Source organism: Cryptomeria japonica, chromosome 8, assembly GCF_030272615.1.
Source record: "Cryptomeria japonica chromosome 8, Sugi_1.0, whole genome shotgun sequence".
In the NCBI taxonomy this organism is placed as follows: Eukaryota; Viridiplantae; Streptophyta; class Pinopsida; order Cupressales; family Cupressaceae; genus Cryptomeria; species Cryptomeria japonica.
The window spans coordinates 105,886,086-106,030,264 of NC_081412.1; positions in this window are offsets into that span (position 1 = coordinate 105,886,086).

A 144,179-nucleotide genomic window follows, 5' to 3' on the forward strand; every position below is an offset into this window, starting at 1 on the left:
AATCCTTTAGTGACTTGATAAATGATTATGAGATAGTTGATGAAGATGTCATAATGAAGTTATTTGTCCAGTCCCTAATAGATGATGCAAGAGATTGGTTTAGAGGTCTCCCTATTAATAGCATTGGGTCTTGGGAAGATTTCAAGAATTGTTTTCAAGAGCAATATGGTGACAAAACAAATGTGAGTTTCATGTTAAATGAAGTCAATAATATTAGAAAATCTGATAATGAGATGGTCACCGATTTCAATGCTAGATTTCAGAAAGCCATGCATAGGTTGTATCAGGTGATGAGACTAGATGATAACATGTGCCTAAACACTTATTATAATGCATTTGATTCCAAAATGGCTTACATTTTAAGGGATAAGAATCCACATAGCCTAAGAGATGCTTTTAGTATTGCTATCAATGTGGAGAGCAATAGGAAAGCATCCGAAAAATTAGGGAGAAGAACTGATGGTAGGCTATGGCAGGAAACAAAACAGCAACCAAACAAAGTTGCTAAGGAGGAAGATAAGATAGAAAAGTTAGTCACTGCTACGAAGGATCTAACTACCAAGGTAAATAAAAATGATAAGCCTCACTATAATTGGCAAGATAGACCTCCCAGATTGCATGATGTGCCTTATAATACCGACTAGAAGGATGGTAAACCTCAGAATGACAAACCTAAGAATGCTCAGAGCCAAGACACCCCTGATCCCTTAAAAGGAAAAAATGTTCACAATATAGATAACACTCCCTATTGTATTGCTTGTGATGGGCCACATTCTCCTCATCAGTGTGCAGTAGCTCAAGCCCTTGAAGAATCCTTAAGGCAAGAGGCTGAGCCTGATATTAATATGTTTGAACCATAGTAGAAATTGATGAGGAATCAGTACAAAGTGAATTTAGTGATATGTTGGACAATAAAAGGACTTTTCAAGGACAACTAACACTTGATTGGCATCCTACTCTAAATGTGGTAACCATTGAAGATGAAGAAGTTCATCTTAGAAGACCTAGTGAGGAAGAAGTGAAAAATCTCACCAAGCCTGCTATAGCTAAGTCAAAGCACAATTATAACCTAAGGAGCACCAAAAGGGATAGTGATTAGGGTGAACCTGGTTCTATGTTTATAAAAGAGGTTCTTCAGAAAAAGTCAACAAGTAGTGCTACTACCCCTCAGATGGGTCAAGAAAAGAAAGATCAAATTAAAGATGTACCCAAGAGTACAGATGATAACAATACAAATGATACACAAGGAGCTACCTCAACAATGAAGGCAAGTCAGTCTAAGGCAGAAAGAGTTAAAGCTAATGCTGAGTTGAGAAACAATTCCATATTTGACATGGCCCAGGCTCTTACACAAATGAAGGTTACTATCCCACTAATAGAGTTACTGAAAATAAAAGAACATAGAGAAGCTGCCTTGTCTTTGTTTTCTAATATATCTGACAGTAACACAGTACTACCCACCAGTGCAGCTAAAAATGGAAAGGATCAGGAGTTCCAAACCCCAAAGGCCTATGTTGGAACAACTATTACTCAAGAGCCTTCACAGGTAGATCCTTTTTATGTCACTTTGTTAGTAAACAACCGATTGATAAAAAATTGTATGATAGATTCAGGTGCAGCTACTAATGTAATGCCTTATGGTGTCATGAAAGAATTAGGATTATCAGTGACTATAGTATATGGAAAATGCTATGCTATGGATAATAGGGAAGTGCCTATGATAGGTACAATGAGAGATGTTGAAGTAAAGATAGCAGCATTCCTTGAAGCGACCTATAAGATGGATGTTATTGTCACTGACACTAAGCCTCATTATGGCATGTTATTATCCAGGCAGTGGGCGGCAGCAGTAGGCAGAAATGTCCAATTAGATCTATCTTATGCTACCATCCCAATCAATGGGAATCAAGTCCAACTATATAGAGAACCATGTGCTCCTAGAGTGATTGAAAATGTTGATCCTAGCATGCTCAATTGTATGATTGATGTGGATCTTGATAACTTTAGAGTGCAACCAATTTTACCTCAGTTAAAGAATACTGACTCCATTGTGATTGAATTAGAATCACAACATGGTCTATGGCAAATGTATTTTGATGGAGCTTGCTCCAAAGACGGCTCTGGAGCAGGAGTTTCTTTGTAGCCCCATCAGGTATAACTTTTAAATATTCCTTTCTATTAGCCTTTCAGTGCACAAATAACACTGCAGAATATGAAGCTCTATTATTGGGGCTTGAAGTTGCAAAGAGGCATCAGATACAACTGTTGAAAGTTATAGGAGATTCAGAATTGGTTGTCTCTCAAGTAAGATCCAAATATGCATCAAAAAATGATAGATTAAAAAGGTATAAGCATGCAATTTGGGATATCATTGAGCATTTTAGTGCTTTTTCTATTAATTAGATAGAGAGATCCAAGAATATCATGGAAGACTTTTTAGCCAATGTTGCATTGAAAACCAATGATGCAACACTAACCGACATATCCACTATGGAAATAAAATCTAGGCCTGCCATCCCTGATAATGTGTATAATTGGCAAGTTTTTGCCGATGATGAAGATATTCTTAGGTTCATACAATGCATTGATGATTATGACAGACAAAAGATTGACTGCAATACATTATTAGAGGTGGTTGACAACAAAGAGGCAGTATTTGGTAATGACTTCGTTCAGTTGGAAACAAATGAGATACTGAAAGGGTTGGTAGAGATTGAGCGCATGTTCAGCTATAATGACAATCACCTGCACCAGCAATCTACTACCAAGTTAGGAGAATTAGAGGAAGTAAAATTGGGGATAGAATTATCCCCTAAGTTGGTATACATTGGAAAAAACTTGCCTCCTCATGTCAGAACTAATCTTATTAAGTTATTGAAGAGATATAAGCATGTGTTTGCTTGGTCATATGAAGACCTAAAGGTGTATAGACAAGACCTTTTTCAGCATGAAGTTCCTTTACTTCTAGATGCTAAGCCTTTCAGACAAAAGCAGAGACCTATTAATCCCCTGCTAGAAACCAAGATACAGTAAGAATTGACTAAGCTAAGAGAAGGGGGGATTATTAAACCTATAAGACATTCTTCATTCAAATTTGGTCCCGGTTAGAAAGAAGAATGGAGACATAAGATTGTGTGTCGATTTTAGAAATCTAAATGTTGCTTCCCTGAAGGATAATTATTCTTCTCCCAATATGGAAGCCATACTGTAGAGAGTAACTGGTTGTGATCTTTTGTCAATAATGGACGGTTTCTCAGGGTACAACCAAGTGCTAGTGAAGGAATCTGAGCAATTCAAGACTGCTTTCACCACCCCATGGGGAACATATGTTTATGTAAGGATGCCATTTGGATTAAAAAATGTTGGAGCTACATTTCAGAGAGCAATGAATGTAGCCTTCAAAGAATTTATCAACATCATCATGGTTGTGTACCAAGATGATTTAACATGTTTCTCTAAAAGGGCTGATGACCACTGTGGACATTTGGAAAAGGTGTTCAATACGGCTTTGGAATATGGTGTGTCATTAAACCCCAAGAAATGTCATTTTGCTGTTATTGAAGGGAAGTTTCTGGGGCATATTGTCTCCAAGGAAGGGGTAAGGATAGACCCTAAAAGAATTGAAGCAATAAACAATGTGCCTGAACCAAAAAGTGTTAAAGGTATTCAATCTTTTTTAGGGAAAGTTAATTTTGTTAGAAGATCCATTGCAAACTTTGCAGAGGTGGTAAAGCCCATTGTTAGATTACTCAAGAAGGATACAAAATTTTGTTGGGATCAAGAAGCTTCAAAATATTTTGCTAAGATTAAAAGAGCTATTCAGGAAGCACCTGTGTTGAAATCCCCAGATTATAGTAAGCCTTTTTCTTTGTTCTTTTTTGCTTCATATCATACAGTAGCTGTAGTGTTGTTGCAAAAGAACAATGAGGGACATGAACATCCCATAGATTTCTATAGCAAGTCTTTACAAGCACTAGAATTAAAGTATGAGATCATGGAAAAATAGGCATATGCTTTGGTTAAAGTTGTCAAGGCTTTTAGGCCATATCTTGTAAATGCATAAGTAGTTGCTTATGTTCCACATGCTACAGTCAAGGACATCTTATCCCAATCTGAAGTCATAGGCAAAAGGTCAGATGGATTAACAGAATCCAAGAATTTGACTTGGAAATAAAGATCACCAAATTGTTGAGAGGCTTAGGCCTAGCCAAGCTTATGGCTGAATCCAATCTTCTTGGTGTTGAAATAAACAATGTTGAGGTTGAAAAAATTGTAGTCACCAGTATTGAACAACAACTCTGGTATTCAGAAGTAGTACATTTCTTGAGAGATGCTACATTTTCAGAGGGGATGACCCACAATCAGAAAAGGACATTAAAGCTTAAGTCACAAAATTATGTTCTCATTCAGGGTGACCTTTTTTGGAGAAATAGAGATGGAGCATTGTTAATGTGTTTGGATGAATTTCAGGCCAAGGAAGTGTTGATTCAAATGCATGATGGAGTATGCAGAGGTCATTACTCTGCTAAGACAACTGCTTGAAAGATAGTCAGGGCTGGGTATTATTGGCCCACCTTATTTAAATATGCTCATGAACATGTTAGGAAATGTGACCCATGCCAAAGGTTTTCATCTAAGCTAAAATATGAAGGAACTTTACCTTTAAATCCGGTCATAGTGGAAGCCCCTTTTGTCTAGTGGGGCATTGATTTTATTGGAGAAATTGTTGAAAGATCAGGAAGAGGCCACAGGTGGATCATAGTAGCAACTGACTATTTTACTAAATGGATCGAAGCCATACCCACTAGAAGAGCTACAAGTAAAGTTGTCATCGATTTCCTGATAGATAATGTTATAACTAGATTTGGAGTCCCTGCAAAATTAGTAATGGATAATGCTATGAGTTTTAGATCTGAAGAGTTTGTTACATTTTGCACTAGCCATGGAATAATTATATCCTACTCTTCACCCTATCATCCTCTAGGGAATGGACAAGTTGAATCCAATAATAAAAGCCTCTTGAACATTATTAAGAAAATCTTAGAAGAGAACAAGAGGTCATGGGATCAAAAGTTGAAATTAGCTTTGTGGGCTGATAGAATTACTGCCAAGAAGGCCATTGGAATGTCACCCTTTGAACTAGTTTATGGTACACAAGCTACAATGCCAGTAAACAATCTTCTTCCAGTGTATAAATTCCTACAAGCTAAAGACATGGAGTTGTCTGAGCCTATGGAGAACTGAATGATTCAGATGGTGGAAGTGGAAGAAATCAAAACTTTAGCCCATAAGAGAAATTTGAAGATCCAATTGCAGTCTAAGTATCTGTTTGACAAAAGGACATCATTGAGGAAGTTTCAAATTGGTGATGTTGTTCTTCAGTGGAATGCAAAAGGATAGGACAAGGGAAAGCATAAGAAGTTTGAGTCATTATAAATTGGCCTCTCTGTAGTCTATGATGTGAATGTAAAAGACTCATACTTTCTGAAGAATATAAATGATGAAGTACAACAATTTCCAGTGCATAGACAATTCCTGGAGCATTACTTTTCTTGAGGTCCATGCACAGTAGGTCCTTGTTTGTATATATTTAGGTTTGCTTTAGTTGTTATTTTTGGTCTATTTCTCCAGAGTTTTTGAGTTTCTTGTGTTGATCTTGCGATCAACCATCCCCAGTCAGAGCCGTTGTTATCACTGTTTTAAAAATGGATGTTTTTAGTCTATAAATGGCTAAGTTTTTGAAAATTTTGTGTCTAGTACACCCATGTTCTTTCAAATTGTTTTAGATCCTAAGGTGTTTAGGGTTTAGGTTTTAATTCGCTTCAATATCTGAGAAAAACCCTTTTGGTTTCTAATTTCACATTACTTTATTCACTTAAGTGATGGGTCCCTTTATCATAAAAGTGTTCCCCCCTTGTCATTTACCTAGGCAGTCCCTTTTAAATTTTTAATTTTTGTTCGCTTTTAATATATCTTTTCTAATGTCTGTTGGGCCTTATAAGCATCATGCAAATTTCTATTGATCTGATGGCCCGTGTTGATTCACGACCAAAAAGTGCTTGAAACTTAGCTTCCGCGAAGTAGCAAAAGGGAAAAGTGGACCCGACATATAGGTTTGGACTGAAGCTAAACATTGATCAAGTTTCATCTGATCAGACGGATGGCGTGGTTTCGTGAGATCAAGTTGAACGTGTTTTAACCTTCGCAAAATGGCAAAAGGTTTTGGTGGGTCCCCGCGACAAGTGATCTTCTTTGGGATAAAGAATGATAAGGTTGGAAAGAGATCAATGGCTCACATTGATTCATGGTTGGGAGATGCACGAGTTCTACCTTCAACAAAGTAGTGAAAAGGTGGCGGGTCCTGCTGAAGGTGGCAGTGAATGTGGTAGGTCCAACTGGCAATGACAAAGTGATGATGAGGTGCTTAGTTGGTGGTCTGCAGTGGGCCCGAGCATGGTTGCCTTAGAAAGGAGTAAAAAATGAGCAAGTTGTTTTGATCTAATGGCTCGCGTGAATTCACGAAGAGAAGATGGCAGCAGGTTAACCTTCATGAAGTGGCAAAAAGGTTGGTGGGCCCGGGGGACAAGCAGGGTGTGAAGCTAAAAGTAGATAAGGTTTGTTTTGATCTAATGGTTCTCGTAGTTTCGTGGCTACAAGCCAAACAAAGAATAATGTTCACGAAGTCGTGAAAGATAGGTGGAGATCACACGGAGGCATGACATGGCATAACAGCTGCCACTTTTGCAGAGCTCGATAGTGATGTGTCGGATGACACATGGTTTTAAAAGTGGTTGAGGGCCCGCCCAGGTGCAACTGGCAGTTATGTGGGAATAATAAAGATAGCACATGGCAAATCAAAGGTGGAAACCAGAGTAGTTTCCAAGGCTAAATGACTGACTGCCATGTGGCATTTTTCAACTGGAGAACAAGTGGGGTAACTAATTCCTGGATAAAAGGCCCACTTAAAAGGCATTCATCTTCAGTTTGATCCAACGCTTCTCATTGTTTCGTGGCCTCAAGATGCCCGCAACTTAACTTTAGTGAAATGGCAAAAAACTGTTAGCCGTCAAGATGAGGCGCGGTTAGTACGTAAAATTGACCGTCCTAGTTGGAATTAAAGGCCAGGTGATTTGAGTTTGATCTAATGCTTGGTGTGGCCTCACGAAGGAAAAGTGAACGACTATTAAAGTTCACGAAGTGGCGAAAAGGAGGTAGGGCCCGACACTAAAGCAAAGAGAACAACAGAGATAAAAGCAATGGAAGTCCTCGTGATCCAACGGCTAGTGTTGTTTCACGAAACAAAAGAGCACAGGTTTTATGTTCTGTGAAATAGCGAAAGAGCGAAATAGAAGAAAGACTTAGAGAAATTATGACCCGTTGGAGCTAGTTTTGAATTCAATTTGGCGAATTCAATTCTGAAAAGAAAGCCGAAGCATGCGGAGTTAATTTCCAAAAAACTTAAATGCCAACTTGTCCTGTTGAGTCCGCATCAATTTGATTGCTAAATATTGTTTCATCGAATTTTGTTGCAGAGTGAATTGTTGCAAGGCGATTTTCTTCAGGCAAATAATCAGGTTTTCTATGCTTTCCTGATAACTCTTGGTTTGTTCTCAAATAGTGATGTGTGAATTACTTCATTCGAGGTCTGTGTTAGCTTCTAGTGGTATAATTGTTTGACTAGAATGGCACCCAGAAGAGAGTTAAAAGGGAAGGTGAATTACTAGGACCAAAATATCTGTGATGATTTTTTAGAATAATTAACCATGTCCACCAACGTTGGGGCTAAGGCCAAAGAGCTAGTACCCAAGAACCCTCGTCTAAAAATTGGAGATGGCCTCTATGATAAGGGTAATTGGTTGAGGGACCCTGAAATAGGATTGTCAGGCTTAGGACTATTCAAAGTCCGTTTTGGGCAGAGGAATTCCCTAGCTCCTTTGAATAGCATATGGAAACAAGATGTAGGAAAGCTTGTGGTCCTAGGTGTTTTTATGGATGTAGATCTGTTATCCCTGATTGCACAGAATTATGACCTTGTGGCAAGATGCATCAGGAACATAAAGGGATCAGTCTTGATTGAGATAAATGAAGATGAATTCAGGAAAGTGTTTAAACTCAGTGAGTCCTCCAATTTGTTAGAGCCTATTGACTTTGAGTCACTAGCCTAGGTGTACAATGCTCAAAGGGATCATCTTAGAAGTGGCCCATTGAAAGAATTCTTTGTAAAGATAGGGGGGTTAACTATTGTAGGTCCCAGCACAATGGAACCATTCTCTCTCAACTTATTTACTCTAAGAGCTAAGGGCATGTATTGGAAGTTATGCCAAATCTTTGGAGAGGATGCTGAAAAGAATATGCCAACCAATTATATGTTAATGATTGCACAAATTCTAAACCCCTCCCTAGGTGTAACATTTGATTATGCCTCATACCTTGCTGATGCAATTCATAAAGGGCTAGTAGGAATAAAAAATGGTAAGGTGGATAGGCCATTTGGATGATATTTCATGTTAATGCACATGTTCTTGTTCAAAGGTGCTGATTATTTTTCAAAGGGAATGGACCTGATCAAGATAAAGGATAAAGAGGAGATGCTAGTGCAATTGTGGAGTACTATTCTATCTTGGGATAGAGAGGATGCAAGTTATCTAAAATTTGATAGATGCTTTGCATCTAAAATTAGGATTCTTCTATGCAGAGAAAACCTTAGAATTCATAAGGCTCTTTTGGAGTTTATCAGACCAAAGGAGTTTGCAGAGGATATCAAGATTGTTCACAATTGGTGAGACATATATTTGTACCCTGTGTCTACTATTTTTAGAGTGTTTGGATTTAGAGGCACCCCCTATTTACTACCCTATCAGGTCCCATTGAAGATAGGGATTGCAAAAGTCCTGAGACAAATTCGGGGAGTACAAGAAGAAGAGCTAACCAATAGAGGTAAAGGGACTATTTTCCCAACTATTAACATGGCTCACCATTTTGTGATCACTAAAGGTGGATGGAAATTTTTTGAAGAATTCTTCAAGCCATATAGGCTATCTACTGCAATGTCAAGATGTGCAAATCTCGAGGATTTTTTCAATGGCATGTTCAGAAAAAGAGTAGTGTGCAAAGGTAGGCCACATCAATTTCAATTCCTAGAAGATTTGATTAGAAATGAGTTCAGCCTAGAGGAGTAGGAATTGAGGAAGGAGAAGTAGGTTGCATATAAGAAAGCCCTTGATTTTATACATCAACTTGACACTAGCTATAATCCTCTCCCTAGCTTCAACCCATTTGAGGAGAAAATAAAGTTCTTAATTCTTTATTTTGAAGACCTCATGCAGACTTTTAAAAAAAAGAGGGAGGCCATAATGCAAAATGATCCTGATAAGGCTAAGATGGTATTGGCTAAGCCTTCCTTTGCTAGAGATATCCCACCTAGTGACTATGTAATGCACAAAAGGTCAAAGTACACTATGATGATGCCAATGATAGGTGAGCCTTCCACCTCAAAAGGGAAGAGGAAAATTGAAGATGTCATTGACATTCAGGATTCCCCTAAGAGGCAAAAAGTGGGAAAGGAAATTGAAACTGAGGAGCCTCAATATTCTCCATCTCAGTCTCCTATCCGCATTGGAGATGAACAAGCTATGGCTAAACAATTAGTGCAGCTAGGGAGTCTCGGTGAGATTGCCTATACCTACAAGGAGACCCAAGAGGGGATGCCTGAAGAGCCACCTACTGCTGAAATGGATTTGACTGATGGTGAGTTAAAGGGCCAAGAAATGGACCTTACTGTTAAGAAAGCTAGTGAAGAATTCCTAGCTGATAGCAATTTTGTCACATCATAAGCCTTAATGTAGTTTGTATGGAAGCAAAACATGGAGAAATTCAGAGTCAGATGTGAATAGAGGAAAAATGAACAGCCTCTCAAAAATACAACTCAGGTAGAAGAAGAAATAAAGCAAGAAATGATGGAAGAATTCAAAATAATCACCCCTGACAAAGGAAGAGAGATGGTAACAAAGGCTGGTCTATTGATTCTCCCTGAATGGGATATAGCTGATGCCTTAGTGCTTGATGCAGTGAGGAAAGAAACAAAGCCTATGGAAGGAGTGACATTCAGCAAGGATAATGTTGCTCTTGTCATGTGGTCCCTAAAAAGAGATGAAAATAGAAAGAAAAGGGATACCACAAATTCTAGCCTCTTAGGAGGCATGATAGTCAAAAGAGTCCAAGACACAGGGGTAGTGGAAGCTACTAGCACAGTACTAGAGATAGCAAAGTTTAATGTGGCAGTAGCAAAGAGAGAGGCACAAGAAAAGGCCAATCTCCAACTAAAGTTGGAGACTGTTTTAAAAGCTTACAATGATGCTAAACAAGGAATAGCCAATACAGACAACATAATTGCTAGACTCTAGAGTCAATTGGCAGGTCAACATCATTTAGGTGAATCTTCTACACTCATGATAGCCTCCTCTCTAGCAAGGCCCCCTCCTTCTAGTCCCATCATTGAATACCCCCTTTCACCTATGCCTTCTAGTTCCCAATTACCTGAAAATGCCCAACATGAGTTGGAAAAGTTGAAAAAAGCTTAGACCTTGTATGCAAACAAATATGAGGAGAAGGTAAAAGCCACCATTTTGAAGTTTGCTAACTCAGTCAAAACCTCCAATGTGTACACAAATATGAAGAGGATTCTTGAGATTTTGATCAAATTCAAAGAAGAAGAAGCCACTTCGGAACCAATCTTGAATAACTGGGTACCTAGAGGTAAGGAGTTAGAGCTCATGTGTTCCTCCCATGTAGATGCAGAAGAGAATTAAAATATTAGTTCCACGTGTGAGTTTATAAAAGAGATGAATATTTTTTCAATGGAAGGAATAGGTATAAAAAGAAAAGGCCAACTTTATAGAAAAGAATATTCAGCTCATAAATTTGAAATATTTCTGGGAGGTTTCATTGGTCCTGTTCAGCTAAAGGAAGAGAAGACTTGATTAAAGAAGGTGGACCACAATTTGTCCCTAAGGATCAATCAGATTATTAGTACTAATGACACATCCTTATTTGTCCAAACAATTGAGGAAATTGAAAAAGTGAAATCTCATTATGGTTTCATAGAAAAAGAGATTGGGCATGTACGAGTCACTTGGAAGCGGCTAGAAGATATGAAACAGAAGGTTGCTAGTTTTACTCGGCCTAGTGATGATGTGTATCAAGAGTGGAAAGATATGTATATGGGTCAGAAAGAAGATGCTCAGGAGCAGTTACAAGAGGGTGCAATGGAACAACAAGCAGAAGAAGCCACAGATGCTGAAAAGGACCTATAACCGCTTCTTGGAAAAGGCTTTTGTTTGTAACAAACTTTCTTTTGAAAGGTCTGAAGCTTGTATGCATCCATGATATTATAAATGGATACTAGGACCTTCTAAAAAATCATCTCAAGAATTTGTAAGAAAACTCTGCAGAAATATATCTAGGATTTTCTAGTCTTATGGAGAATACTCTGAGTTTTGTAATATTTTCTCAAAATTAATATTAAATATACAGACTATCAACTTTCGAGACTAAATTTTGTGTTTTCTTCTGGTCTACTTGCAAATATTTACTGTTTTCAAATATGAGTAATCTAGGGTTATTCATTTGAGGATTGGATTGTAAGGCAGTCTTAATAGAGGCGTTTCTTAGCTTTTCTCTCCAGGAGTGAAATTAAATACGCATGAAGCATTTCTATCAGTGAATTATTTGTTGGAGATTTTGAATTTGATGAATGCAATCTAGTTTCATAAGGATAAACTCTTATGTATGTCAGGCATATGTGGGGTTTTATAGAAGCCGAGGTGATGGGATGTGTAGAGATATTTGATTGTGGGAGTATTGTTTAAACTTTAGATGACTCTGTGGCCTTGATAAGGCACTGGTATCAATTGTGGTTATCTTTTACATATCTTGTAGGTCAATACTGAACATGATTATAAGCTTTCTTTCTTTGTTTCAGTTAGTTTTGAGGTGATAGGATTCTTTGGTTTTCGGACTGGTTTACTGTGGATCTATCTTTTAAAAGTGTGAAGTCAATTCACATAAGGTATACCCGCCTAAACTTTGGATAAGTTTGAAGTGTAGAAGGTTGTAAAACCTTTTCATATGTTGCTCTGAAGTTTCCTTCTCTTTGATCTCTCTTGTGTAGATAGAGTTTATCATTCTATTATAAGGGTTTTTAAGGGGAATCAGATTTTGAGAACAACACCTTGAGGGAGACATTATTCATTAGGGGAGAGATATACTCTTTGGATATATGTATTTTGGTTTTGGTTTTGGTTTTTGTTTATATTACAGAACTTTGTATTGATCTATCTTTGGGAGATCGATTGGTTTACTGGTTTTTGGCATTCTATTTTTGGCACTTAGATGTTTTTCCATCTAGTGTTGCCGTCAATGCCAAAGGGGGAGATTGTTGGTATTATGGATGAATTTGTCATGTGTTGCATTGGTTTTGTCATTTGTTTCAACACTTTTCTTCTTGTAGGTTTACATTATGTTCATCGGTATGGTTAGTGGCTTATGCACAATCACCGACATGTGTTCACCAGCAAGTTATATTGTTCACCGGCAGTGATGATGACCTGTTATCATATGGAGATCATTTAGTTATGTTGAAGACATGGATTGGTAGTTTGGTTTTGGTGTTTTTCTTATTGGTCTTATCAGGTTGACAGATTTGCCTTTATCGGCAAATAAGTCCAGGTTATGGATCGGTACTCCATATCAGCATGCCACATTATGGAGATTGTTTATTGATTGAATATTGTGGTAAATTTATTGAGCTGACATGTTGTATTGCATCAAGACTTATTTGTAATTGTTTTAAATGTAATATCTTTAGTGAGCCGACCTATTCATTTGATCTTAGGTTTTGTATAAATGATTGTAAGATCTTATTGAAGATCAGGTGATATGGTTATGGTATGAGTGTATTTGAATATTGAAAAGTGAAAATAAGCAAATCCTTGTGTGAATCACGTAGACATTATTCAAAGGTTGAAGGAAAGTTATGAAGGTGTTTTGACACTCATGTTCAGAGCTTAACCAGTACTGAATCTAGCATTGGAGATGCTATTTTGAGTAGTACATTATCATTGGATTTAACCATCCAATTGTGTAGTCAGTGTGACTCCTAATCTATGATTGAGTAGTGAGTTCTAGGAAGTTGGCCTTTCTGCATGTGCAGACCCCATTTGTATACACATACTATCTTCAGTAGTATCATTTGATTGTGGGTAAGGTTTCCCACCATGGTTTTTCCCTTACCGGGTTTCCACGTCAAAATATTTGTGTTATGTGTTGTGGATGTTGTTTCTCTTTCTGTTTTATGCATTAAGTTAAACCAGTACTACTATATTTGTTAATCTATTTTACCGGCACTTAAGTTTGGTTTACTGGCATTGAGTTTAATTTGAATAACTTGCATTTGGATTACAATTTATTTACAACTGGTTCACAACTAATTCACCCCCCCCCTCAGTTGTCCTTCCTGGGACCTAACACCACATATAGCTCTAAATGTCAATATCTCTCCCCTTTACTTTTCTTATTCATATCTCTCCCCCTTTGATTTTTTCTTTTTCTTTTTTTGTCTTTTTCACATCAATATCTCTCCCCCTTTGACATCAATGCCAGAAATCTGACAAAAATATCAAAGCAAAAACATAAACCACGGAATCACAAAGTTGAATACTCCCCCTGAGCAGTAGCATCCCACATCAGTGTTGGAATGAATAGTATCTCTGATAATGCATGTCCGAGTGATATCAAACCGCATCAATTAAGTCTTTGTCAGAGGGGCAAAAACCTAATCTATCTCTCAGGTACTTAAATGATTCCTTGGGCAAAGGTTTAGTGAAAATATCTTTAATATGCTCTTTAGTGTTCACATAAACCAATCTAACTTAATTTTCTTCCACCTTTTCCTTCAAAAATTTATACTTGATAGATATGTTCTTTGTTTTAGAATGAAATATCAAATTCTTTGATATATCAATAGCAGCAGAGTTATCATAGTGAATAACTACAAGTGCATCACAATCCACCTTTATATCCTTCAACATTTTCTTCATCCATAAAACTTGTGTACACTTAGTAGCAGCAACATCATACTCAGCTTCAACAGTACATAAATAAGTACATGATTGTTTCTTGTTGATCCATGAAACCAACTTCTTTCCAAGAAAGAAAGCTCCACTGGAAGTGTTTTTCCAGTCATCAATATCTCTAGCCCAATCAGCATTTGTATATGCACATAAAGTAAAGCTATCATCCTTAGGGTACCACAAACCATATTCTAATGTACCTTGCAAGTATCTAAAAATCATTTTCACCACAATCTCATGATTTTTTGTAGGATCACTCTGAAATCTTAAAAAAATACAAATAACATTCATAATGCCAGGCCTAGTCTAAGTCATATAAAGTAGACCTCCAATCATAGATTTGTATCTTGTAGCATTTACTGGTGCAGAAACATCTTTTCTTGTCAATTTCTCACTTGTAACCATAGGATTACTTACTGATTTAAAATCTCCCATACCAAGTTTCTTTAACAATTCCTTAACATATTTAGTTTGCTGATGAAAATACCTTTGTCAATCTAAGTAATCTGCAAACCTAAGAAAAATTTCATCTCACCAATCATAGACATCTCAAATTCTTTCTCCATATTCTTAGAAAATTCTATGCATAACTTATCTTCACCTCCAAAAATAATGTCATCAACAAATACTTCAATAATCAGTATATCATCATCAGTGATCTTATAATATAAATTATTGTCAACACTGCCCTTAGTAAAACCAAGCTTCAAAAGATATTTATCCAACCTTGCATGCCAAGCCCTAGGTGCTTGTTTCAATCCATATAAAGTTTTCCTTAACCTACAAACCATATTTGTATCATCTGATAGTGAAAAACCATCAGGTTGCTCAATATAAACTTCCTCATCAAGATCCCCATTCAAAAATGCACATTTAACATCCATCTGATAAACCTTGTAGTTTTTATAAGCAACATAAGTAAGAAATAATCTTATAGGTGCAAAAGTCTCTCCATAATCAATTCCTTCCTCCTGAGAACATCCTTTACAAACCAATCTAGCCTTATTCCTTATAACTTGTCCATCTTCATTTAATTTATTCTTAAATACCCATTTAGTTTCAATAATAGTCTTATTTTTAGGTCGGGGAACCAAGGTCCATGTGTTATTTTTCATCTAATTCTTCTTTCATAGCTTTCAACCAGTATTCATCTTTACATGCCTCAATTACTGATATCGGTTCAACTTGTGAAATTAAACATACCTCATTAGTTGCCAGTCTTCTTCTTGTCATTACTCCATTTCTCATCCCCAATGATCTAATCTTTGAATGATTCCATCTCACATGCATAGGAGTCTTCTGACTTTCTATTCCTCTTCCCTGTTCTTCAGTTACTGTAGAATTCTCTGATACTGCCAGAGTAAATGGTTCAGCACTTTGTTCTAGTAAAGGTGCTATTGGTTCAAATATAATCATTTCCACTATCGGTTCCTTCTCGTAAACTTTGATTTGACTTCTATTTATCTCATTTACTTTGACATTAGCACTCTCCACAATTATTTGCAATCTCTTGTTATAACATCTATATGATTTGTTTTCATTAGAATAACCAAGAAATATGCCTTCATCACATCTAGGATCAAATTTCCCAATAATATCATCTCTCCTGATATAAAATTTACTACCAAAAATTTTGAAATACTTAACTGTAGGTGTATTTCCAAACCATAATCCATAAGGTATCTTACCGGTCTCTCCTTTGATATGTACTCTGTTGAATGTATAAACCACTATGCTCACTGCTTTTCTCTAGTAGATATGAGGTAGACTAGCTTCCATCATCATTGTTCTAGCAGCATCCAAGATAGTTATGTTCTTCCTTTCCACAACTCCATTTTGTTGAGGTGTCTGAGGAGAAGAAAATTGTCTTCTTATACCATGCTTCTCACAAAAGTTATTAAACTCACCGGATGTGAATTCTCCACCATGATTTGACCTCAAACATTTAATCTTCAATCCTGTCTTAGTTTCCACTTTAGCCTCAAAGATTTTAAACTTTTCAAATGCTTCATATTTCTCTTTTAGAAAAGTAACCCACATCATTCTAGAATAATCATCAATGATTAGCATGAAATATCTATCACCTTGAAAACTTTTAACTCTAGTAAGGCCACACAAATCAATATGAATAATATCAAGAACATCATTTGATCTATCTTGTATGCTCCTAAAAGAGGTTCTGACATGTTTACCCATTTGACATTCTTTACATACCGAATTATAGGGTTCATAATCTTAGGTATATCTCTAACTACCTTAGTTGAACTAATCTTCACAATGTAATCAAAATTCACATGACACAGCCTTTTATACCATAACCAACTCTCATCAATCTATGTAATCATGCATGAGTTCTCATTGGAGTTCAAATGAAATATTTTACATTTTGTCTATGTACCAGTTGCAATCTCCAAACCAGATCTGGTAATGATTTTGTATTTTCCATCCTTGAAAGTGTAATTGAAATCCCTTATCTACTAATTGTCCTACACTCAAAAGAGTATGCCTTAAACCTTCAACATAATAAACATTGTCAGTATTTTTCTTACCATCCAATGATATAGTTTCTTTTCCTTTGTCATCTCCAAATCTAACTAGACCGCCATCAAATTCTTGCAAAGATAAAAACTTTCCTTTATCTCCAGTCATATGATGTGAACAACCACTATCAATTACCCATTCATCCTTGTCTTCGATTTTAGTAGCAAGTGCCTTCTCTTCATGTACATTCACTTCCAATGCCGAAACATCTTCCTTGATAGCCAAGAACACCCATTCCTTCCCATTACTGGAAGTACTAGCAAATTCTTATGTCGGTTCATCATCAAAATTAGTAATGCCTTCCTCATCCGCTATGTAGCATGATTTGTCTTTGTTTTTCTTGTACTTATAATTGTTCTAATATCCAGGGTTAGGCTTAAATGATCTTCTAACTCTTTCTTCAAATCTGGAATTCCTTTCAAGACATCTAGATGCAAAATAACCAATCCTATTACATGCAAAACATTTAAAAGGTGTTTTTCCTTCATACTTACTTCCTATCAGTCCTTTAGGTACTCTTCTATCAAATAGTGCTTCAAGTTGCTCAAACTCATCATTTTCTCTCTTCATATCTTCTAATTCCTTTGCATACAAATCTTTCCAATCTTACTTACCAGTTGTAGATGTAGATGCATGAAAAGAAGGTTCAAACTTCATAGCTCCAAAAGGTTCAAATTCTTGAAGCTCAAAAGTAGATAGTTTCCCAACCAAAGTATCTCTATTAACAGATGTATTAGCCATTATTATCAACTCATTAATAGCAGTGTCCTTCATCTTGTAAGCTGGTGGTAGGGCTCTTGGGACTTTAAAAACAATTTCATCTTCGCTCAGAGTTCCACCTCAACATTGAATTCCCATAACAATCTCATTTACCCTTTCCATGAATGTAGTAATCCTTTCATCTTCTTCCATCTTCAGATTTTCATATCTCACCTGGTAACCATCAAGTTTATAAATCTTGACTATAGGGTCACCTTCATTAAGAGTTTCCATCAAGCCTCAAAATATCCCTCTGAAAGATAGCTCCAGAAGAACTGGATGAACTTGTTAGTCGCCATAGGATCTTCCTCAAGTAGTTAAGCTTTCTGTAGAGAGGACCAAAGCTTGGATACCAATTGTTAGACAATTCAAATAACTGGAAGATAACTAAGAGCGGGGGTGAATCAATATTCACAGATTACCGAAACTATTAGAAATTTAAAACTTTAATACCAGAACCCAAAACATTAATACTGGAATACCAATTAAACCAATTAAGCATAAACAATAATCACAGAATAAAAACCATCCACATGACACCAAGATTTATACATGGAAAACACGGTAAAGGGAAAAACCACGGTGGGAAGCCTACCCATAGTCAGATAATACTTCTGCAATAAGTATGTGAAATACAATTGAGGGACCTGTACTTGCATGAAGGCCAACATCTTAGAGCTCACTACTTATCATAAAAGAAGCCTCACTGACTACATAGAAATCCAGACTACAATTTGGACAAGTGTTGAAATATAAAAGATAGCATCTCCTATGCATGAGTATAGTTCTAGTTAAGCTCAATACCAGAGGAGTGAATCCTCGTACATAAACCCAATTCAATCTCCAATGATCGACCAAATCCTCTACCTAAATGATATTACATTATTCACACATTACATTCCTTGACCATGACCTCTTAACATAACCATGATGACCTACAATGAGATCTTACATCTATATATACAAACCCTTGACCATAAAAAATTAGGTCGGCCACTAGATAATAAACCAATTACATAATTACAAACCATGTCGGCCTTAAACCAAAAAAATAATATCCAACACATAAGACATCCCAGAAACATATCAAGAGGTCCAATCCACACATTACATTAAATTTGGTCCATAACCTAGATCAACCGGGACCCAATATAGGTCCACACGCTACAACAATGATCTCCATCCACCAATTCTCAAACATGATCACCAATAGCATCCTAAAACTCCACTAGAAGCTACACAAACACCACTTATGCAATTCATTAAAGATCTTCATCAAAAGATCTACCAGTGAAACCCATGTCGGAACCAGAAACTGAGCTTCTAAGAAAGTGGGATAGAATCTTATCACAAGACCAAAACCAACTGACTGAATATGAGCATGAGTATCATGAACAAGCCAATTCCATCACTGAACTATATTGGAGCTTACCAAATCATGTCGGATCCAAAACAACCAGAATCCACTCAACCTACCGGGACCAGAAGGACGTCGGTAAAGCATCCAAATAGCTAGTGTTGGCATCAATGACAAAACAACAATGAAACACATAAGCAATTCCACCAAATGGCCAATAAAGACATCCACCTTCAAGAATAGAGGGGATCTTTGATAAGGATAACATCTTGAAGGAGAGGAGAAGGAAAGTAAGAATACACACCTTCTCTAATATGTAGAAAAAGTAGATTCTTATTGCACACCTTTACTAAGGAGAGATTTTTCATGAAAGATATATTATTTCAAATAAATATTAGGTCCTAGATAAGGAAGACACATACTCTATGCAATAAATGACATCAAATCATAGATACATCTCAACAAAGAAATGGTGAATCCTTAGAAAAAGATATGGGAGATAGAAATATCATTCTTTCCTCCCAAGCATAGAGGAAATGACATCAAAGAGGTATCATTTATAAAAACATTCTTCTAAAAGAAGGAAAGAGATCCTCATCGGGGATAAGCACATCCACAACACAGAAGGGTTCATTATAAAAGATACCACTCAATGAAGAAAAGGAATTTGATTAATGATTAGATACTTCCAACACCAAGGAAGAGGTACCAATTAAGGATATGTATATAATATCCTCATTAGGGATACTTGTTCCAATATGAGAGAGGAGATTCCCAATAGGAATATAAACCCCTACCATCAATAAGAGATCCTTATAGAAGACACTAATTCACAAAGGGGGTAGTTTAAATCTTAAGAAGGAGATATGTTTGAAATCACTCTTACCCCCACACATAGAGACAAGAGGTGGGATATAAATAGGCTATTATGTTTCTTCCAAATTATGGTTGCACATGAAATTGTACTATCATGAATAAAAATGAGCCCCCTGTAGGTAAGCTACCAATGTCACCTAATGATGAGCAACATAATAGCCACTAATGTTATTTAAACATATGATAGATTGGATGAGGAATTTGAATATGACATGTAAAATTCTCTACAATATGTGAAATTAAAAACATGTATAAGATGATAAATATTGAAAAGTATTAATCAAGAGAGTAGTTTTTAGGAGAAGAATAGGTCACTAATTCATGCACCTCTTGCACACTAGAATACTTAGGAAATGGATAGGCATAACTCCTTAGGGACCACTAGTACATTCGGGTCAAAATTTCGATGGCAAATCATCAGAATTCCGACAAAATTTCGTCGAACTACCGACAAAAAAATTCATCGAAAACTTTGTGTCGAAAGTTCCGACTATCCTTGTGGTCATCGCAAATCTGACATCACCTCCAACCTTTCCGACGGCCACCATGGATGCTCATACCCCGAAAGAATACTGTCACGATCTCGACCTATCGTCAAAATTATGACTCCAAAGGATAAAATTCTGACCGAGGAGTGATGTCAGATGCACAACATCCTTGTCAGGCGTTTCATTAGTTATCATCAAAATTCTGATGGCGAGAGATGATGTGGGTCAAATGGCTTTGTTGTCAATGCATGAAAGAATTGAACAAGTTCTATTTTTAAAAATTGCATTAAACATTTTAATTTATTTGATTCAGTGTTATTTGCAAAAAATGATTATCAATGATGTTTCCTTTCTCCAAGAATTGTCTAGGATCTTTCCATCAGATAATATGTAACATCAAATGACTAAATTTTTTCTTTACAAATGCTTATTTAATTTAATTATTATCTCAGCGTGAATTAAAATTTATATCTGTACGGAAGCAGAACATACAAGTTGAAGAGTCTCTTGCAAGCGAATTTCCTAAAAGAAAGCAAGCAGGCATTATCTTGAATGACATGGAAACAAGCTCATCAGCTGCCTAGAAGAGAGCAATTGGATAATGGCAGAGGAAAGTGTTTAAGGGTGATAAATAGATAGATGGTATGCAATACAAACAAACAATGTTTGGAGTGTCTAATGTGACGTCTCTAATTTATGTCCGGAGGGACTAACTAGTTTTGGAGTTCCTACGAAACCTATTGGGCCATGCTTGGAGGAAATCAATGTGTTCATGCAAGGAGCACCTTTTTTCTATTATGAGAATGATACTTTTGCACCGAGGGATATTTGGAAGTCAATATCCAAAAATTTCTATAGTGTGGAACAAGAGTTGGCGGACTCGAAGTATAATTGTCAACTTTCAGAAGACCAAGAGGTTATGTACACAATCTCCCAATAGAAGAGAAATTTCAAGAATTACCTCTCCCCCCCATGACTATTCAGGAAGTACTTCCTCAAACAGAAGACTATTGGCCTCCATGGGATCAAAGAAAAAAATTAAAGCATAGACTCTAGACGATGTGGTGGTGTCCTTCATGAAGAACTCTACACTATAATTGAAAATTCACGAGGGAAACTACAAGATAGTGAAGAGAAATACAATCTTGAAAAGTGGGAAGAATGGATCTTGGTTTGTGTGGGGCCAAGTCAGGTGGCTCCTCTAGAGGTTGACGAGATAGAAATGATATTAGGATTTGAAAAAGATCACACTCATGGAACTTTGTGTGCGAGTGATCGATTACAGTGTTTGGGTAATGCATTCCAAATGGGTAATGTCTTGATTAAATACTTTTATCTTGATGTCATGCAACTATATCTATTTGGAATGCATTACCCAAACACCACAATCGATCACTCGCACATGAAGTTCCACGAGTGTGATCTTTTTCAAATCCTAATATCATTTCTATCTCGTCAACCTCTAGAGGAGCCACCTGACTTGGCCCCACCCAAACCGAGATCCATTCTTCCCACTTTTCAAGATTGTATTTCTCTTCACTATCTTGCAGTTTCCCTCATGAATTTTCAATTATAGTGTAGAGTTCTTCACGAAGGACACCACCACATCATCTAGAGTCTATGCTTTAATTTTTTTCTTTGATCTCATGGAGGCCAATAGTCCTCTGTTTGAGGAAGTGCTTTGAATAGTCATGGGGGGGAGAGGTAATTCTTGAAATTGCTCTTCTATTGGGAGATTGTGTACATAACCTCGTGGTCTTCTGAAAGCTGACAATTATACTTCAAGTCCACCAACTCTTGTTCCACACTATAGAAATTTTTGGATATTGACTTCCAAATATCCCTCGGTGCAAAAGTACCATTCTCATAATAGAAAAAAGGTGCTCCTTGCATGAACACATTGATTTCCTCCAAGCGTGGCCCAATAGGTTTCGCAGGAACTCCAAAACCAGTTAGTCCCTCTGAACACAAATTACAGATGTCACATCAGACACTCCAGACATTGTTTGTTTGCATTTCATACTATCTATCTATTTATCACCCTTAAACACTTTCCTCTACTATTCTCCAATTGCTCTCTTCTAAGCAGCTGATGAGCTTGTTTCCATGTCATTCAAGATAATGCCTGCTTGCTTTCTTTTAGGAAATTTGCTTGCACATGACTCTTCAACTTGTATGTTCTACTTTCGTACAGATATAAATTTTAATTCACGCTCAGATAATAATTAAATAAAATAAGCATTTGTAATGAAAAGATTTAGTCATTCGATGTTACATATTATCTGATGGAAAGATCCTAGACAATTCTTGGAGAAAGGAAACATCATTGATAATCATTTTTTGCAAATAACACTGAATCAAATAAATTAAAAATGTTTCATGTAATTTTTAAAAGTAGAACTCGTTCAATGCTTTCATGCACTAAAGGCAAAGTCGTCTGACCCACACCATTATGCATAATAGAACAAATCAATATAATAGGCTATTATAAAGAATATACACAAAAATATGAAAGAACATTAAATTACCATTACAAACTCATAAATCATTAAATAGTGAAAAAAGATATAAATTTGTAAATGTCTCCCTATAAACACCACAACCATAACCAAAACAAAAAAAATTCTTACCCACAAAAACTTAGCTGGTGAGTTGCAAGTCTACAACATCTCTCAGATGATCAAACCGTTTCTTAATTTTGTTCTTCTGGTTAGTCAATGGATTTAGTTGCATGTTGAAGTTTTCTATTTGAAGCCTTCTATTTCCCTATATTTGAGACATAATAAAATTCTTGTGAGTGGGAAATTGATTCAAGAGTTACGTGTGAAGAATTTGGCAAAGTAAATGATGAGAATCAAACTCAAATTTTATCTGTCTTGATTAAAGAATTTTATCTTGATGGCATTAAATTAAAGTTCTTTCTCTATTTTTTGGTGATCTCTGGAGCAGAGGTTGCTTTGCATCGACCTAGGATACATTTAACTTGTGTTGTATCTGTGGAAATATGTATCCTAGGACAATGCAATGCAACCTCTGCTCCACCAATACTAGATAGAAGAGAAATTACTTTAATTTAAAGCCATCATGATAAACTGCTTTCAAGACATATATTAGGTATAAAAGGAAGCCTAACCTGTCATTTGAAGGGGTTTACCTACAATTCAAGTGATCTCTTAATTATAAAATCAATTCAATTCCAAGTGAACATGCAATCAAGCATTCATCAAGAATTGAAGGAGAAATCAAGTTAATAAAGATATCATCTTTTAAATTAAGAAATGGGTAGGAGATTAAGAATACAAACCTTCCATATTGCACACTTCAAGGTATATTAAAATCAGTTTAAAGGGTATTCATTTAGGGACCTTTCATAAAATATTCTCAACTTACATATCATAAAAGGATCTTAAAATATTCATTGTTTATAATGATCAGAATTTGGTTGTTCCATGCACCTTCCTTTACTATTTTAAAAATATCATCGACCAAAATATTGTGCAGCAGTAGTATGGAGTGCATTTCATCTATTTTATGTCTAAATATTTCATCATACCACTTTGTTTTCAAAGGTGACTAATCGATTGTGGTGTTTGGGTAATGCATTCCAAATAGATCCGGTTGCATACCATTTATCTGTCTTGATTAAAGACTTTTATCCTGATGGCATTAAATTAAAGTTCTTTCTCTATTTTTTGGTGATCTCTGGAGCAGAGGTTGCTTTGCATCAACCTGGGATACATTTAACTTGTGTTGTATCTATGGAAATATGTATCCTATGACGATGTAATGCAACCTCTGCTCCACCAATACTAGATAGAAGAGAAAGTACTTTAATTTAAAGCCATCAGGATAAAATTCTTTCAAGACATATATAAGGTATAAAAGGAAGCCTACCCTATCATTTGAAGGGGTCTACCTACAATTCAAGTGATCTCTTAGTTATAAAATCAATTCAATTCCAAGTGAACAGGCAATCAAGCATTGAAGGAGAATTCAAGTTGGTGCAGGTGAATTTGGAAGACAAAAGGACTCAATGAAGCCATTAAAGACTTTTGAAGGTCTTAGAAGTGAAGAGCCAATCAATTATGATGTCTTAAGGGGCTAGCCTTAAACAACACACACTAATCTTTTACTACTTAGGTGAGTTGTGGGCCCATTCCTTCCCTTGACATCCATTCCCATCTGTTTCTGTTAAAAAGACAATCACCATTAGCATTTGAATTCAAACAGTGTTCTTGCGTTTGACTGCATAGAACAAAGCAAATGTCATAAGAAACTCTCATCTACCTCACAGCTATCATAGAATACCTTCCCGAGGAGATATTCTCATGTCCTTTCCTGCTTTATGCTATCGATGAAATACATAAGCGTCCTCACAATGTAGTCAATGCAAAAAATAGATTTCCATTTCAATCAGTTTTATTTGCCAGCGTACTCTCTACCTGTGCCAAAATGGGAGCTTTGGAACAGAGTATGGGCTTCCATCAAAGTAGAAGGTAAGGTCAATTAATATTAGATGCTTACGGTTGGAAATGCTCTGTTTGACATGTTTGGAAAATGTGGAAGTATAGACATGCATTAAAGAAATGTGATCTAATGGAATGCTATGATTGCAAGATATGCACAAGATGTGTTTGAAACGGATTTAGAAACTTCCAACCAAATGTGATTAGTGAATATAGATGTTGTAGTGCAACTGCCCAGGTACACATGCATGCAAAATATGTAAGCTTAGATAAGGCACATGAACTATTTGACATAATGCCTCAAAGATCACCCAATATCCAATGACGGTTGGGAGAAAGAAAACATCAATTTTTTGATAATCTTAAATATTTCTTTATTCATCACTATAAATCTATTATGAATTTAGTCTCAATATTGCAGAAATTTATTCTATTATGAATGCAATATTTAGGGATGTAATCTTTATATTTTTTTTTTAATTAGGAAAAGGTCCTAATAGAATCCCCAACTAATTAATCTAGAGAAATATACCACTAAAGAAAGAAATTCAATCCTCACCACTATGGTCTTGAAGGCTTTTAAGACACTTGGATTCCTATTTTGACCTGCTTTTCCTTGACCCTATGTTAAGATAGTAAACTAGTTTGAGAGAATCTATTGGGTGGGAAATTGTGTATGGTTGCAATTATTTTCATGCATGGAAAGTGATTTAAAGTTTGGACCAATAGAGGATAAGTATTTCTTGAACCTTCAAGGACATGTGTAGAGCACCACATGGATGTTTCTCCATTATTGAACTCTTTGAATATGTAAGTAAATTATTTTTGGTTGATGACACAGTAAGTGTGGTATTTGTCTTTTCAATATGTTGTGGATAATATTAGTCAAATATGGAATTTTTTTTATGCTATATACACTATGTTTTGGATTGAATTTAGGCAAGCGAAGAGGTAATGGAAGAATAAAAGAGGTACACAAAGGAAGAAGAGTGAAATAGGTGGTTTGGGATGGAGGTTACAAGTATATATGATAATTCATATGGATAATTTGTTGTCTATAAAGAGGCAAATAAGCTATCACAACTTCAACATGAATGAATGCCTCATCTACAGAAGCAAAAGGTACCTCTAATGGTTTCAAAATTTGTCAAAATAGTTATGATATACCAAATAATCAAGTGGAATATCCTTTAGGTAACTAATATTATCTTCAAACTATTTATTTTGATTTTCATCATATCCTTTCCATGTGCATTTCCCTTGGTTTTAGTCCCATTTTTTCTTTATTTTATTCAAAACAAAATTTATACATGCCTCTACTTGTCACACCACTCATTAATTGTTTGGGATTTTCATTCCATTCACCAAGGTTGGCATCTATTCTAAGACTTTGTGTCATGGCCAAGCTAAATGATTTGCCTCTAGTTTCTCTCCAATCTAGTCACCTAGTAGCATGTGAAATCTATCTCTTCCTAATTATTATTCTCTTCGTCTTGTTAATGACCATTTCATTAATGAATCCTTCCTCATAATTTTGGATAAGTGGGACAATGTTAGCTCAAGGAATCTTTTCAATCCTCTTTCAAGATTCTTTCCCAAGTAATAATCTTGCATATTGGAAAATAAATTACGCTTCTATTTTTCCAAGCTACTCTTCCTTATAATGTTTAGATTTATTCTAAAGTGCTCATTATGACTCATGTTTACTACTCTTCCTATTAGTCTCATTCCAGTATCTCCTACAAAAATATGAAATGATTACATTTATATTTTATTTGTGTCTCCTAAATATCCACAAAATTTGGAACAATAATACAATTTTTTAATAATATTTAATTGTAAAAGAAAGGATTAAAATGGAACTAAACACTCTAAATAAATTAATCAGGGTTAAAGGGATAAACTAGGATCAATTCATGAAGGCAAGATCTGTTATCTCAAAATTAATAGATTCATGCAAGAAAAGAAATATTAAATCTAGAGATAAAATTCTTGAAAAATTTAGCTAGCTAAAAGCGAAAGAATGTTGTCAAGCTCTCATTTTCGCACAAACTAGCAAAGGTTGTAGAGGATAAATCACTATTGAACTTACCCCTATCTCATATAACCCTATGTTGAGACCTCGCTCAGTAGGATTCCATCTAATCATTCATCTATCTTCTTACAGTCTAGGCCTTAGGATAGATTTTATTAACACTTCACCTTTTGCCCTTGTGATACCAGCAATCACATCAACCAACTATGTTTATCCCCACGTCGTGACCCAACATACCAGAACCTTGGAGTTGTCTCAAGTGATCCTTAAGCAAATCTCTAGCATTTGAGTAACTTTGTTCAAGAGAGGATAAGATACTTTTGGGTATTTTATTCTACATTCGCATGTGCATAAAAAACACATCAACACCTCCCACTTGTCAATGGATAAGCTAAAGTTGCTCTATAATGAATGGTTTATAAGGCACACCACTTGATGAAGGTTATGCAAATGGGGTGGCAAGTTGAATGGGTTTGATCTTGGGACAATCTACATGGTTAAACGTTCTTGATTTAGAGTAGTATTAGTATGGGTGACCTCCTAGGAATCCGTAATGCTTCACCGCTATGAGCATCACTTTGATGAAATGAGTACTAAGTGATCCATTCTTATGAGGGGTTCATGTAAACTACTCATGAGAATGGGTCAGCTTGACTCTAAAACTATGCAAGTGAATCTTGATATAAATATCATAGTATGAAAGTCTTGTGAAAACACTCATTCTTCTAGCATTGAAAGTTGTGAGAGAGCTATTAAGGGGATTCTCATGTTTATAGATTCAATGTATAAGTTCAAGACAGATTTTAAGGTGATATTTCTTTCCTTTTGGTACATCTATCTTTAAATTGGATGGTCTTTTTCCTTCATGGTAGGGAGTAAGTAATTTTTATGTGGGTTCCTTTTTTCATTCTTGGATTATTAAGGAAAACATAGTTTGTGAAGAGGAGGTTTTGCTTGTTATCTTATAAAAAATTTGGGTATTAGCTATTATAATAAATGATAGACAAAACAATGTCCTCTAAGGTTTTTGAAAAGAAATATCTATATGATGGATTCTCTTCCCAATTTATCTTCAAAGTTGTTTAGTAAATATTTGGGAAACCAAAATAGGGTATGTTGATTTGCAAAGGAAGAACTAAATACAAAAATTCCCAAAAGAAGATGTGTTAGCTAATTATTTTTGTTCCTTTGGTATTTTGGAAGTTGAAATGTTCCTTATATCTCTTCAATCTCCCAAGCTTGTTCCAACAACCATAAAATTTTATGATTGGGATGCAAGGGAGATTAGTGGATTTGATGGGTTGGCTTTGGCTAGATCCACCTAAGACAATTGATGATTTATTAGGCATTGTTGCTGTCGATGCATTGTTAACGTTATTATTGGTGATTATCAAAGCTAGTGGGATTCAAATATAGAGGCGTGTTTAAGATAATTCTTATCATTGGTTGGTTAATAAAAATATGCTTTCAAGATTGATGCACAAACATATTAGAAGGGAACTTTTATGATGTATGTGAAATAATCACATTATTAAGCAAAATAATAGGTAATCTATAGGCAAGAATACTCCATATATAGATATTCTATATGAGGGACATGACTAATTCCACAAACTATAAGATTGACTAGGCTTTTCTCATTAATGGAATCATATAATAGCTAGTGTGTATTGTTGCCTAGATGCATGGATTTGTAGTTTCCATACAACTAAGAAATGATAATGTTTCTAAGTACAAACCAAGTGGGAACTATGGACCCACTAATCTTATTTGTAACCACTCGCCACAACTATATTATGATAACTCTCTTATTGATAATAGAGAGTATCTAATACATTTATTAAGACCCTGATTATGGTCATGGTAGACCACACAAAGAATGACTTCCATAGGAGGCTAAGAAGGTGATCCATGAACAAGAGTTTGTTTCATTTAATCCTTAACATTAACTATCATTAAGGTGGAAGAATTTAGTGAACAACCTCTTATGCTACCTAGGTACCCTAATGTCATATTCTATTAGAATTAAACAAGTAGTTAGAGTTCATTCTATTTTTAAATCCAAGCATAGAGGGGGGACTATAATGATCCATCATCATTGAGTGTTTTTAATTAGATAAGAAGGGATTTGAAAGGGCCCTGATCCCTTGTGCAAAGAGAAAGATGAAGCATTAATCCCAACAAAACAACAAAACAACAAGAGGTGGAATAACTAAAGCAAAAATGAACCATCCTAAAATCAGGGTGGTTTAAAAAATTGATCCAAATCTCTTTGATTGAGCACAAAGGAAGGACCCTTCTCTCGAAATCCTATTTTCTTGAGACAATGAAGGGACATAATATCATTGGCACATCCATCATTAGAACCCAAAGCATTATATATCCTTGAATAATCCAAAGGGGAACTCCCTTGATTAGAATCAATATTTTGAATCTCCTGGGAAATAGGGAAAGTTTCATCCTTATTTTTCTCCTTACAAGCATGACAAATAACCAAAGAGTACTCATACTCAAACTTCTGCACCCATTTTCCAAATTTAGAGATAAGTTAATCTGGTTAGGGAGAGCTTGATCGCCATTGAGTGAGGATGCCAAGAATATCTTTGATATAGATAAAAAATGGGATTAAACCAGGGCTCAAGGACCCATCTACACAATAGCAATCATATGACAAGAATAACCACTGCCATCAGATATGAAACTTAAAACAATGTGACAAAGATATTACTATGTATAACTTGAGAGCATTCAGAATTATACCCTTATTTGATCCAAGGGGTTATATGGAGGAGAAGATAGTGAGAAAGTATGTTTATGTGACTAATTTAGAGATTTTTTTGGAAAATTTTGCCAAAAAATCTCAATTTAGACAAAGTGATTATTGTACTACCTTACTTTGTTTTGTCTTAGCTTCAAAAAAAAAGTCCAGTTTAGATTATTTTCCTATAAAGAAAAATGCTCTAACAATATTGTTATCAAATGCAAATATTTAGAAGCTATTCCATATGATATTCTTGATAAAACCATTTCTTTTATAGAATCTAGAAAGGTAAATATTTTAAGATTTGACTATGGAGATAGCCACCCAAGATCTAGAGGTCTAATGGAAAGCACAACAAAATGAGAAGATCAATATGACATGAATAAACTATATTCCTATCAATGAATGCAAGTTTACAATATGAATGAATAAGATTATAAATAGAACCCCTTGATTATATAGGTCAAGATGAGACATGTAGGATATCATAAGATTATGAAAGTATCTTAATCTTATGATATGAGACATAAAGTGATAAGTATCCTATGTATACCTTAAGTAAACTTAAATGATAAAAAATGACCTAATAGTGGAAGTAGCTAGGTAATATCCCTATTACACCAACAATTATTGCTACTTGTTCTTTGATTCATCTCATTGATATGGCTCAAATTGAAATAATTCATTTCATCAATCAGAACAAATATATTCAAAATTTTACTAAGCAATAAAACAAGTCTCGTGATCCTTACTTTCCTTAAACTGGCCCCTTTGGTTGCTAGCCCTTTACTCACAAGCATTACACTCACAAAAAATACAAACTCATTTTTTTGTAAGTGATCCTTTAATCATCATCATTTTCATGCTTCGAGCACACTTACCTTTGCAAGTGCAAGTATTCCAAGCCTCGATCCAAAACTATAATCTACTATATTTGCAACAAGCTTTGCCACATCACTTCAAATTGTTCTTGTAAGAACACAATTGTTAAATTAGTCTACATGAGTAATGCAATATCATGGAGGGGTGTAGTAGAAGAAGACATATATCTCTCTAAACAATATAACTTTTTTGAATCTGTTCTCAAAAATCAATGATGAAAATAATGAAGATGGGGTTTTTAGTATGATATATGAATTAACAGAACTGCATACTATAAGAATGAATAGGTCTTAAGAAGATCAAGGAAGTAGAGGAGAGAGGATATCCCTATACTAGTAACACATTTAGAGGAAGGTAAATCACAATCTTCTTTTAAAACTTTTATAGTGACTCTACAAGGTACTAGACCTTTCCTAATTTCTTTCAAATTAGTAAACTAATGAAGACTAGTTAATAAATAAGTTAACTAGGAAGCCAAAACTCCTTCATGAGATTCATATAGAAGGGCAATATCTTAATTGTGAAAATGGGATATAGAAGTGAAGAAGAAGATTTTGAAGAACAATTTTGTGGAAGATTCGAAGAAGGGTGTTCTTCTAGCCATCCTACCATCATTCTTAATTTTGAAGAAATGAAAGAAGAAGAAGCAATTTCCCATATTCATAACTAGTTCCATTTAAGAAATCAAGAAAAGAAACCTACACACCTTGAACCTAAATGTACAAATTGAAGGACATGATGACTTCTTCCTCCGTCTGTAGCTCTTATTGCTGTCGACGGAGGCCCGAGCGTCACCGTTTACACAGCCCATTTTGGGCTCCCTTGCGGTCGTCCTCGCTGGTTATGTGCCAGCCCTTGGCACTTTGTGCCCGTGGCACTTCGTGCCCCCGTTCCTTGATGTGGCCATGTTTGTCACACCAATGATCTTCCCCACCACAATTAAACCCACAAGTTCACTACAGAGGCGGGACGAATGAGAGGCGGGATTTATGAAATGACTTGGTCTTTTCTTTTTTTTTTTAGTAATGCACACGGTCGTCGGAATTTCGATGAATGCGGGAACTTTTTCTTAAAAAACCCTAATGTCATTGCCAATTCCTTCTCCGTCAAAACTAAATGTTGCATTATCATCGGAATTCGGACGAAATTGGGCATTTTTTCAAAAAAAAATCATGTTTGATCACAATATACCTTCTCCGTCGGAAACCTCCATCGGAATTTTAGGCTAAATGTATTAGTGGACTTATTTCTATAAGAGATGATATTAGAATGAATAGAAGATAAAGATTGGAAATCTCTAAAGGAGATTCATAAAGAGACTTGTCAATCACCAAGATTTTCTTACGAGTGGGATGAGTGTTGAGAGATGTAGAGGATGATCTAATTAAAGTGAAGTCATCATCACTACTAAATGTAGTATTCACATTGAGAGGTGGTCTTTTAGATGATTTGGTGGGATTTTAAGGATTATTTCCAAGTCCAAATGAAGCTTCATGTATGTTATTTTATAAAGGAACCTTAATCCCTTTTTCATTTACACCACAACCATTGCCATTATATCGACTCTTAGCTAAAATGTGAAAACCTGTACCATAAAGGGTTGCCATATTGGAAAGAGATGGTGGAGCCTCATAGGTCTTAGTGCCATAATTAGATGAATAAGAAGAAGATTTTGAAGATTTGTTTGAATTAGAAGAAGCCACAAAATTGTTACTAATTTCTTTAGACAAAGTAAGTTGCTTTTTAGTTTCCACCACATCATCTTCATTTTTAGTCTTAGTTTCTCTTGGAGGGACTTTGTATTCTCCTACAATGGTAGGTGTAAAGTCTAAGATTCCCCAATCATCTTCCAAGAGCACTTGTTCTTGTGAAAAATCATCTTTAGGAGGAGATGGTGTTTCAATGTGAGTAGAAGAAGAATCAGGAGTACTCAAGGAAATGGGCATACTTGAAGATGTAAGAGTATTTTTAGAAGAATTGGAAGTAGTTGAACAAGAAGATGAGGTTTACAATGGAACTTGTAAGTTGGTATCAGCAAAAAAAGTATACATCTTATTGTTGTAGATGAACTTAAGTTGCCTATGCAAAGGACAAGGGACATCTTGCATACAATGAAATCAAGATCACCCTAATAGAAGGTTATATTTAAGATCATAGCACATGACATGAATAGGTGTGGGTAAAATAATAGGTCCCACCTTGATAAGCGGGGTTATAGTACCTAAAGAAGATATAGAAACATTATCAAAGCCACAAATAGTAAGAGAATGTGGTTTAATAAGAGATGTATCCACCTTGATTTTATACAATAGGATAATGCTACGAACATTAAGGCCAAATACATTGTCCACGAGGGTTATTTTTTGTAGAATTACCATTGATAAGGACCACAATCATAAGGGGATCATATTGATGTTGGATCTCATGGGAGGACAACTCATCTTGTGTGAATATAATTTGATCTTTGGGTATTGTCATAGACTCAATCAAAGAAGCCATATTATAAGGTGTCACTATTGGTGGGACATCTAAGTTCTTTAAAGAATCTTGTAACATTCCATGATATGTAAAATAAGTTTGAATGAAATCCCAAAGAGATATCTTGGCAAGAGTAGCTTTAAGTTGTTCAATAATATCATACTCCTTACCAAGAGTTTGTGATATACGAGGTGCTTGTGGAAGAATAGGTTGAGAGTCAGAAAGTGAAGAAGGAATAACTGAAGGAGGATTAGGTTGTCTATCATTCCACGTATTATATGTGTGGGCAACTAAATTTTAACTCTCTTGGGTGATTTGTTTAGTATACGCATAAGGGCTCTTAGTAGGATAACCTCCTTGCATAGTAATAACTGGTTTTTTAGGAGTACAAAAGGCATCATTTGTATAACCACCTTAAACCACAAAGAGAGGCTTATTTAGAGGTTGATAATTTGGAGAAGGAATAGCACCTTGAACTATGAAGAGGGGTTTATTAGGTGTTGCATAACCATTCACATGTATCATATTGATCAAAGATGGTTTAGGAATATCAAACCCTTGTGACCTAAGATCATTCTTTTGCTCCAAGGTATCCTTATGAATTTTAGAAGAAGGATGAACATCATTCATATGAGAAATATTATTGAAAGAAGTGTTGATACTCTCTTCTTGCACCAAAATGTTATCATGGATAGGATCACTTTTGGGAGATAGACTAGAAGTAGGAATTAATGTTTCATCCCTAGAGGAAAAGTTATTAAAAGAGGGTATAGTCTCCCTAGTAACTGTAGCCATCATATCATCCTCTATCATGAAATGATCCACATAGGGGAGAGACTCTCTAAGAGAAGGATCAACATTATTCTTTAAAGCTTCATCCTTGAGAGGGAGATCTTTTTGAGAGATGTTAAAAATGTCTTTTGGCACTATGATGTTGTTGGCATATGATGAACCGACATGTTGATATGATGATAATGTATGTTGTAATTGATGTCAACAAGTGCAAGTGAACTGGTATGAAGAGATGCAGTGAACCGGTGTCGGGGTTTACTAAGTGTGACCACTAGTTGGTAGTCTTAGCCCTAGGGTTTCCGGTTTGGTAATCTCGCTTGTGCGATGCAACCGATGACATCCTGTGATACGTTAGCTAAGAGATGAGGATGAGATCAAGATGCAAAGTCAATTTTATATGCATGAAGGATTTCTTTGAGGATCTTGCATGTGAAGATCGATTGCATTAAATGTCTACCTTGGGAATGATCATTCTTCTTAGCAATATGAGAAGAGAGCGTGATGGGTTACTAATTCACATGTGCGGTGAAGAATGGATGATGCAGATTGTCTTGTGATCAGTTTGAAATTGTATCTCTCTATACAAAGTGTTTGGATGGTTAGGATTGGACCACTTGTATTGTAAACCTAAAATGCTTAGGGTTTAGGGTTTATGCTATTGACCTAATTGTTGTCTATAAGGTTGATGATGTTTGTTCTGATTAATTAAGAAAAATAGGTTTTCAAGACCCAAAACCTTTAACATAGGAAATTAAGATAAGTCATAAAAGAGTCCAGAGCATAGAAATCACTTACAAAACAACTGGCAAAAAGGCCAACAAACCAAAAAGATAGCAAAAGAAAGAAACAACAAATAAACTAGGAAGGCTCTAAATAGTTATAGTCTTCAGAAGGTCCTCCACCTTTTTCACCAATTGGTCATAGGTGGCCACAACAGCTTTGAAATTATCCAGGTCCTTATTAGGCTTCTTTTCTTTCTTTTTACCTCTAGTTCTAGTTCTGGGTCCTTGAGCATCTCTTGTGCCTTCAATGTCAGGGTCAATATCCTGGGTGTCTTTCTCCTCGTCCAATTTATTGATGAGAGTTTTAGTATTGCCAGCTGAAACCTTCAAGATGTCTAAACTTTTCTCTGCAATACTCTTGAGGCAATCCTCAATTTTGTTGACTTTATTGACAGTGCCTGATATAGTTTGATCCATAGCGTCAGCAAGAGCATTCCTCTCTAGCAGGGCTTTCTCTATTTTCTCAAATTTGGGGTTGAAGGAGTCTCTTATATTTTCAGCTTTTGCAATAGTATTTTTCAGATCCTCAATATATTCAGCCATAGTCTTCCCTTCCCCAGTGTTGATAGTTTCCAGAATCTAAATTCTATGGCTAAGCTTTTTGTTGTCATCCACAACTTTCTTGTAACTAGTTATTAACCACTCCATGGTATCCATAAAACCTTTCATGCCCTTAGGAGGAGGGTTTGGGGGAAGATCAATCTTACCGAAGTTGTCATGTTCCTTTTTTGGAGTGTCACCAACAGTAACTGTGTCGTCAACCCTATGAACCTCTCCAGTGGTCGCCTTCTCCAGGTTCTATTCAGCTTCTGAAATATTTTCCTTCTTATGAGCCTTAAGCTTCTTCACATTCTCCACCTTTCTCTTATGCTTGTTTCTAGTCTGAGTATGGACTTTAGTTTTCTTTTTCAGAGAACCCTGGGGTTTCTCCTTCCCTAAGTCTTCGGAGACCTCTGAGGAGGAGGACGAGATAATCTGGAGGATTTTGCCTTTAGGTTTTTGGCCCTTTGAGGAAGAAGGTCTGGTTTGCACATATTTCCTCTTCTTACCAATTTCAAATTCTGAGTCATCCAAACTCTTCTCAAAGTCACTTGTTGGGTCACTGTCGGAACCCTCATCCACAGAAAAAATAGAGTCTGACCCATCCTCCTCAGACTCAATAGAGAGTTGCGGGTGGGCAATCTGATTAGCCTTGAGATGGTTGTAAATAAGAGCCATTAGGCCTTGATGCATGGCAGTGTCCCCCATATGGTTCTCTTTATAGGCCTTAATGGTGGCATTCATAGAGCATAACAGAAAATAAGGAAAAGTAACCTTCTCATCATGCCTAAAATGATTTAGCAAAACAAAATGGCAGTCATATACTTTAGTAAATCTACCATCCAATGTAATATAGTGCATTATAACAAAGAGGACCTCCTGCCATGGTTTAACAAAAGCCCTAGGGGGATAGTAAGTTTTACTTAGCTTCACCAGGCTTTTTTTCTCCTTGTCGGTTTCAGGATATCTGTCAATGGCCTCCTTACTCACTTTTCTATCTCTATAGAAGTTGCTTCCTTCCCTTCGGAGACCCGTGGCCGAGATAAGATCTTCATCTATGACAATAGACTAGTCTTCCATCTTCAAAGTGCCCTTTCTCTAGTTTTTGTAGAAGAAATTGGTGACCGTGCCATCCCGTCCATGGAGTCTTTCCATGAATTTCAAAAACCCACCCTTCTACAAAATATTCTAGACCTCCTCTTTCTGCTTCCATTCCTTGCAGCTGCTAGGTTTGTATTGACATCTGTTTACACCCATGTTTTCGATGTTCAGAGCAGAAAAATGAAACTTGCAAAGAGTTTTAGACAGAAAGTTTCTCAGAGCTACCAAATTTACCCAGAAAGTGTGGGAAGTGATAGAATGAGTATTATAATAAATGATGTTGACATTATTATAATAACTTGGAGTACTCCATTTAGTCTGTTTCATTATTGTTTTATCCATCAAAAATCTTTGGAGTGCTACTATATCGGTCCTTAAAAATGATTAGTCTGGCATCCTCAAGGAGTCCTTGTTCTCCCATCCACGTGATCATTTCATCTTTATTAACCGTCATGTTGGCTACCCAGTCAGCAAACCCATTGGCTTCACGGTAGATATGAGATATGTAACTTTTTTCAAAAGTGCTAATAAGGTCTCTAGAAGCTTTTATAATATTATTGATTGACCATGAGGGATTAGAGGTCCCCTTGAGACATTTTATGATGTTGTTTGAATCCCCTTCAATCCATATGAAGGGGCAATTCCATCTTTTAGCAAGGAGAATACCTTGGAGAGCTATTATTGCTTCCGCTTTGTGGTTTGTTTGACTCCCTATTAGGACCGCAATCATTTCCTTGCATATACCTTTATCATCTCTAAGAATAGCTCCACAACTCGCAGGGCCTGGATTATCTATTGTAGCACCATCAAAATTGACTTTGAACCAACCATGAGGGGGAGTTTTCCATCTTGTTTTAAGTCTTTTGTTCTACTTGGGGTCAGTGCTACTAGTAGTCTTCAAATTCCAGGAACATAAAATATTAGCTTCCAGGGGGTTGGTCGAAAAATAGGGACCCCCATTGATCCCAATATTCTCCACAATCACCCATTATATTTTCTAGAACACAATATCATGATTGAGGGATGTGTCCCCAAAGATACGATTGTTTCTTTCTTTCCATATTCCCCATAGAATGTGAGGAAGTGATAGCTGCCACAAAGATCTCAAAAAGGAGTTAGACCAATGGATATTCCAGGAGTAGAACAACTCACTGATAGTTTTAGGAAACACCCAATCAATGCTAAAACTTTTAAAAAATCTTTCCCAGACCGAGGCAAAAAAGGAATAGTGGATGGCTAGCTGGTCCACTAACTCTTCCTCCTTAAGACACAAAGCACATCTATTAGGAAAGGAAAAACCTCTACCCTTCAGGTTATCTAGGGTCAAGATTTTATTTTGAAGAAGTCCAATAGAAAAATTTGATTTTGGGGGTCAGACCCTTAATCCAAGCTTTAGACCAGAAAGGATTTACAAGAGGGGTGGGAGAGAGAACACCATACATTGAAGAAACAGTAATGATACCTTTGGGTTCATATTTCCAAATGAGGGAGTCTTCCTCTTTGTTCAACCAGACCGAAGACAGGTGGATCTTGAGCTTTATGAGGCTTGGGTGGATACTTTCAATGTTTTTCCATTTATTGCCTGTCCAATACCCTTCAAGTAAGGTGCCAAAAATTCTAATATAGGAGGGAGCATGAGGGGCCCATTCAGGGAAATCAGTTAAGGGTTTATCAAAAAGCCAGGGGTCTTCCCAGAATTTAACTCTCCTTCCATTTCCAACTTTCCATACAACTCCTTTAGCAATGCTTTCTCTACACTTAAAGGCATGATTCCATATATGGGACCCATTAATACTAATTTCGGAATTGATAAAAGAAGAAAGAGAAGAGGACAGAAGAGAGTACTTACTTCACCAGATTTTACACCATTCAGTATCTGAATGGAACATTCTCCAAACTTCCTTGGACAAGAGAGCTTCATTTAAGGTCGTTGATGTTTGTTATGGTTTGTTGTTGGCAATTGTTGTGTGTGTGTATCTGAGTGATGAGATACCTGCCAGACCAGTAAGAGGAAAATTGTAGAGTGTGATTGCAGAGTAGAGGAAATGAAAAGGATCTACCTTGGCATTTAGTGTTGTTATCAGATCAGAGTTTTACCTATTGTCTTCTAACCATTTCAATAGTTGGAAAATCCCTTTACCAGGTAGCTTTAATAGGCTTATTGTAAATCCTCTAACTAGATGACTCAAGATAATTGAGTTCTTCAAATCCTCTAGCGGGGTAACCTTTAACAGGGTATATAGCCATCCCTTAACCAGGTGATCTTTAACAGGATCAGTTCCTAGCAAAACCTTATTGTAAAGTCTTTAACTGGACTAGCTCCTAACAGAGAGAGCTTCAAAAGAGTTCAAAATAGGCTTGTGGGTATTCATCCCCGTCGTGGTTTTTCCCATTTGGGTTTCCACGTGAAAAATATGTGTGTCATGAGTTGTGCATTTTTCATGTGATGATTAAGTATTCTTTGTTTGAGTGATTATGCATGCAGAGATAATGGTTATGGTATTACTAATAGAACACATGCATATGGTTATGGGTGAAGTATTTATCAATTATTAAATGTATTTGAAGTGTTCAGACTTACCCGTCTATACTGTTTGAAGCCTTATTGTGTTTAACCCGTATTGTCATGGTTAAGTTCAGTGGTGAACACAACCGGTTAGTGTTGGTTTAGCTTGATAAGTTGTTGAGGAAGTTTTTGTCTATATGATTCACCCCCCCTCCCTCTCAGTACCAATTAGGGTATTTGTTGTTCATCATTATTCATCAATTGGTATCAGAGCGCCTCTAGGTCCTCGGTGATATAAGCTTAACCGCTTGGGGTAAAAGATCTTCTTGTAATGATGAAGAGGGAAGGTCCTAAGTTCAATAGAGATAACTTCAAGATATGGAAGGACAAAATGAAGATTTACATCAAGAGTATGGGTGATCAACACTGGAGCTATGTTGTGAATGCCTATGTGATATCCAGCCAATGCAGAGATATGGGTGATGAAGAGATTCTGATGGAGTTTGAAGCTCTTCTTGCTAAAAGACTTCTGAAAGGAACTAGTAAATATAGAGGTAAGATTCCTCTAAAATGTTTTTCCTGCAATAAGATAGGACATATAGTTGTTAATTTTCCTAAAAATGATAATAAGGATAAACCAGAGAGGTTTAGAAAGTATAAAGGAGGTAGTAAAAGAAATTGTCTTGTTGCAATGGATGAAGGTGTTACTGATGAAGAATTTGAGGATGAATAAAATGAAGACATAGTATTTCTAGCTGTAAAGGAAGAAGTGTCTGACAAGAAAGCCCTTGTCTCTCGCATTGACAACTCTAATGAGTGGATTATTGATAGTGGGTATTATCACCACATGATTGGTGACTGGAGAAAGTTTTTATCTTTGGAAGAATATGATGGAGGTATTGTCCGATTTGGCAACGATGCACCATGTTTGGTGAAGGGTAAAGGATCCATCTCACTGAATGTAAAGAGAAATGCAGATGATGTCTACTAGGTAGAAGGTCTTAAGCATAACCTATTGAGTGTTTCTCAGCTAAATGATAAAGGACTCATTTTGGAGTTCAAAGGTGGAGTCTGTAGTATAATTGGAAAAAGTGTTGAACTTATTGCCACCGGTAAGGAGACCAGAGGTAACTTATTTCAGTTGAATGCCAAAATTAGTCAGTGTCTAATGGCTAAGTTTGATGATAGTTGGATATGGCATAGGAGACTGTCTTATAAACTTTGACAATATTGTTAAAGCTAGTAAGATCAAGGCAGTGAGAGGATTGCCTTAGCTAAACAAACCAAAAAAATCTTTGTGGAGAGAATGTTAACTTGGGAAGATGTCTTCCTTAAATTTTAAAGGTAAGTCTTTTTCAGCAGAAAACTTACTTGATCTCGTGCATACTGATTTGTGTGGTCCTATGAAAACTAGAAGTATTCAGGGAGATAGGTTTTTTATGATTCTTACTGATGACTACTCAAGAATGATGTGGGTTACATTCTTGAAAGATAAGTTTGAAGCATTTGGAAAGTTCAAAGCCTTCAGAGCATTAGTAGAGAAGGAAAGTGGCCAAAGGATAAAGTGCCTAAGAACTGATCAAGGAGGTGAATTCACTTCTGATGAATTCAAAAAGTACTGTGAAGAGAATGACATCAAGAGGCAATTTTCTATCCCTAGGACACCACAACAAAATGGCATAACATAAAGGAATAACAGGACTGTAGTTGAAGAGGCTAGAACAATGTTGATCCAAGGAAAGGTTGCTCACCTTTTTTGGAGAGAAGCGATGAGTACTGCAGTCTATACTATGAACAGAGTACTCATCAAGAAAGGCCAAGATAAAACCCCTTATGAGTACTAGACTGGGAAGACTCCCACTATGAGTTATTTTAAAGTATTTGGAAGTAAGTGTTATATCAAGAAAGGTGAGCATCTGAGCAAGTTTGATGCTAAAAGTGATGAAGGAATATTTCTGGGATATTCCACTAAGAGCAAAGCTCTCAAGTGCTACAACAAAATAACTCATAAAATTGTTCAGAGCAGCAATGTCAGGGTTGATGAATCCCTTGAGAGACCTAAGGAAACCAACAGTGAGCAAGTGGAAGGTGAATTGGTTGTAGCTTTCTGGGAACCGTTTACAAAAAATCAAGCAAAGATCTCAGTGTTCCTATACTGGTAGAAGCCACGGTAGGTGAAGAAGAAGATGGAGAAGAAGAAGAGGAGGAAAAGCAAGAAGAACCAGCTAGGGTCATTCCTAGATATGTGAAACTACATCATGATCTGAAGTAGATCATAGGAGATAAAGATGTAGGAATACTCACAAGAAGAAAGGTGAAAGAGAACTCTTGCATGATCTCTGAATTAGAGCCTAAGACTATTACAGAGGCACTTACAGATGAATATTGAACTAAGGCAATGGAAGAGGAGCTAGATCAGATTGAGAAGAATGCAACATGGTCTTTGGTACCCAGACCTGAACACAAGAATGTCATAGGTAACAAATGGTGATAACTCAATGATGAATGGATAGTACCAAACCAGTACTGAGAGGGGGGGGGTGAATCAATACAAACAAAAGCACAATCCTAAACCAGTTTGTCAGTAGACACTATGCTTAGGCGGAAAATAGTAACACCGGTCTTAAACAGAGTACAACCAAAAAAACCTAGAATAACTGAGACAAGCATAAACCGGTTGACACTTATCTTCTCACACGATCTAATAATTCATTTCCATTTCACCCTAGTGCATGAACAGGTAATCTACCATCAAAGATATATATATATATATATATATATAAACAGCTAGGTCAACATGATTCACCACTTGACAGAAAATAACATATCATCACATGAAAAAGACATTGCATATGACACACATATTTTTCACGTGGAAACCCAACTAGGAAAAACCACGATGGGGATGAATACCCACAAGCTTGTTTTTGAACTCTTTAGAAGTCCACTATGTTAGGAGCCTTGTCTGGTCAAAGACTGATACAACAGGTTCTGTTAGGAACTGATCCTATTAGGGATCACCCGGTTAAGGGATGACTAGAATACCCGATTAAGGGTTAAACCCTATTAAAGGTTACCTTATTAGAGGATTTCAAGAACTCAATGGTTTTGAGTCACCCTGTTAAAGGATTTATAACAAGCTGATTAAAGCTACCTTGTTAGGGGATTTCCCAACTGTTGAAGTGGTTAGAGATCAACAGGTATTACAATGATCTGCTAACAGCACTCAATGCCAATGCAGATCCACTTTAACTCCTCTTCACCTTCTGCACTTACAATCTGCAGGTATCACTTCTCTCTTCTAGTTTGGCAAGAATCACGTATCTCTTCTCTTGGATACACACACACAACTTTTGCCAACAACCTCAAAAAGAAACACAACATCGACCTTATAGGAAATAGATAGGTCAGTAGCTTAAACCCTAAACCTTAAACCTGTTAGGTTAAGTAATTCAAACAGTTCAATCCTGACCGTTGAGCACATACATTAAATGCAACAATCTTGAACCAATCTCAATATGTTCTCCATCATTTGTTTTCCACTGATTTCATGGTGGTTGATAACCCATCACGTGTTATCACCATTTACAAACTTCACACATTCCTAAGGTAGTTAGGAACAATCTCTTTCATGCAAGATCCTTCACGCGCACAACGTTGACATGGCAACATGATCTGTTCTTCATTACAATGCTAACTTATCACACAAAGTCACCAATTGAGTCACACAAGCTTGAGGCACTTCAACCAGAAACCCTAAAGTTGAGACTACCAACTGATAGTCATATAAAGCTTCCATGTGCCAGTTCCCATAAGCACATGTCGGTTCACCTTAAACAAACACACCACTTCACTTTGGCACAAATGTCAATTCACAGTGTTATACCGATTCTCACATATATCAGTTCTTGGTAACATACTGGTTCTCTCCTCTTCAGCATATTGACATCAATGACAACATACAATGTCATCATGTCCTCATACCAGTTCACATAATGCCAACAATCTCCCCCTTTGGCATTGATGGAAATATACAAAGATATCTCTCTGCTTCACATCTTCCCCAATTTCTGCAGATATCTTCTTTGCTTCTCTTCTTCTCCCCCTTTGACAACAATGCCAAAGTAGAGGCACAAGCTTCCCTATTCCATTATGTTGCTCCCCCTGAGGAGTAGCATTCTTCAACACATCAATCCAAAAATAATTTGACTATGCAATACCTGATTGATGTGAAGCATATACCTTTAGTTTACCTCCTGAAGGGGAAACACCCCTAATTCACTTCTTAACTACACAAATGTAGCCTTTGGAAGAGGCTTGGTGAATATGTCTGCTAACTGTTCCTTACTGGAAACATGTTCCAGTGTAATTTCTTTGTTTTGAACCTTTTCCCTCAAGAAATGATACTTAAGCTCAAAGTGCTTGGTTCTAGAATGTAAAACCGGATTCTTCAAGATGTTAATTGCACTAGTATTGTCACAAAATATACTTACTGGTTCAGATACAGGAACTTTGAAGCCATTTAATACATGCTTCATCCAAATTGTCTGAGTGCAGTTCATGAAAGCTGCAACATACTCTGCTTCCACTGTAGACTGAGAGATACAACTCTGCTTCTTACTCATCCATGAGACTAGTCTACCACCGAGAAAGAATGCACCATCAGTTGTGCTCTTCCGATCATCCACATTACCAGCCCAATCAGCATCTGTGAATACTTTCAAGTTCAAATCCTTGTTGTATGAATACCATAATCCATAATCAATAGTTCCCTTCAGATACCTAAGAATCTTCTTGACTGCAACCAAGTGGGATTCTCTTGGGCTTTTCTAGAACCTTGCAGTAATGCCAACTGCATGTGCAATATCTGGTCTGCTATGCACTACATAATGCAACTTACCAATCATTGATCGGTATTCCTTCTCATCAACCAATGTTGAGTCATCCTCTTTGGATAGTTTACAACAGATCACCATCGGTGTACCAACCGATTTTCTATCTTCCATGCCAAAGGTCTTCAACACCTCTTTGACTTACTTGGACTGAGTGATAAAGATTCCATCTTTCATCTACTAGATCTGCAGTCCAATGAAGAACTTAATCTCCCCTATGAGTGACATCTCAAACTCTTTCTTCATCTCATCTGCAAACTCATGACTCATCTTGTCATCTCCACCAAAGATAATGTCATCAACAAATACCTCATAGATCAGGATCTGATCTCCTTCAGACTTCAAGTAGATATTGCTATCTTTGCTTGTTATCTCAAATCCAATCTTCACAAGATGGGAGTGTAGGCATTCATACCATGCTCTAGGCACCTGCTTTAGACTATATAAGGCTTTATGTAGCCTACACACCATGTCACTGTCTTCAGATAGGGTAAACCCATCTGGTTGCTCTATATACACTTCCTCTTCAAGTACACCATTTAGGAATGCAGATTTTACATCCATTTGATATACTTTGAATCCTTTAAAAGCTGCATATGCAAGAAGCATACGAACTCCTTCCAATCTGGCTATAGGAGAAAAGGTTTCTCCATAGTCTTCTCCTTCTTCTTGGGCATATCCTTTGCACACCAATTTGGCTTTGTTTCTAATCACTATGCCATCCTCATTCAACTTATTTTTGAAAACCCATTTGGTGCCAATGACATTTTTATGCTTTGGTCTGGGTACCAAAGACCATGTACCATTTTTCTCTATTTGGTCAAGTTTCATTGCCTTGATCCAGTCTTCATGTTTATGTGCCTCTTTGAATGATTTAGGCTCAAATTTAGAGATCATACATGAGTTTTATCTGACCTTTCTTCTTGTAAGGATTCCTGCATCCTTATCTCCTATGATCTACTTAGGATCATGATTCAGCTTGACATACCAAGAAATGGTCTTGATAGATTCCTCTTGCTTTTCTTCTTCATCCTCATCTCCATTAGTATCAACATCTACATCTACTGTTGTAGGAACACTGTTACTGATACTTGGTTGATAGACAACCAGTTCCCAGAAGGTTACAACCAGTTCATTTACCCCTTGCTCACTATCGGTTTCCTCAGTTTTCTTAGAGTTTTCATCAACTCTTACATTGATGCTTTTCATAATTCTCTGAGTCCTATTATTGAAACACTTGAGAGCTTTGCTCTTGGTGGAATACCCTAGGAATATTCCCTCATCACACTTCGCATCAAATTTTCTCTAGTGTTCACTCCTCTTGATGTAACATTTTCTACCAAACACTCTAAAATAGCTAACCACGGGTGTCTTACCGGTCCAATACTCATAAGGAGTTTTATCCTTACCTTTCTTAATGAGTACTCATTTCATTGTGTAGACTGCAGTGTTCACCGCTTCTCTCCAAAAGGTGTGAGCAACTTTTCCTTGAATCAACATAGTTCTAGCTGCTTCAACCATAGTTCGGTTATTCCTCTCTACTAGGCCATTCTGTTGTGGAGTCTAGGGGGCAGACAGTTGCCTCTTGATGCCATGTTCTTCACAGTACTTATTGAATTCACTAGAAGTGAATTCCCCTCCTTGATCAGTTCTCAGGCACTTGATCCTTTTGTCGCTTTCCTTCTCCACTAATGCTCTAAAAGCTTTGAATTTTACAAAAGCTTTAGACTTATCTTTCAAGAATGTGACCCACATCATTCTTGAGTAGTCATCGGTAAGAATCATAAAATACCTATCTCCCTGCACACTCCTAGTTTTCATAGGACAACACAAATCAGTATGCTCAAGATCAAGCAAGTTGTCAGCACTGAAAGATTTACCTTTAAAGGTTGAGGAAGACATTTTCCCCAGTTGACACTGTCTGCACAAGGTATTTTTCAGTTTTCTCAGCACCGGTAACCCTCTAACTGCCTTGATCTTACTGGCCTTCACAATGTTATCAAAGTTTACATGACAAAGTCTCCTATGCCATATCTAGCTATCATCAAATTTATCCATAAGACATGTACTTATATTTGCATTCATCTGAAATAGGTTACCTTTGGTCTGCATGCTGGTGGCCACCAATTCACCATTCTTTCCTTTGATTCTGCACACTCCAATCTTGAATTCCAAAGTGAGACCACTGTCATTTAGCTGGGCAACACTTAGAAGGTTGTGTCTGAGACCATCAACCCAATATACATTGTCAGCACTACTCTTTCCATTTAGAGAGATGGACCCTCTGCCTTTGACCTTACATGGTGCATCATTACCAAAGCGAACCACACCACCATCATACTCTTCCAAGGATAGAAACTTGCTCCGGTCACTAGTCATATGGTGAGAACAACCACTGTCAATAATCCACTCATTGGAATTATCAAAGCGGGAGACAAGAGCCTTCTTGTCTGACACATCTTCCTTGACAACAACAAACACAATATCTTCATTTTCTTCATCCTCTGATTCCTCATCTGTGACACCTTCATCAACTGCCACAAAATAGTTTCTCCAATTTCCTCCTTTGAATTTCTTTAACCTTTCTGGTTTGTCCTTGTTATCGCCATTAGGATAGTTTATAGCAATATGTCCTATCTAGTTACAAGAAAAGCATTTCAAAGGGAGCTTACCTTTGTATTTATCAGTTCCTTTAGGAAGTTTCCTAGCAAGAAGAGCTTCAAATTCCATTAGAATCTCCTCATCATCCATTTCTTTGCTCTGTCTTGGTTCACCACTAGTGCTAGCTTCTTTTCCTTTTTTGGATGGTATAGCAGAAGCTTTAAAAGTTGTTTCAATCTTTTGAACACTGCCATCAAAACTATTTAGCTCATAGGTTGTCAACTTTGCAATGATGGAGTCTAGGGATACCTTAGTCTTGTCTATTAATCTCAACTCCTGAATAGGAGCAACCCTTATTGCATAGACTAGTAATAAGGATCTCAGGACTTTGCTTACCACAATGGAATCTTCCATTTTACCACCTACACTCTTGATAACTCCAACAACATTTTTGATTCTTATTCCATACTGTTGAATGGTCTCACCTTCAACCATCCGCATGTCCTCAAACTTCCCTCTAAGGCTTTCTTCCTTAGCTTGTTTTACATGCTCATCACCTCCATAGGTATTTTCAAGAGTATCCCATACCTCTTTGGGATTTACCTTATCTTGGACATCAATAAAATCAATGTCAGATAAACTACTGATTAGGGCTTCCATGACTTGCCCATTCTCCTGCATCTCTCTCTTTTGGTCATCGGTGAGAGTACCGGTAGGGGTAACATAGGCATTCTCAACATAGCTAAAGTTTTGAGCACCCATGCTTCTGATGTATATCTTCATTTTGTCTTTCCATATACTGAAATTTTCTCTGTTGAACTTTGGACCTTCCCTCTTCATCATTAGACTGGGATCTTTACCTCAAGCGGTTAAGCTTATAACTGTAAGGAAGTAAAGTAGCGGAAACAACTTCCTACACTAACCTTGAGAGGAGGGTAATGCAAAACTTTTTCAGATCATTACAACAGTTACAGAAAATAGAAATAGATATAATAGCAATCATACCACAACACAATGATTTACGTGGGGAAAACCCTTTCGGGAGAAAAACCCCACCCTCCAAAAGCAGCTCAATATTTTATTCAGCAATCAAAAACAGATTACAAAATACTTGCAGAGCAAGCTCTTCGCAGGAGTACCACTAATCAGAGATTCAGAGGCAACTCAATAGCCATAGGACTCTTACACACAACCTCTATCTCACACACCTCATAAATAGGAGATACAACACAAGAAACCGTCAAACGGTATTACAAAACCATGGGCTAAAACCACCCAATTAGGTGTAGCCGACCTTATCTCCCTTCTATGACATGTTAAAGCACACATCAACATGTGTCACTCCCTTTTACAGCTCATTTATGTATCCGATACAAATTATTTTTCCTATTTCAGGAGTACAAACTTCCGGAGGCCATAACTTGAGAACCGGGTGTCCGATTGACGAACCGTTTGAAGCGCCGAAAAGCTCGCGAAGTGCTCTATCACCTCGTAACCCACTTCACCGGTTACGGCAACTTTTCAGGGCGTTTCGGAGCCTCTAAAGTCCCCAAAATTAAGTTTAAACATTTTATTGCACCCCTCCAAGACGAAAACTTTAATATCTTCAAAACTAGCTGTGACCTTGCGACGAAACTTTACCGGAATGCTTATCTAGCCAATTAGAAGCTTCAGGGAGAGTTTCGCACCATTTCGTGCTCAAATGAAAACTTACTATAAATAGTAACCTCGCATAAATGCAAGATTGAGACACCATTTTTTCCAACAAATCTCCCACTTGTCGAACACCTTGCATGAGCGGAAGGGAATGTCAACACAATGAATCAATTGCTAGGGGCCAGAAGGCCCATAGACTCTGAACACCATCTGAACTTCTCTGTGCTCACAACCTTAGTTAAAGCATCTGCAACATTCATCAAAGTTTCCACCTTAACTAGCTTCACCCTACCATCTTCGACCATATCTCTAACAAAATGATACTGAACATCAATATGTTTGGTCCGGGCATGAAATGTCGGGTTCTTAGCTAGGCTAATTGCACTCTGACTGTCACAGTAAACTGTCACTGTACCTTGTTTTATTCCAATATCCAAACACAGTCTCTTAAGCCAAATGGCCTCTTTACAAGCATGAGTAGCTGCCATATACTCTGCTTCAGTAGTGGATAAAGCAACCACAGCCTGTCGCTTACTCATCCAACTAATTGCACCACCAAACAAAGTAAACACATAAGCACTAGTGGATCTTCTGCTAACAATATCACCTGCCCAATCTGAATCTACATAACCATGGATATCAAGGGAAGTCATGTCTCCAACTGAATTACCATGATAACACAAAGAATACTCTGAAGTACCCTTCAAATATCTGAAGACTCTTTTGACTGCATCCCAATGAACTCTACCAGGATTAGACATATATCTAGAAAGTACTCCCACTGCTTGGGCAATATCTGGTCTAGTACAGACCATAGCATACATCAAGCTTCCAACTGCACTCTGGTAAGGCACTCTACTCATGTCTTCCATCTCCAATGGGGATGTAGGACAATCTGAAACATATAGTTTCGTTCCAACTGTAAAAGGAACACTCAATGGTCTACAATTCTGCATGTTGAACCTCTGTAACACTGAATTCACATACTTACTCTGGCCTAGCCATAGCTTTCTGTTCACCCTATCTCTTCTAATTTCCATCCCAAGAATGTGCTTTGCTGCACCAAGATCTTTCATTTCAAATTTAGCAGCGAGCTGAGACTTCAGTTCTGAAATCATACCTTTCCCTTTACCAATGAATAACATATCATCAACATACAATGCAATGAATAAGAAATGATCACCATAAGATTTATAATAAACACAGTGATCTGATTTAGAACGTTCAAATCCCAAACTCAACACATATGTATCAAATTTCTAGTACCACATCCTAGGACTTTGTTTGAGGCCATACAAAGATTTCTTCAATTTACAGACCAAATTACTTTTGCCTTTCACCACATAGTGCTCCGGCTGTGTCATATAAATATATTCCTCCAAATCACCATGAAGGAAAGCAGTTTTCACATCCATTTGCTCAACCTCTAAATCATAAGCAGTAGCAATAGAAAGCAAAAATCTAATGGACGTCATTTTTGCAACAGGAGAAAATATCTCACCGTAATCAACACCCTCAACCTGAGAGTAGCCTTTTGCAACCAACCTTGCTTTATACTTCTCAATGCTTCCATCTGAACCAATCTTTTTCTTGAACACCCATTTACAACCAACAGGTTTTCGTCCTTCAGGCAATGGTACAAGATCCCATGTATCATTCTTTTTCAAAGCTGCCATTTCTTCCTCCATAGCAATCTTCCAGGATTCTGTATCATTCATACCTAATGCCTCTTCTACAGATTTCGGTTCATCCACACTAGTATTCAGAGCAAAAATACATCTCCAATCATCAGGTGAATACCTTTCAGGTGGTTGTCTATGTCTTGTAGACCTTTGAACAAGCTGAGTTGGAGGTTCTTCCTCCTCTTCTGAAGATTCAGAGCTAGACGAGCTCTCCTCAAATTCTTGCCTATCTAGGGGTCTCGATTCAACTCTTTCAGGTGTAGAAGGAAGTTGAATCACATCTTCTTTTTTAGTCTGTTCTGGCTGCAATGTAACAGAAGGAGACCTAATTTCTCTAAAAATAACACTTCTACTGTGAATTACCTTTTGTGCAACAGGGTCCCAAAGCTTGTATCCTTTCACACCATAACTATACCCGATGAAGATACATTTCACAGCCTTGTTCTCCAACTTTGTTCGCTTCTCCTTTGGCACATGTGCATATGCCTCGCAACCAAAAACTCTAAGATGTCTCAATGAAGGCTTGTGACCTGACCATGCTTCCATAGGCGTTTTATCAACAAGAGCTGATGTAGGAGACCTGTTAATTAGGTAGCAAGCAGTGGCAACAGCTTCAGCCCAAAACTTTTGTTCGAGACCAGCACCACTCAACATACTCCTAGCCTTCTCCGTCAGTGTCCTGTTCATTCTTTCTACAACTCCATTCTGCTGTGGAGAATACGGAGTTGTCTTATGCCTGTTAATTCCACAGTCTTTACAGAATCTATCAAAATCATTAGAGAAAAACTCACCGCCATTATCAGTTCTCAAACATTTTATTTTCTTTCCAGTCTGTAACTCAACCATTGCTTTAAATTCTTTAAAACGACTAAAAACTTCAGATTTACTCTTTAGAAAATATACCCATGTCCTTCTACTAAAATCATCAATAAATGAAACATAATATGTGGATTTTCCAATCGAAGAGACATCTACTGGACCAAACACATCAGAATGGATAAGGTCCAAAACACCACAAGTTTTATGAGAACTCGAGTAAAACTGAACGCGGTTTTGTTTTCCATAAATGCAATGCTCACAGAAATCAAAGTCAAGGTTACAGTCATTCAAACCTTCAACAAGGTTTTTATTTTTCAAGGTCCTTAGACCCTTTTCTCCAATGTGGCCAAGTCTCTGGTGCCATAACATAGTCTTCTCTGTAGGTAACTTTGCTTCAGACGAAAGAGCACCCTTAGGTACCCAAAAACCATTTCCATCTGCTGAAGGTGAAACCTTCAAATCTTCCAGTGAAGTATCCGCAGATTTACTTTTTACAGAAGTGCTATTACACTCAACAGTGTATGCTTCAAGCTTATACAAAGTGCCAAACCTGACACCTCTAGCAACTACCATAGCACCCTTAATCATCTTACATCCTGTTTCAGAAAAGACTACCTGCACACCCGCATCTATCAGTTTGCTCACAGATAACAAGTTTCGTTTTAATCCAGGGATATGCAACACACCATTAATCCTTTTTATTCTACCATCAGAAAACCTGATTCTAACTTTACCTCGACCAACAATGTCTAGTTGTGAATCATCACCCAAGTACACCTTACCTCCATTAAATCCTTCATATTCAGAAAACCAATCTCTATTGGAAGTCATATGAAAAGATGCACCTGAGTCAATTAGCCAGGCATCATTACCTGCATGAGTCGCCAAACCCGCAATAAATGCATCGCCATCTTCCTTGTCGGACTCAGAATCAGAATCGAACTTTTTCTTTTTCTTCTTCTTTTCTTCTTTGCAGTCCTTACGGATGTGACCCGGTTTACCGCAATTCCAGCAAATGACTTTGGACTTTCCAGGAGATTTCGATCTCCCTTTGGATTTGGACTTGCCGCGCTTCTCATTCTTCTTGCCTTTCTCCTTAGGTCTTCCACGAACGGTTAGGGCTTCCTTTGAACTGATGGATACCTTCCTTCGCATCTCTTCACCGAGTAGGGCACCCACCACGTCTTCAGTTTTCAAAACAATAGAAGTACTACCGATAGCCATAACAAGAGAATCCCACGAATCAGGCAAAGAACAAAGCAAGATCTGACATTTCTCCTCCTCATCCATCTTAACACCGACGGATACTAATTGAGCCACAATCATATTGAATGCTTCTAGGTGGTCTGCAATTCGTCCACCCTCTTCCATCTTCAAGGAATACAATTTCTTTCTTAAGAAAATTTGATTTAATAAAGATTTCACTTGATACATCTCACCAAGCTTAGTCCATAGCTTCTTTGCAGAGTTTTCTTCATGGACATTGATTAGAACAGAGTCTGCCAGGCATAGTCTGATGAGACCCTTGGCTTTTCGGTCCATAACATCATACTGAGCTGCTGCAGTAGGATCTGAGGGTCTTTGGACATTCGCATCAACAGCATCCCAAAGATCTCGATCTATTAGCAGATCTTCCATCTTCAGCTTCCACATCTCAAAATTACTTCCATTAAATTTCTCCACCTCTATTCTCCCTGACGAACTCGCCATCTGAAAATTCCTGCAACAAGATCAAAAAGTGTCTTCTGCACAAGCTCCCACTCAAATCTGGATTAGTTCAAAAAACCCAACTGCCCACAATTGAAACCAAAGGTGATCAGGCTCTGATACCACTTGTAAGGAAGTAAAGTAGCGGAAACAACTTCCTACACTAACCTTGAGAGGAGGGTAATGCAAAACTTTTTCAGATCATTACAACAGTTACAGAAAATAGAAATAGATATAATAGCAATCATACCACAACACAATGATTTACGTGGGGAAAACCCTTTCGGGAGAAAAACCCCACCCTCCAAAAGTAGCTCAATATTTTATTCAGCAATCAAAAACAGATTACAAAATACTTGCAGAGCAAGCTCTTCGCAGGAGTACCACTAATCAGAGATTCAGAGGCAACTCAATAGCCATAGGACTCTTACACACAACCTCTATCTCACACACCTCATAAATAGGAGATACAACACAAGAAACCGTCAAACGGTATTACAAAACCATGGGCTAAAACCACCCAATAAGGTGTAGCCGACCTTATCTCCCTTCTATGACATGTTAAAGCACACATCAACATGTGTCGCTCCCTTTTACAACTCATTTATGTATCCGATACAAATTATTTTTCCTATTTCAGGAGTACAAACTTCCGGAGGCCATAACTTGAGAACCGGGTGTCCGATTGACGAACCGTTTGAAGCGCCGGAAAGCTTGCGAAGTGCTCTATCACCTCATAACCCACTTCACTAGTTACGGCAACTTTTCAGGGCATTTCGGAGCCTCTAAAGTCCCCAAAATTAAGTTTAAACATTTTATTGCACCCCTCCAAGACGAAAACTTTAATATCTTCAAAACTAGCTGTGACCTTGTGACGAAACTTTACCGGAATGCTTATCTAGCCAATCAGAAGCTTCAGGGAGAGTTTCACACCATTTCGTGCTCAAATGAAAACTTACTATAAATAGTAACCTCGCATAAATGCAAGATTGAGACACCATTTTTTCCAACAATAACACAGAGGAATTGGAGGATGCTCTGATACCAATTGATAACTCAATGATGAATGGATAGTACAAAACTGGTACTGAGAGGGGGGGTGAATCAATACAGACAAAATCACAATCCTAAACCAGTTTGTCAGCAGACACTATGCTTAGGCAGACAAACAATAACACCAGTCTTAAATAGAGTACAACTGGTAAAACTTAGAGTAACTAAGACAAGCATAAACCGGTTGACACTTATCTTCTCACACGATCTAATACTTCATTTCCATTTCACCCTAGTGCATGAAAAGGTAATCTACCATCAAAGATATATATATATATAAACAACTAGGTCAACATGATTCACCGCTTGATAGAAAACAACATATCATCACATGCAAAAGACATCGCATATGACACACATATTTTTCACATGGAAACCCAACTGGGAAAAACCACGGTGGGGATGAATACCCACAAGCTTTTTTTTGAACTCTTTAGAAGTCCGCTTTATTAGGAGCCTTGTCCGGTTAAAGACTGATACAATAGGTTTTGTTAGGAACAGATCCTGTTAGGGATCACCTGGTTAAGGGATGACTAGAATACCCAGTTAAAGGTTAAACCCTGTTAAAGGTTACCTTGTTAGAGGATTTCAAGAATTCAATGGTTTTGAGTCACCCTATTAAAGGATTTACATCAAGCCGGTTAAAGCTACCCTGTTAAGGGATTTCCCAACTGTTGAAGTGGTTAGAGATCAACAGGTATTACAATGATCTGCTAACAACACTCAATGCCAATGCAGATCTGCTTTAGCTCCTCTTCACCTTTTGCACTTACACTCTGCATGTATCACTTCTCTCTTCTGGTCTGGCAAGAATCATGTATCTCTTCTCTTGGATACACACACACAACTTTTGCCAACAACCTCAGAAAGAAACACAACATCGACCTTATAGGAAACAGATAGGTCGGTAGCTTAAAATCTAAACCCTAAACCTGTTAAGCAAAGCAATTCAAATGGTTCAATCCTGGCCATTGAGCACATTGCATTAAATGCAACAATCTTGAACCAATCTCAAGATGTTCTCCATCGTTCATTTTCCACCGATTTCATGGCGGCTGATAACCCATCACGCATTATCACCATTTACAGACTTCACACATTCTCGAGGTATATAGGAACAATATCCTTCATGCAAGATCCTTCACATGCACAAGGTTGACATGGCAACACGATCTATTCTTCATTACAATGCTAACTCATCACACAAAGTCACCGATTGAGTCACACAAGCTTGAGGCACTTCAACCGGAAACCCTAAAGTTGAGACTACCAACCAGTAGTCATATAAAGCTTCCATGTGTTGGTTCCCATAACCACATACCGGTTCACCTTAAACAAACACACGCTTCACTTTCGGACAAATGTCGAATCACAGTGTTATACCAGTTCTCACATATACTGGTTCTCTCCTCTTCAGCATATTGACATCAATGATAACATACAATATCATCGTGTCCTCATACCGGTTCACATAATGCCAACAAATGGGTCTTCAAAAATAAGCTGAATGAAGAAGGCACGGATATAAGGAACAAAGCAAGACTTGTATGCAAGGGATACGCTCAGGAAGAAGGAGAAGACTATGGAGAAACCTTTGCCCCAGTGGCTAAACTGGAAGGTGTTTGAATGCTACTTGCATTTGTAGGATTCAAGGTATATCAGATGGATGTGAAGTATGCATTCTTGAATGGAATGCTTGAGGAGGAAGTGTATATAAAGCAATTGGATGGGTTTTCCCTATCAGAAGATAGTAACATGGTGTGTAGATTACACAAGGCCCTGTATGGATTAAAACAAGCACCAAGGGCATGGTATGAATGATTACACTCTCACCTTGTGAAGACTGGATTTGAGAGAACAAGTGAAGATAGCAGCATCTACCTGAAATCTAAAGGTGATCAGATTCTTATCTGTGAAGTGTTTGTAGATGACATAATCTTTGGAGGAGATGATGAAATGAGCCATGCATTCATAGATGTATCGAAGAAAGAGTTTGAGATGTCTTTGATTGGAGAGATAAAATTCTTCATTGGTCTATAGATTCAGCAAATGAAAGAGGGTATCTTTGTTACCCAGTCCAAGTATGTCAAAGAGGTATTGAAGACTTTTGGCATGGAGGAGAGAAAACTGGTTGGTACACCAATGGTGACTAGATGCAAATTGACTAAGGAAGATGATTCAGTGTTGGTGAATGAGAAAGAGTATTGGTCAATGATCGGTAAACTAAACTATGTGGTACACAACAAACTAGATATTGCTCATGCGGTGGGCATAGTAGCTCATTTTCAGAAAAGTCCAAGAGAATCCCACTTAGTAGTTGTTAAGTGGATTCTTAGATATCTAAAAGGAACAGTTGACTATGGATTGTGGTATCCATATGATGGTGACTTTAATCTCAAAGTATATATCGATGTCGATTGAACAGGTAATGTAGACGATAGGAAGAGCACAACTAGTGGAGCGTTCCTTCTTGGTGGAAGACTAGTCTCATGGACGAGTAAGAAGCAAATTTGTATTTCCCAGTCTACAGCTGAAGCAGAATATGTGGCAGGATTTATGAACTGCAGTCAAGCAATCTGGATGAAACATGTATTGGAAGGTTTCAAAGTAGTTGTATCTGAACCGGTGAATATATTTTGTGACAACACAAGTGGAATAAATATTTCCAAGAATCTGGTATTGCATGTTAGAACTAAGCACATTGAGCTTAAGTATCACTTCTTGAGAGAAAAGGTTTAGAATAAGGAGGTTGTACTAGAACATGTTTCCAATAAGGAGCAGCTAGTAGATATATTCACTAAGCCCTTACTGAAGACTACATTTACCTATTTGAGATGTGAATTAGGGGTTATGTCCCTTCATGAAGTCAACTAAAGTTGTGTGTTCAACATCAGTTAGGTACTAAAGTGTCAAATCTTTCAGGATTGATGTGTTGAAGGATGCTACTCCATAGGGGGAGTAGCATAGTGGAGAATGGAAGCTTGTGCCTCCACTTTTGCATTGTTTTCAAAGAGGGAGAAGATATCTGATGTATGGGGACATATCTGATGATGCAAATACACTGGTCTATGATGTTTACAGTTTCAATGCTACAATGAGTATTGCCATCAATGCCAAAGGGGGAGATTGTTGGCATATGATAAACCGGCATATTGATATGATGATAATGTATGTTGTCATTAATGTGAATAAGTGCAAGTGAACTGGTATGAAGAGATGCATTGAACCGGTGTTGGGGTTTTACTAAGTGTGACTACCGGTTTGTAGTCTCAGCCCTAGGGTTTTTGGTTTCACAATTTCTCTTGTGCGATGCAACCGATGACATCCTATGATGAGTTAGCTAAGATATGAGGATGAGATCGAGATGTCACATTAGTTTTGTACGCATGGAGGATTTCTTTGAGAATCTTTCATGTGAAGATCGATTGCATTAAATGTCTACCTCGAGAATGATCATTCTTCTTAGTGGTATGAGAAGAGAGCATGATGAGTTACTGATTCCCATGTGCAGTGAAGAGTGGATGATGCAGATTGTCTTGTGATATGTTTGAAATTGTATTGCTCTATGCAAAGTGTTTGGACAGTCAGGATTGGACCACTTGTATTGTAAACCTAAAATGATTAGGGTTTAGGGTTTATGCTACCGACCTAATTGTTGTCTATAAGGTCGATGATGTTTGTTATTTTTTGTTGTTGGAAAATGTTATGTGTGTGTATCCGAGTGATGAGATACTTTCCAAATCAGTAAGAGGAAAACTACAAAGTGTGATTGTAGAGTAGAGGAAATGAAAAGTATTTTCCTTAGCATGTAGTGTTGTTATCAGATTAGAGTTTTACCTATTGTCTTCTAACCATTTCAACAGTTGGAAAATCCCTTTACCGAGTAGCTTTAACGGGCTTATTGTAAATCCTCTAACCAGGTGACTCAAGATCATTGAGTTCTTCAAACCCTCTAGCGGGGCAACCTTTAGCAAGGTGTATAGCCATCCCTTAATCGAGTGATCTTTAATAGGATCGGTTCCTAGCAGAACCTTATTGTAAAGTGTTTAGCCAAACTAGGCTCCTAAGAGAGCGAGCTTCAAAAGAGTGAAAAACAGGCTTGTGGGTATTCATCCCCACTATGGTTTTTCCCATTTGGGTTTCCACGTGAAAAATCTATGTGTCATGAGTTGTGCATTTTTCATGTGATGATTAAGTATTCTTTGTTTGAGTGATTATGCATGCAGAGATAATGGTTATGGTATTACTTATATAACACATGCATATGGTTATGGGTGAAGTAGTTATCAAGTATTAAATATATTTGAAGTGTTCAGACTTACCAGTCTATACTGTCTAAAGTCTTATTGTGTTTAACCGGTATTGCCATGGTTAAGTTCAGTGGTGAAGATAACCAGTTAGTGTTGTTTTAGCTTGATAAGTTATTGAGAAAGTTTTTGTCTGTACTCATTCACCCCCCTTCCTCTTAGTACCAATTAGGGTATTTGTTGTTCATCATTATTCATTAGATGTCCCCATTGTTGAGGCCAATTTTGGGAGAGGGAATAACAATATTTATTAATTTTCTTCGTCCTTAGAAGGGAGAGCATTAATACATGTGTTTTTAAAATCATCCTCTTGCCTCAAAATTTATTTAATAGGATATTTAGGAGAGAGGGCATTAAGGAAATTACTTATAATTTCATTGTCTTTCTCCAAGGTATCTTCATAACTCATTAATGCTTCATCTCTAGTGGGAATTTTATAGGAATCAAAAGAGGGTGCGCTATCACTAGGAAAAGTAGAGACAATACCATCTACTGGCACCAAATGATCCTTATGGGGGAAGTAATTTTTAGGATGAAAATAAACATCATTCTTCAAATATTCATACTTCGAAAGGAGAATTTTAAAAGAAGTGTTCATAATCAGTTGTTGCACTAATGTGCCCCCATTGGTAAGACCAAATTTGGAAGAAGACAAATCAATGTCCATCAGCACTTTTTCTCTAAGAGAAGCATAATGTATGGAAGGTAAGGTAATATTAAGAAAATTGTTTATGATATCATCATCATATTCTAAGATAGTTTCATGGAAAAGGCACATTTTAGGAGAAGTATCATCCTTCAAATCTTCATCCTTAGAACATGGGAGAGTTTTGAAGGAATTGTTTCTTACAAGTGCAGTTGTCGTTGCACCAAAAGATCAACCTGTTAATTCCTGATACAACCACTAGACTTATAGAATCCACAGGAGGTGGTTAAGACATGTCACAAACCCAAGCATTGCGCTGCACAGCACAAGGAGACCAAGGCCACACCTTGCAACAATCCCCCCCAGTGCAAACAAGGGATTTGAGCATGTGACCAAGCTCTAATGACAATTGTTACAAGTGCGGTTTTTGTTGCACCAAAAGATCGACCTATTAATGCTTGATAAAACCACTAGACATAGAATCCACAAGAGGTAGTTAAGCCATGTCACAAACCCAAGCGCTGTGTTGCATAACACAAGGAGACCAAGGGCACACAACTTGCAACATTGTTAACAACTCTTTTTTACACTAAAATGTCCTCATGAATAGGAGGATCCTTAGGAGGGGTAAATTGAAACAAGGTAGTCTAACCCATTACCACATCTATGAAATGAATGCATTATGACAACAATTTTACTTTTTCAAATGTTAACATATGCAAAATACAAAACAATGTCCGATTTTTGTGATGTTTTCACCAATGCAAGCACTCTAAATCTTTGATTTGGATTATGAGATTTATGAGTGCAAAGTGTTCCCAAATCAAATCTAAAATAATTAATCCAAATTAAGCAATCCATAAGTTCAATTTGAAATTTTAAAAAATTAGGGGTTTAGTAAAATTAACCTCTAATATTTTTTAAAATTTGCAAGGAAATCAAACCTGTTAATGAAAACTTGCACACACACTAAGATCTAAGAACATAAATCGGAATTAAAGATGTTTCACATCGGTTTTACCAAAATATGATGGTGTAATTTGGAATTAGGGTCACACCAAGTAGGTTAAGACCACCAATTAGCCAAATTAACCAAAACATTAAAAGGAGGATGAACTCTCAATAGATCCAACCTCAATTCTATTAGGAAGAGAGTTGAATGCTAATTGAGGTCCTATTTCCCCTTTTGTTTGAGTTGAAATTGTGTAACTTGAATTAAGTTTGGAAATTGTGAATATTAAATCTATTGGAATAAAATGATGAAAACACGGTGTTCCAGAAACTAAGCAGAGCCACAAACAAAGATTCTAAGAAGTAAAAGAGGATCGGAGTCTGCACCTAAAAGTTCAAGAAAATTTGTCAGGACCAAGAGGTAGTGCCATGGTCCTCAGTGGGTGTCATGGTCCCTCTATAGTGCCATGGTCCTGAGGTATTTTCAGAATCTTTGCAAAAGGTTGTTCACTTTGTCCCAGTCTCCTCTATCCTTTCCCCCCTTGTATGTCTCCTGAATCTACAACTTACACACCAAAAGAAGGAAAATTGTGTTATGGGTGGCTATATAGGGTTTTTCCTTTTTCAAACCCCTTGTTTTGGTGATTTTCACCTCCACAAATAGTCGATAATGTATTAAAAATGTGCTTGCAAGATCCTAGATGAACAAGAAAGTAAATCTAGAGTTCTACCCTATGCTTTGGAGAGTAAACCCTAAATGAGTGTAAATGTAAATGTAAATGTTGCAAGGTGTGTGCCCTTGGTCTCCTTGTGTTGTGCAGCATAGCGCTCAAGTTTGTTGCATGGCTTAACCACCTCTTGTGGATTATATAAGTCTAGTGAATGTGTTGGGCATTAGAAGGTCCATCTTTTAGTGCAACAGCAACCACACTTGTAAAAAGTGGTATCAGAGCTTGGTCATAGATTCAAACCCCTCACTTACACTGGGGAGATTTTTGTAAGGTGTGTGCCCTTGGTCTCCTTGTGTTGTGCAGTGCAACGCTTGGGTTTGTGACATGGTTTAACTACCTCATGTGGATTCTATAGGTCTAGTGGTTGTATCGGGCATTAACAGGTCGATCTTTTGGTGCAAAGGCAACCGCACTTATAATAGTAAATGCTTCAAATAAAAAATGTAATAACGGATCTAAAGCATGAATGTAAATCTGAAATGAATGTTATGAAGCTCATGAAAATAACATGAAACCATACCAAACCCTAAGCAAGAAGTACAAGCCAATCAACAATCGATGATCTCCTATTATTCTTCAATATCTTCAAGGATCCTATTGATGATTAAAATAGCTGATGTAGACTTGATAGATGATTGATTTTATGATTGAAGACTTCACATAACATGCACTTTCATTTCATAAGAGGCTTCTTCAATTGCTTATAGATGGATCCCTCAAATGGGGAAAGGAAAGGCTATATGTATGAAACCCTAACTTTGTTTTTTATCATAGGATGACCTAGAAATGATATTTTTTTCTCAATTTCCTAGAATCAAACATTAAAATACCGCCAAAACATGCTTCCAAAATTCAGGGAGAAAAAATCAAGGCCAAGAGGCTAACTCTTGGTCCAACCAACTTTTTCCAAATTTTTGGGGAAGCAAGATATTGTGATTCTAAAGTTAATTCCAAGAGTATGTGAAAATTCAATGTATCTAGATATGTGAAATCGGGCCTTGAAGGTCAAAATAGGACATAATTAGGGATTTTGATGAATTAATTAATCAGAAGAATAAAATTAAAAGGGGCATAGTTAGGGTAAAGGGTCCAATTTCATGATGTGTAGAGTGATGAAAGAAAGCTTTAGATTTAATTAAATTAACTAATTAAATGATTAAAGCAAATTTGAAATGTAAGATGCAAACACACTAAGGTAGGTGCTAACCTAAGCATGAAATTGTACCACCCAATTAAGGGTGTACAATTTACGTTGCTATATATTCAAATTAAGTAATGGAATAACATAGCATGTAGAGAGAAAGTGTTTAGAGTCTACAATAATTCTGGATTGACTGAGCTATATCACAAGTCTTGGTGTGAATCTGCATGAGGGGAGAGCACTACTCGAGCACTTTTCCTCCAATAAAAAACCTAGTGATCCCCCGCACACCTTCTACTAGAATTGGCCCTACCCTTCACAAAGGTACAAACACAAGAGTTGGTCAAGGTTACCATTTGATCTTGGTTTTGTATCATACATAAATCTAATCTACCATACAACTATAAACTCTTGCTAACTATGCATGACCAACTAGCTAGACTATGCATCTGGACATTGTGAGCTAACTAGATGCAAGAAGACTGTTGTGCCACCTTGGCCAAAGGCCTTTGTACTATAGCATTTAACATGAAGTGAAATTATTTTCTCACCCACCCTTACTCGACTTGGGTAATTCATATATTCTATAATTTAAACTTTTGGGTTTTTAACAAATAGGGTTGACAAGGTGCTGGCCATTTGGAGGAATTGATTATGTGTTGTACTGATGTTTTGTCATGTATGTCAACACTGTTTGTTTGGATACTTTACCGGCACCCTTCTGGTCCTGGTAGGTTAAGTGGTTTCTAGTTGGTTTGGATTCGAATAATCCAGTAGGCTCCAGTATGGTTTGGTTATGGAATTGGCTTATTCATGATACTCATGTTCATATTAAGTAAGTTGGTTTTGGTTTGGTGATTGGATGCTATCCTGCTTGCTTGGAATCTTAGCTTGTGGTTCCGGTGAGGGTTTCATCGGTAGAGCTTTTGATGAAGATCTTTGATTATATGCATAAGTGGTGTTGGTGCAGCTTCTAGTGGAGATTCAGGATGTTGTTGGTGATCATGTTTGAGACTTGGCCAATGGAGATCATTACTTTAGCTTGTGGACCTATATTGGGTCCTGGTTCATCTAGGTTATGGACCAGCTTAATGTAACGTGTGGATTGGACCTCTCGATGTGTTTTTGGGATGTCTTAAATGTTGGATATTATTTGTTTGGTCTAAGGCCGACATGTTTTGTAATTATGTATTTGGTTTATTGTTTGGTGGCCCACCTAATTGTTTATGGTCGAGGGTTTGTATATATATGATGTAAGATCTCATTGTAGATCATAACAAGTATAAGATCAAGGAATGGATATGGATATGTAATGTGTTAATAATGTAATATCATTTAGGTAGAGGATTTGGTCAATCATTGGAGATAGAATTGGGTTTATGTAAGAGGATTTAGTCCTCTGGTATTGAGCTTAACCAGAACTGTACTCAAGCATAGGGGATGTTATCTTTGCAGTTCAAACACTTCTTCCAGACTGTAATCTGGATTTCTATGTAGTCAGTGAGACTCCTTTTGTGATGAGCAGTGTACTCTAGGTTGTTGGCCTTCCTGCAAGTGCAGGCCCCTTAATTGTAATTCACATACTTACTACAGAAGTATTATCTGATTGTGGGTAGGCTTCCCACCATGGTTTTTCCCTTTACCGGGTTTTCCATGTATAAACCTTGGTGTCATGTGGATGGTATTTATTATGTGATTATTGTTTATGCTTAATTGGTTTAACTGCTATTTTGGTATTTGCTTTAAGCATTTCAGTATTAATGTTTTGGGTTCCAGTATTAAAGTTTTAATTGCTAAATGTTTTCGTTATCTGTGACAACTGAGTCACCCCCCCTCTCAGTTGTCTTCCAATTATTTGAATTGTCTAACACAAGGAACCTCTATTCTTGTATGCTTGCATTCTCTATCCCTGGCATCTACCTTTGTATCCCAAGTCTAGATTACTTTAAGGAATACGTAATCTCTTCTTAATACTACACTTGGTATTCAAGTCATGAAATGTGCAACTACATCACCCCTCATAGTCTTGTGAGTAAGTGAATTCAAATTCCTTTCTAAATAAGAGGGCTTAGTTTTGACTTATCATCTAGGAGTCTAGTTGGCCACTTTTAACCATGACTTATTTTAGCTAAAAACTCTATGAGACTCTTACCGAGTTTGAAATATTAGACTCTTCAAGGGTAACACAATCATTGGTTCCTTTTTATGAAAATACAATGATGGAGTACAACTCTCTTGCTATCCTTTAGTCTTATCTCAACTTTTTTCGTGTTACATATCAAAAATACATTACTAAGTTTCTATTATTCCCATACAATCATATGTGATCATAAAGATCAGTCCTTTATCTTATATACTTACATATAATTTATGATGAATTGTGAGTACACTTGTACATGTATAGTGGACTATTTACATTTCACACTCTTATAAGCTAAGGAATAAGCCTTCAATTTCTTTGTTCATATAGATGTAATGTCTCCCATGTTTGCATTCTATCATTTGTTTATTTTCATCTAGGCTAGACTCTTTATATGCTTTATCATGACTGTGTGTATATCATTCTTGTGTATTGGCACCCATGAGGTGCATCTTGCTTATATTTATTTTCTTTTGTTCATGTGATATCAATGTTGATGTGGATAGTAGGTTATACTTGTAGTTTAAGTGATGATAATATATGCATGATGACTCTACGATAATGTGACATGATGCTATATGATGATGTCTAGATTATATTATGAGGATATTTTCATTATACTAATTATGATGTGGTTACTTATTGATGCCTTGTTGACATAATGTTGATTCAGTGAGATATGATGTTTCTAACCATAATTGTATGTGACCCCAATTGGGGGATGATTAATCATGTTTTAATTAAAGTATATTATATGTATATTTATGCACAAGTGTTTGTATGTTTTGGTTGATGCGAGTACAGGGCATCGATACCACCTAGCTTCACAGGTCTGAGTTGCACTCCCCGATGCTGGTTATAGGAGATAGCACAATGGCCAAACATGTTACCTAGCCCTAAGCCATCATTCCTAATTTAGTGGATTTTACCATAATTCATATGTTTATACCTTTGGTTACTATTTTGGTAATCTCTAGTTACCCTTATGCATCTTTACAAAAGACTAGTAAAGATTGTATGTGCATAGTTAGTTAATTGTTAATTATCATTATTAAAATATGTGTATTAATGATATTTTACCCTTATAGTGGTAATTTATTATTTAAATGTGCACTATGCCTTATATGTATCTAATTTAACGAGATTTAAATGATTTGTCTTTTGGGAGCTTTTGGGAGCTTTTGGGAGTTCAATAGATTTAATAATTTTAAATTGATTTTATTATTTTTTATTTTTTCACTCCAAAAAGTGAAAGATAATCGGGAATTACAGGTTTATTTTCAACACTTAGTTTTATTTTCTCCTACATTCTCCTCCCAAACCCTACATGGAAATTTTGAATTGTTGATATTGGAGGATTTGATGCTTCAAATTTTGTGGGTGGGGGCTTGAAAGAATTGTGTTGCAAATCTCTTTGGACTATCTATATTTTGTGAGCTCTCTTGGAGTGCTTGGTCTTCTTTTTCATTTTGAAGTTTCTCCAATTTGAAGGTATTTTTTCTTGATTTCTCTCTTGATTCATGATTTAAATACTTGATTCTTGTTGCAAGTAATTTATATTTGTGTTTAGATCATTTCTCCAATTTGAATTTGATCATTTAATTGAGATATGAATTCATTGTTTTAAAACTTTGAAAACCATGTTTTATAAAAGGAAACTTTGCCCAATTTTTTTTTGATGCATGAAATGTTGTTTTAAATGCATTTTTTCGGATGTTCATCTCTAGACCAATGGGTTTCCAGAATTTTGATTAGGCATGTTTGAAAATTAAAGTTTTTTGGAGGTCCATCAATGGTGGATACCCTGCATAATTGGTTTTTGGTACATTTTGGCATTTTGATCAAATGAGAATTTTATGTTGGAAATGTGATATTATGATGTGGATTCATTATATTATATATGTAAAAAAAAATTTATGGATCAATTCAAATATATTCTCTTGGCTAGTGGCCAATCAACCAAGTCATGAATGTATGAGATAGTTGGCATTGAAAATGAGATTTTGATGTGCATTGAGATGTTTGGAATTTTGTTTTGATGTGAGCCTAGGATTATGTACTAGAGTGAGTCTTGAGAGTGGCTCCCAATTGTGTGCCCAGGCCGTAAGTGGTATGCTTGGCAATTTGATTAGGGAGTTTGTTAATAAGTGATGATATAATAATAAACTTGGGGTAAATATTAATTTAAGATATTTGAGTTCATTGAGCATGCCATGAGTTCTATCATGAACCTATGGATGCTTTAAAAAGTCATGTATGTGCATGGAGCATTGCGACTTGTCTAAAGAGACATGCCTGCCCATGGAGCATTAGGACTTTGGTGACCATCATTCTCATCTGTATGAAGGAATGCATAGTTTTGTATGGTGTGTCCTCTTGAGAACATACAATAACATTCCCTCCACTCCACTCTAGTATATAGTGCCTTGTGTAGTTGAGTAGATACCTTTATGGATTCTTTGTTTGATACCATCTCTTCATAATGTTGCATTGCATATTGATTGATAGTGTATATCATGTATGTTATATGTATAGTGTGATTGTAAGCTTGTTGCATTCTTGTTTGCCTTCTTTAAATGTATGGGCCTTGTGATTATCCCCATGATCATAGTGGGTTGGACCTATGGACACCACATGGTCATGTGGAATTGCACACCACCATTAGGGACTAGTGAACATGTTGTGAGAACCTTGGAAAACTTCTTCACCTTCCTCAACACTCGCCTATCTTCATCCTTCTTCCTTGCCAGTTGATATATGATTGTAATTTGATTTAAGGTTTATAATTATTATTCATTTGTATAATGGGAACACTCCAATTAGATAATAATATAATGAAACACATTGATATGATTATAGCACATTTTAGTGGACGGGTGTTGGAACTGGCCACCTGCCATGGCTATGCATGATTCTCAATTGATGCTATACTTAGGATGATGTCATAGGAACACTTCATTTGGTGCTTAAAATGAACATATATAAGTTATTTATAGTTAAAAAGGTTGATTTCTCATCTCCTTATTATAATAATGAGTCTTGGATCAAGACCTTGTAGGAATGAGTCCTTAAGAGCTAATCTGGGCTTAAAACCACTCAACAAGTGTTCTTGGGGTCCTAATATTTTTTAATTGTATTCGACTATTTTGTGTCCTTAAGTGCTGGTTGTGGGTATTGTGGGTTAATTTATGGAAAAATGAGTCCACTCAGACTCTTTCTTGTCTTGTAGGAGCTAACCGGTGACCCAGTGTTACTCAACTCGAACCATTTTCTCACTATTTATCATTTTCTCCCAATTTCGAGATCATATTCACATATATACTTTACTAAGGATTTTAGGGTATCTGAGGATCAGTGATTTTTTTAGTGGCTAATATTCACCATTTGGCTATTTTTAAAAATTTGGAAATCAAAATTTGGCTAATAGTTCAAGTTTTAAGGTAACCTAAATCGCCACATTTTCACAAAATTTTATTTCAGTCTTTTTTAAATTGCCAGATAATTTATTTTATTAAATTTTTGAACTCAAAGATTCACCAAAATATTTGATACATGGTTGGATCATATTCACAAAAATTTTATTATTTATTGTAAAAAATTAAATTAATTTGCCAATAATACATCATAATTATTAGTTACTTTAGGGTTCTACCAACAATCTTTAGTTGCCACCACTGATTCAAAAAATAATCTAATGACCATCATTGCATTCCACGAGGTAAATCATACCTACAAGTTGTAATGCTCACGGGAGTTGAGTTTCTTTTCAATTGTTGGCCTCGATGGAAATAAATGGTATAAAAATAATTTTGGGCTCTGTGAGTATTACAAATTTCAAGTTTATTTTATCTAATGAAATACAAAGAGGGCGATTAGATTAATTTAAATTAATGCTAGTAACTAAATAAAGTAGTGTTTACCCTTTAAACTCATTAATGATTTCCACCTTAAGCATCTAATTTTCTATAAGAATTTGTTTTTTTAAATGAAACTATTTGAAATAGTAATTAATGCATACTTATGTTATTTTCTAAGATTCGCCAAGATTTTCTACCAAAAAGTTTTAATGTAAAAAAATTTGCTAATAAAATTAATATTTTCTTTTGAAAAATGAAAGATTCACCAATAAAAATTATTTTTGTTATCCAAAATAAATAAAAATTCACCAATATTTTATATCTTTCTTTGAGGAGGGGTTTCTTAAAGTTATCACTGTTGAGGACTCATACATCTCATCTAGGAAGCTCACTAGTTTTGGGTGAATGCATGTCTCAGGGACATTAGCACAAGTTCACTAGCCCTAAGAATAATGGTGCATCTAAAGGACTATAGCACGTCTAAAGGATGCCAACATAAATACAAGAAACTTATGCAAATAAAGGAAACTTGAAATTCATTTTAGTGTCTTCAATATTCTCTAGTGTCCTCACAAAACACATGTGAAGTCCAGCTCTAGTGTCTAGGACACTTGTCCAATCTAGCTCTAGTGTCTTTAGATGCGTAATTGTCCTATATGTTTGCCTCTATGTTAATTGTGTTGCAAAGGTATAAATGTTAGCGATCCCTTAGAGGTGGTTTTATTAGGTTTTAAGTTATTTTGGATGGTGTCAGGGGCATTTATTTACAACGAGGGTTTCATTGAAGCCTGTCTGGGACACCTAGGACTCAGTAGTTTGTTCGATTTGACGAATCGAGATTAGAAATTGGGGGAATGGTCTTGAGTGGTACTAAAAACCTCTTAGACCTTTTCCTATTATTTTTTTGACCATTCCCTTCATTCTTTTAAGTTTTGAGTGTTTATTCTTCCATGTGTGTAATCAACTATCAATGATTTAACCTAATCTTGAGGTTTGAGCATTGTTTGTGTATATGTTATGTATGTGCACACTTAATTAATTTTATAATTAATATATTTCCATTTATTCCTTGTATGATCTCTCATATCCTCTAGGGTTCCTTGGTGGGGTGTTACAACAAAACTTTCAAGATTGAAAGATAGTCATAAATACAGCATTCTTTTACACAAGAACCTTACAAGTACTGAGAAATAACATAATAATAAGTCATATTTCCAATTGAGAGATTCCTAAAATTTGAGACAAGATCATCTGTTAATAAACCTATGAGTCTTTCTCTTTACATTAAGATAATCTAAACTGGTATAATTTGTTCTAGTTAAGACATATAGTAATAGTAGTGAATTCCACACTTCCTTCTTATTAATTATATGCATTTATAGTTAATATATAAACAAAATTTGATAGAAGGAGGCTCAAAATCCATATCTAAAGTTTTACAATGATAATATAAGTCATACCTAAATCTTTCCTATAACTGAATTCAAATAATTCTCCAAGATTTATTTTACAGGTGAATGTATTATATAGTAATAAGTAAAAAAAATTCATGCCTATGAATGTCAACTAAAGAGTGGAAATATTGCAAGTCTTTTGACCCAACTCTCTCCCTATCTTTACATCTATCACATCTCACTATCTCATATCAAGCTTCTTCAAGCTCTTCGAAGAACAAAAATAATTGACTTCCTAAAACTTCCAATGCTCATGCAAACTCCATAAGATCATTTTCATATAGCTCCACTAAGATATTATGCTCCCTTCTCCAGGTTTGAGAGAATAAAATGTATTCTTCTTTGTATTCCATAATGATGAACAAATGAGTAACAAATCAAAACTAAAAAACTCACAAACAAAATATAATTTCCCAATCTTATCCCCTTCACCAAACTTCAAAACATTTCTCAAAAATGATAATCAAGAATTAGTTATATTTTAAGATACAATGAACCCATCTGCATCTTGTTGAGCTCATAGAAGATGGTGAGAATGTAATTCAAGTATTAGTTAAATATATTCTCTATTGCATTAGAGAATACAATTATGACATTTTAATTCTAAATACATTGTCTCCATATAATCTTATTGAGCTCTCAAAACATACACAAAGCAAAATAAAAGTTGGTTTAAAAGAGTTTATCATTATTTTACATACATCCAGGCAAATCAGCTCTTAAAGAAGAAGAATGTCTTAGCACATAAATGCATCTTTGTAGGATGTGGTGAGAATGTAAAAGGTTATAATCTTTAGAATCCTCTAACCTATAAATTGATCTTTTCTAGAGATGTGACTTTTAGGGAATTTAGAGTTGACTCGGGTGAAGAACAACCAAAGGAAAAGTCAAAAATAGTGAATTTTGAAACTAAGCAAGAATACGCACATGAAAAATAGATAAATGGACAAGAAGATGGAGAAGAAGAACATGAGGAAGAACCTTGTACTCCACCTTTCAGAAAGTCTACAAGACAATTAAATCCAATTGATGTTGGCATTGTAACAGACAAAGGGAGATTGTTGGCATTCCATTTACAATAAGAGATTGGATATTGAGAAGGTTGTTGATGATTATGGATATAACTGATTAAGGATGTTTACTGTCTTAATATTATTATTTTGCCATTGATGTCAAGAAATTGATTTCCTAATTCAATATGATGCTGCCATATCTTAAGAAGTATGATTTGATGAGTATAAAGATGTCGGTAAAAGACACAGAAAGAATGTGATGAATAAGGGGAGGAATAAGTTATTCAATGGGAAACTATTACCGAGTTAGACAATGATGAGATCATGATGTTTAGATTATTTTTGATATCCTACATATGTTGTTGATTGTAAGGTTAATACTATACTATGTTACCGAGCATAGAACCTAGTCGGTAAACCCTAAGGTTATCGCTATCTGTTAATGAAGGCAGAATGTCTACCGAGTGAAGTTTAGCATTTACCGAGTTGCAACTGAGTAATAACAGAATGCATTGAATGAGTAAAAGCATTATTTATTGAAGGAAGCTGATGATCTGGCTATGATTAAATGATTGGTATGTCATGAATGAAGTTTGTTAAAGAATCTATGGAAAAGGAACATTGGCGGGAAGATCTACAGCTCAGATTGAACCGCAATACCCTAGCACAAGTTCCAAGAAATGTATGAAAGTTCCAAGGCAGGGTAAAACATTTTCAGATTGAAGGATACATTGAACCTAGTCAAGTTTGAAGATCTAATGGCTATGATTGATCATGGGAAATGTGATCAAGGAGATTAAGCGGTTGGCAAATTGTTTATAAATAAGGAACTGTTGATAAACAATGTATGCGGGCAAGTGTATGCACAGGGATGCTACATAGTGATTACCGAGCACTGAAGCTTGAAGACCTGCTTCAATAATAGAGTATAGAGCCCAGTAGATGGACAAAATAAGTCCTATTGTATTGAGAAAATAAGAATCTGCTTTAGCATTTTTAGATGTGAAGTTGCAGATAGATTTTTATTACTGTTATTTTGTGAAGTGATAGAAAATCTCTTAACCGAGTGGACTTAATAGTCTTATTTGTAAAACCCTCTAGCAAGGTGACATTATGATTGAGTGTTTGAAATCCTTTAACAAGGTCACTTCTAACAAGGTGAAGATCCTAACAGATCTGAGGGAAATCCCTTAACCGAGTCACATCTAGCAATGTGTTTGTAATCTTTAATAGGATTTGCTTTTAACCGAGCATACTCAAGAAGAGTATATTTCTTAGTGGGTCCGAAATCCCACAGTGGTTTTTCCCTATTTGGGTTTTCACGTTAAATTTGGTGTTATGAGTGTTATGATGTTTATATGCTTATGAGTTTGCATGTTTAGCAGTTTTGCTTATATTGCTAAAGTATATGTGTAGTCACACAAATCTGTCTAGCTTAATTAAATAAATATTCGCTATTTATCTGATTAAAAATCCACTAGCCATCAGTTAATTAAATAAATATTTAATTAATTCATCTCCAAACATTCTCCTATTAATTAAATAAATTATTCAATTTATTTTAATTCATTCATTAAACCAAATTCACAATCAATTAAATAAATAAAAACTGTTTATTTAATTAAATCCCCCTTTTCCTCTTTTAAATAAATTAAATAAAACATTTATTTTAATCATTATCCCCCCCCCACTTGCATTTTCCTACAAATGCAACTTGCACACATTTATTGAAATAAATGAATTTTTATTTTAATAAAATTCTATTTTCCCTCACCCACCAAATCCAATTGCATTCCTAAATCCTCTTCTAGATTCTTCTAACCCCTTCCTAATTAGCCTAATCCATCCCCTAATTATTGTCACATTCCTAAGCAAAATGGAGTCAATTTTCAAAGACTTCAAAAGTCTTTGAAAAGCATTTAATGCTTTGTGTGTTCAACAAATTAACCCCCAAAGTCTTCCAAGACCACTAATGGCTCTTACATGACCATTTATGGCTCTTACATAACCATTTATGGTTATTTCAAACTTGTCTCCCCAAACATTTATTGCTTTGACCATGTTTATCCCTTTTTACATTTGCACAAGAGTTTATCCATTGGATAAAAGCTTTATTCTTTGAATAAAGAGTTTATTCATTCAACTAACCTTGACTTTAACTCCCAAGGTCATATCAAGCATTTAATGCTTATTCCATCTCCTCTCAACATATCTCACATTGACACTTGTCATCCTGGGATTGGGTTGAAAGCCCTCACATGGATTGAAAATCATTCAATCCTGACCCTTGTTGAGATTGTTCAATATCAACCATCCATTGCTCCATTTTCCCTATAAATAGAGCCCATTTCTTCATAATCTAGATCCTGAAAACTTGTATGCATTTAACCTATAGGCATTTTAGAGAGCATTTAGCATAGCAAACTAAAATCTTGTTATTTTGGTTAAAAATCAATCATTTTAATAGCATCTAGTATTTTAGCTTTTCATTTTACATTTAGAGCAAAATACTAAAATCTCAATCCTCCATAAGCATCCATAGTGCAAAAAGCTGCTGAGAGCTACACTATTTTGGAACTTGGAGAGGAGAGGAACAAGGGAGAAGAAGCTAAGAGCATGCTAAGAGGCATTTGGAGATGCCTTATTATCTTTGTTTCATTTGTTAGATATATTAGCTTGATTTTAGTATCTCTTTTGATATGTCTATTTAGATTAGTTTTTGATTGGCTAACACTAACGATTTCTTGTGTCTTGTGTTGTTTGTCATTTGCTAACTTTGTCCATTTCACAGTGCATCAATATGTTATCAAGGTTGAATCTATTGTTTTTATGGAAGATTAAGTTTGATTCACCCCCCCCCCCCCCAATCTTGTTAGCTTGGCATCTATACTTAACATTAAGTATCAGAACTATCAATTCGTATCAGAGCTTTGGACTCCAGAAGGAAAAGTTTAAAGGTACTTGAGGCAAAGATCCAAAGATGTACAAGAGGGATGCACCGAAGCTGAACAAGTCAAGTTTCTCTACATGGTAGAAAAGGATGAAGCTGCACCTATCAGGAGTTGGAGAATATGTTGTATATTATCTGGAGAATGATTTCATTACACCTAGCACCTATCCATTGACAATGGAAGAGATAAAGGCAAAGCAAGAACATATCCGAGCAATGATTGAAATAACATCTGCAATGACCAACTCAGAGTTTAATGATCTAGAAGGCTGCAATGATGCCAGGAAATGTGGGACAAGCTCATATCTATGTATGGTGGAGATGAACATGTTCAAAGAGAAAAAGTGGATAGTCTAAGAGGGTAACTTGAATCTATGAGGATGAATGAAGGTGAGAACATAACCCAGTATAGTACAAGACTAAAAGAGATTATCAATCAAATCAAAGGAGCAGATGGAACTATTGAAGAAAAGGATATAACAAGTAAATTGTTAAGAACCCTTCTACTAGCTTATGCAATCCAAGACTCTGCAATAAATGAATTGAGGTCTGCACCCAATATGCCAGTTCTTTAGATGCTACTATTGGTAAGCTACATGCATTTGAGTTAAGTAACTTTGATAACAGTGGCTCATCGGTAAATAAAGTTGAGTCTGCATTTATTTCTTTTCATATTGGTGAATCTGATGATTACAATGATAGAATGAGTAAGTACACTAAAGGGGATCACAGTGGAGCAAGTGAAAGATTTCGCAAAAACATGGAAGAAGTACACAAACTGTATGAGGAAATCAGAAAGCAAGAAGAGTTTGAAGCACTATTAGCCAGAAGGTTACCAAGAGGCAAAGGTAAGTATAAAGGAAAACTACCTTTGAAATGTTTCAATTGTGATAAGATAGGACATATGGCTTCTAACTGTCCTGACAAAGATTCTACTGAAAAGGGAGATTACCGAGATGACAAACAGAAAGACAATCATTACAGAGGACACCGAGACTTCAGAAGAAGAGATAGAAAGTCATGCTTAATAGCTGATGAGGAATCCAATGATGATAAATTAGTTCAAACTAATACAGAGGAAGTAGTTTATGTGGCTATCAAAGATGGATCAAATGAAGAAAGAAAGCCCTAATATCTCACATAAATACTAATGATTCTTGGATCATAGATAGTGGATGCTCACATCACATGATAGGTGATAAACACAAGTTTGTTATGTTAGAAGATTATGATGGAGGCTATGTAAGATTTGGTAATGATGCACCATGTCCAGTAAAAGGTAAATGATCCATAACACTTCTTGACAATGCAAAATGCAGTGATGTTAATTGGGTTGAAGGTTTGAAATACAATTTGTTGAGTGTAGCATAGCTAAACAATATAGGATACCGAATAGAATTTCAGAAAGGAATTGTCAAAGTTCATGACAAGCATGGAAAGTTAGCTGCTACCGGGACACAAACAAAAGGTAACACATTTCACCTTGACTCAACTTAGAACAAGTATCTGTATGCAAAGATACATGATACTTGGTTATGGCATAAAAGGTTTTGTCATGTAAATTTTCATAATCTGATCAAGATAAGCAAGAAGCACCGAGTAAGAGGTCTACCGAGTCTTGAAAAACCTAAGAATGCTATGTGTTGAGGATGCCAGATGGGTAAAATGACAAGATCAAGCTTTACAAGTAAGTCCTACACTTATAAGGGAATTTTAGATCTTGTGCACACTAATCTTTGTGGTCCTATGAAAGATCAAAGTTATTATGGTGATAACTATTTCATATTATTTATGGATGATTACTCAAGGATGATGCCAGTTATGTTTTTAAAAGAAAAATTAGAAGCTTATCAAATATTTAAATGGCACAAGGAAAGAGTTGAAAATGAAACAGGAAGACAAATGAAATGTCTTAGATCTGATAGAGGAGGAGAGTTCACATCTAATGAGTTCAACTTATTCTACAATAATCATGGTATAAAAAGACAAGTCTCTGCACCAAGAACTCCACAAAAAAATGGAATTGCTGAGAGAAGAAATAGATCTATTGTGGATTGTGCCAGAACCCTGATGATTGAAAAGAAAGTGCCACAAACATTTTGGAGAGAAGCAATAAGCACAGCAGTTTACACCCTGAACCAAGTACAACTGAAGAAAGGAACTTTGAAGATGCCATATGAGATCTGGTATGACAAGAAACCTAATGTAAGTTATTTTAAAATCTTTGGAAGTAGATTCTATGTACACAAAGATGATAGAAATGGCAAGATTGATCAGAAAAGTTAAGAAGGAACATTTCTAGGTTATTCTTCTAGAAGTAAAGCATTTAAATGTCTGATCAAATCATCTAACAAAATAGTACAAAGTGCAAATGTGAAAATTGATGAATTTGCAGAAAGAAATGATGAAGGAAACTCCAAGGAACCAGAAGATTATGATGAATTTGTCTATGTTCAACTGACAAGTCTTACCGAGAAAACTGTTGAAAGAAATGAAGAGAATATCCAGTTACTGAGTGATGAAGAAGATCATACAGAGCCTACCGAGCCTATATTAGCCAAGCATGTCAAAAGACATCATGCATCAAGTCAGATTATAGGAGATAAGGATGATCCAGTGATGACAAGGAACAAACTGAGACAGAACACATGTCTGATATCTGAATTTGAACCGAGGATAGTGAAAGAGGCATTTAACAGTGAAGATTGGATAAATGCTATGATAGAAGAGATTGATCAAATCAAGAAGAATGACACATGGACACTAGTCCCAAGACCAAAGGACAAAAATGTAATCAATACAAAGTGGATTTTCAGAAACAAGCTGAATGAAAAAGGTGAGGTCATTCAAAATAAAGCAAGACTAGTTTGCAAAGGTTATGCCCAAGAAGAAGGAATTGATTATGGTGAGACTTTTGCACCTGTGGCAAGATTTGAAGGAGTAAGAACATTGTTAGCATATGCTGCTTACAAGAATTTCAAGGTATATCAAATGGATGTCAAATCTGCATTTCTGAATGGTATAATAGAAGAAGAAGTTTTTATTGAACAACCGAAAGGATTTGTTGAAGACAAGAATAATGATCAGGTATGTAAATTGAACAAAGCTTTATATGGTCTGAAACAAGCACCTAGAGCATGGTGTGAAAGATTGCACTCTTATTTAATCAAGATTGGTTTTATAAGAACAAGTGAAAATAGTAACATGTACATGAAGAATGATGAAAATGGAATACTGATCTTAGCGATATTTGTTGATGATATTATCTTTTGTGGAAATGACTCTCTATGCAAGAACTTTGGAAATGAAATGAGAAAAGAATTTGAGATATCATTAATCAGTGAGATAAAGTATTTTATAGGTTTACAAATACTGCAAATGAAAGATGAGATTTTCATTACTCAATCCAAGTACATGAAGGAAATCTTGAAGAAATTTGGAATGGAGGAATCAAAACCAGTAAGTACTCCTATGACTACCAACTGTAAATTATCAAAGAATGATGAATCTGCATCTATTGATGAGACACTTTACTAATCTATGATTGGAAAGATACAATATGTTGTTCACAACAGGCCAGATATAGCACATGCAGTAGGTATAGTTGCAAGATTCTCTGCAAATCCTAAGGAAACACACATGACAGCAATCAAGAGAATTTTTAGATACTTGAAAGGAACTAAAGATTATGGCTTAGTATATCAAAAAAGAAATGATTTTGATTTAAAAGTTTATATTGATGCTGATTGGGTAGGCAACATTGATGACAGAAAAAGAATAAGTGGAGGAGCTTTCTTTTTAGGAGAAAGACTAGTGAGTTGGCTTAGCAAGAAACAAGGATGTGTTTGACAGTCAACAACAGAAGCTGAATATGTTGCTACAGCATTGAATTGTACCAACATAGCATGGATCAAACAATTGTTGGAAGGTATAAATGAGCAAGTTACCAAGCCAATAACTATATTCTATGACAATACTAGTGCCATTAACATTTCAAAGAGTCCTGTTATGCACTCTAAGACAAAGCACATCTCTATCAAATATCATTATCTTAGAGAAGAAGCTCAAGAGAAGAAAGTGGTGTTGGAGTATGTTAGCACAAAGGAACAAATAGCAGATATCTTCACTAAGCCACTACCAAGGGACAATTTTGAGTATCTCAGAAAAAGTTAGGGGTCCTACCCCTATCTTCCACTCACTGACCAAGTTCGGTGAAAGCATCAATTCGATGAATCTACATAATATTATGTGTGGATTGATGCTAATTTACACACTTTAGGATGTTTTCTAAAGGTGTGCAGGAAACAATAACAGGGAACGGGAATTGAAGTCAAAATGCTCTGACCGAGACTAAGTTGACACATAACAGCAGGAAATCACTTCAGACAGGAAGAAATTATGTTTTAGTTCTTTACTTTTTGGCATTGTTGTCAAAGGGGGAGAAGACTAAAGAAAAGGGGAGAAGACTATTGTATGGGGGAGAAGACTGATGATAGGGGGAGAGCATTTCAAAATCTCATAGAAATCTGAATCACTTAGGTCAAATCAATTGGTTTTTCCATCAATGCCAAAGGGGGAGATTGTTGGCATTGTAACAGACAAAGGGAGATTGTTGGCATTTCTATAAGAATATTGAGAAGGTTGTTGATGATTATGGATATAACTGATTAAGGATGTTTACTGTCTTAATATTATTATTTTGTCATTGATGTCAAGAAATTGATTTTCTAATTCAGTATGATGTTGCCATATCTTAAGAAATATGATTTGATGAGTATAAAGATGTCGGTAAAAGACACAAAAAGAATGTGATGAATAAGGGGAGGAATAAGTTATTCAATGGGAAACTATTACCGAGTTAGACAATGATGAGATCATGATGTTTAGATTATTTTTGATATCCTACATATGTTGTTGATTGTAAGGTTAATACTATACTATGTTACCGAGCAAAGAACCTAGTCGGTAAACCCTAAGGTTATCGCTATCTATTAATGAAGGCAGAATGTCTATCGAGTGAAGTTTAGTATTTACCGAGTTGCAACCGAGTAATAACAGAATGCATTGAATGAATAAAAGCATTATTTAATGAAGGAAGTTGATGAGCTGGCTATGATTAAATGATTGGTATGTTGTGAATGAAGTTTGCTAAAGAATCTATGGCAAAGGAAGATCGGCAGGAAGATCTACAGCTCAGATTGAACTGCAATACCCTAGCACAAGTTCCAAGAAATGTATGCAAGTTCCAAGGCAGGGTAAAACATTTTTAGATTGAAGGATACATTGAACCTAGTCAAGATCAAAGATCTAATGGCTATGATTGATCATGGGAAATGTGATCAAGGAGATTAAGCGGTTGGCAAATTGTTTATAAATAAGGAACTGTTGATAAACAATGTATGCGGGCAAGTGTATGCACAGGGATGCTACATAGTGATTACCGAGCACTGAAGCTTGAAGACTTGTTTGAATAATAGAGTATAGAGCCCAGCAGATGGACAAAATAAGTCCTATTGTATTGAGCAAATAAGTCTTATTGTATTTTTAGATGTGAAGTTGCAGATAGATTTTTATTACTGTTATTTTGTGAAGTCACAGAAAATCTCTTAACCAAGTGGACTTAACAGTCTTATTTGTAAAACCCTCTAGCAAGGTGACATTCTGATTGAGTGTTTGAAATCCTTTAACAAGGTCACTTCTAACAAGGTGAAGATCCTAACAGATCTGAGGGAAATCCCTTAACCAGGTCACATCTAGCAATGTGTTTGTAATCTTTAACAGGATTTGCTTTTAACTGAGCATGCTCTAGAAGAGTATATTTCTTAGTGGGTCCAAAATCCCACAGTGGTTTTTCCCTATTTGGGTTTCCACGTTAAATCTGGTGTTATGAGTGTTATGATGTTTATATGCTTATGAGTTTGCATGTTTAGCAGTTTTGGTTATATTGCTAAAGTATATGTTACCGAGGTTGAATCTGTTGTTTTTATGGAAGATTAAGTTTGATTCACCCCCCCCCCCTCTCATCTTGTTCACTTGGCATCTGTACTTAACATTAAGTATTAGAACTATCAATTGATAGGTATAGACCATTAGATTTAAAAAAAATTTATTACATACTAATAATGAACCTAGATCTCATAGGGCAGCACTCTCTTCTAAGGAAAGTGATTCTTGGATGCAAGCCATGTAGGAAGAGATGACAGCTTTAGATAGTTGTGACACTTGAGATCTTGTTAGTTTTCCCAAAGGAAGAAAGACCATTGGAAGCAAGTGAGTATTTAAGAAGAAATTTGGAGCAGATAGTTTGTTAGAGAGGTACAAGTCCAAACTAGTGGCCAAGGGCTACTCCTAGAGAGAGGGAGTTGATTTTAGTGAAATTTTCTCTCCTATTACTAAGCTAACTTATATTAGATTCCTATTATCTTTGTTGTTGGTTGTAATTTTGAGATCTAGACCAAACGGATGTTAAAACTACTTTCTTGCATGAGGATCTTGAAGAAGAGATTTATAAAAAGAAAACTTGATTTGCAGGTAAAAATAGTCATTGTATGGTTTGAAATAGTCACCTGGATGTGGTACTAGAATTTTGATGCATTTGCATTAAAATTGAGCTATGTTAGGAGTAAAGATGGTCGCTATGTTTATGTTAAGGTTATTGATGATTAGTTATTGATTATTGTCTTGTATGTTGCTAACATGTTATTTATTGGCAATAGCAAGGTGATGATTAAAGAGCTCAAAACTTAGATTTTTGGTATATTTGTTATGAAGGATTTGGGAGCTGCTAGATATATTCTTGGGATGTCCAGTAGGGATCAAGTTCACAAAAAACTTTGGTTAATTCAAAGTAAGTATAATGACACCATTTTGTAGAGTTTTAAAATGCAAGACTGTAAACTAGTAAGTATTCCATTTTTTATTGGTACTAAGTTAATTTTAGACATGTGTTCTAATTTTGATGAAAATATTGAAGAAATATCTAACTTATTCTAGTACAATAAGTAGTGTAATGTATGCAATGGTTTGTACCAGACTAGATATAGCCCAAGCAATGGGGGTTCTAAGTAGGTTTATATCTAACCTAGATAAAGAGCATTGAAATTTGGTTAAAAGGGTATTAAGATACTTGCAAGGTACTTTTGATTACTATTTGGTTTATCATGGTACTGATCATGTGGATAAGTTACTGGATATACAGGGTTTTGTTGATGCATATTGGGCATGTGAACAGTTAAAAGTCCACTAGTGGCTATATGTTTACTTTGTTTAGAGGTGTAGTTAATTGGATGACTAAAAGATAGCCTCCAATTGCATTGCCCCACACTAAAGTGGAGTATATAGCTTCCACACATGCCTCCAAGGAAATGGTTTGGAAACAAATACTTGGTAATGGTATTGGTTTTTATTGTAAGATAGTGGGAATTGGATGTGATAGACAAAGTGCCATATGTTTGGCCAAAAATCCTATGTATCATGCTCGTACTAAACATGTTAATTTTCAATATCACTTTGTGCGAGAGATGGTTGAGAGTGGATAGGTCTTGATTTAAAAAGTTTACACTTTGGATAATTTTATAGATTCTCTTACAAAACCAATAACCATTGATAAGTTATCTTAGTGCGGGAAGGCCATGGGCCTTGATCACTGTACTTGATTTGTATTATGTATCTCTATGGAGTAATTTACACTGTAAATCTCAAGTGGGAGAATGTTAGGATTTAGGTGTCATCAACATTGTAAATCCTTTAATTTATTGTTTCTTGAAATATCTTTTGTAATTTACCCATAAGAGTTCAAACTATTTAAAAAACAGTGGTGAAAGAGACCATGTAAAGGCAAACTTAATTTTACCATTTGTCCTCTAGGAAAAGGACAAAATAGCTAGGTAACCCCTCTTGGAATCTTCTATTTTTAGGTGCTTGGACACCTCTTAGAATTTTTAAAATAATATATGATGGTTATGACAATCATTATTGCCATGAAAACATTTATGGAAATATTTATGACAAGGTCCTTACACAGGTGCACATGCATGAGAGATGCCTTATGACAATTGTAAGAGCATCTGTAAGAGGCTATTTCGGGAGGTGTGTGTAATTTTTTCTAGGTGGTTTTTCTACTTGTTGTCTAGTAATAATACTATAGCGGTATTCATCCTCACAAACTCCTATAAATTGGTGCCTTGAACTAGCATTCTTCATTCAGTCTTGTTCAGTTTACAAGGTAACAAAGTGTTTTCAAGTTTTATAGAGGTCTACAAAGAAGTTTATTGTTGTTGTATTCTTCATTAGATTAGTAGTATACTTTCCTATCTTTCTACAATGGAATTTTTTCCCAAAAGTGTTTCTCCATGTAAATCTAGTGTTTCATGTGCAATGATTTTCTTGTTCTTGTTTTGATTCTACAGTCACTATGTTAATGGTTGATCTTTAGTTTCATATTTGCAATAACTTTGAGTTTAAGTTCATATTCCAAGCTTTCTTCACATTGTTTTACAAAAAAAGTAGACATGTGAATACCATTTGAGATTCACAATGGATAACGATTACAACGACGAAGAAAGAAAGATAACAATCTCAACATATGATGGGATAAGTTACTTATACACACTCAATTCAAGATACCAAGAAATGAGTGTGTTTTATTACATCAATTGCATGGATTACCAATTATTAACATAGGTATATAAAGGGATCACTAATTCAACATATGAAAAATTAGTAGCAATAACTCAGAAGAACATTTAGAACATACAAACAAATGCATTCTTTATTATTTTGTGAGGTTATACAATCTCATAAACCCTTCTCTACATAGTGCAAAATCAATTTAATCATTACAAGTTTCTCTAAAAATTTCTCTAGAGTTTTCCCCTCTGAAAAAGTCCCCCTTTACATTACAAAATAGCCCTTTTTATAGACTTCCTTAGATAATTGTTTTGCAACTACCTAGTAACTACCTCAATTACCTTTTTTGAAAATATAAGTAGCACTTGCACCAAAAGGGGTGCAAGGATTACGTCAATAGTAAAATATAGATGAATTATTTGAGATGAAGAGATTGTTGTCACATTCATTATTAGAGAAGAAGAGGTTATTGTCATATTCATTATTAGAGAAGTAAATAGAGTTGTTTGATTGATTTCTAACTCTCTTTTTTCTCCAATTAAATTTTATTTTAAGAATAAAAATCATAAAAAATATGAGAAAGAAATAACAATATTATTATATTATATTAATAAAATCTATGTAACTCTCTTTTTACTCCAATTAAATTTTAATTTGAGAATAAAAATCATTAAAAAATGATTAATATTTTCATGAATGAAAGAGAAAGGACAAGTTTGTTTGCTTCTATCTCACATCCATATTTGTTTGTTTCTATCTTGCGTCCATGAGTTAGACCAAGATCTACAGCTTTGTAGATTGGCCTAGAAAGGTGGAATTTTTGTTATCTTGTTTCTTTTAAGTAACTACAATTATTACAATTCTTAGGAACTCGTCTAAGTCACCTTGACAGGAGAGCTGAAGTTAATAAGTCAGTATAGGTTCAAAAAAAAACTAGCAATTATAGGTTTAGAATAAAAAATTGGTATTCTATAAAATGATATTTAAGTAATACAATTTAATATTTCTTATCATTTGGTTTTGCACCTATGGCCATTGAATTTTGGTAGAATTCCTTCTTTTATTGAGAGGCCTTCTTAAACCCTCTTCTATCTAGAAAAAACACAACACAAATACAATTCAAAGCTTTTATACTTCGGTTTCACAAAGTTGGCCATTATGATTTGGGATTGTTCCTTTTTCTTGTTGAGAGACCTTCACAACAATCCTCTATCTAGAAAAATGATGGACACCAATTGAACTTTCTCTTGTACTTTCCCTCTAAAATTCAATGTCTTGGAGAATGAAAAACATCAAAGGGTACCAAACAAAAAAAGTTTTTGTATTCATTCAAAATTAGAAAAAAAGAAATAGAGGTGTAGGATTCTTGAATAATATTTTCAGCTCAAAAAAGAAATAGAGGTGTAGGATTCGGTATTCCTTTTGAAAACAAAAAAAGAAATAGTGGTGTAGGATTCTTGAAAAATATTTTCAGCTCAAAAAATTAGAAATTTTTATTATATGGTAGTTATTACTATTAGGAAAAATTACAATGGATTTACAATCTATAAAACATTAAGAAATGTTTTCAAATCCAAACTTTTATAATATGGTTAAATGCTAGTCAATTGAAAAAAAAAATCAATAAAAAAAATTATTCACTTTCATATCCAATATCCCACAAAATACAGTAATTAAAGACCATTTATTGCAGTAATTAAAGACCATTTATTGCTTTATGAACTTATGCTCAAGCCATAATCTAAATAATAGCCTTCCAAATAAATTATTATATATTTTAAAGTGACAAATAAGTATACCTAAAAAATACAAATTATTACTTAATTTTTTGAGTAAAATGACTTTTTTACAATTTAGTTTTAGAATACTTAAAATTATTTAATTAATTTGTTTTTTAAAGAACTACTTTGATTTTCAAATAGACATTATTTATTTTTTAATACTAAGTTAGTAATAAAATTTGATATTTACATAATAGTCTTCCAAATAAATTGTTATATATTTAAAAATGACAAATACATTCACCTAAAGATTGCATATAATTAATTAATTTAATTAATGTTGAATTTTATTTTATTTTAACTACTTGAAGTTTCACATAATTTCTTTTTCTTTTTAAATAATACATCTAAAGCAATCAATTAAAAGTTAGTAGTTAAATTAATATTTACATGATAACCTTTCAAGATTTGGTAATATATAGAAAAAAAATTAATAATTAACTATTTAATTAGTTTTAAAAATTAGTGTTAAAATAGATTTTTTTTAAACAACTATTTGACTTTTCAAATAGATATTATTTGTTTTTAAGTAATAAATTTAAAAGAGTAAATTAGTTTTGAAATTTAATATTTGCATAACAACCTTCCAAATAAATCATTATATATTTTAAAGGGACAAATATATTTACCTAAAGACTCCAATATTCAATAAAAATGATAAACTTATTTATTACATTTATAATTATAAAAACCACATCTTCACTTTTTTTTTAAAATATCCACAATTCTTATATAAATTTTCTTCCCCTTTTATTTGTTCAACCCTAAATTCATTTGTTCATCCCTAACCCTTCACCCTTCACATAATTGTCAAAAGCCTTTTTTATTTAACATTCAATTATATATACTAAATGTAAATAAACTGAGATATTAAAGAATTAAAAATAACTTAATTTCCATATCTTATACATTGAGATTTTTTGGTTTGGCTGAATTGATATATCCAAAAGAGAGAACGACTTGTGAAATATTAGATAAGTAAGAATCATAACCAAAAATATATATAAATTAATTTGCTTATTGAATCAACTCTCACATATAAATCTTCTAAAGAAAATATTAAATTAACATATATTTAAATATAAATAAAAGAAATTTAAAATTTAAATAAAAATTATTAAATATATATTTTATCCAATCATAATATGATTCTACTTATTATAAAAATAATTAAAAAAATTGTGTGAAGGTAGAAGATGTAATGATATGCAATTATGAAATTGAACACATAATAAGGGTGGAGACTTTTTTAAACAGACACCCGGTAAGGTTGGGGTCTCATGGAGGAAGGCTTCCTAAAAAATAGAGCTGGAGGTGCTAAGAATTTTTAGAAAAAATTTTAAGTTGGTGGTCCCATGAATTTTAGACAGTAGTTTAGCTTAAAAATTTAAGGAAGTTGGTGGTCTCATGAATATAATATCTTTGTATGTGTATAATAAAAATAAGTTAAAGTAATTCATTTCCCTCCAAAACTATTTTTTAATAGAAATTAAACTTAGATGTTTGACGAGTGGTAGATAACATCCCTAAGCTGGTGGGGAAATTTCTAGCCCCACCCCTTTTTCACCCATTCAAATTTATAGGCCCAAAAGTAGGGGCTTCTATTTTCTTTTGGAAAAGCTTTCAAATAATCCCGCAACCCAAAAAAAAATTATTCATGGAACCACCTCTTTTTTAAAAATAGAGCTTAAGCCCCCTCATGGGACCCTTCCTAACTCGTCCTTTTCCTCCGTTTTAAAAACTTGCTCATGGAAAATGGCATTTTTGTGACTATTCTTTTAAAATAAATCTTATATATTTATGTTTTGCATTATTTTTTTTTAAATGAGGTCTATTTTCTAACTTTTGGTTACATTAAGTGACATAAATCACTTTTTAAAAAAGATAATTTGAAACGTTAAATTTTAAGAAAAAGATCTAGATGTGGTGGCATTGCATCTTCTTTCAATCCATGGATCATTCACTCAACAATGAATTGATCTAGAAAGATAAACATTTCAACTGATGATCAACTTTTCCTTCATTAAAATTGCAGTTTGAAATGTAACATTATAAGCAATAAATATATAAGAATTTTCATACTCATACATAATTTCTTAGAAGCAATTATTGCTACCTTCTCATTTGGTACCATGTTGGATCTTCTATCTATAACCATGGTCTTGGTTGATTAACATCAAATCAAACCATATCTAAAATCACCATCTATCTTTCCAAATTCCATCATTGGCATTACTATATTTTTTTTTAAATGGAAGATTTATTGTATGTATATGATGAAGGTAGGCATAATTCATCCATTGCATTCATATTATGAGGACCTTTGTGTTCATTGATGTCAACCCATAGAACATTTCAACACTATCTTACACAAAAAAAAACTATTACAAACTTATCATCCTACTCATGTTTATTAGATGTAAAGTCATAATATTTATGAGATGATGGCATTAACTTGAAATAACCACTTAAATAAATCCATTGTACAAAACCCTCGTAGACATGATTTGTTGCAAAATTCTTGTCTTTCTTCATGAGGATCAATATTATTGAAGTCTTCAAAACCCCCATGCATTAAAAACCTTCTCCTCTAATCTTGAGAGATCAAGCAGATATCTTAAATCACACACATTAAGCTTTGACTTCTAGACTTTAAAATGTTAAACATTCGAACAATTGTAATTACGACATTTATGATCTTGACATTTTGGCCCCTTCACTTGCATTCATCCACATTTTAATATCTCTGCAACTATTTACTACTTTGAATTTACAATGCTTGGGAGTTTTAAAGCCTTTTCACTCAATGATTTTGGCACAAATATGTGTCATCGTTGCATTCAATAAAGTGACATTGATTTGGGGAATTCTTGTTGGCTGCACAAAGGGCATTTAGACAAACATTTCACGTGTATTGCTACCTCTAATGTGATGCTTTGTAGGTGTGAATTGGATGAAAGTTGGAGCATTTCTTTTACATTCATCTACCAATTATGTAGAGAGGTGGAAGTCATGGAACTTATCCTTGAGCATGTCAATTGCATTTTCTTGAAAGTTTCTCAAGTCTTTGCAACAAATTCACATTCTACACATACTGCAATCATTTGATTCCATCCGATGACCCCTCTTTGAACAAGTCTGTCTCGATGGAGGATGGAGAGATTGGCTTTACAAATTATCGAGTAGTTAATATAAATACTTTGGTTGTGTTTTTTTATTTCAAAACTCACAATTTCTAGTTGTGAGTTGTGAGTTGTGAAATCATATTTTTATATTTTTCAATCAATATCATCAATCTTTATTTCACTTGAGATTTTACTATGCATCATTCATCGATTTGTATCCACTTTTTACAATTCACAACTTCCTTACATTCACTTTCCACAACTCGCAATCCATTTGCATTCAACTTTCACAATTCGCAACTTACTTGTGTTCACTTTTCACCATTTACAACCCATTCACATTCAATTTTTACATTTCACAATTTTTTTGTGTTTGACATTTAAAACTCTCAACTCACAACTTTTTGATGTTCGAATTTTCAAACTCACAACCCACAACCTCCTTATGTTTGAGTTTTCAAAATCACAACTCATAACCATATTCACTTGATTTTCAAAACTCGCAACCTAGTTGTGAGTTGTTGATTTAAATTTCACAATCCTCTACTTTCAATTTTCAAAACTCCCAGCCTATTTGTGAGTTGTGAATTTAGATTGCACAATTTTTTGTAATGATTTTTTCTAATTTTAAATTTTATTTCTTCACTTGTTTTTACCTCTTTTAGAGATTTGACCATAACTTTTGACCGAGAAGGAATTTGACTGTGGAAATTTAAGCAAACATCAAAGGGAAAAAGGTGAGCATAACCCATGAATATTTAGTCACAATGAGGCATTGAAAATGGGATTTTAATGTTTTTTGAATATAGGTTCATAAAAATGTAACTATTAAAATATCACAAATAACGAAGTGGGTTTTCACGAAAATTGACCACACTACTCAAAATGGTACCAAGAATATATATACCCATAAGATGGTTCCCCTTGATGCCTTATATTTTCTAAAATTTAATTATGTTTATGGTTTTCAGAGTATAAAGGATATGATGGAGGAGAAGTTTTTCTTGCTAATAACACCTCAATGAATATTGTTGGCAAAGGAAAGGTAAAGTTGTGTTTTGGTGATGAGAGGATTGTTTTGATTTAATGTTTTACATATTCTAGATTTTACAAGAATTTTACTTTCAGTTTTCAAGTTAAATGATTCTAGAATGCATGTGACATTTAATAAGTCTAGTTGCAAGTTGGTAAGGGGAAGTTTGGTAATTGCTAAAGGATCTCAAACATGGACTCTATTTAAGCTCAAACTTCTACTCTTTGTAATTCAGCTTTTGTAACTAGGATTGAAAATGCATATATGTTGTGGCACCATAGATTGGGTCACATTGGTGAAAAAAGTCTTAAGACCATTATAGATAAGAAACTACTTCAGGGGATTTTAGATTATTATGTTAGTAAGAGTGATTTCTATGAGCACTGTGTGTTTCATAAATAAAATAGATCTTCATTTTCCAAAGGAGTTAATAAAACTAAGAAACTTTTAAAGATTATTCATTTGGATGTGTGTGGTCTAGTGGATGTTGACTCTTTGAATAGATCTTGTTATTATGTTTCATTCATTGGTGATGTCTCAAGATATACTTGGATTTATTTTATGCATTTAAAATCTAATTTTTTCACTAAGTAAGGAATTTAAGGCATCGATTGAAAAGAAATCATATTATAAGATAAAAGTATTGCGATCAGACAATGGGGGTGAATATTACTCTAGGAAATTTGATGAGTTTTGGAAACATGCAAGAATTGTTAGGCAAAAGACTACACCTTACACTCCCCAACAAAATGAGGTAGCAAAAGATTTGTAGATTAATGGAAAGAGCTAGGAGCATGTTAAGCAGTTCTAAGCTTGATAATTATTTTTGGGCAGAAGTTGTCGATACATCTTGGTATTTGGTTAATAGATCTTCTTGTAAAGCTCTTGTTGATAAAACACTTAATGAAATGTGGTTTGGTAAAAATTCTTTAGTTTCAAATTTAAGGGTCTTTGATCATGAGGCTTTTGTTCATGTTCCTCAAGAGAAGCAATCTAAATTGGATCCAAAAGCATAGAAATGCATCTTTGTAGGATATGGTGAGAATCTAAAAGGTTATGAGATTTGGAATCCTTAACCTGTATAATGATCTTTTTTAGAGATTTAATTTTTCAAGGAATTTAGAGTTGACTTGGGTAAAGAACAACTAAAAAATTCAAAAATAGTGCATTTTGAAACTAAGAAAGAAGATATACATGTGGAAGAATAGGGAAATGGACAAGAAGATGGAGAAGAATAAGAGAGTTCAAGTGAAAGACCTAAATATTTATTTGTGACTGAAGAAGTTGAAAATAATGAAGAAGAACATGAGGAAGAACCTCTTAACCACCTTTGAGAAGGTCCACAAGACAATAGATTCTGGATTACAAGTACATAGCCACCAAATTTTTGTTGTAAGTTTTCTTTATTAAGTACTAATGATGAACCTATATCTTATAGAGAAGAACTCTTTTCTAAGGAAGTTGAGTCTTGGATGCAAGCCATGCAAGAGGAGATGACAATTTTGGATAGTTGTGATACCAGAGATATTGTTAGTTTAACTAAAGAAATAAAGCTAGATAAAAATTTAGTGGCGAATATTTGGTATCAGACATTTCAAAAATGGTGAATAAGTTGGACCCATCAAGGTGGCTAGATCACCCTAAATTTATAAATTTTTCAGTCAAATGCATTTCAATTTGCCTTCATTTTCATTAATTATTTGTAACGATTTAAAGATTTCACCAATAGAGTCTACGTTTTCACAACGGTCTATTTAATATTTTTGCCTGGATTTTTGGAAGTGTGCCTTAATGCACCGCGTAATTCGCCAATAGCCATCAATATTTCAATTTGCATAAGGATCCAATTTGCCCAGCATTTTTGAAAGTTGGAGCATTTCTTTTGCAATCATCTACCAATTATGCTTTGACAGTGTCTATACTATGTTTGAAAGCTCCCATAGTATTACATGCAGAGAGGTGGAAGTCTTGGAACTTTGCCTTGGACATGTCAATTGTATTTTCTTGAAAGTTTCTCAAGTCTTTGCAACAAATTCACATTCTACACATACTGCAATCATTTGATTCCATCTGATGACCCCTCTTTGAAGAAGTTTGTCTCGATGGAGGATGGAGAGATTGGCATTACAAATTATCTTCTCAATAATTGGGATTTTTGAGTAGTTAATATAAATACTTTGGTTGTGTTTTTTTATTTCAAAACTCACAATTTCTAGTTGTGAGTTGTGAGTTGTGAGTTGTGAGTTGTGAGTTGTCAAATCGTATTTTTAATATTTCTCAATCAATATCATCAATCTTTATTTCACCTGAGATTTTACTAAGCATCATTCATCGATTTGTATCTGTGTTTTACAATTTACAACTTCCTTACATTCACTTTCCACAACTCGCAATCCATTTGCATTCAACTTTCACAATTTGCAACTTACTTTTGTTCACTTTTCACCATTTACAACCCATTCACGTTCAATTTTTACAATTCACAACCTTTTTGTGTTTGACTTCTAAAACTCGCAACTCACAACTTTTTTATGTTCGAATTTTAAAACTCGCAATCCACAACCTCCTTATGTTTTAGTTTTCAAAATCACAACTCATAACCATATTCACTTGATTTTCAAAACTCGCAACCTAGTTGTGAGTTGTGGATTTAAATTTCACAATCCTCTACTTTCAATTTTCAAAACTCATAACCTATTTGTGAGTTGTGAATTTAGATTGCACAATTTTTACTAATGATTTTTTCTAATTTTAAATTTTATTTTTTTACTTGTTTTTACCTCTTTTAGAGATTTGACCACAACTTTTGACCGAGAAGGAATTTGACTGTGGAATTTTAACCAAACATCAAAGGGAAAAAGGTGACCATAACCCATGAATATTTAGTCACAATGAGATATTAAAAATGGGATTTTAATGTTATTTGAATATAGGTTCATAAAAATGTAACTATTAAAATATCACAAATAATGAAGCGGGTTTTCACGAATATTGACCACATTGCTCAAAATGGTACTAAAGATATACCCATATGATGGTTCCCCTTGATTCCTTATATTTTCTAAAAATTAATCATGTTTATGGTTTTCAAAGTATAAAGGATATGATGGAGGAGAAGTTTTTCTTGCTAATAACACCTCAATGAATATTGTTGGCAAAGGAAAGGTAAAGTTGTGTTTCGGTGATGACAAGATTGTTTCGATTTAATGTTTTACATATTCCAGATCTTACAAGAATTTTACTTTCAGTTTTCAAGTTAAATGATTCTAGAATGCATGTGACATTTAATAAGACTAGTTGCAGGTTGGTAAGGGGAATTTTGGTAATTGCTAAAGGATCTCGAACATGGACTTTGCTTAAGCTACAAACTTCTACTCTTTGTAATTTAACTTTTGTAGCTAGGATTGAAAATGCATATATGTTGTGGCACCATAGATTGGGTCACATTGGTGAAAAAAATCTTAAGACCATTATAGATAAGAAACTACTTCAGGGGATTTTAGATTAGTATGTTAGTAATGTTGGTATTTTGATGATGATTAGTTGTGATTGTCATTGATGGACACACACTTATTTGATGTATGAGTTATTCTCAACTGGTAGTTTTTCCAACCAGTATTATATGTCATTAGTATGTATAGTCTTTGTTTGTTGAAGACTATTGATGTTTTGCAGAAGATGCTTACCAGTCAAAGCATGACTGAAGACCCCAAGCGATATGAAGATCTCAAGCGGAATGAAAACCCCAAGTGGCAGTTAATCTTTTGATCGGAACACTATGTTCTAGTTTTCTAGTCTTCACTTGTCAACCGGTACGGTATACTTTGTTAACCGGTATAATTGTAATGTGTGATGAGTTATCATCTACCGACACTTTGGCGGTGTTTCTGTGTCGTGTTACCAAATGTGTCTAGATGCACTATACCTAGGAAATTGTAGTCTAATCTTATTGGACCGACATGAAATCAAGTTCCTATATGAGGACATCATGTCTAGGGTTTTAAGAAAGTTGTTGTGCGCGATCGTTGGAAAGAAGATTAGGTCTGTGCGAGAAAAGGTCTCTCACAACAGAGATAGAGAGTGCAAAATATAGAAGACTGAAGTAATGTTAGAATGTATTAATAGGGATTTGTCAAGGATCTAATCAAGCATTATGTGCTATTGTCTAGATCATTCACTTGTTGATTACTAATATCTTCGACAAGTCTGAAACCCTTAACCGGGTAGGCCCAGCCAAGCCTATTGAATATCCTCTAACAAGGTGGTTCACAATTGTGGATCTGAAATCCTCTAACAAGGCAGTCTTTAGCAAGACTTATCTCCTAACAGAGATTTGGATTCCTAACAGGATATGTTATGGTGAAGAATGTTGTAAGGCCTTAACCGGTCTGACCTTAACCGGTTTGGTTACTATTCTGCAGATAGTTGACTTGTGAGTTTTACTAACCATGGTTTTTCCCATTTGGGTTTCTACATCAAAACATCTTGTGTTATGGTGATTGTGCTTCTGTGGGTGAATGCTTGTGTAAGGGAAAAAGCGAGACTAGGCTAACATGCCCTAATCCTACCTTTTGACACACATTGTGGAATACGAAAGAGCCTAGAGGTATCACACAATTGGCTACTTCTTTTTGTGAAAGAGAGAGCCACGAGCTACCTATTAGGGTTTTTATTCCTTTGTTGTAATTGAAAGATAAAATGATGCAAGTTCAATTCCAAACTGCAAGCATGAACTAATAACAAGATTGCAGAATTGAAGTTAAACAATGGAAAGTTGTAAACACAAGGACAAGACAAGAATGCAGATGCATACCCGGAGTTAAAATCTGAGTGGAAATGTTCAGGACGGGGGCGCAGGTGCCACAGTCCTGATTCTGCTCCTGAAACTGCACCTGAAACTGTTGTTTGGTAACCTGAAAAGCTGTCTGAAACTTGTTGTCTGACAGAAGGACCAGGGCGCCCAACGCCCCTGTCCCAGGGACCAGGGCGCCTAGCGCCCCTGTCTTGGCAGGACCAGGGTGCCCCACGCCCTTGTCCTGGTCTTTTCCTCTGAAATTTGGTGTGAAGTTCTGTCTCAACCCGCTTCCGTCGGATCTGTAACTTGCAGCGTCATCTGAATCCTGAAACCTGCACTTATATCTGAAAAGGTATGGTGGGCGGCTATATAGGGTTTTGCCTTAGTCAAACCCCCACTTTGGTGATTTCCACCTCCACGAATAGCCAAGTTGTATTGTAAAAGTAGTGTGTGTGCAAGATCCTAAAATGCAAGTAAGCAAACTAGAGCAACCTAGAAAGTAAACCCTAATTGCTTGTAAATGATAATGTAAATGCTCCAAATCAAGATGCAAAGAGATCTAAAGCATGAATACAAGTGATATAATGAGGCTTATGCAAAGACATGAAAACAAAATGAAATCATACCCAACCCCAAGGGAGGGGTACAAGCCAATCTTCAGTCGGTGATCCCTTATTGCTCTTCAATGCCTTCAAAGCCCTAAATGGATGAATAAAATTGATGAATGCTTGATAGATGGATGTTGAATTTTGTTGAAGTCTTCAAAGATCTTCTCTTTCGTTGCATAGAAGGTCCCTAAAAACAAAATTCTGATCCTTTCAAATGAAGAAAGAGAGCTCTTATATATGAAACCCTAGGTCTTAATTTCAACTTTTGGCCGACCTAGAGATTGAATCTCCCACCAATTTCTTGGGGATAAGCTTTATTTTATGATTGGATCGCGCTCCTAAAATTTTGGGAAAAATGTCCGGGACCGTGTGCACTCCGGGCACCCTGGTCCCGACAAATTTTCACCAAATTTTCAGAACCGTTGAATATGATGATTTTAGAGAGAATCCTGAAGTTACAGTTTCGAGATGTTTTGACCCCCGAAATCAAGCCCCCAAGTTCAAAATAGGACCTAATTAGGGTTTTTGATTAAATGATGTATTGGAGGAATAAAATGAAAGGGGCACACTTTAATGAAAGGGCCCAACTTTATGATGTGGAAGATGATGAAATAGAACCTTAGACCTAATTAATTTGATTAATTAAGTGCTAAAGGGGAAATGCAATGCAAAATGCAAAATGCACCAAGGCGGGTGCTAAACTAGGTGTGAAATTGTACTGCTTTAGCAAGTGCATACAATTTACGACGTTACATTTAGCCCCCACTTTAGCGGTCATATGAGTACTACATGCATATGCAAGCTAAAGTACAGGAAAGTAAACATTATTTGAAAAAGGATATATCCATAAGTCCGTCGAACAAAGCCCCCAGCGGTATCTGCTGTACACAGTTAGGAACTGCACCCTACAAAACACATGTTAGATCACAAAATCACCTAATGCTTACTAAGGAAAGTTATGAAATTCGTGAGTAGCTATATGCCTCCCCTATTTCGACTTGCTTATTAGGGAGGTGAAACAGGATAGCATGTTTACTTACGACAAATTGTGTGAGAGATTATTGATGAGAGATGTTCACTAAAGAGACTTCATCAGAGCACTTTTTGGAACATCTAGGGAGTAAGGGAACAAAAATACGATTCCTACGCAACAAACGGTTCAAAAATCACATCTCCCAAACCCAAGTTATGATGAAATGAGTGATAGAGGAAAATTAGGGTTTTGAAATCAAAGGTAAAGGAATGAAAGTATATACCTCAAAAGTGACTATTGCATTTGTCACTTTGTTGATTTCTGAGTATTATTCATTGCAGTGGAGCCCACATAGCCATCATCGTGCCTTCACGACGACCAGAGTGTCCCACGAGGATGGAGATCATGCGACAGGCCGTGATCGGCAACGAGCCACTAGACGAGGTGAGTTGACTAAACTTTGACTTTGACTTTCTGCATTTCTGTTGACTTTGAGTTTCTGTGATCGAATGCAGGCCCTAGAATCTGACCCTGGGTCCCACCCAGGGCACCATGGTCCTATCAGGGCGCCATGGTCCCTGAAGGGCACCATGGTCCTCTCAGGGCGCCATGGTCCTTGAAGGGCGCCATGGTCCTCTCAGGGCGCCATGGTCCCTGAAGGGCGCCATGGTCCTCTCAGGGCGCCATGGTCCCTAAAGGGCACCATGGTCCCTGAAGGGCACCATGGTCCTCCGAGGGTGCCATGGTCCCAATTAGGACTTGGCAAGGGGTGTCAGGGTTAGCTTTCGATGTTCGACAGTTTTCATTTTTCACATAGATGATTTTGATGATTGAGTACTGATTACACTGATGTTTTTGTATTGCAGGGTCTCCCATACATGAGAGAGCACACGGCGGAGCAGATTCTTCGCAGTTTGTGAGATCAGATTCCTCGGCTAACTCAGGCAAAGAGAGATACATTATCTATAGTAGGTTTGTGGTATACGATCCTCATGGCAGCCATTCGATTTCATCCTGCGATGTTGATGGCACTTATGGAGCGATGGGATCCTGACACATGTACATTCCATCTCCCAGTAGGAGAGATGATGGTTACACTTGAGGATGTGTACCGCATACTTCACCTACCTATCAGAGGAGCTACCGTGACATATGCGACCGATCGGTCAGCAGAGGACCATCAGAGAGAGCAAGTATACTGCATAGGGAGAGTCATGCCTAGTGAGACGAGAGGTCGCATCATGGTCAGTTGGCTCTTACATCCTACAGGAGAGGTGCCCCTCATAAGACGTCTTATGATTGCCATCATTGCACTAGCCGTCTGCCCTAATGGGTGAGGTACCCACATGCATGGGGGTCTCACGTGGTGCATCAAGGCTATGGAGAGACATAGGAGAGTATATGCCTGGGGTCGGAGTATGCTTGTACATCTCTATCATGACCTCGAGGAGTATGTTTTTGGATAGGGTTGTAGCTTGATGACATGCACACTTCTGCAGGTGTGGATATTTGAGCACTTCACATGCACCAGGCCTGTCGGCTATCCGATGAGTGCGACTAGCGAGCGGCCTAGGGTGTTTGCTTATCCACTTACCAGCGAGTGGAGATTTGGGGATCTACTATACTGGAGAGTGACATTTGATAGATTGACAGCTGAGGTGACAGTATGGAGACCATATCTGCGGATGCACAGATAGGATGGAATGGAGAGGAAGCTAGCATGCTTATAGAGGAACTGCCTACTGAGAGGATGATACTCACATATCATAGTCCCATTCTACTTTGACCGAGTACGGAGGCAGTTTGGGCTAGAGCCGTGTTTTCCAACCGATGTACCTATCTACACTCAACACTCACAAGTCCTTCCTAGACCCAGAGCAGTAGCGAGACCTATGACAGATGATATCAAGATCACAAATATAGAGGGGTCTGATCAGGATGTGGTCACTGATTATGCTGCAGATCCCAAAGCACAGCGCAGGTATCTCTCATGGTTTGTGAGGACATACTCGGGGCCTATCTTTCCACCAGATCACCCGATAGGCCATCCAGGTCCATGGAGACATGGAGACCGAGATGAGGATCAGGGATCCAGATCAGAGGAGCTAGAGGAGGGAGAGGGTCATGAGGAGGCAGAAGATCCTGATCCACCCATAGGAGATCAGCCTAGTGCCGAGGAGGAGGAGGAGGAAGGAGAGGAGGATGACACAGATAGAGATGATGATGAGGAGAACGAGGATGCAGATGAGGACGAGGATGATGCAGAGGAGGAGGATAGAGATGATGAGGAGGAGTCAGATGCAGCTCCCCACCATTTAGGAGATGATACCATAGCCTTGGATCCTCCTCTTATTCCCCAAAAGGGGGAACACGAGGTGATACAGAGACCTGTACCCATCGTGCACAGATCATTTGAGCGTGGGGAGCCTAGTAGTTCCCAGTCACAGATGCTACCATATCATGATCCCTACTGGCATGAGGGAGATCCAGGTATAGTAGGTGTATATTGATTGATTAATGTTTTGATGATATAAAATGGTACTAATACAAAATTTGTTCTATTGCTACAACTAATGTACAGGAGTGGCATTCCTTGATCCAGCAAGCAGTGACAGATATTTCCATGACAGCACAGATCCCTAGTTCTTCACAGGTTGCTTATAGGCCTCAAGGGAATGTGGGTCGGCATGATGACTTGTTTTCCTCATTTCGAGTACAGGTGGAAATATGGAGGGAGAGAGAGAGAGAGAGTTCTATCAGAGAACCTTCAGCGGGCACAGCGTGATCTAGCAGTAGCTCAGGCTGAGGCTACCTCGTATCGTGCAATCCTTATGGATAGGGATCGTAGGAGTTCCTCTCGGAGCCATTCACGGTCTATATCACGCTATACACCTATGGGTCCACCTTCACGGCCGGATCAGGAGGGAGCATCTAGTCGTCACTCTCCAGCCACTAGCCCTAGGGATAGGAGATGATCTCATGATGTAGGATAGGTCACATTTTGGATGTATAGTGACCTACTTTTGTATATGAACACACGATCCACATATATATATATACATGCTTCTCTTTGTCTCAAATGTGTTATCTTTAATGCCTAAAACAATGTATATTTTGATTAAAGTTAATACATTTGGTAGATGTACATGTATGTTCTTAATTTAATTTCCATGTGATTGATTTTTCAATGCTCCATGATTAAATTGATACATGTGTGACTTAATTAAAATATTTAATCAAGTACTACATTGATGATAGAGAAGAAATATGTGTTAAGCCTAAGAATCATATAACTAATGTGATTTAATTTAAACACAACATGATACAATTCTACTTAACACATAAAGACATTGTATAATATGCCAGCATAATGGAAATGTAAATCTTTTGCAATTTACATAGATGAATTCAAGACAAACCATAGAGTAAAGAAACACGCTTGTCAAGAACAAAGCAATATAGATTAAACAAAACATCATTTAATTCTATTTGCTCTAACAAAGATATGCTAACATATTATCCAATTTCGAAGAACTAAAAAGAAGATAGATGAAATGAAAGATAAGGAATGAGGAATTAAGCATAGTATCTACGCAAGTGCATAGCATTTATAGGTTCTTTAAGAGGCGTACCATCTACACCCACTATTTTGTAAGCACCTGATCCATAATCTTCAATAAAAATATATGGTCCAAGCCAATTAGGACTAAATTTTCCCTTTTCTTTAGGTAAGGCATTCACATTACACTGATTCTCATAGAGAACTAAGTCACCCACTGAGAAGGAACGTTGAATAACCTTATCATTATAGCTTCGTTGTAGAGTTTTGTGATACGCTTGAATATGCTCAAGAGCATTTATACACTGTTCATCAAGCATCTCAAGCTATTGAAGTCTTTGTTCTCTATAAGAGTCATCATCTACTATACCTTTGAGAGAAACTCTAAGTGATGGAATCTCTAACTCTAAAGGCATAATAGCATCAGCACCATAAACAAGATTATAAGGGGTGGTTCCTGTAGCAATTCGTACACTCATTTGGTAAGCCCAGAGAGCATAAATTAGCTAAGTACTCCAATCCTTACCATGTTTATTCATGGTTTTGCGAAGAATTTGTTCAATTATCTTATTGGATGATTCGGCTTGACCATTTGATTAAGGATAGTATGGTGTAGAAAATCGATGTTTGATATGATATTTCTCGAGGAATTTCTTCACGTCCTTGTTCTTAAATGATGTCCCATTATCGGATATTATAGTGGAAGGTATCCCGAATCGAGAAATAATGTTTTCTAGAAGAAATTGACAAATCACTTCAGCAGTAGTAGAGCGAAGGGGAACAGCTTCTACCCACTTTGTAAAGTAATCTATTGTGGTTATAATGAAAGTATGTCCTTGAGATGAAGGAGGAGAGATTTTACCGATGAGATCCAACCCCCATGCAGAGAAAGGCCAAGAAGCTACATGAGAACAAAGTTCTTGGGCAGGAGCATGAATCAGATTATTGTGTTGTTGACATTGATGACATTTCTTAACAAATGAAAAAGAATCCTTCTGCATAGTTTGCCAATAATATCCCATACGAAGCAACCTTTGAACCAAGGATTTGCCTCCAAAATGCCCCCCACAGGCACCTGAATGCACCTCTTCAAGAGCAATAGGGATTTCCGATTTGTTAAGACAGCGAAGGAGAAGACCGTTATAACCCCTTCGGTAAAGAACATTAGAAAGATTGATATATCTAGCAGACAGCTTGCGAATTCTAGCCCTAGTGTTCCTATTGGCAGAATCAGGAAAGGTACCATCGGTCAAGTATCTTGCGATATGCGAATACCATTCATCTGAGTCTATAAAGTCACAACATGTCACCAAGCTAGAATCATCTACAATAGCTCGAGAAATAAGGTTGTGAATAACAAATTTAAGATCAACCACAGGGTCCTCTAAAGATACAAGAGAAGCCACACATGCCATTGCGTCCGCATGTCGATTATCTTTTCGAGGAACAGGTTCCATGGTATAAGAATCAAATTTTTGTAACAAAGAGATATCAAGGTCTTTATATTGTGATAATTTGTCTTGTTTTACTTGATACAGTCCTATTACTTGTCTTATAATCAATTGAGAATCTCCATATATATGTATGTGCTTTACATTCAAAGCCAAGGCTGCCTTTATTCCTGCTATAAGAGCCTCATACTCAGCAATGTTATTGGTACATAGGAAATTGAGACGATAAGACAAGGGAATGGATTTCTTTGTAGGAGAAATCAGAACAACACCTGCCCCCGATCCCGTACGACACTTAGAGCCATCAAAGTACAATTCCCAAGTTTCATCTTTCTCTGTACAAAGAATGAAATCATCGGGAAAAGACTCAAGGTTAGGGAAGGAGAAAGGTGAAGGGGCCTCAACTAAGTGATCGGTCAATGCTTGCCCTTTAATTAATCTTTGTGAAACAAATTTAAGGTCAAATTCAGTTAACATCATAACCCACTTAGCTAGGCGCCCTGATAAATCAGTTTTAGAGAAAAGATGCTTCAAAGGATCAAACTTTACCATGACGCGGACTTTTGAATTTAAAAGGTAATGTCTCAATTTCTGAGTCGCAAACACCAAGGCCAAGCATTGTCTTTCTATCACAAAATATCGGGTCTCATAATCGAGTAAGGTATGACTTATATAATAAACCGGACACTCCTTACCATCTTTATCATGTTGTGCCAATAATGCTATGAGAGCATGAGAGGAAGAAGCTGTATAAATAAGAAAGGGTTTAGAAGGTTCGACAGGTTGAAGGATAGGAGGATTAGCCAAATATACTTTTAAATCTTCAAATGCTTGCTGACAATCTTCGTTCCATTGAAAAGTGATATTCTTTTTGAGAAGTTGAGTAAAAGGAAAAGTACGATCCGCAAGTTGAGATATAAACCTACGAATAGCTTGAATCTTTCCTTGTAAGCTTTTGAGTTGAGACACATTTCTAGGAGGTGGCATGTTGACAATAGCATCTATTTTCTTAGTGTCCACCTCAATCCCATGATGCGAAACTATGAATCCTAATAGTTTTCCACTATCCACACCAAAAACACATTTTCGAGGATTCAAGCGCATGTGATATTTACGAATTCTTTCAAAGATTTGACGAAGGATCTTAATATGATCTATACGGAGAATGGATTTGGCTAAAATATCATCAACATAATCTTCTAAAATCTTATGCATGTAATCATGAAAGATAAGGGTCATCGCTCATTGATAAGTTGCGCCGACGTTTTTAAGCCCAAAAGGCATCATCACCCAACAAAACGTACCCCAAGGAGTGGTGAAAGCAGTTTTGAATTGATCTTGAGGATTAATGAAGATTTGATTGTATCCTGAAAAACCATCCATGAAGGATAACAAAGCATGTCCTGCTGTAGAATCAACTATCATGTCAATGTTTGGGAGAGGGAAATCATCTTTCAAAGAAGCCTTATTTAAATCTCAAAAGTCAGTACACATGCTTATTTTATTATCTGATTTAGCCATAGCGACAACATTTGAAATCCATGGGGAATAATCAATAGGGCGGATAAATCCAGCCTCCAATAATTTTTCAATCTCAGCCTTAACAAGCAAAGCTACCTTAGGATTCATTTTTCGAATCTTTTGTTTCACAAGCTTAGCATCGGGAACTAAGACAATATTATGAGTAACAATCTTAGGATCTATACCAGGCATGTCAAAATATGTCCAAGCAAAGATCTCAGGGAATTCACGCAATAAATCTGCATATTGTTTTTGTTCTTCTTCATCCAAGCACTTCCCAATTTTAATAACTTTTTCTTCATTGCAAGGATCCATCTTAACATCAATGGTGTCACTTATAAGAAGATTACTTTGTTGAGGAGTATCCTTTAACTGGGGGAATTCTTCCACAATCTCATCATTATCAATCTCTTTTCCAAAATAAGCTTCAGTGTTCAAACAATAAGGAAATCCCCTATTGTGATGATAACGAGGAAGAGTATCATAGGCTCCCAAAAACTTAGCTAAAGCATCATCGGTAGGAAAGACATCCAAAGCACAGGCACACAAAGGATCCCCATCAATATACTCAGGGTGTCTCATTGGTAGAGATGTAGAAATAACATTAACACTAATACATGGTCTTTTAGAAGCTTTAGTGCGCTTGCAAGGATTATAACCAAGTACAAAGGTCTCATCATAAAGATTATTCCCTAGAGGAACCTTTATCCCTTGTTCGGGAGCACCACAATTCCATTATACCCATGCTTAGCTAAAATATGAAAACCATGACCATAACGATCAGCGATTTCAGAAAGAGAAGGTGGTTTTTCATAAGACAAAGAATCAAATTCTTCAGAATTAGAGGTGTGAGGAGAAGAAGTTTGAGAAGCGGCCACAAAATTATTGTTCATAGGTTCAGGTAAGATTGATTGATTTTTAGCTTCTTCCTTCTTTTCAACTTTAAGCTCTCTAGAAGGAACCCTATATTCACCTACAAAGGTGGGATTAAAATCAAGAGATCCCCAATCGTCTTCTGCGAGAACCTTCTCAGGATCGAAAGCCTTCTCATGTGTAGATTCAAGTTGAGAAGAATCTTCTTCAGGAGCTTCAGACTCATCCAAAGAATTTTGATTATCAGAGGGTGATGATTCATCCATAGGTATCTTGTTTAAAGAATCATCACTAGAAGAGGAAGGTTTAGAAGAACCCCCTTTGGAAGTAGACGTTTGCAAACAATCCTGAAATTTAGTATCACCTATCAAGGTATATGTCTTATTGTTATAAATAAATTTAACTTGTCTATGCAATGTAGAGGGGACAACTTGCATACTATGAATCCAAGGTCTCCCTAATAACAAGTTGTATGTTAGATTTCCCGACATAACATGGATAGGAGTAGGCAAAGTAACAGGCCCCACTGTGAGGGGTAAGGTGATAATACCTAATGAAGACTTAGCCACATTATCAAAGCCTTGAATGGGATGAGAGTCAGGCTCAATAAGGGATGTATCCACATTCATCTTATGCAATAGATTAATGCTACACACATTAAGGCCAGAGCCATTATCTACCAGTGTTCGTCTTATAGCAATGTCATTTATGATAACCACAATCATCAAGGGATCATATTGATGTTGAATTTCACTAGTAGGCAACTCATCTTGAGTAAACACAATTTGAGCTTTAGGATTCATCACAGAGTTAACCAAAGACACTATTATTACTAGATGTATTTGGTGGAGGAACATTCAAATCTTTCAAGGCATCTTGTAACATTCCGTGATGAGCGGAAGAAGTTTGAATCAAATCCCAAAGGGATATCTTAGTAGGGGTAGCCTTAAGTTGTTCTATGAGATCATATTCCTTACCAAGAACTTATGAAATACGTGGAGCTTTCGGAAGAATGGGTTGAGGATTAGGAAGAGAAATTGGAGTAACAGGAGGAGGATTAGGCTGCCTATTATTTCTAGTATGATAAGTATGGGCAACCGCATGATAACTCTCTCTAGTTAATTGCTTGGCATAACTATAAGGACTCATAGGTTTTCTTCCTTGCACAGTGATGATAGGTTTATTCGGAGTAAGAAGGGAATCATGACCATACCCTCCTTGGACAGTAAGGAGAGGTGATTTAGGAACTTGAAAGGTGGGAGAAGGATAAGCACCTTGGACTTCAAAGAGAGGCTTATTATGCTCTTTAGGTTTATCATGTTAACTAATTTAGAAGTTTTGCTCTTGTTTAAAGATTTCGATAAAGCCACAAAGTCATCAAGAGCATCATCCAACAAAGCATGATCATATCTATTAAAAGGTTTATCTTTGATTCAAAAGGAGACATCTCTTCATAGAGGGGATCATTGAAAACAATCATGTTACTAGATTTAGTGGAAGAGTTGATAGGAATGTACCCTTGAGAGGAATCATTCGACTTATCTTTCTCATCACAATGAAATGGCATAGTAACAATATTTATGAGTCTTTGGTAAAATGAAGGTTTGGCATCTTTAGGATTCAAAAACTCATCTAAAGCTTCATCTAATTCATCTTGGCTATACTCATAATCGACATAATTGCATACATCATCATAAATATGAACATCTTGCAAATATAAATCCAACATTTTGAAATAGAAGTTGCATAAACCTTAAACACACAATGCAAAGAAACAAAGAAACACACTCTTTTTTTTTCTCTTTTTTTTTTTGTTTTTTTTTTTTTTGAAAATGAAACTTAAATGAAACACACTAAATCTAGATCTAGATCTAACAAATGCAATGCAAGAGAAAGCAATAATAAGGATTCACGTCGGGTTCACCAAAATGTGTAAGGGAAAAAGTGAGACTAGGCTAACATGCCCTAATCCTACCTTTTGACACACATTGTGGAATACGAAAGAGCCTAGAGGTATCACACAATTGGCTACTTCTTTTTGTGAAAGAGAGAGCCACGGGCTACCTATTAGGGTTTCTATTCCTTTGTTGTAATTGAAAGATAAAATGATGCAAGTTCAATTCCAAAGTGCAAGCATGAACTAATAACAAGATTGCAGAATTGAAGTTAAACAATGGAAAGCTATAAACACAAGGACAAGACAAGAATGCAGATGCATACCCGGAGTTAAAATCTGAGTGGAAATGTTCAGGACGGGGGTGCAGGTGCCACTGTCATGATTCTACTCCTGAAACTGCACCTGAAACTGCTGTTTGGTAACCTGAAAAGCTATCTGAAACTTGTTGTCTGACAGAAGGACTAGGGCGCCCAACGCCCCTGTCCCAGGGACTAGGGTGCCTAGCACCCCTGTCCTAGCAGGACTAGGGTGCCCCATGCCCCTGTCCTGATCTTTTTCTCTAAAATTTGGTGTGAAGTTCTATCTTGGCCCGCTTCCGTCGGATCTACAACTTGCGGCGTCATCCGAATCCCGAAACCTGCACTTATATCTGAAAAGGTATGGTGGGCGGCTATATAGGGTTTTGTCTTAGTCAAACCCCCGCTTTGGTGATTTCCACCTCCACGAATAGCCAAGTTGTATTGTAAAAGTAGTGTGTGTGCAAGATCCTAAAATGCAAGTAAGCAAACTAGAGCAACCTAGAAAGTAAACCCTAATTGCTTGTAAATGATAATGTAAATGCTCCAAATCAAGATGCAAAGAGATCTAAAGCATGAATACAAGTGATATAATGAGGCTTATGCAAAGACATGAAAACAAAATGAAATCATACCCAACCCCAAGGGAGGGGTACAAGCCAATCTTCAATCGGTGATCCCTTATTGCTCTTCAATGCCTTCAAAGCCCTAAATGGATGAATGAAATTGATGAATGCTTGATAGATGGATGTTGAATGTTGTTGAAGTCTTCAAAGATCTTCTCTTTCACTGCATAGAAGGTCCCTGAAAACAAAATTCTGATCCTTTCAAATGAAGAAAGAGAGCTCTTATATATGAAACCCTAGGTCTTAATTTCAACTTTTGGCCGACCTAGAGATTGAATCTCCCGCCAATTTCTTGGGGTTAAGCTTTATTTTATGATTGGATCGCGCTCCTAAAATTTCGAAAAAATGTCCGGGACCATGTGCACTCGGGGCGCCTTGGTCCTGACAACTTTTCACCAAATTTTCAGAACCGTCGGATATGATGATTTTAGAGAGAATCCCAAAGTTACAGGTGATTTCGAGATGTTTTGACCCCCAAAATCAAGCCCCCAAGTTCAAAATAGGACCTAATTAGGGTTTTTGATTAAATGATGTATTGGAGGAATAAAACGAAAGGGGCACACTTTATGAAAGGGCCCAACTTTATGATGTGGAAGATGATGAAATAGAACCTTAGACCTAATTAATTTGATTAATTAAGTGCTAAAGGGGAAATGCAATGCAAAATGCAAAATGCGCCAAGGCGGGTGCTTAACTAGGTGTGAAATTGTACTGCTTTAACAAGTGCGTACAATTTATGACATTACAATGCTTTATTTGTTATTTGGCTTGTTTATGTTTTACCCAGTTTATTGTTTAATTTGCAACACCGGTCTACAATTAAACTGCTTAAGAGTTTGTTTAAGTTTTTGGGTATACTAATTCACCCCCCCCCCCCCCCCCTCTTAGTATTCAACAAGTAAGAGTGATTTCTATGAGCACTGTGTGTTTCATAAATAAAATAGATCTTCATTTTCCAAAGGAGTTAATAAAACTAAGAGACTTTTAAAGATTATTCATTTGGATGTGTGTGGTCTAGTGGATGTTGACTCTTTGAATAGATCTTGTTATTATGTTTCATTTATTGACAATGTCTCAAGATATACTTGGATTTATTTTATTCATTTAAAATCTAAGTTTAAGGAATTTAAGGCATTGATTTAAAAGCAATCATATTATAAGATAAAAGTATTGGGATCTGACAATGGGGGTGAATATTACTCTAGGAAATTTGATGAGTTTTGGAAACATGCAAGAATTGTTAGGCAAAATACTACACCTTACACTCCCCAACAAAATGAGGTAGCAAAAGAGTTGTACATTAATGGAAAGAGTTAGGATCGTGTTAAGCAGTGCCAAGCTTGATAATTATTTTTGAGCAAAAGTTGTCGGTACAACTTGTTATTTGGTTAATAGATCTTCTTGTAAATCTCTTGTTGATAAAACACTTAATGAAATGTGATTTGGTAAAAATCCTTTAGTTTCACATTTAAGGGTCTCTGAGCATGAGGCTTTTGTTCATGTTCCTCAAGAGAAGCAATCTAAATTGGATCTAAAAGCATAGAAATACATCTTTGTAGGATATGGTGACAATCTAAAAGGTTATGAGCTTTGGAATCCTTAACCTGTATAATGATCTTTTAGAGATTTAATTTTCCAGGGAATTTAGAGTTGACTTGGGTGAAGAACAACCAAAAAAGTCAATAATAGTGAATTTTGAAACTAAGAAAGAAGATACGCATGTGGAAGAATAGGGAAATGGATAAGAAGATGGAGAAGAATAAGATAGTTCAAGTGAAAGTCCTAAAGATTTATTTGTGATAGGAGAAGTTGAAAATAATGAAGAAGAACATGAAGAAGAACCTCTTAACCACCTTTGAGATGGTCGACAAGACAATAGAATCTGGATGACAAGTACATAGCCCATCATATTTTTGTTCTAAGTTTTCTTTATTAAGTAGTAATGATGAACCTATATCTTATAGAGAAGAACTATTTTCTGAGGAAAGTGAGTCTTGGATGCAAGCCGTGCAGGAGGAGATGACAACTTTGGATAGTTGTGATATCGGGGATATTGTTAGTTTAACTAAAGAAATAAAGATAGAGAAAATTTTAGTGGCGAATATTTGGTATCGAACATTTCAAAAATGGCGAATAAGTTGGACCCATTGAGGTGGCCGGATCATCCTGACTTTATAAATTTTTAGTCAAACGCATTTGAATTTTCCTTCATTTCATTAATTATTTGTAATGATTTAAAGATTTCACCAATAGAGTCTACGTTTTCACAATGGTCTATTTAATATTTTTTGCCTAAATTTTCAGAAGTGTGCATGAGTGTTGGAAATGTGCCTTGAATTAACTTGACTTGTGTTCAGACTGATCAGAGTAACCTATCCCAATGGAACAGTTGTCGGTGTGACTCTTATCGATGGGCTGATGGAACCTTCTTCTTGTGATCGACTATCAGGTGAGAAAGTTTGAAATGATCCAACAGCTGTCGCTATACCACAATGGGAAGATGATCGAAAGTTATTTCCCGTGGCTTGGTGACAAAGTACGTGCAAAAAGAAGCGAGTTAAAGACCGTGCAGGTTGAAGGTGGATCAACAGCTGTCGCTATACCGCAATGGTGAGATGCACAATGGTCAACCATCATAGCTTAGCAACCAAGTGGAGGGACTCGGCAAGAGAGAAACTCAAGCGAGTTAACAAGTGAGAAAGTCTGGGATGATCGGACGATTGTAGCTATACCGCTATGGCGAGATGCATGAAGGTTATCCCCCGCGACTTGGAAACCAAGGTGGGACCCAACAAGAGAGTAGCTTAGGTGAGTTAACTGGTGAGCAAGTTCGGGATGATCGGACGATTGTCACTATACCACATGATGAAGATACTCACTAGTTAACCATCATGGCTTGGTGACTAATGAGGTGGCGGTCCAATGGCAGGTCAGGTGGCACCCAGCTAGATGCATGGATGAACCAAGAAGTAACAGCATGGAAGAAATGAGAGTAGCTCAGCTGAGATAGAGATCAAGTGGATCAAGGAAAATCGGACGATCGAGATAGCTGTTTGGTTGTCTTGTTGATGACCCGATGAGGTCGCCTTTGACGATTGGGTTGATATCGGTGATCGAGGTGACATTGTTCGGTTATGTCGATGGCCAAATCGATTCGTTGTGGTGTCATCAGGAAATCGGATCTACCTATTGAAGTCTATTCTGATGAACCGATGGAGCCAACCTATTTGAAGTCGCATTACAAGATCGTCTACTAGTTTATCGAGAGATCAAAGAAAATAATTTGTGGTCTTATCGATGGTTGATGGAGTAGAGACTGACTACGGGTGTGCACTCAAACCAGAGTCCAAAAGATAAACAGTTGGACAATGAAGATGATCTTATTGGTGTATATGAATACGAACCAACCCAACTTCATGGTGCATGTGGGATATTGTGTTTCTCATGAATGCAGACCGACGTAGATGGTTAGACTTCAAATCGTTGGTGCAGTTGCTCAAATGAAGTGTCGACAATTTGGTATATGAAGCCATTGGATAACTATGGTGTTGAACTGATTCTGAGAGCCAATTTTAGTGTTGAGTTCATGATAATCTGAGAACAAATACCTGTAGTTGCAAGCTGAAACTTTATAGTAAATTCATTTACTAGAAATAAAGTGTTCAATTATTGGTAGTGGGTTTTTTCCCAAAAGGGGTTTCCCATGTAATTCTTGATGTTATGTCTCTGTTTTGATTCTATGCGTATTGTCTATGTTATTCTTAACATTCTATAAAAGTTTTAAACTACATTCTTGCATGATTTTCCCCGTTAATTGACATTAAGAAGGCATTTTTGCACTGTGCTTTCCTTTCAATGAGGATGTTATTATGAGGATCTAGTAACTATTGAGAGGGGGTGAATCAGTAGTTAAACAAATCTGCAATACTTTAAAAACACTTCAAAAACCAGCACTGGTAACTACTCAAATAGTCCTTTAAACTAATTTATCAAACCATTCACTTAAGTGTTCATCAACATGAAAATAAAGTAATGATATCAAATCCGCACATCAACAATGCATCACCACATGAACACAAAGATTTTTCACATGGAAACCCAAATGGGAAAAAACCACAGTGGGAATTAGCACCCACAAAATATTTGTACTCTTTCAGAATGCACCTGGTTAAAGGCCTAGCCCTATAAGGAGCTTTACAATATGCCTGGTTAAGAGCAGATCCTGTTAGGAGTCACCCGGTGAAGGGATTTTACCTTAGCCCTATGAGGAGCTCTACCCTATTAAGAGTAACCTTGCTAGAGGATTTTAAACTCAAGTTAATGAGTCACCCAGTCAAGGGATTTATAAATAAGACCTGTTAGGATCTACCCGGTTAAGGGGTTTCAATACTGTTGTAATTGTTAGAGAACAACAGGGCAAATGATCTGATTACAACACTTCCTTGCTTGCTGGTATAGATCTATTTCAGCTCAATCTCTGCTACACACATGCAGACTCTTCAATCTAGTTCGGCACACTCTTCTTCTCAAACCACCAAGACAAAATATCTTCTCCAACTTGACCTAAATACACTTTTCAATTAAGTCGGTTGTATAACCCTAACTACATTCAAAATACAATGAGTTTACATTTCAGATCATTACAACAAATTTCTAGACAATTTTAACCATTGAATGACCACCGCACATCAATTTGATAAGCAATCAAACCCTTGTCACATTCTACTAAGCACTTTGTTGTTTCCCAAGAAATATTATCCTTGTACGCACTCAAACACCATCTTATCATAACACATGTTTTCTGACATGTCATGACTAACTTATGAACATGATAAGATCCACCGCCAAACCAAAAATCATTACTGGTCAAAAGATTTATTACCGGTATACATTCTTCTTCACGGAGTTTATGATCGTAAATCATAACTCAGTCAATATACTGAATTTGCAAATGCATGTTCTTGTCTTCAACGCTTCTGTAAAACTGTGACATCTAACCCCTCACCAATCATCCATACCGGTATCTTGATCATCGCACTATTCCTGTTTACCGATTTACACCAACTTAGCATTTTTGTTGTCTAACACATTCCTCTACCGGTTAGGCTTTACTGGTAGGATTAAATGACTTAGATGACTCAATGAACATGGTTTCCATCAATGACAACACAAATAAAGTCATCAAACATATTACAACTATATCATCATCATCTAGCCAACAATCTCCATCAACTTTACCAACTTTAGTAGTAATCTTCTCATCTCATCATCATCTCCATATGCCAATAATCTCTCCATTATTATCTTCATCAATTATGCCAACAATATGCCAATAATCTCCCCTTTTGGCATTTATGGCATGGCAACACCAAAATAGCAATACCAAAAACTCATCATGAAAAACTGAATGCACTTGATCTTTACTGCTCTTCTCCTCCTTTGCTTTACTTTTCCCCTTACTTTTCTTCTCCCCCTTTGACAACCATGTCAAAGGTGCAAAGTTTCAAATTCATCTTTTGCTACTATTTGTTTTCTCCATATCTATTTCTCTTGTTTTTTTAAATTAGACCACTGGATTGATGCCTCAATAGTATCTTAGTTGACCTTCGGTAGGGGTATAACCTCTAGCTTGCCTCTGCTATATTCAAAGGTAGCCTTAGGCAATGGCTTAGTGAATATGTCTATCAACTGTTTCTTACTTGACACATGCTCCATCCTGACTATCTTTTCCTGCACTCTCTCTCTTAGAAAATGATACTTCAATTCAATATGTTTTTTTCTAGCATGCAATATCGGGATCTTCGTGTATACTGCACTGCTAACTGCTTCTCTCCAAAACATTTTAGGTACATCTCCTTGTATCAACATTGTTCTAGCTACTTCAACTATGGTTTAATTCCTCCTTTCTGTAATTTCATTCCATTGTGGTATCCTTGGTACAAATAGTTGTCTCTTGATTCCATTCTCATCACAGTATTTCACAAATTTAGTTGATGTGAATTCTCCACCCCGGTCAGATCTTAGGCACTTTAGGTTCTTACTAGTTTCTTTCTCCACTAAGGCTTTGAATGCCTTAAGATTTTTGAAAGCTTCAGACTTCTCCTTCAAAAATGTAACCTACATCATTCCTGAATGATCATCAGTAAATATCATGAAATATTTATCACCATAAAAACTCATAGTCCTCATAGGACCACATAAATCAGTGTGCACGAAGTCTAAAATATTTTCAGAAGAAAATGATTTGCTCTTGAAAGAGGAAGTAGTCATCTTACCCAGCTGACACTCTTTACAAATCGCATTGTCTGGTTTAACTATTTGTGGCATACCTCTAACCATACTTGACTTGTTGACCTTAACCAAATTATCAAAATTCACTTGACAAAATCTTCTATGCCATAACCAAATGTCCTCAACTTTTGCAACCAAACAATTTTTAACATTAGTATTTAGATGGAATAAGTTTCCTATTGTTTGTTTACCGATAGCAATCAGCTCTCCTTTGTTTCCTAAAAAAATGCACACTCCATTCTTGAACTCAAGATGATAACCTTTATCATTTAGCTGACCAACACTCAACAATTTATGCTTCAATCCTTCAACCCAATAAACATGATCAGCATTACTTTTTCCATTTAAAGAGATGGAACCTTTACCTTTTACCATACATGGTGAATTGTTTCTGAAGCTTGTTACTCTACTATCAAATTCTTCAAGTGAAATAAACTTGTTCTTGTCACTAGTCATGTGATGTGAGCAACCACTATCAATGACCCACTCATCACTGTTGTCAATATGAGACACTAAGGATTTCTTCCTTAACTACTACAAAAAATAATTTCCTCATTATCTTCATCCTCAGATTCCTCATCGATAACACCTTCATCAACTGCAACATAACATTGTTTCCTACCTTTTCCCTTAAACCTTCTAAAATTTTCCTTCTAATCACTGTTAGGACAATTAGCAGCAATATGTCCTATTTTGTTACATGAGAAACACTTAAGAGGAAGCCTTCATTTGTACTTACCGATGCCTCTAGGAAGTTTCTTTGCCAATAAAGCCTCAATTTCCATCAAGTTATCTTCATCATCCACTTCTTCATTACCACCACCATGATGACTTGACCTATAGACATCCTTTTCTTTTCTTACCGGTGCATTAAATACTGATGCTTTGAAAGCAAATTCTACTTTAGTTACACTATTGTCAAAGTTATTCAATTGAAAAGCAGTAAGCTTGCCTATCAATGAATCAACTATAACTATATCTTTGCTAACAGACCTCAATTATTGGATAGTAGATACTCTAATAGCATAAGTAGGTAGTAAGGTTCTTAGCATTTTGCTTACCACTCTGTCTTCTGTTATGGTTCCACCAACACTTTTGATTCCTCCAACTACTTCTTTTATTATTTGTCCATTCTGGTGATGTTTCTCGCCTTCCATCATCTTCATGTCATCAAACTTGCCTCTTAGGATTTCTTCTTTAGCTTTCTGCACATGTTCATCTCCACCACAAATCAACTTCAACTTTTCCCAAACTTCATAAGTTGTTTCAAGACCATGGACATCAATATACTCAGAATCAGAAAGTGTACTTACAATGGCTTCCAATGTTTGAATATTCTCTTGTTGTTCCTTAGGTTGATCTGCAGTCAAAGTACCGGTAGGAGGTGAATATTGATTAACAACATGCTCTCAGAACTATTGTCCCATACCTTTGATGTAGATCTTCATTCTATCGCTCTAGATTCTATAGTTATCATTTGTGAACTTAGGACCCTCCTTCATCATCTTGGATCTTTACCTCAAGTGGTTAAGCTTCTGCACAAAGAGGACCTAGTGCTTTGATACCAATTAATATTATCAGGATCCAGTAACTACTGAGAGGGGGGGTGAATCAGTAGTTAAACAAATCTGCAATACTTTAAAAATACTTCAAAACTAGTACTGGTAACTACTCAAACAGTCCTTTAAATTGATTTATCAAACCATTCACTTAAGTGTTTATCAACATGAAAATAAAGTAATGATATCAAATCCACACATCAACAATGCATCACCACATGAACACGGAGATTTTTCCCATGGAAACCCAAATGGGAAAAACCATGGTGGAAATTAGCACCCACAAAATATTTGCACTCTTTCAGAATCCACCCGGTTAAAGGCCTAGCCTAGTTAGGAGATTTACAATATGCTCGGTTAAGAGCAAACCCTATTAGGAGTCACCCAGTGAAGGGATTTTACCTTAGCCCTATGAGGAGCTCTACCCTGTTAGGAGAAACCTTTCTAGGGGATTTTAAACTCAAGTTAATGAGCCACCCAGTCAAGGGATTTACAAATAAGACCTGTTAGGATCTACTCGGTTAAGGGATTTCAATACTATTGTAACTGATAGGGAACAACAGGGAAAATGATCTGATTACAACACTTCCTTGATTGCTAGTACAGATCCATTTCAGTTCAATCTCTGCTACACACATGCAGACTCTTCAATTTGGTTCGGCATACTCTTTTTCTCAAACCACCGACACAAAATCTCTTCTCCAACTTGACCTAAATACACTTTTCAATTAGGTTGGCTACATAACCCTAACTACATTCAAAATACAATGAACTTACATTTCAGATCATTACAACAAATTTCTAGACAATTTCAACCGTTGAATGATCACCACACATCGATTTGATAACCAATCAAACCCTTATCACATTCTACTAAGCACTTTGTTTTTTCCCAAGAAATCTGATCCTTGTACGCGCTCAAACACCATCTTATCATAATACATGGTTTTTGACATGTCATGACTAAGTTATGAACATGATAAGATCTACCGCCAAAATAAAAAATTGTTACCGGTATACATTCTTCTTCACAAGTTTATGACAGTTAATCATAACTCACTCAATATACTAAATTTTTTGATGTGATGCAGAACATAGATGCATGTTCTTGTGTTCAACACTCCTGTAAAGCGCAACATCTAACTCCTCACCAATCATCCATACCAATATCTTTATCATCACATTTTTCATGTTTACCGGTTTACAGCAACTTAGCAGTTTTGTTGTCTAACACATTCCTCTACCGGTTAGGCTTTACCGGTAGGCCTAGATGACTTAGATGACTCAACAAACATGGTTGCCATCAATGACAACACAAATAAAGTGATCAAACATATTACAACTATATCATCATCATCTAGCCAACAATCTCCATCAACTTTACCAACTTTATCGGTCATCTTCTCATCTCATCATCATCTCCAAATGCCAATAATCTCTCCATTATTGTCTTCATCATTTATGCCAACAATCTGCCAATAGAGGACCCAATTCGCCCAGTATTTTTCAGAAGGGTGTCTTAATTCTCCTCAATATTCACCAATACCATTAATCATTCAATGTTGTGGGAGGATTGATTTCACCAATTCTATTATAAGTCCATCCCAATGGATGGTCCATAATTGCCTTGTAAATTACAATGTATCTATTTTGTCGATGTTTCATTCTCCCTATGTTTACACAAGACGTGTTAGCATTAACTGGGATTCACCAAATTTTTTGTATACCATTTAAAATTCCTGCAATATTCACAAAATATGGATTGGTATAAGATTGTATGAAAGGTCAAATTTATTTTTACACAATTTGGTCGGTTACTCTCAAATCGGATCGATAGCCAAGTTACAGACAGGAACAACCATTGTTGCATTGTCCTCTACTAGTGCTATGTTCTACTCTCTGAGAATATAAAGGTAAGTGATCATTTATTTGAAGTGTTATAATATAATTCATCTTGATCTGTTAGCAATTTTTAGATCATTCTTATTTAGTAGGGCGACCTGAGACATCTAGATTCTAGGCCCTAGGGGCAATGAATCTTATAGTCTATTATTACTTCTTAAACAAGCAGATAGTTTTTTTCAGCCTTTATTTTATCGAAGATGTCAAATAGGAAGAAGGGTAAGACTCCTGAATCTGGTGAAGGCCAAGAGAGGGTTGCAAAATGTAAAACCTTAAATTTATACTTTAGCAATGTTTGTGGTAAAAAAGATGATCATGAAGGTACATCATCACAACAACCACAACCACATTCACAACTTACACCAAACATTGAAGAAGGTGGTGAATGTGATATCTTAGATGACAATGAAGAAGAAGATCTGGTAGATACCCAGGGTAGTAGGGATGTGATAATCAACCTGGTTGACAATGTCATAGATGATGATGATGATGCGGGAAAGGGGAAAAAAATCCAAATCAAAAATGGGTTGGGAGTGAGATATGGCGAGGCATTTTCAAATTGATTAGGTGTCAAAGTATCCATTCATTGAACCAATAGAGAATCTAAACAAAGGTGACCCTCCAATAGAATGCAAGTGTAATATTTGTAGTTGGAAATATAAAAAGGAGAAGAGGTTGCAGTTGAAGCTTGAGACCATTGAAAAGCATAACGGCAAAGTTTACGAAAAGCAAATCATAGATGGAATTGAAAAATTGGTGACAAGATGGAAAACAAAGGAGCAATGTGAACATGTTAAGTGTGCCTTAGAATATGATGTGCATTTGAAAAGTGATGCAAGAGCATCCCCAGTCTATGAGCAATCTTGCATCAACCAAAAATATTTCCTTGGTTTTATTCTTGTTCAGCTCTTGTAGAAGTTTTCTGTATGTCACGGTAGTTGTTCGTCTTTCATTGCAGATCAAATTTTTGGTTTCCAGGCTTGTTCTTGTGCATTATTCCAGATTTTTAGTTCATTTGGATTCTTTTTCGGTGAGTTATTCCTTCCAGAGCAATTTTGAGCTTATCATCTAAGTTGGAGATTTCTTCTTTTCTGGAGCGATTTCTTGGATTGCAGATCAGTTTGGCACCACACACGATGTTCTTAGGTCATTGGTTGACCTTCCTATATGGTCTGCACTTCTTCATTGTTCTTGGTGGATGAGATCTTCACGTTTTGGGACCAACCTATTTTACACATTTCATTTTTCTTCCTTGGTAAATGCAATCTTTTGTGGTTGATCCAGATGTGTTTCGAATGGTATATATTTTATTGTATGTGATCATTTGAGATAGAGCGATGGAGATGGAAGTAATATGATAATCCAGAGTCATGAATGGTAATTCAGTTAGCTCTTGGAGTTCTTGATGAATTGTAATTTGGCATATAGTCAGTAACAGGGCATGTTAGCCTACATGTAACCAGTTGATTAATGGATGTTCTTTGATGAATATATGATGGTGTGGATGTCTGATTTTGCAATTATTCTATGTGTTGTTGTTGCTTATGTTGTGTTACTTTTGTTGCATGATCTATTTTTTTCTCTTTCATGACCCACCTAACCATGGCTGCAACAAAAAGACAACCAAAGCTCCCTGAATCTAGAAGTTCTCTTGAAGCTATTTTTGGAAAGGTAATGGCAGTAGCACAACTGGGAAAAGCTATTCAATTAAGTGTTATTTTTCATATTTTGAGTAGAGGGCGTCCAATGACAAACTACCTAGAAATTAGTACTTTATTATAATTTTTGGGTGTTCCTAACTTTTCTAATAGTCACTGGTCAATAAACAATGGTTGGGAATGAGCAAGTTGTCTTGCTGAGGTTAAAAAAAAAAGATATAAAGGAAAGAATTAGAGAGTCAAACTTGATTGCATTGTATTTGGATGAAGTTACTGTTAGAATAATTGGTGGACAACTGAGAGGGGGGGCGTGAATCAGTTGTCAACAGATTATATTAATCAAACCACTTTATAACCTTTAACCAGAGCACATAAACATTAAATATCAGAATAGCAGAAATAGATACCGGTAAGCAATAAAACTTAAGTATGAAATAGAGAATCAACACAATGAAACCATACCACATAATACCATGATTTGTTTGTGGAAAACCCGATAAAGGGAAAAAGCACAATGGGAAGCCTACCCACAGTCAAATAATACTTCTAAAGAAAGCATGTGATACAATAAGGGGCCTGCACATGCAGGAAGGCACACTGCCTAGAGCATACTGCTCATTACAAAGGAGTCTCACAGACTACAGAGAGGTTATAACCACCTCAATATAATTGGACAACAATCCAAAAGAATGAACTACCAATGATAGCATCTACCATGCCTGATTATAGTCCTAGTTAAGCTCAATACTAGAGTCCTTTGACCTCTTACATAAACCCAATCTGATCACCTATGATTGACCAAATCTCCTTCGCATATGATCTTTTCATTATTCGCACATTTCATTCCATAATATGATCTACAAAGAGATCTTACATCAATTTATACAAACCCTAAGGCCTAAACCAATAAGGTGGGCCACCTAAAAGATATTATAATAAGATCATTACATACATCCACATTACAATGATATACCATTTCGGCTTTAGACCAAAACAACATTAACCAATCCATAAATCATCCCAGTAACATGTAGAGAACACTTAACAACACGTTACATGATATTGATCCATAACCTAGACCCAAATAGATTCACCACACCAAAGCAATGTCACCAATCAATCAAGGCACGAACAAAGATCACCTTCTGCATCCTGAATTCCCACTAGAAGCCGCACCAACACCACTTATGAATTCTATCAAAGATTCTCAGTAAAAGCTCTACCAGTAAAACCCTAAACCCTTACCGGTATAGGCTTACTAGAGTGTATGATAGCATCTGATCATCAAGTCAATACCAACTGACCAAAATATACTCCAGAAAAATGCAACACATTAAACCAAACATATTCCATTGATCCAAACATGTCGGTAGTATCCAACTGATAGTCCCTTCTGTCGGTAACACTAGTTCTTCTATGGTAACCAAAATCTGTCTGTCGATAACCAATCATAATAGCTAGTGTCGATATCAATGACAAAACATCAATGTAACACATAATCAATTCCTTCATATTGCCAACAATCTCCCCCTTTGGCATTGATGGCAACACTAGATGTGAAAAAGAAAACATTTAAGTGCCAAGAAGTGCCAAAAATTTCTCATAGAAGATATAACAATGAAAAACTAAAAAATCCCAGCAACTCCCCCTGAGGAGTGCAATCCAATCAGAAACTGATTTGAATCTCTCTCCTATATGACATATTTTGACATTATTTTTCACATTATGTATCTCTCCCCCTTTGACATTAATGCCAAAGATATGACATAGATATCAAAATCCTGTGAATCTCAAAACTGACTACTCCCCCTGAGTAGTAGCACCACTACATCAATTTGGAGCAAAGGATAAAACTGATGATGCATACTAGACTAATTCTTTTCTCCATCAATTAAGTTTCTATCGAAGGGGTAGATACCCCTAACCTATCTCTCAAATATTCAAATGATTCCTTACACAACGGTTTTGTGAATATATCTGCAATCTGCTCTTTACTGTTCACATAAACCAATTTGACTTCCTTTTCTTCCACCTTTTCTTTTAGAAAGTTATATTTAATTGATATGTGCTTAATCTTAGAGTGAAATATTGTATTTTTAGACATGTCAATAGCTGCAGTGTTATCACAATAGATAACTACCGGTTCACTGCAATTTACCTTGATATCCTTCAACATTTGCTTCATCCACAAGACTTGAGTGCAATTAGTTGCTGCTGCAACATATTCAGCTTCTGCAATAGATAAAGAAATGCATGACTATTTTTTGCTGATCCATGAAACCAATTTCTTTCCAAGAAAGAAAGCTCCACTAGAAGTGCTCTTCTGGTCATCAGTATCTCCTACCCAATCTATATTTGTATATGCACATAAAGTGAATTTATCATCTCTAGAGTACCATAAGCCATATTCTGTTATTCCTTGCAAATACCGGAATATCCTTTTTACTGCACATTTATGATTTTCTTTAGGATTACTTTGATATCTTGAAACAATAGTTATTGCATTCATAATATCTGGTCTAGTCTGAGTTAGATATAACAAGCCACCAATCGTAGACTTATACCTTGTTGCATTTACCAGTGCAGATGTGTCTTTGATAGATAATTTCTCACTTGTCATCATAGGAGTACTCACCGGTTTGGATTTATCCATACCAAAATTCTTCAATAATTCCCTTAGATACTTAGTTTGATAGCTAAAAATGCCTTTGTCAGTTTGAGTAATCTGCAAACCTAAGAAAAATCTCATCTCACCAATCATAGACATTTCAAATTCATTCCTCATATTATTAGAGAATTCCATGCACAATTTATCTTCACCTCCAAAAATGATATCATCAACAAATACTTCAATAATTAGAATATCATCATCAGTGATCTTGTAATTTAAATTATTGTCAGCACTGCCCTTAGTAAAACCAAGCTTCAAAAGATATTTATCTAGCCTTGCATACCAAGCTCTAGGAGCTTGTTTCAATCCATATAATGCTTTCCTTAACCTGCAAATTATATCGTTGTCATATGTCAGTGAAAATACATCAGGTTGCTCAATGTATACTTCTTCCTCAAGTTCACCATTCAAAAATGCACATTTAACATCCATTTGATAGACCTTATTGTTTTTGTATGTTGCATAGGCAAGAAATAGTCTAACAGCTTCAATTCTAGACACTGGTGCAAATGTCTCACCATAATCAATTCCTTCCATTTGAGAATATCCTTTACAAACCAGTCTAGCCTTGTTTCTTACAACTTGACCATCCTCATTTAGTTTATTTCTAAAAACCCATTTAGTTCCAATAACATTCTTATTTTTAGGTCGGGGAACTAAAGTCCAAGTCTTATTCTTCTCTATCTAATCTAATTCATCTTCCATAGCTTTTAACCAATGTTTATCTTTAGAAGCTTCAATAACAGATGTTGGTTCAATTTGATAAATAAGACATACCTCTTCATTTTCCAGTCTTCTTCTTGTCATAACTCCCTTGTTCTTGTCTCCAATGATTTGATCTTTAGAATGATTTAATCTTACATACCTTGGTGTCTTCTGAACTTTAGGTTCTCTGTTCTAATCATCAGTCACAGTTGAATTTTATGATTGTACTGGTGTAGCTATCTCGGTGTCTTGTACCAGTTGAGGCATTACCGGATCAGTTATGATCACTTCCACTGTTGACTCTCTATCATATGATATAGATTTATCTTTGTATTGCTCATCCACTTTCACATTTGTGCTCTCCACAATTTTCTGTGATCTTTTCTTATAACAAATCTATATGCTTTTCTCTGAATTGAATATCCAAGAAATATCCCTTCATCACATCTAGGATCAAACTTCCCAATTGAATCATCCCTTTTTATATAACATTTACTTCCAAAAATTCTGAAATATTTAAGAGTAGTTGTATGTCCAAACCATAATTCATAAGGAGACTTACCGGTTTCACCTTTGATATGAACTTTGTTGAATGTGTAGGTTGTTGTACTCACTGCTTCTCTCCAGTAGACGTGAGGCAATTTGGCTTCCATCATCATGGTTCTTGTTGCATCCAAAATAGTTTTATTCTTCATTTCCACTACTCCATTTTGCTGAGGAGTTTGGGGTGTAGATAATTGTCTCCTAATTCCATTTATCTCACAATAACTATTAAATTCATGAGTTGTGAACTCACCACCTTGATCTAATCTTAGACATTTGATTTTCAATCCAGATTTTGTTTCCACCATTGCTTTAAAGATCTTGAATTTCTCAAAAGCTTTAGACTTCTCCCTTAGAAAATTCACCCACATCATTCTAGACTCAGTATGAATCAAATAAAGTACATCATTAGATTTATCATGTATGATCTTAAAAGAAGTTCTAACTTGCTTTCCCAATTGACATTCCTTACATACCGGATTATGAGGCTTTATAATCTTAGGTATATCTCTAACTACCTTTGTTGAATTGATATTAACAATACAATCAAAATTAACATGACACAACCTCTTATACCATAACCAACTCTCATCAATATGAGCAATCAAACATGTCTTATCACCGGTGTTCAAGTGAAAGATATTATCTCTAGTTTGAGTATCGGTTGCAATCTCCAAACCAGTTTTGTTAATGATTTTGTATTTTCTATCTTTGAACTAAAGTTGGAATCCCTTATCCACCAATTGACCAACACTTAAAATCTTATGCTTTAAACCTTCTACATAGTAGACATTATCAGTATTATGCTTACCATCCAGGGAAATAATACCTCTACCTTTGATCATACATCCTTTGTCATCCCCAAATCTGACTTGACCACCATTGTATTCTTGTAGGGATGGAAATTTTCTTTTATCTCTAGTCATATGATGTGAGCATCCACTATAAATTATCCATTCATCCTTGTCTTCAACTTTTGCTTCCAGGGCCTTTTCTTCATTCTTGTTAACCGGTTCTGGTTCATCTTCCTTTATAGCATAGAAAACCCATTCCTTTTCATTGTTAGATCCACTAGTAGAGTCTCTTGCCGGTTCATCATTTGAGTCATCACTTACTCCTTCCTCATCCACTATGTAGCATAGTTTGTTTTTCCTGAATCTATATTTGTTATGATTAGGCTTAAATAATTTCTTAACTCTTTCTTCAAATCTTACATTCCTTTCAGGACATCTAGATGCAAAATGACCAATCTTATTACATGCAAAACATTTAAAAGGTGCTTTTCCTTCATACTTACTTCATGTCGGTTCTTTAGGTACTCTTCTAGCAAATAAGGCTTCAAGTTGCTCAAATTCTTCATCCTCTTTTCTCATATCTTCCAATTCTTTTGCATATAGGACTTTCCAATCACTTTTGTCAGTAGATGATGATGCATGAAAAGCAGGTTCAGACTTTGCAGCTCTAGAGGGTCCAAATTCTTCAAGATCAACAGATAATTTCTCAATCACAATGTCTCTGTTAGCTGAAGTGTTTTTAATTGTTCTCAATTCATTAATTGCAGTAGCCTTCATCTTGTAAGCCAGTGGTAGGGCTCTCAAAACTTTAGAAACTATTTCATCTTCACTCAGAGATCCTCCACAACATTGAATTCCCATGACAATCTCATTTACTCTTTCCATAAATGTAGCAATTCTTTCATTATCTTCCATCTTCAAGTTCTCATATCTTACCCGGTAACCATCAAGTTTAGCAATTTTGACTGTAGGGTCACCTTCATTCAGAATTTGCAATTTATCCCACATAACCTTTGCAGATGATTTATCAGTCAATCCCATGATTTGTTGATCAGTGAGTGCACACAAGAGGGCTTCTCTTGCTCTGCAATCATTTTCAATATTTTTGTCCAAGTCTGCTCAAGCAGGATTGCTAGATGCCAGATCATAAGGTGTATATCCTTTCTCAGTGACCTCCCAAATATCCTTGCCAAGACATCTAAGATGAGTCTCCATTTTTATTTTCCATATCCCATAGTTTGTTCCATCAAGCTTAGGGATTTCTCTTCTGAAAATAGCTGTTGATGGATTTGATTTATTAGTTTCCATAGGATCTACCTCAAGCAGTTAAGTTTCTATAAAAGAGGACCAAAATTCTGATACCAATTGTTATAATAATCAATGGAAAACTAAGAGGGGGGTGAATCAATTGTCAATGGATTATATTAATCAAACCACTTTATAACCTTTAATCAGAGCCCATAAACATTAAATATTAGAATAGCAAAAACAGATATCGGTAAGCAATAAAACTTAAGTATGAAACAGAGAATCAACACAATGCAACCATACCACATAACACCATGATTTGTATGTGGAAAATGCAGTAAAGGGAAAAACCACGGTGGAAAGCCTACCCACAGTTAGATAATACTTCTACAGAAAGTATGTGATATGATAAGGGGCCTACATATGTAGGAATCCATAATGTACTTCTCATTACAAAGGAGTCTCACTGACTACAAAGAGGTTATAACCACCTCAATATAATTGGATAACAATCCAAAAGAATGAACTGCCAATGATAGCATCTACCATGCCTAATTACAGTCCTGGTTAAGCTCAATACTAGAGGCCTTTGACCTCTTACATAAACCCAATCCGATCACCTATGATCGACCAAATCTCCTTTGCATATGATCTTTTTATTATTCACACATTTCATTCCATGATATGATCTACAAAGAGATCTTACATCAATTTATACAAACCTTAAGGCCTAAACCAATTAGGTCAGCCACCTAAAAGATATTACAATAAGATCATTACATACATCCACATTACAATGATATACCATGTCAGCTTTAGACCAAAACAACATTAACCAATCCATAAATCATCCTAGTAACATGTAGAGAACACTTAATAGCACATTACATGATACTGGTCCATAACCTGGACCCAAATAGATTCACCACGCCAAAGCAATGTCACCAATCAGTTGAGGAACAAACAAAGATCACCTTTTGCATCTTGAATTCTATCTAGAAGTTGCACCAACACCACTTATGAATTCTATCAAAGATTCTCAGTAAAAGCTTTGCCTATAAAACCCTAAACCCTTACCAGTATAGGCTTACGAGTGTATGGTAGCATCTGATTATCAAGTCAATACCAACTGACCAAAACATACTCCATAAACATGCAACACATTAAACCAAACATATTACATTGATCCAAACATGTCAATAGTATGCAACTGATAGTCCCTTTTGTCGGTAACACTAGATCTTCTACCGGTAACCAAAATGTGTATGTCGGTAACCAATCATAAAAGCTAGTGTTAACATCAATGCAACACATATAATCAATTCTTTCATATTGCCAACAGTTATGGAAATAGATAATATGTCTTGGGTATGTATGCATGTTTATACCATAAAGAATCATGTCTGCCAACCTCATCTACTATGTGTTTCTAAATTGAAGGAAAGTGTGACAACGGAAACTCTATTTCAACTAGTTAAGAATTTGTTAATTGAATATGGAGGTATGAATGAATTGACAATTTCAAAAAAGTTGGTATGTGTAGGAGCAGATGGAGCTTCAATAATGCAAGGTTATAATAACGGTCTTAGCATAAAGCTACAAACTTCTTGTTTGCCCTACATGACTATCATTCACTGCATGACCCATAGAATGAATCTAGCATTTAAAATTGTGAGCAAGTATCTTGTAGTAAAAAATGTTGAAGATTTAATCAGATAGTTCTACTCATACTTCTGTCAAAGTCCCAAACGATTTTTGGAATTTTAAAATTTTGTTGATGGAATAACTGATGGGGACAAGCTTCTTAAGGATGTCAATACTAGATGGATCTCCTTGCATGATCCAGTGCATCGAGTTTATTCAGAATATTGATCCTTGATTGGAGTAATGAACGAACATTTCCACACAGTAGACAAAGCTCCTGACCTACTTCGTAGGTTATGTGATATAGAGACAATCCTAACTTTAGCAGGTCTTCTTCCAATGCTAGAGGAAATGAACCATCTTGTGAAAAAAGCCCAAAACAGAGCTATGTATATTGCAAAATATGCTAAGCTATGTAAAATGACATGCATAACCCTCGGTAATCTCTATCAATCAGAACTAACATTTGTAAATGTAGAATTTGCTAGCTGGCAGACATTAACGGATTTGAAGAATCTTAACAGCTTTTTTTTATTTAATGCAAATGGGGAGTTATGTGTCAGTGTACATGGATTTGAGATACCAATGCACCATCTTTACATGATCAAGGAACTAGGAAAATACTCTAAGAAAATTGCCTCTTTTGTTTCCTCAAAAATTAAAAAATGATTCCCTCATGATGAGTTACCTGAAGCCATGTCTATTGTGTTTCTTCAACATTGGGAACTCAATAATGCAGTTGATTATCATCATAGGATAATGACTTTGATAAACCATTTTTACAAATCTGTAGAAATCAATTGACAAACTATAGAAGGAATTTTAAATGAAACAATTCTTAGAGAGTAATCAGCCCATTTTGTATTAACTATGAGGCATCATTTTGAAGAATCAAAAAAAGCAAAGAACCACTTGGAAGAGAGATCAGTAAAAAAGGTTTGGACAAAGATAAGTTAGAGCATACAATTGGTTGATTCATTATCAGTCTTTCCCAAACTTGTTGATTTATGTCAAAACATGATATTGGGTTCGGTGGAGAATGAGAGAGTTTTCAGTGCTTTGGTGTTCTTAAAATCAAAGATAAGGAACAAACTAGATAATAATTTGGAAAATCACTTACAGTTGTATACATCGAGGTATAATGTCAAAAAAATTCCTTATGAAAGGGCACTGGGAATATGGAAGTCTAAAACTGAAAGGAGAGGGTTGGACAACACTTCAAACCAAAGTGGGATAACTAACATTGACAGAATGAATGTCAGTGACACATGTACTACTAGTTTTGAGATGCAGTTAAGTGAAGGTATGCAGAGTGAAGAAAACACAGACAATAATCAAGAAAGCTCTTGATTTGATGATCAGGATGATGAGATGATGTGGAAAATTTAAGAGATTTAGCACTAGTAGTTACTAGGTATTTATTAAACTTTTGGTTTCATATTGCATAATGTATTTCATCTATCACATTACAAAATCCCAATTGTGCTTGATGATATTTTATGTTTTTGTCAATGTCATTTAATATTGATATGCAATTGCATTTTTCAAATTTCTATTTACAAGTTAATAAACTAACGCACTACTATTTTTCAATGATCGAGAATAAGGTTGCATTAGTAATTTTTTATTTGATAATTTTGATTCAACATTCAAGTATCAAAAAAGTTTAGTGTTGCATTAGTAATTATATCATGATCATGGAGTATATTAATTGCATTAGCATAAAAAAAAATTATGATTAATATTTGATATCGACCATAGCATGAGATGAATTTTCCCATTTGCAACTTACTACTTGTTCTCTACATAGAGTCCCTTTGAATAGAGTAAGCAATTTTCATCTTCTATTTTAGAAGAAGCTAAAAGCCATTCAAACTCAGCAACACAATGTAGACATATGAACCAAAAAATCTTCAATTTTATATATTCATGTAAGATTCTACATAACAACTATGGACTTTTTGTATATTATTCACCCTTGGTGAATTAGTATATCTGCTTCTATTGGACTTTTGTAGTATATGTAGAAGTCAAAGAAGGAGAGGGAAAAACAAGGCCTTGATTATCCTCTTATAGAAAAATTGAGGATGCAACAAGCTTCGGGCCTTTTACAATATCAAAACCTAGGCAACTGCCTAACATATTCAAAAAAGATGGAAATCAAGAATTTGAAAATTGAAATTTTCAAAATTTGAAAACTAAGGAAAAGAGAGGAAAAAGGATTAGAAGTGATCAAATCCATGATGCTTGAACTGCTAAAGCGTCTTGACGTGTTCTTGGTAGCCTCTATTTTCAATTTCTGTTTTTTCCAAATACAAATTTAAAAATTTAAAATTTTAAAATTTTGAAGAACTTAAAAATAGAGAAGAAAAGAAGAAGAAGATTAGGAATCATCAAATCCATGTTGCTTGAGCTATTGGATTCCTTTGAGATGTTTTTGGTACTCTTCGTCTTCTATTTTTGATCTAACTATCTCCATTCAGGTCATCCCACTGTCAATCCTTAACAATGCATCCATGTATGACCCCAACTTCTTTAGGAATTGTGCATTATCTATAATAACATCTAGAAATATCTGATTTTGTATGGTTCTAAGGTCTGGCTTCTACTCTGATTTATATTTAAGTACCTTTCCACTTTCTACTCTGCTTCTTTCTCTATCAAACAATGTAGGCATATTACTTGCTACCAGACATTGAAAACTTCTGAGCTCATCTCCAATTATTTGTGCATACATTCTATGGATGATGTAGATCTTCTTCACCACCTCAAATTTTGCCCTGAAACTCATACTAATGATATGCAACTAGTCATGAGGAACTCTGATTGATAAAATCTCCAATACTACAACTATCCTGCTCATATAGGATAATGAGCATGCTATGTGTAGATGAGGGAACAGTTCGAATCAAAGATTCAAAACTTCCAACATCCAACAATGAAGTTTTTCCTACAAAACACACACATGCAAATTGAAATCTAAACTAGAAACACACATGCATACTATATATCAAACTCTACTCCATTGCACTCATATTCCTCAAGAATTCACATTTAATATATTTTCTCTTAGAAGCACTTATGCAAAAAGATATGAGGAAATGGAGATTTGAGAATGCAAAGATAGCGGATAAGATATCAAGATAATGGGATGCAAACTGACATAAGTTTGGCACATAAAGATGAGATACCCAAACAAGAGACGGGGCCTTGTTTAAATAGATTTTCTCTGGGCGAGTTCATGTTTTGAGATGAATATGGGATAATGCAAGATGAGTGGTATAGGGAAGATGAGTGGTAAATGGGAAATGGTAAGTGGTGGGAGGGGATATTAAAGTGTTTTATTAAATAAATAGAGAAATTATATAAGGTGAATGCATGAAGGCATATAAATGAATATGATATAATGTTTTATTTAATAAATTTAATAGATAAATGATGAGATATTAATAATAATATAATGAAAGATAGAAATTATGTATAATGAATTATGGAGAAATAATAGTGTAATAATAAGGATTTGTCCGATGTTCAGAGAAATTTAAAATTAAATGAGGACAAATTAATGAAAAAATTTATGTGTCTACATTTTGCCCCTCTTTGAGACAATGCATGACAAAATGCCAATCACAAACAAATGTATGTTAGCATTAACAAAGCACAAAAATAGAATATAAGACGATTTGTAATCCTCCAGTCATGCATGCAAAAATGTGATTAGCATAGATAAGGACCGTTAATTGTTTTGACAAGTGTTGAATGTGAATAGTATAAACCAAGCTTATTAAGTGTCTATTCAGATGCAAAATGTAAGAGAAAAAGCCAAGGGACATTTATTGTTATGTTGAATACAAAACATGGAAGCTAAAACAAAACATGTGAACTGTTTGATTAATGCCTGAAAAAAGTACATGCAAAATCTTACTATTAAAGGAACCTTCAATATATCATGCAAAATGTTACTATTAAGGGAACCTTCAATATATCAATCGAACTGGCAACGTTTTAATCAGATATGAGTCAATGTCAAACTGTATGATAATTTCCCTCAAATGTAAACCAAATGCTTTCTACCAAGTGAAAGTCAAATCTATGAAGGGACAAGGTCGTCCCATCGGGCATGCCAAATGAAGATGGAAGAAATAGATTGAATACAAGATTCAATCTTCCAATATCCAATAATGAAGTACTTGAAAAAAAAAACACATGCAAATGCAAATCTAAACTAGAAACACGCATGCATGCTGTCAAACTCTACTCCATTGCACTCTTATTCAAAATGAAGATGGAGGAAATGGATTGAATACAAGATTCAATCTTCCAACATCCAACAATGAAGTACCTGCAAAACACACACATGCAAATGCAAATCTAAACTAGAAACACACATGCATGCTATCAAACTCCACTCCATTGCACTCCTATTCCTCAAGATTTCACATTTAATATATTTTCTCTGAGAAGAACTTATGCAAAAATCTATGAGGAAATGGAGATTTGAGAATGCAAAGACAGTGAATAAGATGTCAAGATAATGGGATGCAAACTGGCATAAGTTTGGTGCATAAAGATGAGATACCCAAACAAGAGAGGGGGGGCCTTGTTTAAATAGATTTTCTTCGGGCGAGTTCATGTTGTGAGATGAATATGGGATAATGCAAGATGAGTGGTAAATGGGAAATGTTAAGTGGTAGGAGGGGATATTAAAGGGTTTTATTAAATAAATAGAGAAATTATATAAGGTGAATGCATGAAGGCGTATAAATGAATATGATATAATATTTTATTTAATAAATTTAATAGATAAATGATGAGATATTAATAATAATATAATGAAAGATGGAAATTATGTATAATGAATTATGGAGAAATAATAGTGTAATAATAAGGATTTGTCTGATGTTCAGAGAAATTTGAAATTAAATGAGGACAAATTAATGAAAAATTTTGTGTGTCTACATTATGAAACATTGCCATCTTAAATGCTCCTGGGAAAGTCTCAGTAATTCTCTGTGCTCATCCCAAGCTATATCTGCATGCTCCAAGATCTCATTGATTTTTTAGTCCAATAGTGATCCTGCTATATTTATCTTTACTCTCCTCTCCATCTGCAAGGCATCCACCTTTAGGACATCCCTCTCATTACTCAGATCAATAATATCCAATCTATCCTTAGCTATATCATTCCTTAGTCCTATTACTTCATCAGAAGTATATTCAATCCTGCCCAGAGGTGTGTATGTAGGTACTACTCTTAATTGTTCTTCTAGAGTAGTCACCTTTTCTCTCAAAATTGTAACCTCTTCCTTTGTCTTCAAAGACGCCTTATGAACAAATTTCACCACATTTAAATTGAGGCATGTTGTCTCTATGATGGAAGTGTTAGCTACTCTCTTGACTAACAAACCTCCCAAATAGTTGATCAACCTCATAGCTCATGTTAGGCCTCTTTGTAACTCTATGCAAGCTGAAAATAACTAATTGATCAAGATGATCATCAAACAGTACCCCTGAAAGAACCTTATCTCTTTGTGTTGAATCCATGGAGTCCAAATATATGTCATGTTTCTTAACTCAACTCATCAAAAACAATGGCAAAGGAAATATCCCATCCTTCCAACAAGAGTATTCCACTTCTCTTCATAATTTGTCTTCCTATCTTTGGAGTCATAATAGAAAATTTTTCATTTGCAGCTTTCAGGACTTCATCCTTCATTCTCAACCTTTCTTCATTCTCCAACTCATCAAAGTTAATGCCTCTGCTCCTTTCCATTTCATTTGTCAAGTTTCTTATGACAAAATGCTCTAATTCCCTGGTATTTATAAAATCATTATCACTCATGAATTGATCACAAGCATTCAATCTCACATCTTCACTGAGATCTGCTCCAAGTTTAAATGCATCAAGGGCCCATTCCTTAGAAGCGTCTTGAATGGTGACCCTTGTCCTTGTGTCAAATATGTGAGGGGGTAGGGGCTCATCTCCTTGTAATTCAAAACCTTGATAGGATTGGAATGGAATTCCCCTCCCCAGGGAAAGCATGTGTAATGGAGTGACATCCCCTAGCCTCTCTGGTACTTGGAAAATAGGGCCACTAGAAGATTATGCAATCATGGGCTTCTTTTTGGCTTCTTCTACAAGCAACCTCCCTTAAGGGGAGGGGTGTGATGGCTCAAGGTCAAGAGCAACTATGGAAGGAAATTCTTGAGGACTCAATGGAGGCGAAGCAGGGCCAATGGGGGAACCAATTGATTGAGGGGATTATGGCCTTTCTTCCTCCACTACATGTACTAGAGTTACAACATCCAAGAGGGGCCTTTCATGGGGTAGAGGCATACTATCAACATCTATATAAGTAGAAAATATTGCTCTCATACTGGCTTCTGGAATCAGTAGTGCTTCCCAAGAAAGAGAATATGAGCTATCCTCTTTCCTTCTTTTTTTTTCCTCATACTGGATCTTGTACCATCTTTCTTTTCTTTTCAACACTTCCTCATAATCTGCTACATTTCTTATGAGTTCTTTGTCATCCTTGTCATCCCATTGATGTTCTTGTATCTTGGCTTTTCCAAGCCCCTTGACAAGCCATTCAGAATCATAGAACCTATACTTAGCTGGGGGGAGCCTATACCTATTTAGCATAGAGTCAAGGACATCATATGATTTCCTATTCATAAAATGATACATCCCAGTCACAACTTGTGATGGGATCATTGACCCTTTCTTATGTGACCCCCCTACCAAGGACTTATATGTTTCAACCAACTGATACATGATTTCTAAGAAGGCTACCTTGTCTTGAACAGTAATATGCAAACATCTTGGGGTAACAGGGCTACCAAAAATTCTTATAATGGTAGAACCATGCCCTCCAATTGTGAGTGATTTCTAGTTCAAGCTTAAGATCCTTGGGCCTGAGAATTTCCTTAGCCTCTTGGGTTAGACCGCACCTAAATAATTTTACTCATTCATATGTGATTCCCAAATATAGGTCCATTCCTGAACCGGGACCTGCTCTCCTTTAGCCATGGTTCCAATTTGCCAACTAGGATGCCATACCTTATGACCCTTGTCTAGAAATATATGCATTAGAAGAGAATAATACCTGAAGATTGTTGATTTTTCCAATTTTAAATAACATAGGGCATTATGCAAACCTTGAGCTACCATAAAAGCATAGTCATAGGGGCTTGTTGATATCCCTGCTCTGGATATCCATACAAACCATCAGCATCCAATTTTGAATCAAGTCTTTTGCATCTGTAGCACATACTTGACATAAAGCATAGTATGTGTCCAAAAAGTTTTTGATAATTAAGTTTGTGTTGTAAGGGGTAGTCTGCTTTGATGTCAATTTTCTATCATCCCCCTTTACATGTGGAGGCCTAAATGATGCCAATTTTCTCCTATACAAGAGCTCGTTCTTCTTATATTCCATATCTATCTCTTGCGGATCAATAACCCAATTTGTGTTAGGGTTGCGCATGAACACTTTGTTCATGACATCTCTAGTGATCTATATTAATCTTCCACCTTCACTGGACACAATCTCCCTAGTATTAGGCTTGTAATTTGCAGCGATTGCAACAACCAATTCAGTATTTACATAAACATTTGGCACCACAAATCTTTCCAAATTGGAATTCCATACATTGGACACTGGATTTCTTTCCTTCTTATTATAGCCTCTCCTCCAAAGACTTAAACCACATGCTGGGATCAATGTGTCCCTAATACCTACAGTCTGGTCAACAATGAATTCATCCGGCCTGTACCCCGACTTTGACCTCTTCTATGTCTCAGTTGATCCAAGGTGTTGGATAATAATCTCCTCAAAAAAATTTCTCTTTCCCAGACTAGAGGACTTTGTCATTTCTAGGGTTAGGGTTTTACAAGCAAATGAAACGATGACAAAAAGGCTTCAAACTTTAGCGTAGGCTAATTTCTTTGTACGCAAACAACTATAAGCAATTGTGAAGTTTTCGTAAAAGATAAGAAAGCTAGAGAATGCAATGAAAGTGCAGTCCACAATCATTTCTCAGAAACCCTAATTGTGATAGCGAAGAGGGGTGAAACAATTTTAGAATATGCAGAGAATTGTAACTGTAAACTAGAACAAGATCAGTGCTAATATAGCTGAAAAATCTTGATCACAACGGGAAAAATAGATTCATTAACTATGGGCACGTTTGCAGGTGTGATGGCGGGAGATAACTGTTGTAATTCTTATTTGAACGTTGGGGCCCTAACAGGAAACTCTCGATCAGTCGGCGACAAATGAGAATTAGAAACATAGGAATTTTAATATTATTTAATTTGCCTTTAGTCCTCAAGCCTTTGTGGCATTACGAAGTTAGCTTGAGCATGCATCTTTTCCCAATCGCGCATTTGCATGACAATCTTAGTCATCAATCTCCTACAAAGATATCTCTCCTTATCATACTTAGTAACAGGGTAATAGGTCCCACGTTCTTATTATGTGGCCTAGCGATCTATGCGTCTTTATTTTATTGGCCTGGGAATTTATCGTCATCTCCTGTGGGACCCATATTCCACATCATCGACGGATTTGTGAGGTTAACCCTTACCTGCATCTTCATTTAATCACGCAGCTATGCAGTCAATCCATGTTGTTGATCTTTGTCAAGTTGATCACTGTCTATTTCCTTTTAGGAGGTGAGGCATTGTTCCCGCATCCTTACTTCGTGGTTGGCTATCCATGTGGTAGTTATTCATTAGTCCATCTAGGACATGACTCATTCAGGTGGGGCCCTTCTTTCTTTATCAGCATTAACCATTTTTTAGTGGGTCCCATGTGCCATGTAGGTTCCAACACGGACCATTCAATGACCAAGGCTTCCATCTTTGCCTATCATATTCACGTCATCCATCGACACGTCAACAATGGCATTGTGGAATTAGCCTTGTCGTACAGGTTAATGCAATCACGCGGCTTCCACGACCATTGATCTTGGCAAAGGTGCGAGGTGGGTATGGATCCCATGGTGAAAAGTAAACCGGATAGCTAATGCTGAGGGGCCGGTCACCAATACGATACAAAAGGCTTAAGAGACAACTTAAATGATCGAAAATGGGCTACTAATAGTCTCTGCTAAAATAGAACAAAAGGAATGCAGCAATAGCATGAATAGGTGTGAGAATACCAGGCCTACACTTATGCCATGTCATCCTATCTTCCATCTATAGCTTGCTTACTTGTCCAGACATATACAATCATCGTGAGTAGGTCCCACCCACCACGTAAGCAGCGGGGTTGTGAAGTTAATACAAGTGAGCAACTTCGGTCAATTGCGTAATCGCATGATGATATGAGTCGTTGATCTTGCCAAAGGTAAAACAAAGATAAAACAAAGTTAATTGAAGTCATGACAAAAGTAAAAAATTTATAGAATCATAAAACAAAGATAAAACAGAGTTAATTGAAGCCGCGACAAAATATTCATAGAATCATAAAACAGAGATATAAAAGAGTTGATTGAATCCGCGACAAAACATTCATAGAATCATAAAACAAAGATAAAGCGGAATTAATTCAAGCCAAGACAAAAAATTCCTAGAATCATAAAACAGAGATAAAATAGTTAATTCAACCCACGCCAAAACATTCATAGAATCATAAAACAGAGATAAAACAAAGTTAATTCAAGCTGCCACAACAAAAAATTCATAGAATCATAAACTAGAGTTAACACAATTCAAGCCACGACAAATTACAATATTCTTGAAATTACAAACAAAGTAAATCAGAAAGCCTGAATGTATTTGGGAATACAAATTATACAATACATATTATGAAATCATAGTGTATGAGCTTCTGTAGCATGCTCCACTCGCCATCTGATGGAACTCCAAATTGTTCTAACATATAGTAAGTGACTTGCAAATTTGTCAACAATTCATAATTGGAAGTGGAAGTTGACATCAATCTTTCATCCAAAGCTGCATTCAAAGTTATTAATGGTTTGGCCATGGCCAGAAAATTAGCCTCATTTGTGTCCTTAGGAAATAGGTCCAAATTGTAGTGCCCCTCCCTAATTCATCATTCCTTTTTACACATCGTTAAACTATATTGGCATATCTTAGACTATTTTGTGGTGTTTTGATTAGATGCTTCTGGATTTATCTTATGATCTAAATGCTTCATTATGGAGATTAGACATATTATGTTATGCTTGAAATCGTGATTACTTGAGATGATGGCATTCCTAGATTATTGTGATGATGGATTTCTCTTTGATGATTGATATGCACTTGTGTTATATGTGTGTTTCATGTTTGTTTATGATTGATTTGATGGCAATTTATTATGTACTAATCCTATCATATCATGAGGATGACGAAGATATTGCTTGATGTTTACGAGTGTCTTCTACTGCGTTCGTGATAAGAGACGATGTCATACCAATCATTCATGACCATGACATGATGTTGTGATTTCCTTTCACTTGTCTATTTATTTTATGAAATATTATTATATATGTTGTTGTATACATGTTGGTGATGACAGGTTTGTAGGTACCAAAAATTGACTTCTCCTAGCTTCACAGGTTTGAGCATGTCTTATCCTAATGGCAAGTTGATCGGAGTTGACATGAAACCCCACTCTATACTCTAGGCTTAGTTGATCACCTTGTCAGTGGTATTGCGGTGTAAGTCAGTGGCTAGTCTTGTGTTGGTATTTTCTTGCGTCAAGTCACTTGTTATGTGTGGATGTATGATTTATATTTAATTAATTAAAGGGATGATATGGTTTATTAATGTCTAAATTAAATTATTTTATAGTATGGTCATAGGTTATTTATTTGATTTATTTAATTATTAATTTATTGTTGAGATTAATTTATTTGATTTAATATAGTTGAGTTATTTGTTTATTGTTTATTATTGATATTTAATTATTTGTTATGGTTTATTAATTTATTTGCAACTATAGTATTGCATTATTATTGTTTGTATAAACATGATATAATATAAAGTTTATCTACCCTTGCGTGTGATTGGTTTATTAACGGAAATGGGTTTATGGATATGCATATAGTCTCATGTAATATTGGAAATGTGATAGATCATCTTGGCATTAGTTTATGATGATGATAGAAATGTATACGTGATTGGGATTAGGAACATTTGGTATTGGTTCTTAAAATGAACCTAAAAGGGGTTGGTTAAGGTATGCTTAGTAGATGGATACATTCGTGTTATAGAATAGTGAATGATCATGTATGCATGGAAATAATAAATCATGTTAGAGATAGTATGCAAATGTGTTATCATGCTTATGATGTTATGTTATTTCTTATGGTAGTTTAGGTAATGGCATTGAGATGCCCTAGGGAATGCTTAAATGTATTGTGATAATTTCCGCTTGCGCTATGTGTTTTCATGATTATGTTAAGATGGTTAAATGTTATTTGATTAATAGATGTTTCTTGCATATGAGTAGTTAATTTTATGATTGCATTAGTAGATTTTTTTTTTTTTAAATTATCTCTATTCGCATGTTAATTAGTGTATTTCTCTTAGGTATTTTGGCGGGCATTACACAAATCAAGCTTCATTTTCTCCTCCATCTTACTTTTGAAAGAATCATCTTCAATATATTGTTGTGTTGTATCAAAACTCATTGGTAAACCAATTTTTGTCAATCTCTATACCTTTACATGTAGCTTATTCATCTTTTTTGCAACCTTATCCAAACAATCATGTGATTCTCGTAGTTTCTTACATTTTTGAATGACAGATGAAACCTTTACTAAGGCATCAATGTGGTCATGAATTCCCTTAGATGCCAAATATTTGTCATTGGATTTGTAGACTATTTTCAAATTTTGATTTGCAATTTTCTCTTGAAATCAACTTTCTGTCTTGAGCAATGTATTCAGTCAACTTCACATAATGTACACTGAGATTTCCAATCAATTCAAACAACTAACACAATTGGTCATCCTTCTACATCATTTTCTCCCAAATATTTTGTTTAATAAACCTCATTGTTTGTATCCAAGATATGCTCAATTTGTCTTTGAGAGAGTTAATATCAGTGTATGCCTTTTCCAGCTCTTGTGTTAGTCTTTCATTTTTTTTTCTTTCTTCCTCTGCTTTTTCATCCCACCGATTTGCTCTTCCATCTCTCTGTTCAATTGGTCTTGTAAATTTTTTTTGAGGTGGCGGCGTTCTCCAAATTTTTGTATAATTGTACTAAAGAGGCTCTTTCACTTTCAAATTTTTTGATGCTTTCAGCTAAGTTTTTCTTCAATTCATTTAGTTCCACCTCTAACTATTTTTTCTCTACACTTGTAGATGTAGAGGCATATTTTTTATCCTTTTTTATAATTCACTGCTATTATTCTTTGAAGCTTTCCTCTTTGTTTTCTCATTTTACAGGTATCTATGTAACTTTTGCATTTTTCTCTCCAGTTTATCTCTCTCTCTCTCTCTCTCTCTCTCTCTCTCTCTCTCTCTCTCTCTCTCTCTCTCTCTCTCTCTCTCTCTCTCTCTCTCTCTCTCTCTCTCTCTCTCTCTCTCTCTCTCTCTCTCTCTCTCTCTCTCTCTCTATCTATCTATCTATTGGGAGGGATCAATTTGATTCTCTAGTTTATTTTGATTTGGAATTGGGGTCATAACAACCATGTACTCCATCATTTCTTTATTTGGGTCATATGTGGGAAATACCCTGTTCATTGCAGATTGTTCCTCTACAGTTGTAGGACTTGCAACCTTCATCATTAGCTTCCTTTTTTCTTTATTTTTTTCTACTATCTCTCTAAATTGATCAATGAAATAATTGTAATTAAAATTTGGGGTTGCTGACGCAATTGAATGTTTGAATGGTGAAATAACACTTGCAGTTATGCAGGCACCTCCACCTATGCCTATGGCTCTAACCAATTCATTGTGAGATCTAGCAAAAGATGCAAAAACCATTCCTAATCCTATCCCACTCTGACTTATAGTTAGGGTTATCAGACTCGTTTGACGGCCAAGGGCTTATTTTGAAGCTAGAAATAATACCTTCACGGTGGAACTTGATGTAGTTGGAGTTGTACTAATACTCATCATTGTTGTCATAATATTGGGATTTTGTAAATTATCTTCCATTGTTCCCCTCTTTTGAGTGTCTTTTCTTCCTTGCACTTGTTGACCACAACTAGTACTAGTACCCATACCATCCCCACTAGTGGCAGATGATAGTTCTGATACTTAATGTAAGTACAGATCCAATAGCCAACAAGATGAGAGGGGGGGGGGTGAATCATACAAACTTAATCTTCCATTAAAACATCAGATTCAACCTCGATAACATATACTTCAGTAATATAACCAAAACTGCTAAACATGCAAACTCAAAAGCATATAAACATCATAAACCTCATAACACCAGATTTAACGTGGAAACCCAAATAGGGAAAAACCACTGTGGGATTTCGGACCCACTAAGAAATATACTCTTATAGAGTATGCTAGGGTTAAAAACAAATCCTGTTAAAGATTACAAACACATTGCTAGATGTGACCAGGTTAAGGGATTTCCCTCAGATCTATTAGGATCTTCACCTTGTTAGAAGTGACCTTGTTAAAGGATTTCAAACACTCAATTAGAATGTCACCTTGCTAGAGGGTTTTACAAATAAGACTGTTAAGTCCACTCGGTTAAGAGATTTTCTATCACTTTCACAAAATAACAGTAATAAAAATCTATCTGCAACTTCACATCTAAAATGCTAAAGCAGATTCTTATTTGCTCAACACAATCTAGACATAGAACTAATCTTGTCCATTTGTTGGGCTTCTATACTCTGTTATTCAAACAGGTCTTCAAGCTTCTGTGCTCGATAATCACTATGTAGCATCCCTGTGCATACATTTGCCCACATATATTGTTTATCAATAGTTCCCTATTTATAAATAATTAGCTAACCGCTTAATCTCTTTGATCACATTTCCCATGATCAATCATAGCCATCAGATCTTCAAACTTTGACCAGGTTCAATGTATCCTTCGATCTGAAAACGTTTTACCCTGCCTTGGAACTTGCATACATTTCTTGGAACTTATGCTAGGGTACTGCGGTTCAATCTGAGCTGTAGATATTCATGCTGATTTTCTTTTGCCATAGATTCATTAACAAACTTCATGCATGGCATACCAATCATTTAATCAATTCTAGCTCATCAGCTTCCTTCATTAAATAATGCATGTAACCATTTAATGTATTCTCTTACAGCTCGGTTACAACTCGTTAACAACTCGGTAAATACTAAACTTCACTCAGTAGACATTCTGCCTTCATTAACCGATAGCGATAACCTTAGGGTTTACCGACTAGGTTCCTTAGGGTTTACTGACTAGGTTCTTTGCTCGGTAACATAGTATAGTATTAACCTTCCAATTTACAACATATGTATGATGTTAAAACAATCTAAACATCATGATCTCATCATTGTCTGACTTGGTAATAGTTGCCCATTGAATACCTTATTTATCCCCTTATTCATCCCCTTATTCATCATATTCTTTCTGTGTCTTTTACCGACATCTTTATACTCTTCAAATCATACTTCTCAAGATATGGCAACATCATACTGAATTAGAAAATCAATTTCTTGACATCAATGACAAAATAATAATATCAAGATAGTAAACATCCTTAATCAATTATATCCATAATCATCAACAACCTTCTCAATATCCATATTGAAATGCCAACAATCTCCCATTGTCTGTTATAATGCCAAATGCCAACTGCAGTAGCACTTGATCCTCCACCATGTTCTGGTTGTGATTGAATTTGAGTGTTGGGATTTGAAGCTATGACAAAATGAGGTTCAGGTTTATAATTATCACCTTTCTTATTGATTCAACTCCAATGCCTCAGTGATATGCACCTTTTCCTGGTAACTTTACCTCTAGTGGCATCCAAGGGCCTTGTCCTTTACACCCCAGACCACCACCTTGATAACCCAATTTTTCCATTATGGTTGCCCCTGAAGAATATTTTTCTAATGTGGTCTCACTAAAAATATATGTTTTTGCAGATTTTGTAACAGTTGTATGATTTTGACTTGAGGGTATCTCATTATCACTATCATGATCTCTATCATTCACTATCATCATATGCTTCAGAGCGATTATCTATATTCCATAATTTGCTAAACTCAGAATCCTCTAGGATATCTTCAAAATCTACACTAGTATTTGGTTCACCTAGATTCTTCTTCATAGACCAAAAATATTTGGTTTTGTTTCGTGTCCAATTTGCCTCTAAACAAGCCTTTGATAGAGATCGTGGGATACTATTTCTAATAGATGAAACATTGGCTCTTTTGTAAAAATTTTCGGACCTAGACTAGTTTGGATCTCTTGCTCTATTGTTCTCTGTGGGTGCAATGCCATAATTTGTGTTGACAAGTGTTCTAGAGAAATACTTTTCTCAACAGCAGTTTCCTCCATCACTTTTTTGACCTCATCCCAAGAATCCTTGTTTTTCAACATTTCTAACAAGGTTTTACTTTTATGTTGGATTTTACTTGCAGAGTTCTTATTCGCCACAACCATTGCTTTAATGATGTTGCATGAATCATACTGCCAATAACTGTCAACATCAAAATTTAAAAAAATCAAAGTTTCATATACAACACTGAATGCTTTTCTCTCAAATGTGTACCCTCCACATAAAAAAGGTAATGAAGGAAATATGCTCTTCTTTTGTTGACCATAAAAGTAGAGCTTATATGTACTCTCCATCTACTATACATATTCCAATGCAAAAACCCTCTCTGTCACATGTATTGGAAGTTTGTAGGGTTTTACTCCTGATCCATGAAACTTTAACACTATATATTCTTCCATGAGGTACTAGTCAACCAATTGTATTGCAGGTCCCAATTGAATTCAATCTCTTCAAGACTCGGGCAATCTAGGCATTGGAGTGTTTGCAATTGCATGATACATTGGAGCCAAATAGAAGTATAAAAAAATGGTTGTAGTTCCCCCTCTTACCACACATGCTTATCTTAGTGGTCCATTCATATATTGGATGCATTGTTCTCACCTCATCATCCTTATGCACCTAAATCTGAATCTTGTTGGACTCGAACGTTCCACTATATTTCACTAGAAGAAGATGGTACAAGTAGGTTGTAAACCTAAATTTATTAGAGGGACCTCTTTTAATCTTTACAAATTTTTCATGCATGGATTGAACAATGTGATCAACAAATTATAACTAACAGACTGATTAACACAATGGATATTAAATACCATTTCAAGGAGGCTTGAACCCACTTCCATATTATTTTCCAATCCCTGGTAAAATGTTAGCATGGCAATAGTATCTTGAACCCATGGCACAAAAATATATCCTTTATAAGGAGGCTTATTATTTTGATCCAATTGTTTACCATCCATTGTTATCGCTTTGAGATAATTATTTTTCCCTTATCAATTGCTTCATAATCACAAGAAAGATTTTCTAGGTCAACGTGGACGTTTGAGTGTCCAAAATCTACCACTCCAAGCCTTGAGTCCAACAAACTTTTAAATTATTCCTCAGTAATGGATAAAATTAATAGTTGAATATTTTTATTAGCAATTGCTCATCTATTTTCATCATAACTTTGGGCGTAGACCATGACAATTCTCGAGCAAGGGAAAACCTCAAGTAGCATCATGCATCCCAATCCAACATCCCACGCTGCATTTTTATTTATGTTTTGACATAATATTGTATTATACACTATATTTTGTGCCTTGTTCGGCATGCACCTTATGGCCTTATTCTCACATGAAAATATAATTTGTGCGGTTAGCCTACCATGGATTACAGGATCATAAATATCATAGAATTCATCAATGAAACCTAGGTTTTTAACGAGTTGGGCATAGTCTATTTTTGTATCTCTTTGGCTTTTCAAATCACCGATATTGATGGTAGACAAGCTTGAAAATGTAAACCTTTAGCGCCCGGTGCCTGGTCCCCTAACTCTACTCTAAACTACAAGATTGAAAAAATTAAAAACATGGGATGTAGGTGTTCTATATATCTCTCAAGAACTTACCCAAAAATTTGAATTTGAAACGATGAAGAAATAGACTGGTGCAAACAGACTTTGTTGCATCCCCAAATCTAGATTCTAATTTCTGAATCTCCCTAGTTAACTGGTTACTCCAAAGTCCAATTTCCCCTAATTTCAAGAGCAGCAGAGCTTCCTCAAAGGGAAAACCCATAGTTAAAATTCATTTCTTTTTCTTTCTTTCTTTTATTAAAAACTAATGAATAATGATGAACAATAAATACCCTAACTAGTACTGAGAGAGGGGGGTGAATCAGTACCGACAAAAACTTCTCAACAACTTATCAAGTTAAAACAATGAAAATCGGTTGTCTTCGTCACTGAAATTTGTTACTACTTACTAAGTTGCCATTAGTTTTATGTCCAAAGTCATTCTATATACTCTAGTCGGTCACTACTACTGAAATATTCAGTCTGTATGCACAATACAGTCGGTTATAGAAGAAAGTAGTCACAGAGCCTACTATACACCGAGCTGTCTACCGACTAACACTCTGTGTCTACCAAGCAGCAATAATGATATACCGAGTTGATATACACCGAGTGAAACGTGTTACTAGATTAATTGAACCTAGACACACATGTGGAAACGTGTTACAAGATCGAGGAACAAAGAACCATTATCACATTGGAAATTGCACTCAAGGATTGTGTATGATTTTGAGGTCATCTATCCAATGAAATATTTTGTATGGTTATTCATTCGATAAATCATGTTTGTAAGATTGAAGCAATGAACCAGAACACCAACATAAGAGATCTACTTATACAACATGAATTGGGATCAGAGAGATATATAGAGGTATGTGTGCATGAGTGTGAAGACAGACATATGTGAAAAGAAAAATCATTGGAAAGCACTGAGTGTTATGACTGTTACAGAGACACAGAGGTCACTGAGAAGGATTTCAGAGAACAGTCAAGGAACAGAGTAAACAAAAGGGTTTACTGAGTTACTATATGGGTTACCGAGGTATGCTATAAGCAAGGTAATCTCATTTTGAGCACATAGAATCTGCTATAACATTTCAGATGTGAAGTTGCAGATATTTGTAATATTTTATTGTAATATTTTGAGTTGTAAGAGAAACCTTTAACAGGGTAAAAGACTCTAACAAAGTCTATAAATTGTAAAGTCATTAAACAAGTGCAGCATTTAGAATAAGTGTTGTAAAATCCTTTAGCAAGGTAGATCTAACAATCTTGATACTCCTAGCACGGTAAGCTATCAGAAATAGCTAAACATGTAGCTCTAACCGAGCACCCTTTATTATTGCAGTAGTGAAGTTGTGGGTGCCATCCCCACCACAGTTTTTCTCTCTAACCAAGACTTTCTGTGTAACCAAAATATATGTGTTATGGAGTGAATCATGTATGATTGTTATTTATTTGTTTTAGCTTTATGTTATGTTACAGCAGTCTTTGGTTTATGCATAACAGTAAAGTTATTGTTCAAGAAAGGATTTGAAGTACTGATTCACCCCTCCCCTCTCAGTACATTAGCTTTCCATATTGGGCCTAACAATTGGTATCAGAGCTTCAATCTTGGAAAAGGGTTTAACAGCCTAAAAAAAAAGATCTTATCAATGGAAGGCTATAAACAATCTCAGAGAATTTTATATTTGCAAGAAGAGTTGGATCATGCTAATCAAGTGATTGCAGACATGCAAAGACAAATGCAAAAATCATTGAAAGTTAGAAGAAGATTGTCTGATGATTTGCAGGACTCTCAAGAGTTGGTGGAACAGATTGAGACATCATCTGAGAACAGTATATCTGAAGACACTGAAGAGATGGTTGAAGAATTGAAAGAAAAGAAAAAAGCACTGACCAATCAGCTAAAAGCTATGAAAAGAGGACATGAACATTTCAGCACACAGATGACTGAAAATCTTGATGCATTGAGGACAGCTAAGGATAAATTAAGAGATCTAGAAAGAGAAAAACATCAACTTGAAGCATTAGTGTCTGAAAAGAATGATGAAATCACTAGGATGACTGGAATACAAAGTAATCTGTCAGATCAATTGGGTTATGCACATCATGAAGCAAATCTGAAGGATAATGAGAATCAAGCATTGAAACTTGAAGTATCAAGGTTGACCGATGAACTTGAAGCAGAGACGAAATCTAAAGAAACACTGAAGAAGAGTTATGAAGCATTGAAGATGTTGGATGAGCAACTGAATACAAGAAGACCCAACAAAGATGCAGGACTCGGTTACAAAGGAAAAGACTCTACTGAGAAGGGAATCCAGACTACCGAGAGAGGAGAATCATCAAAGCAAGCTGGAAACAAGAAGAACATCAAAAGAAAGAAACCTATTTGCAACTACTGTGGAAATCAAGGTCATACTACCAACTTGTACCAAATTAGAAAAGGTAAGCAACCAAATTTTAGTAGGTCTAATGGTTATTATTACAATTGCAATAAATATGGTCACACATCTAACCAATGTAGGACAAAGTCTGTTAACAATTATCAGAAGGAAAAATTCAAAGGGTTTTGTAAAAACTGCAATATATATGGACATAATACCGAGAAGTGATGGTTTAAGCAAAAGAACTATATGTGGTCTACACACCGAGCAAATGCTAGAGGTTACCAAACTCACACAGGTCCTAACCGACAGTATTCTGCAGTACCATGGGATTACAATACAAGGATATGGTGTGAATGTTGTGGAAGATATGGACATATAAGTTCCAACTGCTTTATAAGGTTTGGAATGAACAACTGAAGATCATGGAGAAATCCTGGTATGGCATGTTTTCATTGTCACAAAGTTGGACACTTGGCTAGAGATTGCAGAGATAAACCTAGAGGAGACATTGAAGAAATAAAAGGCAAATTATAGATGATTTGGAAAAAGAAGGAAATTGTGTCAAATGAAGAAAGCACCTTACCTAACGAGTTAGGTGCACCAATTCCAAATTAATCGGTAAAGGTATGAAGGGACTGCATTCTCTCAAGGTTAAATCTTAACAGTTCCTATTTTATCATGCACTTATTTCAATATCTGCATAGCTAAAGATGCATTAGAAAATTTAAAATTTTATCGAGTCTCTTGGAAGCCTGTCTAGTCGTTGAATACAGGAAGACTAGCTACTCAGTAAAAGTATAAAAAGGAAGTGGTACTGATTGCATTTAATGTCTTTTGACCTAACTGCACGAAGCTCGATAAGGTATATTGTGTACTTAAAGCTTTTACGCGGTCATTTTACACTTACCAAGTTTTCAAGAAAGCATAGAAAAGTGATTCAAAGGCAATCAAACCTCCTCTGAAGCGAAATTCAAGGTATTTACATCAATCACAATGCATTGTCAAACTAGTTTACTGATCATATCAGTTGTGAATATATGTTTTACATTTGTTAAGTGGGAAGCGTCTGCCGTTTAAAAGTTTTCAAACCCTAAGGATCTTTTGTTAAGTGATTATTCAAAATCTACAATGGCACCTAAGATCCAGAAGCCCATTGTTGTTGAGAACATTGAAAAGCCCTCACAGAAATACTCTTTAACTCCCAAAGTAGCATCTCAACCCAGACGATAAAACTGTTAGCAATATAGCATTATAATAGACATTGAGAAGATTGTTGATGATTATGGATATAACTGATTAAGGATGTTTACTGTCTTGATATTATTATTTTGTCATTGATGTTAAGAAATTGATTTTCCAACTCAGTATGATGTTACCATATCTTGAGAAGTATGATTTGAAGAATATAAAGATGTCGGTGAAAGACATAGAAAGAATATGATGAATAAGGGGATGAATAAGGTATTCAATGGGCAACTATTACCAAGTCAGACAATGATGAGATCATGATGTTTAGATTGTTTTAACATCATACAGATGTTATAAATTGTAAAGGTTAATACTATACTATGTTATCAAGCAAAGAACCTAGTCGGTAAACCCTAAGGAACCTAGTCGATAAACCCTAAGGTTATCGCTATCGGTTAATGAAGGCAGAATGTCTATTGAGTGAAGTTTAGTATTTACCAAGTTGTAACCGAGTTGTAACCGAGCTATAACAGAATGCATTAAATGGTTGCATGCGTTATTTAATGAAGGAAGCTGATGAGCTGGAACTGATTGAATGATCGGTATGCCATAAATATAGTTTGTTAATGAATCTATGGCAAAGGAAAGTCGGCATGAAGATCTACAGTTTAGATTGAACCGCAATACCCTGGCACAAGTTCCAAGAAATGTATGCAAGTTCCTAGGCGAGGTAAAACATTTTCAGATCAAAAGATGCATTGAACCTGGACAATTTTGAAGATTTGATGGCTATGATTGATCATGGGAAATGTGATCGAGTAGATTAAGCGGTCATCTAATTGTTTATAAATAGGGAACTGTTGATAAACAATGTATGCGGGCAAGTGTATCCATCGGGATGCTACATGGTGATTATCAAGCATAGAAGCTTGAAGACCTATTTGAATAACAGAGTATAGAAGCCCAGCAGATGGACAAGATTAGTTATATGTCTAGATTTTATTGAACAAATAAGAATTTCCTTTAGCATTTTAGATGTGAAGTTGCAGATAGATTTTTATTACTGTTATTTTGTGAAAGTGATAGAAATTCTCTTAACCGAGTGGACTTAACAGTCTTATTTGTAAAACCCTCTAGCAAGGTGACATTCTGATTGAGTGTTTGAAATCTTTTAACAAGGTCACTTCTAACAAGATGAAGATCCTAACAGATCTGAGGGAAATCCCTTAACCGGGTCACATCTAGCAATGTGTTTGTAATATTTAACAGGATTTTCTTTTAACCGAGCATACTCTAGA